Here is a 121,896-nt window from a genome sequence, read left to right on the forward strand (position 1 = left end):
GCGGAGGGGGGCGGGGCCGGGTCGGAATATCGCGCGCCCGGTCCCCAATCGGCCTGATGAGGCACGCGAGGGATAAAGGCGCCGCTGACGATGGTTCGAGAGAGAGAGAATTACGGGCATGTCCGTCATGTGTGTTTATGTTTGTGCTTTTGGTTTAAGTTTCTCATTAAAATATCATTTATGTTGACAAGCCGGTTCTCGCCTCAAGTGACTTGAAGCCTTCATCTTGGGCTGACCGGTCATGTATGTTTTCAACCACAAAAACAGAATGTAAAAACAACTGACATCAGTATGTGGAACGCTCTTGGTGTTTTCTCACATTCAGCCTTTTGGAAATTCTGGATAACTTTTCATTCATTGGCTTCGAAGCATACAGTCCCACTGAACTTCTATACCACAAGCGTGGATTTGAAGATCCAATTTCAGGTAAACGTGTGACTCACCGGGGCAAGACAGAGACACATACTGGCATATGTGCCAGAGAAGCTGGGTTCGCTGATTGCTTTTTCAAATACCAGCACAGTGACACCCCTCAGTCGCTCCTCTGTGTCGATTAATGGATGGAGGTCAGTCAACTTACTCAGGCTCTGGCTCAGACTCTATCTCATGCTCAGGCTCAGCTGATAGGCCTGAGAATTCTGCTGCCTCCACCGGAGCCTCTTCTGGCTGACCTGAAGAAGACAGTTTCAACTGTGAGGGCTGCTCTAAAATTTCTAGCTCACACTCAGCCGAGGGGCCAGAGGGTTCTTCTGCCTCAATAGTTGAGGCAGGCATAGAGGCTGCCACACAAAGATCCATTTGCAGTCCAGAAGGGACCTCTGGTTTGTATGTTGTTTCAACCATGTAGTTCAAGTATGGTCGGGTCATGTTGTCATTTTATGGAACTTATTCTTTAGAAATTCTGTTGGCCAAAACCATAGTTTGATGTTTTTGTATGTTATTTTAGATTTTTTTTGTTTCATTCATTGTTTTGCGTTTCATAATTGCTTTTCAGTGCTTGCATTTTGCTGAAAATCCTGTAATATAAAACATACCCTAAGGCAGGATCCATTTGTGACAACTTGTCCCACTGTTGTCTAAAATGTGTTCAATGACCTGTAGGGTACAATGGGGCTAAAGGTTGCATGGAGTAAAAGGCTCCTTTTATTTGATTTTATCAAAACATTAAATTGCATCAAAAACTAAAAACAAAAAGTACTTTCCTTATCACATGTTTGTCACTATCAACTGCAAAATCTTCCTCTTCCATGAGATCCTTGCATGTAATGCCTAAAGGTTGATTTTGAGGTAATTATGTCTAATATTTTTTTTTTAATTGTAATTGTTGTAAACTTATGAGGCTAATGAGTCTCCTGGAAATTATCACATGAATTTTGTAACCAAATAATTATTTTTCATTTTCAATTTCGTTTAAGGTGATTTTATATATATAACAATTATTATTATTTTCAATAACTGTCCAATAAATGAAAGGATAGTATTTAGAGTAAAAAGCCCCGTTACAGGGGCTAAAGGCCCTAAAAAACACATTAATTTTTCTTAAATGAGGTGAAAATGTTTGTCATGAAAATTGTAAAAAGTGGGCTCACACTGACTGATCCAATCACAATGGAGATGAATTTGTTTATAGAATATTTAAGATGTAATGAAATGTCAAATTTGATTAAAATGAACATGAAATTATGCACCCTTTGCTAAAGTTGTTATTTTGAATAAACATCTTATTTTTTATTTTATTTTATTTTTCAAAAAACATTGTGATTGATATTCCACCTTAGCAGGTGGAATAAGCGATGGAGATGGACCCCATTAATGCAGCGGCAAGGATGCCACAGTATAGTGCTGACTGTGTAAAATACATGTGCATTTTCACAATGATGTGAAACACTGTAAATACTGAGAGAGAAAGAAAGAGGCAAAAGATCACCTATAGAAATGTTGGCGAGCAATCAAGTGAATTGTATTGAAGTGTCTTTGAATAATATTTGGAATATTTGTTAGTTCACAAGAATTAATTAATAGATTAACCTGTAATCTCACTGTTCAGTGCAATTTATAGTCTTAATGAAAACATACATTGTGACAAATATTCCTTTTTTATTTAATTATTTAAACGCAATACAGAAATGTCTTGAATATAAACAAGTAGCCTATACAAAACTTGTTTATTGTTAAATAACTTATAAGTATAAATACAACTTATACATAATATAAATAATACAAAAATAACTAATAATAGTGAGCAAGTTGTGTAAACAGACATATATTCAAGGAGAGTATCTTAATACTTGTTTATATTTTTAATGTAACCAGATTAAAAGATTTCTAATCTTTTTTTTTTTTTTTGTGGTGTAAACGTTTCTCACAATCCTATAAAACCAAAATGAATACAAAGATTATGCCAACATTTATAAGAACTTGACACTAGACTCGAAAGATCAGATACAGAATACACGATGTGAACTTCTGCACTCACTTTTATTGGCCTACGCATCGATCGTTCTATGGAATGTACAGTATGCACTGACGTGCGGTCTGGGTAGGCAAACTAGGCACTGCCTACCCTGCCAAAATTCAAAAATAAAATGTTTAATATATAATAAACTTGTATTTGTATTTTTCTTTTTATTCTTGTGATTTATCTATGCAATATGTGTGTTATTCCAGTTGTTTAGACGTTATGATGACAAATGTAGCAGTTACGCATAATCAACTAAAAACAAATGGTAGAATAAGCAGTACTTTTACGGTCCATTCATTGTAGACGACAAGCGGAAAACCCATGTTGCGCATGCGCACTTCGATCCTGTATTCTTTAACATGTACGGCAAAAAGCACAAATCTGCTGTGCCTTTTGACGTAAATATGTTATGCCCGTAATCATCTCCGTTACGTATCAGACATGGACCAATTAAAATCGAGATATTCCTGGACATTTGCGTAGGTAACGTCATTACACCACAGCTAGCGTACATGCCTAATCCCCGCCAAATTAAAAATCAAAATGACAGCACCGGCCGTAATCACGGAATTAAAGTTTTCCAAGCTCGATTTTAATTCCAAATATGAGTTAATTGCAAGAGGGAGGTCTACGCCAGCCTTAGATGGACTAGTACAGCAAAAGGGCCCAAAAAGTATCCGATCATTTCAAACTGATTGGTATGTAAGAAAAGATTGGCTATGTGGCTGTGCTAACAATCAGCGGCTGTACTGCTATCCCTGCCTGCTTTTTTTCAACCAGTCAGACTGTTTGGACTTCAGCGGGATATTGCCGATGATATGCCGCGCTTGTGCGTAACGTTCACTGTTTACGCGCGCGCGTGTGTGTGTGTGTGTGTGTGAGAGAGAGAGAGAGAGAGAGAGAGTACACACGATAAACATCCTGATTTGTACATTTCTTGATAGCCGCGCTTGTGCGTAACGTTCACTGTTATTACGTATTATTAGCTTAAACAATAAATCAGGTAATCTGGCTTTCATAACTCAGTGCCTAGCCTCTTTAAGACATCACCGCATGTCACTGACAGTATGTGACGCTATACTGAGTTATTGTTTGATGCTAGTGATGTGTCGTTCATGAACGATTCGTTCATTTTGAACGAATCTTTAATATGACTCGGGACTACCGAGTTGTCTCAGAGAGTGATTCGTTCATTTTGTGTTGACCGCGCATGCGCGCAACATCGCATAAGGTACATGAAGTCATAAATGATTAGTTCATCTTTCGTGAGTCTTGGGTTCGGCCGGGTCGAGTCTTCGTTCTTCCTGTCAGTCCATAGAGACTATGCTGTCAGTACGGAAGAAATGATTAGTTCGTCTCTTCGGTTTGAGTCGTTCGTTCTTCAAGTCAGACTCACAAACCCATAGCACTGTGCTATGGGTTTGTGAGTCTGACTTGAAGAACGAACGACTCGAACCGAAGAGACGAACTAATCATTTCTCTTCCGGTACTAACAGCATAGTCTCTATGGGACTGACAGGAAGAACGAAAGACTCGGACCCGCCGAACTCAAACCCGAAGACTTCGAGAGTCGAGACTTGAACTAATCATTTATCTTTCCGGATCCGGACCGGTATGCTGCATGTGCATGCAGTCAGTGAGTGCATTGGCTGCTGTGTCACACCACACGGCCCACACACAGACACTGACGAGTCGACATCGACAACTAAGTATTTTTAACGTTTTGAAGTTCGAACCCGATGACACAAGAGGCGGAGAAAAAGGAGGTGAGGTGAACTAACTGCAATAGCTTAAACTTAAGACCCAATTAATAAATTAACATTTCGGTTTCTTATAAATTGGCTTTGGCTGCATTACCCTATAGTTTATTTTTATTTATTTATTTCAAATTGAATCAACATTTTCGTAAGTAGACTACTTGATGTTTTGTGCTATTTAACATGACATTTAATTATATTCTGCTGAAATGAACGAAATGAACGAAATGACTCGAAAAAAGATTCGTTCATTTTGCTGAACGAGACTCAAAGATCCGAGTCAGTAAAATGATCCGAACTTCCCACTACTATTTGATGCTAAAACCTTCACTGTTGCGTCACAATAGTGGCGGCGGTTGCAGGCTAGTCGAATCTCTGTGATTAGCCAATGAGACATTAGAGAACCAATGGTGCGAAGTGCGAGGCATCTCCACGCGCCAAGCTTGAATGGGAATTAAAATGAGAGCTGTCACAGAGCTCTAGAAGACGGAGTTTATAAGTCTGACGAAGAACAAGATAATGTGTGTCTGTGGTCGCGCGAGGTACTTTCACAATTAAGCTGCATTAGAGGATTTCCTACATCTCACTCCAGCTCGTGGATGTAACACTGATTCGCTTTTATTAACAATAAAATTTACTCTTAGCAAATACAATATTGACCTCAACACTCATGTTGCTTAGCGCTATGACGATGGCGTTGAAATGTTGATAGTAAACTGAAAATATTCAATAATCAAAGGCCTGCATGGGCACCTACTCCTTCCTTATTACTGTAATAGTGTTTTCCACATTTTAGAACAATATTCATCAAAAGTGTATAAAAACAAAAAACTATTAAAGTATAGGAATTATGCAAAAACAACAACAATGAATTATTTTTATTTTTTTTAAGTACACTGGCGGCCAAAAGTTTGGAATAATGTACAGATTTTGCTGTTTTGGTAGGAAATTGTTACTTTAATTCACCAAAGTGACATTCAACTGATCACAATGTTCAGTCAGGACATTACTGATGTAATGCCAAAATTATTTTTTTATCAAATCTAGACAGGCCCCATTTCCAGCAGCCATCACACCAACACCTTATCCTTGAGTAATCATGCATAAATTTCTAATTTGATACTAGAAAATCACTTGCCATTATATCTAACATAGTTGAAAGCTATTTGGTTTGTTAAATGAAGCGTAACATTGTCTTTGTGTTTGTTTTTGAGTTGCCACAGTATGTAATAGACTGGCATGTCTTAATGTCAATATCAGGTCAAAAATAGCAAAAATTTCTCTAGAAACTCATCAGTCAATCATTGTTTTGAGGAATGAAGACTATACAATGCTTGAAATTGCCAAAAAAAAAAACTCAAGATTTCATACAAAGGTGTACACAACAGTCTTCAAAGACAAAGGACAACTGGCTCTATCAAGGACAGAAAGAGATGCGGAAGGCCAGAATTACAACTAAACAAGAGGATAAGTACATCAGAGTCTCTAGTTCAAGAAATAGACACCTCACATGTCCTCAGTTGACAGCTTCATTGAATTCTACCCACTCAACACGAGTTTCATGTACAACAGTAAAGAGATGACTCAGGGGTGCAGGACTTATGGGAAGAATTGCAAAGAAAAAGACACTTTTGAAACAGAAAAACTAAAATAAAAGGTTAGAGTGGGCAAAGAAACACAGACATTGGACAACAGATAGTTGGAAAAGAGTGTTATGGATCTTAACCCCATTGAGCTATTGTGGGATCATCTAGACTGTAAGGTGCGTGAGAATGTAAGGTCGTGAGAATGTAAGGTGCGTGAGAAGTGCCCGACAAGACGGTCACATCTATGGCAAGTGCTACAGGAAGTGTGGGGTGAAATGTCACCTGAGTATCTGGACAAACTGTCAGCTAGAATGCCAAGAATCTGCAAAGCTGTCATTGCTGCACGTGGAGGATTTTTTATGAGAACTCTTTGAAGTAGTTTAAGAAGTTTAGATTTTTTTTTTGAAATTGTAATAGTAATTGTTCACGTTATTAATGTCCTGACTATATATTGTGATCAGTTGAATGCCACTTTAGTGAATAAAAGTACCAATTTCTTTCCATAAGAGCAAAATCTGCACATTACTCCAAACTTTTGGCCGCCAGTGTAAATTAAAACATTTATGAATGAATGAATAAATAAATAAATCACTACTATCTTATTTATTGTTCTATATAATTTCAGCCACCCATCTAGATTACAGCTCTGCACACTCTAGGCATTCTCACAACCAATGTCATGCAGCCTATCATGAGATGCTTTTTAATCAGTATTGAAGGAGTTACCATTTACACTAGACACTTTGTTGACTGCTTTTCCTTATTTACCTTTACATTTACATTTATGCATTTGGCAGACGCTTTTATCCAAAGCGACTTACAGTGCACTTATTACAGGGACAATCCTCCCCGGAGCAACCTGGAGTTAAGTGCCTTGCTCAAGGACACAATGGTGGTGGCCGTGGGGCTCGAACCAGCAACCTTCTGATTAACAGTTATGTGCTTTAGCCCACTACGCCACCACCACCCTTTATCCAACTCTTCAAATATCAAAATAATAACATTTTTGTTTCGTAAAGAAATTCATAAAAAGGCTTCTGTGTCTTCTGCCACCACAGGGGAACAAATTTTTTATAGAATGGAAATTTTGCAAGTTCTAAAACTTCATAGCATAGGTCATTAATTTGCTACAGTCTGTTAATAAATTCCTTTTTCAAATGTCTCTCATAGAAATGGCTTGTTTTTATAGAACAGAGTTTAGACGGACTGTGGTGTCAATTCCCTTTAATACGCATAGTTGGTTCTGTCTTGTAGATTGATTTGGAAAGAACATAACTGTAAATGTCTGGTATTAATATAAATGTAAATCTCAATTTAAAAGCCACTGTGCAAACTTTGTTTTTTATGTGTTTACCACCAGTGTCTGCCACTAGGGGCCTTTGGCTTTTGTTAACTTTGCTCAGCAAAGTCATGACAGACAAACAAAATGTGAAACAAATAGATGTTCCATTTAGTTCTACAGATTGCGAGTCAGATTGTAAGGGGCAGATTATAAATAATCAATGACCTATAATCAAAACAGACAAAGACAGCTTTGACAAGAAGGTCTATTTACCTCCATGGGATTTTGACATGACCATTTATCATTAAATTTCCAAATGACATTGAAAAAAAAAAAGACATACTTGGATTTCAACTGAGTATTTGACCACTGAGCCAGAAACTTTGCTTCTGCCACCAAGGGATAATTAGTCCTGCCATCTTCAAGGAATGTTCAAACAAACTTAAGGAAGTGTGCCATGTAAATCTTGACTTTGGAAGTATTTGAGACAAGTTTCCACATAAACTTCACATTACTTACTGTTCACTTGGCAATGCGGTCACATAACCAGCGTCACATGGAGAAAAAATAAATGGGAGGATGCTTTGCTGCCTCTTCTTGACAATAAGAGTCCGAATGAAATGTTGTAGAATGAAAACCATAAAGAGCACAGTGCAAGTACGTAATGTAATAATTTAAACTATGTTTTACTCTGGGGAGGATAATAATGCAATGGATTGTAACAAATATTTTGCATTGTTGACAGAAAGTTGTTTCCTCAAGAGATGTGCTGATCTAATGCTAATGCTAAATGCTAAAATCTCCTGCACAAAACAAATGGGACTTGCAAACAGTAAAAGAAAATGAGCTTGAGTAAAATACTAGACAAATGCTTTAACACTGGTCCAAAATGTACCTTTACGAGAATTGGTATAAATGGCCTGAAATGATACATTCTCTCATAATTTACCATTCCAGATTTGTATAATATTCTTTCTTGCTGAAAACAAGCACATTTTTATTTGTTATTTTTTTAAATACCTTAGTTTTGTAGATCCATTCAATGCAAGTGAATGGTGGCCAGAACTTTAAATCTCCAGAAATCACATAAAGTAATCCATAGGACTCCAGTGGTAAAAATACATATCTTCAGAAGCCATGTGATATGTGTGGGCAGGGGTTAAATTGGGATTTCAGAGGTGGGGGAACCCTAAAATCAGCTGATGTCACAAAACTTATATAAACAAAAACTAAATTAAACTATAAAGTTGTAATAAAATACATGGGTGTCTAAATAAGGATTTGTTAATAGGCCTGCATATGGTATGTAATTCATAGAAGACGTTTTTTCTGGGATTCTGTTTTACTGGGATAATGATCATTGTTTGTGTATGTCATTATTCAACGTAATTGTGATAAATACATTATTTACATGGAATATTTTTTTTTTCATTAGATGACAAAAAACTTCATATAAATGATATAAAATTTATTTGATATATTTTATAAAAAAATAAGATGACAGCTGGGACAAGTTACTTCCTTCTTGCCCTAGATTGGTGTCTACTTACAAAACATAAAAGAGTTTAAAATTCTTCAATGGGGTGTGAAGAAGCACTTTCACTAGTGAATCTCTCTGTATATTCTTGTGCCGCTCTCGAATATGCTTACGCAACTTAGCAAAGCATAATGAACTAGAAGTATTTTTGAACAAGTGCACTTGCTAATTTTTAACCAATAACCAATTTAACCCGTGGGTGTGGGTGAGCCACAGATCAATACCCCATAATAACAACTTGAAAGAAGTTTGTTTGAAATCTTTGCAAATTGAAAAAAACAACGACAAAAAAAGAGAAAATTCACATGTACTTAAGTATTCACAGCTTTTGCCCAATACTTTGTTGAAGCACCCTTGGTACCAATTACAGCCTCAAGTCTTTTTTGTGTATGATGCTACAAGCTTGGCACACCTATTTTTGGGCAGTTTCTCCCATTCTTCTTTGCAGGACCTCTCAAGCTCCATCAGGTTGGATGGGGAGCGTCGGTGCACAGACATTTTCAGATCTCTCCAGAGATGTTCAATCGGGTTCAAGTCTGGGCCACTCAAGGACATTCACAGAGTTGTCCCGTAGCCACTCCTTTGTTATCTTGGCTGTGTGCTTAGGGTCGTTGTCCTGTTGGAAGATGAACCTTCACCCAGTCTGAGGACCAGAGTGCTCTGGAGCAGGTTTTCATCAAGGACGTCTCTGTACATTGCTGCATTTATCTTTCCTTCGATCCTGACTAGTCTCCCAGTTCCTGCCGCTGAAAAACATCCCCACAGCATGATGCTGCCACCACCATGCTTCACTGTAGGGATGGTTTTGGCCAGGTGATGAGCGGTGCCTCGTTTCCTCCAGACATGACGCTTTCATTCAGGCCGAAGAGTTCAGATTTTGTTTCTCATGGCCTGAAAGACCTTCAGGTGCCTTTGGGCAAACTCCAGGTGGGCTGTCATGTGCCTATTACTTCCTTCTGGCCACTCTACCATACAGGCCTGTTTGGTGGAGTGCTGCAGAGATGGTTGTTCTTCTGGAAGGTTCTCCTCTCTCCACAGAGAAATGCTGGAGCTCTGTCAGAGTGGCCATCGGGTTCTTGGTCACCTCCCTGACAATGGCCCTTCTCCCCCGATCGCTCAGTTTGGCCGGGCGGCCAGCTCTAGGAAGAGTCCTGGTGATTCCAAACGATGCTGCAATGCTGCAGAAATGTTTCTGTACCCCTCCCCAGATCTGTGCCTCGACACTATCCTGTCTCGGAGGTCTACAGACAATTTCTTGGACTTCATGGCTTGGTTTGTGCTCTGACATGCACTGTAAACTGTGGGGCCTTATAGAGACAGGTGTGTGCCTTTCCAAATCATGTCCAATCAAATGAATTTACCACAGGTGGACTCCAATCAAGTTGTAGAACATCTCAAGGATGATCATTGGAAACAGGATGCACCTGAGCTCTATTTTGAGTGTCATCGCAAAGGCTGTGAATGCTTATGTACATGTGATTTTTTTTTATACATTTTCAAAGATTTCAAACAAACTTCTTGCACATTGTCATTATGGGGTATTGTTTATAGAATTTTTAGGAAAATAATGAATTTAATCCATTTTGGAATAAGGCTGTAACATAAGAAAATGTGGAAAAGTGAAGTGCTGTGAATACTTTCCAGATGCACTGTATATACAGTGGGTACGGAAAGTATTCAGACCCCCTTAAATTTTTCACTCTTTGTTATATTGCAGCCATTTGCTAAAATCATTTAAGTTCATTTTTTTCCTCATTATTGTACACACAGCACCCCATATTGACAGAAAAACACAGAATTGTTGACATTTTTGCACATTTATTAAAAAAGAAAAACTGAAATATCACACTGTCCTAAGTATTCAGACCCTTTGTTCAGTATTTAGTAGAAGCACCCTTTTGATCTAATACAGCCATGAGTCTTTTTGGGAAAGATGCAACAAGTTTTTCACATCTGGATTTGGGTATCCTCTGCCATTCCTCCTTGCAGATCCTCTCCAGTTCTGACAGGTTGGATGGTAAACGTTGGTGGACAGCCATTTTCAGGTCTCTCCAGAGATGCTCAATTGGGTTTAAGTCAGGGCTCTGGCTGGGCCATTCAAGAACAGTCACGGAGTTGTTGTGAAGCCACTCCTTCATTATTTTAGCGGTGTGCTTAGGGTCATTGTCTTGTTGGAAGGTGAACCTTCGCCCAGTCTGAGGTCCAGAGCACTCTGGAGAAGGTTTTCGTCCAGTATATCCCTGTACTTGGTCGCATTCATCTTTCCCTCGATTGCAACCAGTCGTCCTGTCCCTGCAGCTGAAAAACACCCCCACAGCATGATGCTGCCACCACCATGCTTCACTGTTGAGACTGTATTGGACAGGTGATGAGCAGTGCCTGGTTTTCTCCACACATACCGCTTAGAATTAAGGCCAAAAAGTTCTATCTTGGTCTCATCAGACCAGAGAATCTTATTTATCACCATCTTGGAGTCCTTCAGGTGTTTTTTAGCAAACTCCATGCGGGCTTTCGTGTGTCTTGCACTGAGGAGAGGCTTCCGTCGGGCCACTCTGCCATAAAGCCCCGATTGGTGGATGGCTGCAGTGATGGTTGACTTACTACAACTTTCTCCCATCTCCCGACTGCATCTCTGGAGCTCAGCCACAGTGATCTTTGGCTTCTTTACCTCTCTCACCAAGGCTCTTCTCCCCCGATAGATCAGTTTGGCCGGACGGCCAGCTCTAGGAAGGGTTCTGGTCGTCCTAAACGTCTTCCATTTAAGGATTATGGAGGCCACTGTGCTCTTATGAACCTTAAGGGCAGCAGAAATTGTTTTGTAACCTTGGCCAGATCTGTGCCTTGCCACAATTCTGTCTCTGAGCTCTTCAGGCAGTTCCTTTGACCTCATGATTCTCATTTGCTCTGACATGCACTGTGAGCTGTAAGGTCTTATATAGACAGGTGTGTAGCTTTCCTAATCAAGTCCAATCAGTATAATCAAACACAGCTGGACTCAATTGAAGGTGTAGAACCATCTCAAGGATGATCAGAAGAAATGGACAGCACCTGAGTTAAATATGAGTGTCACAGCAAAGGGTCTGAATACTTAGGACCATGTGATATTTCAGTTTTTCTTTTTTAATAAATGTGAAAAAATGTCAACAATTCTGTGTTTTTCTGTCAATATGGGGTGCTGTGTGTACAATAATGAGGAAAAAAAATGAACTTAAATGATTTTAGCAAATGGCTGCAATATAACAAAGAGTGAGAAATTTAAGGGGGTCTGAATACTTTCCGTACCCACTGTATATATATCTTTGGCCAGCACCGACCAGTAGGTAGCAATATACACAAAGAATGCGAATTTCCAAAAAAACTATAAAAGACGACTGTGGAAGTGAAAGTTGAGATTTATAGAAAAAAATGACTTAAGTATTGGTCTATAACAGTTTTTTCCAATCCTCGAATCTGATTGGATGAGAGACGTTCCATGAGCCCTGATGGTGTGACAACATCAGCACTCAGACGCTTCACTGTGTGTATCACTCCACTTGTGTTGGTGCTGTTCTAAACTAAAGTTCAAGAGCAGTGCAGATGTGTTAAGAGTTACAGTATAATGTGTCTATTACATGTATTTTGTTTTTTGACATTACATATGTTAGCCAGCAGGTGGTGGCAAAAGATAATTTTTCTGTGTAATATGAGCCAGTTGGTGACATGAAGTGAATCCGCGCAGCCACTGTTTACATACAACTTTTCTTCGTGATCGCTTGTATTACTAATACTAAAGCTAGGAAATAGCTTTAAATGGCTTTAAACGAACAACTTCAGCATTACGGCTCATCACAGCTGAGAGACACAACAGAATGATTAATTACTCAAAAGGTGCTGTTTAAAATGGAGGATATTGAAGTTTCTATAGTGATAAACTCTTGCACACTGGCAACTGCGAAATAAGGAGAAATACTCACTAATCCCCACTTAGATGTTATTTTTTTTTCCACTGAGAAAGCTGACCTTCAGAAAGCTGACAGCATCTCTGCTTGGGAGTGGCAAATTTAGGTCCATATCACACTTTTGCTTGTGTGATATTGCTTAAGTTTCTCACCCACACCTATCATATCACTTCTGAAGATATGGATTCAACCACTGGACTTTATGCCTTTATGTGCTTTTTGGAGCTTCAAAGTTCTGGCCACCATTCAATTTGCATTGTATGGACCAACAGATCTGAGATATTTGTTTGTGTTCTGCAGAAAAAGTAATATATGTCTAGGTTGGCATTACTGGATTTGTTTTTCCTGCTGTCCACTAAGTTTTATTAGCAGCAATGCTAGGACATGTGAGAGAAGAACTGATTTAGCTGATTTTTTTTAATCAATGTTTAAATCAAGAAAGTGACAGAAAAAGTGTGACAGAATTGCTAAATTATGGCTAATTTGTTGATTTGAATAAAAAATAAAAAATCTAAAATATGGCTAATTTGTTGATTTGAATAAAAAATAATGAAAAATCACCAAAACCACTATAATAAGTACATATTCTATAAATATTTCTGCTTTTCATGATTAAAAACATGGTTAAAGTAATATAGGTCAGAGGGTGAAAAAGAAACACTACACTTATTTATATTATACATTATTACATGAATATTATTAAATGTCTGCATCCATTACAACAGGAAAATAAAGTGGTGTCAGGTGCAAAACCTTTTACAGTGAGAGATCAGAAGCTCCAGTAGATGGAGCTAGAGATGTACCAGTAGTCAGTCAAGTATAGTGACTATTGATCCTCAGTTCAAACTGGAGAAGGCTTGTACATTCAAAAAGACATCACTGCTCTGAAAAAATGTGAATTTCTTTAAAGAGGTATAAGATATTTTGACAAATAAGGTAACATACTGTAAATATTCCAGTGGTGCAGAAGGTAACACATGAAAACTGCTAGCGCATGGGGACGCAGGATAAAATTTGTCTTTGGACATGTCCCGAACCCACTCCCATCCTGTCTGCCTCCACTGTACTATAAAAAAGGCTAAAAAGGCCAAAAACAGCCCAGCATAATGCCAGCTGCAGTATAGAGTTGTCTACATATCACATAATCTACTCATAAAGCAAATGCAGCAAAAGCTCAAGAGATGCTAAAGACTTATCCTTCAAATCCAGTTGTGATATGAAGCCTTCAGCTTATGCTGGCTGAACTTTTTGGCACTGGCAGTGTGTCTGTCAGTATTGAAATTCTCTTTGGTGCAGATGTGCTTTAAAAGCTTGAAAGAGAAAAAGGGTTATAACTTAACCCCCTGGTTATGAACATCTATTAGTTGTGCAGTAAACCTGTCAGATCACATTTTACAAAGGAACATTGGTTCTACTTTGTTTCTTTAAAGAATAAATAATAAATTGCACTGTACCTTATGAACCATATGAACTGTCATAGCTTCATAAAATTATTAGCATGGATGCAGTAGGCTACATAGGCAATTTTTTGACAAAACTGCAAAAAGAAAAAGAGATATTTCAGTAATTTTGTCTTGTTTTCCAATAAATACTATCTTAACATCTTTAAAAGAAGGTTTTAAGCAGGTTTTAATAATAATAAAAATTATATGCTTAATATGCATAAGATATTAGGTACTGTTTTTAGAGAATATATCTTAAAATAAGTTTATTTTTCTTACCTCATTTGAAAATTGTGTTGTTTTGTGTTCGGAATGTAAATTTAACCAGATTTATAGAGGTTTCTGTTAAAACAAGAAAAATGTGGTGAGGCAAATATGCATAATTTGAGATACATTCTCTGGAAAGTCTTTTATGACACAGGTTTGCTTCACTATTAAATGTATCTTGTTTTCAAGATGGTTAGATATTTAGCCTGGAAAACAACACAAAAATACTGATTAAGAAATGTATTTATTTATTGTGGTGCAGAGGTAAAGCACCATTACCGGGCATCTCTCACTTCACTCTTTTTGCAACTCTGCCTGACCTCTGCTTAACTGTCAAACATGGGCCAATCCAAAAAGGGCTACCAGGCATCGGTTGTAAAGGCTCTGTGACAGATTTGTCAGAAACGGTTTCCTGCAGACTGCTTGACAAGATCATGAACAAAATTCTGTGGTTGTTTTTGACCCTTTGAGATGAGATGATTGATGACAACTGACCAGGCAAGAAGACAAGCCGCAGTCCTGAAATATTAACATTCTGATTCCTCATTATCAAACATCTCAAGTGAAAAACTACCTCTGCTTTGTGTCACATAAATGTCTTGGACTTTGAATTCAGGCACTCGCAGAGAATTTGTTTGACTAAATTATAGGATTATGAAGAGCAGTAATATAAACCTTGTGGAAATGAGGAGATTTGTAGATTATAGACGTTTAAGAGGCAAACTGGCAAAAGATATATGATCTTCAAAGATCTGTAAGGAAAGAGGCCTGACATTAATAAATTCAACAATATATAAACATTTCAGATGTAAGAGCAAATCTCTCTCTGTCTCTCTCTCTCTTTAACTATTTATGTATTTTGCTTGATCTTGTGACCTCTGATTTAACATTTTAAAAGCCTGATAATGCTACTAGCATTCTAACCTCTAATTTAACCTCTGGGTGTCAAAAGGTTATCTTCGGTTGGTCATATTTCATCAGGACTTGACCGACATACTTCACCAGGTACTAGCCTGCTCAATTGGGGGCGAGGCTTTTGAAATTAGATGTTATAAATGCTTTCTGAGTTTCAGAACATTCTGGACTTTAACAAATATTTTCAGCTATATTTCTCTGTCACAACCACAGGCATCAGTTAGCTGTGTTCTTTTTATACTTACTGTATGTTTTCCTTCTTTGCAGATAAAAAAAAACCTGGATTTCATCTGCTTCAAAGACAGTAGTGTAATTATCTTTATGACCAAATAGATGGGTGAGCATGTATGTGAGGTCAAACTCCATACACACATAAATGCACACCTCCACCTACATTTGCACACACATGTTTGTTTTTCTGTCATAGTGACTTTCCATAGACTTCTAATGTTAACATATACTGAGCTCATGATATCTTCTATCCACTACCCCTAAACATAACCCTCACTGAAACCTTTCTGATTTTTTATGTTTCTACTCTAGCAAGACATTATTTATTGTGTATATTAAGTCATTTTGGCAGGTTTCCACATTATAGGCAAATCTGACCCATACCCACATAGGCAGTTTTAATTAATGTCTGCGTCTTTTTTTTTTAAGTGCACAAACACTCAGTGCTTGTGCATATGGAATGATTGAATAATGATTCTGTCTCATTGGTTCTCTCTGTAGGCGGAGACAGTTAAAGGGATAGTTCACCCAAAAATGTAAATTCTCTCATCATTTACTCACCCACATAAGGCAAAAGCACATAAAGGCAACATAAAAGTAATCCATTAGACTCCAGTGGATAAATTAATACCTTCTGATGTAATAAGAAACAGATCAATATTTAAATCCTTTTTATTATAAATTCTCCTCCTTACCCAGTAGGTGGCGATATGCACGAAGAATGCGAATCACAAAAACAAAAGAATCTGGGAGTGAAAGTGAGAGTGAGCATTGATAGTAAAGAGGACTTAAATATGAATCTGTTTTTTACCCACACCTATCATATAATTTCTGAAGATATGGATTTAACCACTGGAGTCGTATGGATTACTTTCATGCTGCCTTTATTTGCTTTTTGAGCTTCAAATTTCTGGCCACCATTCAATGGATCGACAGAGCTGAAATATTCTTCCAAAAATCTTCATTTGTGTTCTGCAGAAGAAAGAAAATCATACACATCTGGGATGTCATGAGGGTGAGTAAATAATGAGACAGTTTTAATTTTTGGCTGATCTATTTCTTTAAATAAACTTCAAAGGACATTTTGCTGACAATGCTGTGATTCCACACTCGTCTTTCAGACTGAGAAGGACTTGAGACACTTGTACTAACCAATGTGTACTAACACTTGTATCAAAAGCTTCAAAAGTCTTCACGATGGATTTTAATAAGTGCAGTAGGCATTTTGCATTCACTTAAATTCTCAAAACATAAGACTGTCGGTCTGCAATGACCCAAAGAAGGCTTTGGATCTGCCATCCTGCTAGAATGCAGATCCATGTTTCCAGGGTGATGAATGTGCTCACTTTGCACTTTCCTTTCTCCCTGCTAAGTCCCTTCATTTATGATCTCTACATTCTGTACATTTCTGTGCTTTGTGGAGCTGAGCAACAGAGGGAACTCAGAAGGGAGAAAGTGCTGTCAGCATTTCTGAAAAGAGTGAAGAAAGTGCAGAAAAGAGCAGTCTGTTTGCAAGTTATTCTACTGAACACGCCTGCTCAAAGAGGTGCAGTCATGAGCAAACATGCGGTCCTTGCTGATAGGATATATTTCAAGATTATATAAAAATAGAAACCCATATATAAAATAGTTAAGCATTGCATCAGGCCACCTACAAAATTCTGTGGGTGAGAGAATTTAATTTGCCAGATTTATATGACATCACATCATATATATCACATATTTTGGCTGGTTAATTGTGTTATTTCTCTTCCTCTAGTAGTGGCAACAAAAAAAATTCATACTACTCTTACTACATATATTGCATATAGACATGGCAGAAATAAGAGTATGCCCATCTGAACCCATCTGGTCACTCAGACAGATTGGAAAACCAAAAAACAACATGAACTGCTTACATGTTGGAAGCCTAGATGTTGTTTTAAGAATAATTAATGGACATGTCTGACATAATTGTCATCTTTCTGGGCAATAGTGTGCAAAGTGGTAGACCCTCTGTGCTTGTGCTGGATGAAGACAAACCACTTCTGAGGTCTACAATTCCTGTGTGGTTTTATGATTATTTGGCTCCTGCTCCAGTTGTTCTGGTTTGGGGGAGTGTTCTCATGTCACCGGATATGCATAACTTCAAAATTATATATAAAAAAATAAAATTATAAATAAAAAAATAAAATTATTTTTTAATATAAATTCTCCTCGCTGCCCAGTAGGTGGCGATATGCATAAATAATGTGAATCACCAAAAACACAAGAGGAAAAATGAGGAAGTGAAAGTGGAGACTGATAGTAAAAAGGACTTAAATATTGATAAATATTCTCACGACACCCATCATATTGAAGACATGGATTTAATCACTGGAGTCACATGGATTACTTTTATGCTGCCTTTATATGTTTCTTTCTGGTACCCATTCACTTGCATTGTGAGGACTTTCAGAGCTGAAAAAATATCTTTATGTTCTGCAGAAGAAAGTCATACACATCTGGGATGGCATGAGGGTGAGTAAATGATGGAGAATTTTAATTTTTAACAATTAATTTAACAGACTGTCCAAATCAAACATAACCTTTTAGAAATAAGATGGAAAAGACTTAGATCCTATTAAAATGAGTTGAACAAAACTGAATTGCCTCATCTTTTTTTTTAACAGACTGAGAAAATCACAGGCTGAGACATTTGGAGCACGGTCTGCATTTGTGATGAGATTAGTAACTTCAATTAGCATTTGATAAATGGACTATTGTTACTTGAGCAGCACTACAGAAATACACAGCAGCCCTTCCTTAGCAGTTTATGTGCTAGTGTGAAATTTGGAAATACTTTTTGCATGTTGGTTCTGGGATTATTATTTCAAATCACAACAGTTTAAACAGGTATGCTTTTAACCAAAACTCTTGCATGGCAAAGGGTTATCAGTTTCAGTTTAAAGTGCGTAATTGGCATGATAAAATATATAAAGGTGAAATGGAAATGCAAAAGCATTTGCAGCTTAGCTGTTGACAATGAGTAAAAAATTAAGTTGGAAATGATGGTATAAGATATACTAATAATGAAAGGCACTAAAAAGTTTGTTCAGACTCACTGGTGCTGCTTCTCTCTCTCTCTCTCTCTCTCTCTCACTCACTCACTCACTCAAATTCAAATGGCTTTATTGGCATGACATACAGTAAGTACATATTGCCAAAGCATTACAAAAAAAATAAAAAATAAGTGACTACAGTAAAACTAAGGAAATAAAGACATGTAATTGTGCTCTATACAGAAATGTTTTAATAAATAAATAAATAAAATAATAATAAATGAATAACAGTAGCTAAATTAAACTTCTGAAACAGGTGCTGGATGTGTGTTCATTTCGTACATTGTGGCATTTGTTAATGTCATCAAAAAACAGTGGTGTGTGTGTGTTTGCATATGTGTGTGTACAAGAGATTGTGTTAGTTCACATGTCTTTGTGTGTGTGTGTGTGTGTGTGTGTGTGTGTGTGTGTGTGTGTGTGTGTGTGTGTATGTGTGAGCGTGTATTTATCACTTTGTGGGGACCAAATGTCCCCATAAGGATAGTAAAACCCGAAATTTTTGACCTTGTGGGGACATTTTGTCGGTCCCCATGAGGAAAACAGCTTATAAATCATACTAAATTATGTTTTTTGAAAATGTAAAAATGCAGAAAGTTTTCTGTGAGGGTTAGGTTTAGGGGTAGGGTTAGGTTTAGGGGATAGAATATAAAGTTTGTACAGTATAAAAACCATTATGTCTATGGAAAGTCCCCATAAAACATGGAAACACAACATGTGTGTGTGTGTGTGTGTGTGTGTGTGTGTGTGTGTGTGTGTGTGTGTGTGCATCCCAAGTAAATATTGCGCTTGTGCATCATTCTTCAACTTTTTGAAGTTGGGACAAATAATTTCAAATTTGAGAAAGAAGTGTTTTCAAATTTCATTAGAATTAGGGCAGGTAGTTATGAACTGCAGCTCTGTTTCTCTCCTTGGCTACAGTACAGGCATAACCTGCTCTCTCTGGGTATCCAGCTCTGTCTGTATCTGCCCTTCTCTATATTCAGGCTGTGGTCGCTCAGTCTGTACCTCGTCATTTTTTTCTCTGTTTGTGGTCTCTGATTGTGCTGTCATGTAATCTCTGTTTAGGGCCAAATAACAATGTAGTTTGATTTGTTTTTGTGTTGTTTCATTCCAATAAGTTAGGTAGTTTTCTTTTTGTGCATTAATCATTTGGTTGGGCCGGATTCTGTGGAGGAGGGTGTCAGTGTCCTGAAACTGATTATTGTTAGTCGTGTTAGTCTGTTTGTGGAGCCTCAGCACCAGCTGAAGGAGAGGACTCTTCTCAGCCTTCACTTCATGGTTTTATCATATAAAATGATAAGAGTTGGGGTCCCTCAGTTTTAGATGTTTCCAAAATGTAATGGCAATTTTCTCAATGTGGATTAATAGAGGGTAATTCTGCCCTGCATGCATTATTAGGTGTGTTTCTCTGTACCCTCAGAATGCTTTTAAAAAACTATGTATGCAGGGCTTCAATCAGATTTTTGTCCCATTTGTCAAATTTAATTGAGCACCCCAAACTTCACTGCCATACAGTGTAATAGGTTCTATGAATTATTGGAGCCAGATTCTAATTGGTATTTCCAATTGAAAAGATTTTTAATGGCATAGAAAGCCCTTCTTGCTTTCTCTTTCAGTTCATTCACAGCCAAGTTGAGGTTTCCATTTGCACTGAATTTCAAACCAACATAAGTGTAGTTTGTGGCATGATCAATTTTGATCATACCAAGGGTGAAACTGTATGGCTTTCCCTGACATCTGGGTCTTTTCTGGAATGTTAGAACTTTAGTTTTAGTTGGGTTAATCATCAGGGCCCAGGTCTGACAGAACTGATACAGGATGTCCAAGTTCTTCTGTAGACCCTCTTCTGTTGGAGACAGCAGGACCAGATCATCTGCATGTAGTGTGAGGCCAGGAGCTGCTGATTATTCTAGTAATTTTGCCAATTCATTAATTTATATATTGAAGAGGGTATATATTGATAGTGGCAGCCCTGTCTCACACCCCGCATTTGAGTGAAGAACTCAGTTTGTTTATTGACAATTTTGATTGAACGGAGTGGTGGTGGCGTAGTGGGCTAAAGCACAAAACCAGTAATCGATCCCCACAGCCACCACCATTGTGTCCTTGAGCAAGGCACTTAACTCCAGGTTGCTCCGGGGGGATTGTCCCTGTAATAAGTGCACTGTAAGTCACTTTGGATAAAAGTGTCTGCCAAATGCATAAATGTAAATGTAACATTTATTGTTTGAATACATAATTTTTATGATGTTGTATGTTTTGCCTCCTATACCAATTTCTGAAAGTTTATACAGTAGACCTTGGTGGCAAATTGAATCAAAGGTCTTCTGGAAATCTACAAAGCATGCAAATATTTTGGTTTTGTTTTGGTTGATGTATTTATCAATCAGGGCATGTAGGGTGAAGATGTGTTCTGATGTTCTAAAATTTGGTAAGAATCCAATTTGACTTTTGCTTGAGTGTAAGTATTCGGTAAGGAAGTGAACGAGTCTTGTGTTGATGATACTGCAGAACATCTTCCCCAGATTACTGCTCACACAGATGCCTCTGTAATGGTTTGGATCGAATTTGTCTCCACTTTTGAAAATGGGCGTTAGGAGTCCTCTATTCCAGGTGTCAGGGAAATGACCAACACTCAGAACCAAGTTGAACAGTTTTAGTAAGGTCAATCGTAATTTGTGCTCTGTGTTCTTCAGCATTTCATTGAGGATGCCATCTGGTCCATTTGATTTTTTTTTATTTTTAGGCCCTGGATTTTTTCAATCAGTTAATTTTATGTGATGGAGTAGTCTAATGGGTTTAGGTTTTTATCAGTTGAATGTTCCATATTGATAATTGTTTTCATATAGTTGGGTTTGTACTGGGTTAATTTTTATTTAGCTATAAAGTTGTTAAAAGTGATTTTCCAGGTGTCTCCATTTTGTTTGGCTGTTTGTTCATGTTGTTTTTATTCAGGGAATTCCATTTGTCCCAGAATTTGTTAGAATTTATAGATTCCTCAATAGTTTTTAACTGATTTTGCATGTACTGTTCTCTCTTTGTTCTGAGTGTATTTTTATGCTGTTTAAGTTCCTCACAATATCGATGGCGCAAATCAGCATCGTTTGGTTGTCTGTGTTTGTGATTTGATAATTGTCTTAATTTTTTCCTCATAATTATACAGTCTAAATCAAAACATTTTTCATTCTCTTGTTTGGTTTTATGTTTTTTCTTAGAGGATTTGAGGTTAGATAAAGTTGCCAAATAATCAAATATATAATTTATGTTCTCCACGGCCAGATTTACACCATCTCCATCATGAGGATAAACTCTGCCGAGGAAGTTGTCTGTAAGTGAGCATACTTTTGGATGGTCCATTGCTGTCACTTATTTTTCTGTGCTGTTTTGCGCCCATATGTATTTCTCTCTAATGTTGTACAGCTTACTGGGATGTGAATTTATGTTAAAATTTTTTGTCCTTTTTAGATAAATCGTAATTTGGTTGTGATCTGAAAGGGGTGTTAGTGGTTTTACTGTGAATGTTCTGAAAGAGAATATATCTAAATCTGTGATCATGTAATCTGCTGTTGAGCAACCATGAAATTAAATGTAGGTATACCTTCTCAGAGAATCCCCTCTCACCCTGCCATTGACGAGGTAGAGACCGAGGTTTGACAGGGCTCAATCAAAAGCTTCCCTTTTTATTCACTTGGGCATCAGAATAATTATACCTTAGGAATTTACAACGTTTTGTGGGAAGTTCTGTCCAAAAATATAGTTATTCCCATTATCTGGGAATAACTATATTTTGACTCACATCAAGATGGCGCCGCGAATGGCTGCCTTGGTTTGGAGCTCTTCAGTTTTGTTGTTTGTCCGGTGTTTAGTAATCTTTTTCCAGTCAGTTTTACCAGGGACGAACTGCTGAACATTCGGCAGCATATACCTGTCAACCTTTTCACGGTTTTCGAATATTTGTATGTTTTGCTGGACATTTTAGTTGGAGGCACAGCTGTGTTGTTTAAACGTGCTATGAGACACAGGCAAGGGAGAAGAGCCGGTGCATTGGTAAAGCTCCATCGGTGTGGCTTTCGTACAGCCGAGCATTCGTCTAGTGAATCTCTGCTCTCTTCCTAACAAAACGTACAAACTACATCTCCTCACATGTACAAACTCTGCTGCCTTGTGCTTCACAGAAACCTGGCTGAGTGAAGCAATTCCGGACCGCGCATTACATCTGCCGGGCTCAATGAATGTTGGTGTGCAGATGTAACAACGTTACAGAGGATGTGCTGTCCTAATTTGGAAGCCCTCTTTATTAATTGTAAGCCTTTCTACTAGCCTCAGGAGTTTTCCTCGTTTATTCTGGTGAGTGTGTATATCACGCCAAACGTGTGTGTGAACACAGTGCTGCAAATCTGGCTGATCAGATCACAGATCACAGACACAGAACAACAATACAGTCATCCAATACAATCAACCAAGCCAGTAGTAAGGACTGTACAGAGATTGACCAATGAAGCAAAGCGGGAACTACAAGCCTGCTTTGATTTCACGGATTGGAGTGTTTTTGAGGCTGCAACCACAGACCTGGATGAGCTCACAGATACTGTTACATCATATATCAGTTTCTTTTAGGATATGTGCATTCCTACTAGGACTTATTTATCATTCAATAATGATAAATCATGGTTTACAGGAAAACTCAGACAGCTTTGTCATGCCAAAGAGGATGCTTACAGGGGTGGGGATAAAGTCTTGTACAATCAGTTCAGAAACACACTGAATAGGGATATCAGAGTGGCTAAAACAAGATACTCTGAGAAGCTGAAAAACAAGTTTTCAGCTAACGACCCTGCATCAGTGTGGAGTGGCATGAAACAACTCACAAATTACATGAATCCTACCCCCAACCCTGTGGTTGACCAACAACTGGCTGACGACCTTAATGCGTTCTACTGCAGATTTGAAAGGACCAATCCCACACCCCACACCCGCTCTGACCTTCACTTCACACAAACACCAACACCTCCTGCAACCCCTCTCCTCCCCCTCCTGCTACTCAACCTGCACTTAAGATCTGTGAAGATGACGTGTTTTTCTGAAACAAAAGATGAGGAAAGCTTCAGGCCCAGATGGCGTCTCACAAGCGTGTCTTCGATCCTGTGCTAACTAACTGGCCCCCATCTTTACACAGATCTTCAATAGATCACTGGAGCAGTGTGAAGTCCCATGCTGCTTCAAACACTCAATCATTATCCCTGTCCCAAAGAAACCAAAAATCACAGGGCTTAATGACTACAGACCAGTCGCCCTGACGTCTGTGGTCATGAAATAATTTGAGAGACTGGTGTTGGCCCACCTGATGACTGGACCCTTTCTAGATCCCCTTCAATTTGCTTATCAAGCAAACATGTCTGTGGATGAAGCAGTCAACATGGGATTGCATCATGTCCTGCAACATCTGGACAGACCGGGGACATATGCAAGGATCCTTTTTGTGGACTTCATTTCGGCTTTCAACACCATCAACCCAGCTATACTCCAAAACAAATGACACTACTCTCTGTTCCCATGTCTATCTGTCAGTGGATCACCAGCTTTCTGACAGACAGGCAGCAGCTTGTGAGACAGGGGAAATTCACTTCCAGCACCTGTTCAATCAGCACTGATGCCCCCCTGGGATGTGTGCTCTCCCCACTACTCTTCTCCCTCTACACCAATGACTGTATTGCCAATGACACCTCTGTCAAGCTACTGAAGTTTGCAGATGACACCACTGTCATCGGCCTCATCCAAGATTATGATGATTCTGCATACAGAAGGGAGGCTAAACTGCTGGCAGTTGGGTGCAGTCATAACAACCTTGAGCTCAAAACGGTGGAGATGATTGTGGACTTTAGGAGGAACACCCCAACACTGACCCCCCTCACCATTCTAAACAGCACTTTGGCAGCAGTGGAGTCATTCAGGTTCCTGGGCACTACCATCTCACAGGACCTGAAGTGGGAGAAACACATTGACTCCACTGTGAAAAAGGCCCAGCAGAGGTTGTACTTCCTTAGCCAGCACAGGAAGTTCAACCTGCCACAGGCGCTGCTGATACTCAACAGTCATTGAGTCTGTCCTCTGCACTTCAATAACTGTCTGGTTTGGTTCAACTATGAAATCAGGCATCAGAAGACTACAAAGGAGAGTTCAGACTGCTGAGAGGATTATTGATTGCCCCCTGCCCACTTCAAGAACTATACACTTCCAGAGCAGTGGCGGCTGCTGGTCTTTCAAAGAGGGGAAGCTCATTTTCGGCCTACATTATAAACTTATTTACCCTATTTTTTGCACTAAATCAATCTTAGGTGTTGATCTGCCCTGCTGTTTAATTCTAATTTTTTCCTCGTAAGGAAGACTTTCAAATGGCTTCGCCAAAATCAGGTCGACAATATTAGCACCGCTCTGCCATCGCGCGCAGTTTCACCCGCACGACGCTAGCCTAGCCTACTGTATGAATGAATGAATGAACGAACGAACGAACGAACGAACGATCTAAAACAAAATATATTAAACTTGGTAAAACTGAAACAAGGAATGTGGTGTATAATTGTGTGAAATGTATTATGCAAATTGACTAGCAATTTCAGCCAAACAAATATAAAGAAATAGGTTGCAGCAGTTTGTCTTTCGACTACACTTGAGAAATCCACGATGGGACTGAGCTGAAATAGCTTCAGTGACTTCTTATAGTACAGATTCGCTGTCAATCAAAAGGAGATGCAGTCTTTCGACAGATCCTCCAATCATCACGCTGAAGCCCGGGTCCGGGCCAGCCCACTCCTCATTCACCCCCAGAGACGCTGAGCGTCCGTGGGCGGGACATAATCGCAGCATTTATCTAATGACCGTCTATTTTCGGAGCACTGAAAAAAACTGTTCAGAGCAGCCCCTTTGAAGTCAATGGACGCTCGGCTTCAACAGGGAAATGCACTGACGCTACGGGAATGTATGAGAAGTAAATCGAGTCAGCCGACCTGCTATATGTAATGTAGCTGATTCTGAACGAACTCGTCTTCGAGATGAACGTGTTCTAACGCATTTTTAGTCAATAAATTGTTTACACAATAGTACATATTTGACCATTATTTTTTTGACATTATAGGGGAAGCTGAGCTTCCCTTGCAGTCTTAAAGAAATCCCCACTGTTCCAGAGTGAGGAAAAAGGCTGGGAAAATCACTCTAGATCCCACTCACCGAGCCCATTAACTTTTTGAACTGTTGCCTTCTGGCCGACGTTTCAGAGCTCTGAGCACCAGAACCATCAAGTTCAGGAACAGTTTTTTTCCCTCAGGCTATCCTTCTCATGAACAGTTAAAATTGGCCCATTGAGAAAAATTATGTGCAATACACAGTTTAGTCTTTTTAATATTTATCCAACTCATCTACTATCAATTTCTGCCATTTCATTCCGCTGAAAAAAATTAAAATAATTTTGCACTGTACCTAACAGATGACAAAATTAGAAATGAACTATGTATGTGCATGTGTGTATAATTTTTTATTATTATTTTTTTTTACAATTATTATTATATATGTCTTCCTGCTGTTTTTGTATTATTGTGCGCTAGAAGCTCCTGTCTCTCTCTCTCTCTCTCTCGCTCTCTCTCTCTCTCTCTTTCTCTCAGTTTCAATTTAAAAGTACTTTATTGGCAATATTGTATTACATACAATATTGCCAAAGCATTAATACACAAAATAGATAATGACAAGACAAATATTAATAATAAAATAGTATATTATTACTATTAAATATAATAACAATATACACTATCCAATATAAAATAAAATAAGCATTTAACACGACATTATGAACATAAGAGAATAAAAGTACTGTGAATGAAGTACATTACGGCAGTAATTGGTTTCTGAGGGTGTGCAGCTCAAAAATGAATTGAGCTGCAACTGATGCACGATGGTCCTTCCCCAGTAACACCTGCATCTGATCGGTTTCTGCCAAACTGGAAAACTGTGGAATGAGGATTGAGAGTTTGTGGATGTTTTTCTCTCTCACCTCTGTAAATTTCTCACAGTGAAGGAGAAAGTGTGTCTCTCTCTCTCTCGCTCACTCACTCACTCTCTTGCACAGCCTTTCTCTCCAGTGGCTGCAGCAGTCCTTTGGCTGTAGTTGGCTATATTACATGTGCATGAACAGTCAGTCACTCGGAGGCGGCATTTCCGAGTGCGCTTGGATTACAGGGGATTATTTTGAAACGTGTGTTAATTATCGCGAGCTTCCTAACTAAACCAAATACAGCGCAGGACTGAAGGACTCGTATCAAACTCAGTGGTGTCGTGAACATTAGTAGAGGTAGTCGGATCGGCGGGAATGGCTTCGTCTCCGTGCGGTGGCGGTGGGAACTTTGATTGTGGGTTGGAGATCCAAACTCGCTCGGTGGAGCAAACACTCATCCCGCTCGTGTCTCAGGTGAGTCCGGATCAAAGAAACTTCACTAAAAGGGTTTAAATCCTACATGACTGGAGAACCCATAACGGAAAACAAGAGCACGTAATAAAAGATTCGTGATTAGCTGAATCAAAACAGAACGCGGGCAGAAAACTCGTACAACAATTTCCCATGGCAACAATCTCTCTCTTTTTCTCTCTCTCACTCGCTCTCATTTTGTTTAATTTGTGGCCAATATCAAGTTATCAGTTTTATTATTGTACGTTCACAATAATTGTTTTTCAGTGGTTGCCACTATAGAAAGTTTGTTGTTGTTTGTGTTCAACAGGGCCATCAAATGCTAAATATAAATGAGTCACAGGGCCAAAGAAGTGAAACTGTTTGGGAGAGCGTGCTCAGTTCTCTATCACTAAGAAAATAATAGCTGCAAGGTTTTGATGTGTTAAGAGGTTACGTTATGTCAGAAAAACTAGTGAAGTGCATTTTAGGAATCATATGTGCATTAAACACAATGCTCAAATCTTCAAGGTTTTTCAGGCATTGTTTTCCATTGCACTTTAACTTGATTTATGTGTCTTGTCTTAAAATACGCAGTGTTTTGTTTCTGAAGTATCTTCATGGAATCTGTTTCTATGTGATTTTCACTGGATGTTGCGCAATAATCCATCTTGTTCTTTCAATACATCTCGATGGCCTTGGTAGTTTGATCAGATATCTAATGCAATGGATTGCGTTCTACTCCTCCATTATATTTATTCTTTTTTAAATAGTTTTTTGTAAGCTATTGGCAGTTGGTTGCAAAAATGTCTTTTGAGAGTGTGAAGGGGTGCCTGCTTGACGTCCATGTTCCTCAGTTAGTGGCGCTCATTAGGGCCACTGATGGTAATGAGGCTGAAAGGTCACTGTTAGAAGACATGCTAATCGCCTATTCAGTGGACCTTTGGGTAATGGGACCTCTTTCAAAGCTTTACAGAATCTGGACAATAGGTTTTCTAAGTAGCCTTGGTCGCAACCCTTCCCCCAACTACAGTTCTGTTGGTTCTGATTGGCTAACATTGCGCAGCCACACAAATTCAGCCATATTTGAATCAGAAGAAATGAACAAGCTCTCCACAACATTATAAAACAAAATTTCAGGGTTTACACAATGCACATCCAACACCTCGCATCGGAATATATTCAACTGTTCATTCAAGCAACAGCATCATAAACTATCATAAACTAAACCATCATGTCATTGTTTTATAGTCAAGTCCAAGTGTTTTTAACTGCCCCATTCTTCAAAAACAGTTCCTTTTAAAGTTTGAATTATATTATGACTGGTTCACAAGCAGACTGATAGCCACACAAACACAGTCCATAGCACGGAAAAACATGACGTGCACACATAGGTGCAATGAGGCGTAGATTGCCAGAAACACATCCAAATGGTCAAAGACTTCCAGCTAGTGCTTGTTAACATAGACCAACAATTAAAATTAGCGCAGATGGGCGCAAGATGCAGAGCATCTGAATGAAGCCGAACTTGGATTCCTTTTCTGAGTTGTAATTGACTCTGTGTCTTTTAAAAGAGGAGTGATAAACATGACAATGGTCAAAGAGGTCTATGTAATGCACGTTATATGCTCAAAAAAACTTAAAAATGGAACAAATGGGCCCTCTTTTGGTGTTCAAGAATGGCTGGTCACACTAGACCCGTCTCTCTCTTTCTCTGCTTACGATACTAACTGAGCAGGGCCAAATGTGCGATGACACATGTTGTGGGATGTGTAAATGAGCAATGTCATGTGACGTCACGAACACAAAGTTTTGAAAACGAGACATTTTAATAGAGTGGGAACTATAAATGCTCTTTTTAGACTGGGGAGGAAGTTTTGAGTTGTTTAATTTTCAGTATGTTTTTATGGTACAGTTACCTCATATGTCTAAATATCAAGGCAGTTTTGATATTCATGACCCCTTTAAATATTATCTTAACTGCAACTGCCAAGTTCCCTAGACTGGATAGTGTTGTATGCATACCTACAATTGGAATGTGTTTAGCACAGTTGGAGACCACTTTGAAGTAGCCACCAAAACTGAGACAGTGGTTTGTATTGTTCCATGGGGATTTTGGCTGAATTAAAAATGGCTGGATAATCAACATTCATTTTGTTGAATAATGTTTTCGACTGAGTCTAATGAAACAGAGGTAAACTATTTTGTCAACTTCAAGTTCAACCAAAGGTGAAAATTAATTTATTATTTACTCACCCACATGTTTTCCAAACCAACATGACCAATATGACACAACAGGAAATAATAGACAGTATGTTAATGACTGACCATTGCTATGGACTGCCTTAGTCACCATTAACTTTTACTGTGTGGAAAAAAAGCGCAGCATCAATGTTCTTCAAAATGTCTCATGTTCCACGGAAGACAGAAAGCCAGACAGCTTTGGAATGCCATGAAGGTGAGTAAATGATGAGAATCTGTGTGCCCTTTAAGGGGGGATGAGCATGGTAATGGGAAAGAAATGAAGGCTTCATGTTGCGAGATAGGGTTTTTAGAGCTTATTTAGAAGCAAATTTTCACAAATGTGATATTGTGCATCCACACATACAGGCATTGATCTCACCCGCTCTGTTATCAGTCTTGCATCATATTGTGCTGCTATCCTCCCAGGCCAAGATCAGTCAGTGTCTCTGCCTGTTAGCCCAAGCCCACTCCAGTTTCATATTTGAGACTGCCTTCTGAACATAACCATCACTATGGAAGTGTTCTCCAAACAATTACTATTTGGTCATTGCTGTAATAATACTTTGAAGTCAGAATGTGTGGGATAATTTATTTACAATTGATTCTAGGGATGTTCTAATGCCAGTACCGTTTTGATTCTAATTTTAGCCAGTACCATTGGCTAATATATAATAACTTTTATTATGTTTAATAAGTGAAATAATGACCGAATTATACATTTACACTCTTTTGTCGGTTGTTTTGAAAATCAAAATGAAAGCTAGAATTTGCTTAAAGACGTTGAAACACATTATTGTTTGATGAAAAAGATGGATAACTGTTGTTGTAACCTACCATTGAAAAAATATGATCACACGGGAACTAAACGTGTTGCTACCGAATGTTTTCCGGTACCCTGACATTGTGCCCATTCTCATGTTAATTATAAGCGGCATCATCCATTTAGAGTGCTTAACTTTTTCTGTTGCACTACCGATAGCCTGTTACGCTTGAAGCCTCAGAGACCGGTTCAGGTCTAATGGAAACCAGGAAGTAATTGCGTTCACTTAATCGATGATGAGTGTGATTCAGAACATTCGTTTTCTCTCTAAGATTACATTCATCTGGAAACTAGAGCTCACATGTGCCCATGTGTTCAACAACACTTCCAGCTTCAGCCACTGGGGGCAGTGGTTCGAATCTCGGTAAGCACAGACCCGATTTGAGCTGAAAAACATTTGACTGACTGTCATAGAAATGAACAGTTGCTGCTTCCGAATATCCATACTTCCCTTCTATATAGTATAGCAAAAACAGTATGCCAATGGAGTTGTTTGTCAGAATCCACAGTATTCATGAAGAATTAAGCGAGAAATACCCGGATCACTTTACGATCCAATAATCCCTTGGGAGCTGAGGCGACATCCCGTTCAAAACGCTGGATTAAAGAGAATGGCGAGTTGGATGGCTCTTCTAAACTGGAAGTGATATAAAGCAATGGTTCTCGGGGTGCACTGATAGATCAGTCACCGATCGGAATCGGACGATATCCGTCTTAAATTTGTGATCAGTGATAGGCCGAATGTGCCTAGAATCAGGGCCGGTCTTTTTTGAAGCACACAGAGAATCACATATTCACACTGCTCCTCTAATGAATGAGTGCTTTCTCAGCACTTGATGCATGACCGTGTGGCCTCTGGAGGGTGAGTTGTTGGAAATTCGAAGCATTCACGAATTTAAACTTTAAGACATGCTGTCGGTTTGTTTTTAAAAATGTGTAAAAATTACATGTGAATGAATATTAGGCTGCCCATTTTCTAGAGTCATTTATACGTTAGTATTTCTTATTGCACAGTGCACAGGAAGAGGATATAAACATGCAAATACATGCTGTGAGTCATGATAATCAGACATTGTGTTGAGCTATAGAGACTGCAGGTGCTCTCAATATCTCAAAAGTCACTCATCTCAGTGCTATTCTAATACCACTAATAACAGATATAACCATTTAATCTTTAGTAAAGACACCACGTCTTCATGCATTTGCTTAGTGATTTGTGTTACAACAAGATGCCAAAGACAGTAAAAAAAATCATAGATATTAACTCTCACTGGAGCAGTTTTAAAGCTTGTAATGGATATATTTTTCTTATTTTTGAATGTATCTCTGCGGTGTGAGATGCTCTCCCAGGAAAAAACCCCCCAGGTTTTTACTGGTTGCCATTATGTCACAATGACCTTTTGATATTGACAACAGAACTATTAATAACTGTTCTCTTACGAGAGGTTCTCTCGTATTGCGTAAGCTAGCTTACGCTACGGGAAAGATTAATCTTTTCTGAGATATTGAAGCCAAAAAATTATCCTTAAATTTGTATCATTTGTCAACGCAGTGCAGCAACTGCAGACCTTGAGCGGGCTAGCTAGCGAGCTCATTGGCTGCTCTGCGGCAACTGCTGCAGCCTATAGATGAACTTGGGCGAACTCGCGTCCAATGAGATTCGTCCGCGCGCTTACTGCATCAAAGCCCGCCAAAATGGGCGTGGCTAGAGTGCATATATGCGTAGTTCGTAGGCATATAAGTTCATCTCTTCAGCGAAGCTCTTCGCATTTCTGAACTGGAAGCCGCGTCGCCGTTCAAGGGGCATCTAGCAAGCTTGGACAGCGCTCGAAGAAGCCGGCCGTCTTCGCCACCTTCAGCCATCCTGCGAGCTACGCCATCCGGCGACGTATCCTTTTTTAGAGCAAGCGAAGTTCCTCAGCGAACTTCACAAAAAGAGTATCGAGCGTCTTTTTAAAGATGCCTCGCACTTCCTGCGGCTCATGCCGCGCTCCTCTCAGCACCGGAGACCGCCACCTCATCTGCGCTCTCTGCCTGGGACGGGAACATGCAGAGCTCGCCCTCGCTGACGGCGGATGCGACCTCTGCGAGGAGCTTCGATGTCGACCCTGCGGGCTCGACTCGAAGCATGCAAAACCGAAGCCGCGCGCTTTCGCTTCGCCGTGCAGAAAGAAGCGCCGCTCCCAAAGGCTGCCGGAACCGGTGTTAGAAGCGACTGCCTCGCCGGAGCCTCTCCCTCGAAGTCTCGCTTTCACCCTCCCCGCCCCGGGGCGCACAGTTGCCGCCGGCGGCCCACTGCTGCCATCTGGGATGACGAGGCGGAGGATAAGGGTTGCTGTTCCATCATGGCTTCGGACAGCAAGGAGTGGTCAGGCTCCCAAGCCTCCTCCTCGGCCCAGGAATCCAGAGGATTCGGTAGCAGCACACCTTTGCCCGCCCTCCGCGAGATGGCGGTCTAAACCGGTGCTCCCGTCTAGGCCTGCAGAACTACTTCCGCCTGTGTTGGCCGTGCCTATGCCGCCGCCGGCCAAGCCGCATCTGCTCTGCATTCCATGGCCGTCTTACAGATCCTCCAAGCGGACCTCCTTCGAGAATGGGATGAGAAAAGCGGACACCCAGAGGCTGTTTCAGATCTAAGGGCCTGACGGACAACGCGCCGCTCTCTCCGTCCGGTCTCTTCGGTTCCGCGGTGAGTGGCATTGTTGACCGTTTCACGGAAGTCCAGAAAAGCCACCCAAGCCATGAATCTCTTCCTGCCTCGTCGCGCTAGCTCCTCTGCAGGCCGCCCACGTGACCAGCCTCCTGCACGAGCCTCTTCACAGCGCCCAGCTCAGCAAACCCAGACTTTTCAGCGTCGACAGGGCGGCCGCCCTAGGTCGCGCTCAGACAACCGCCGCAGACCGCTGCCCCCCCACGGGCCTGGGCCTAAGATTGCGTTGAAACCTGAGCAACCGAAGTCCTCCTAGCTTTGTTGAGAAAACGACGGCTCAGTCCCGCCGCAGCCGGACAGCCGTCAAAGCTTCGCCCTCTGTCAGTCCCCTTCTCTCAGGCTACTGCAGTGGTGGATTCAGCAGCCAACAAGTCGGTGATACTGCCCGCTTGCCTGCACTCAAACGCCGTTTTCATGGCGACCCAAAGAAATCTTGTAAAGAGCAAACATGCCTTATGTGTAGAAAATGTGCCCACAATCCAGTGTTCACCCCTACACACAAGCAATACACTTCCCGTGTTCCTATCAGAGCCCACTCACATAAAGCGGACACAGCCCGCTCGAGTGTTAGAGTCAATAAACGCGCCCACGAATCAGTGCGCGCGCCCCTTCTCTGGCCGCTCTGTCACACGACCAGCCTTGTGTAGAAAATGTGCCCACAATCCAGTGTTCACCTCTACACACAAGCATTACACTTCCCGTGTCCCGATCAGAGCCCACTCACATAAAGCGGACACAGCCCGCTCGAGTGTCAGTCAATAAACGCGCTCACGAATACGTGCGCGCGCCCATTCTCTGCCCGCTCTGTCACACGGCCAGCAAACACTTCTCTGTATGTAAGTCCCGTGCCCGTGACTATGCTCGTGCATCACTTAACAGATGTGACTCTTTCCCCATTCACCTCAATCGGGAAGTCACTCACAGAACAGCCTGTCCCTGCTGTCTGCGAGCAGTCATGCATAAGCACAGTAAGCGCGCTCACACATTCTGTTCAGCGCGCTGTGTGCGGCAATCAGGGCGATTTGGCCATTCACCCTCTAGCGTTACGCTTCAAAGCGTGGGAAGTTATCCCAGGATATCCAAATGGGTGTTGAGCACAATAAAAACAGGGCTATTTGCTACAGTTCGATCGCCACCCTCCCCACTTCAGAGCGCGGCTCGAAACTATTGTGAACACGGAAGCAGCCTGCATGCTTCGTTCAGAAATAGCAAACCTTCTGTGCAAAAGGGCCATAGAGAAAGTGCCGCCTTCGCTGAGCGAGTCAGGGTTTTACAGGCGTTATTTTCTTGTTCCCAAGAAAGACGGCGGCCTCAGACCAATATTAGATCTCAGGGTTTTGAACAAGGTGCTTGCAAAAAGACCGTTCAAAATGCTTACAATCAGGAAACTCCTCGCGCATACGCGCCATGGGGACTGGTTTATTTCTCTCGATCTGAAAGATGCCTATTTTCAGATTCAGATAAATCCCCGTCACAGGCCATTCTTGAGATTCGCCTCGACGGCCAGGTTTATCAATACACCGTCCTTCCGTTCGGCCTGTCTTTAGCACCCCGTACTTTCACGAAGTGCATGGATGCGGCGCTCACACCCCTGCGGAGTCAGGGCTTGCGAATTCTGAACTATTTGGACGACTGGCTGATTATGGCACAGTCACATACGGAGCTTCTGTCTCACAGAACAGTTCTCCTCAGCCATCTGAACAGTTTGGGTCTTGCAGTCAATTGGACCAAGAGCTCACTACAGCCCAGTCAGGCAATTTCCTTCCTTGGAATAGAACTAGACTCCGTGGCAATGACGGCTCACTTATCTACACAGCGCGCGCGCCCTGTTCAGCGACTAGCCGCATCCTTTCAGATGAACAGCCTCACGCCTCTGAAAAAATTTCAGAGAGTGCTAGGTTACATGGCCTCAGCCGCAGTAGTACTTCAGCTGGGTTTACTTGCATGCGCCCGCTTCAGCATTGGCTAAACACCCGCGCGTCTCGCCGGGCTTGGGCCACAGGCCGCCAGCCGATCAAGGTGACTCAGACCTGTATTTCAGCTCTGCAGCCCTGGACAGTGGCCGAATGGTATCAGCGGGGAGTGACGATGGGAGCTGTATCTCGCCGAAAAGTCATCTCGACAGACGCGTCCAACACGGGTTGGGGCGCGGTCTGCGAGGGCTCTCCGTTTTTTTTTTGGCCTATGGTCAGTTCAGGAAAAGCTCCTTCACATAAATTGTCTGGAAATGATAGCGGTCGAGTACGCGCTTGTGTGCGCTTTCTCCCGTTCATGCAGGGTCACCACGTCCTGGTCCGTTCGGACAACAGATCTGTGGTATCCTACCTAAACCGTCAGGGCGGTGTCAGATCCAGGAACCTCTTCCATCTGACGAAACGCATACTGAGTTGGTCCCAGTGCCACCTGCGCTCGCTGAGGGCGACGCACGTGCCAGGCCACCTGAACGACGGCCCAGACAGACTGTCCAGAGACAATATTCCCCCAGGGGAATGGTCCCTGCACGCTCAAACAGTCCAGAAGTTATGGCGCATATTTGGCAGAGCAGAGATAGACCTCTTTGCGTCCAAAGAGAACTCTCACTGCCCAATATTTTTCTCGAAAAGCGAGGACGTGCTGGCCCAGGACTGGCCCAACCGCCCGCTTTACGCCTTCCCTCCCGTCTCGCTATTGCCACAGGTAATGCAGAGGATCAGGGAAACGTGTCACTCGGTGCTCCTCATAGCCCCGCGTTGGGAGAATCAGACATGGTTCCCGGAGCTTACGCAGCTGTCACTGACAGCGCCGTGGCCCATCCCAGTGAGAGCAGATCTCCTCTCTCAAGCTCGCGACACGATCTGGCATCCCCACCCAGAGCGCTGGGCGCTGCACGCGTGGGTGATCAACAACTACCCGTCACTCTGCCAGAAGGGGTAATAAACACCATCATACACGCTAGAGCCCCTTCCACGAGAAGACTCTATGCGTCAAAATGGTCTGTGTTTTCAAAATGGTGCACCGACAGAGACCTGAACCCACGGACATGTGGGGTGTCGTCGCTGCTCGTGTTTTTACAAAGAGCTGCTGGATAAGGGCAGATCCCCATCCACGCTCAAAGTGTATGTGGCAGCCATCGCGGCGTTCGCTGAACCCCTGCACGGCCAGTCACTGGGAAAAAACTAGCTGGTCATCCGCTTCCTCAGGGGAGCTAGAAGGATGAACCCCCCGCGCCCCCCATCGGTTCCTATCTGGGATCTTTCTATAGTTCTCGAAACTATGAAAGCCCCCCCCTTTCGAACCGCTTCAATCCGTGGATTTGAAATACCTTTCACTCAAAACCGTTTTTCTGACTGCCTTGTCATCAGTCAAACGTGTGGGAGACCTTCACGCGCTGTCTGTCAGCGCTGCGTGTCTTGAGTTTGGACTAAGTGACTCCAAGGTCATTTTAAAGCCTAGACACGGCTATGTTCCCAAGGTGATCGGTACTCCTTTCAGAGCACAGGTCATTTCCCTATCGGCGCTGCCAGCATCCGATAGCGAACGCGACGCCAATCTCCTTTGCCCAGTCAGAGCACTGAGATTGTATACTGCGCGCTCCGCCTCTTTCAGACGCTCTGAGCAGCTTTTCGTTTCGTTCGGAGGGCGCACCAAAGGTCTCGCTGCCTCGAAACAGACACTGTCTAGATGGATAGTGGACGCTATTGCTGCCGCATACGCGTCAAAAGACCTGCCATGCCCGTTGGGCATTATTGCTCACTCCACTAGAGGCATGGCCTCATCGTGAGCATGGTCCAGCGGGATTTCCATTCACGACATATGTGTGGCAGCGGGCTGGGCTTCCCCCTCCACCTTTGTCAGATTTTACAATCTGGAAGTGCCCGCCCTGCAGGCAAAACTACTAGCGGTTTAATACGCTACAGCTCCCCTGGTGAGCTGCACTGATGGGACTCATTCCACACAGACCGGCACCGCCGCTCTGTCGTTCCCTTCCCACAATGTGCTTATGTATTACACACACACTGGCCCGCACTCTTGCCGGCCAAATATTATTTCCCCACTCACAAGGGCTCCCCCGGGTCCCCCCACCCCCGGGGCTCATGCAGTGGATGCTTGGCGCACACGGCGTTGACAATGGGTTCCCGTAGCGTAAGCTAGCTTACGCAATACGAGAAAACCTCTCGTAAGAGAACGAATCGGTTACCTAACGTAACCTCGGTTCTCTCTAGACGAGGGAACGGTATTGCGTAGCCGGCCGTGCTCGCACCACGAGCGACTTTCGCTTCATTCAATGAAAACCAGGGTTCCAGCCTACGAACTACGCTTATATGCACTCTAGCCACGCCCATTTTGGCGGGCTTTGATGCAGTAAGTGCGCGGACGCCTCTCATTGGACGCGAGTTCGCCCAAGTTCGTCTATAGGCTGCAGCAGTTGCCGCAGAGCAACCAATGAGCTCGCTAGCTAGCCCGCTCAAGGTCTGCAGTTGCTGCACTGCATTGACAAATGATACAAAATTAAGGATAATTTTTTGGCTTCAATATCTCAGAAAAGATGAATCTTTCCCATAGCGTAAGCTAGCTTACGCAATACTTGTTCCCTCGTCTAGAGAGAACCGAGGTTACGTTAGGTAACCGATTCGTTTTTAATACAAATAAATGTTAGCAATTCACAATTAATGTAATTTTAATGTAATTTTGGTAAAACTTAAAAGGTTTCATTTCATTAACATTAATGCATTAGGTATCATGAACAAACAATGAACAATATATTTTTACAGCATTCATTAATGTTTGTTTATATATATATATATATACAGTGAGGAAAATAAGTATTTGAACACCCTGCTATTTTGCAAGTTCTCCCACTTAGAAATCATGGAGGGGTCTGAAATTGTCATCGTAGGTGCATGTCCACTGTGAGAGACATAATCTAAAAAAAAAAATCCAGAAATCACAATGTATGATTTTTTTAACTATTTATTTGTATGATACAGCTGCAAATAAGTATTTGAACACCTCAGAAAATCAATGTTAATATTTGGTACAGTAGCCTTTGTTTGCAATTACAGAGGTCAAACGTTTCCTGTAGTTTTTCACCAGGTTTGCACACACTGCAGGAGGGATTTTGGCCCACTCCTCCACACAGATCTTCTCTAGATCAGTCAGGTTTCTGGGCTGTCGCTGAGAAACACGGAGTTTGAGCTCCCTCCAAAGATTCTCTATTGGGTTTAGGTCTGGAGACTGGCTAGGCCATGCCAGAACCTTGATATGCTTCTTACAGAGCCACTCCTTGGTTATCCTGGCTGTGTGCTTCAGGTCATTGTCATGTTGGAAGACCCAGCCTCGACCCATCTTCAATGCTCTAACTGAGGGAAGGAGGTTGTTCCCCAAAATCTCGCAATACATGGCCCCGGTCATCCTCTCCTTAATACAGTGCAGTCAGCCCTGTCCCATGTGCAGAAAAACACCCCCAAAGCATGATGCTACCACCCCCATGCTTCACAGTAGGGATGGTGTTCTTGGGATGGTACTCATCATTCTTCTTCCTCCAAACACGGTTAGTGGAATTATGACCAAAAAGTTCTATTTTGGTCTCATCTGACCACATGACTTTCTCTCATGACTCCTCTGGATCATCCAAATGGTCATTGGCAAACTTAAGACGGGCCTTGACATGTGCTGGTTTAAGCAGGGGAACCTTCCATGCCATGCATGATTTCAAACCATGACGTCTTAGTGTATTACCAACAGTAACCTTGGAAACGGTGGTCCCAGCTCTTTTCAGGTCATTGACCAGCTCCTCCCGTGTAGTTCTGGGCTGATTTCTCACCTTTCTTAGGATCATTGAGACCCCACGAGGTGAGATCTTGCATGGAGCCCCAGTCTGAGGGAGATTGACAGTCATGTTTAGCTCCTTCCATTTTCTAATGATTGCTCCAACAGTGGACCTTTTTTCACCAAGCTGCTTGGCAATTTCCCGTAGCCCTTTCCAGCCTTGTGGAGGTGTACAATTTTGTCACTAGTGTCTTTGGACAGCTCTTTGGTCTTGGCCATGTTAGTAGTTGGATTCTTACTGATTGTATGGGGTGGACAGGTGTCTTTATGCAGCTATCGACCTCAAACAGGTGCATCTAATTTAGGATAATAAATGGAGTGGAGGTGGACATTTTAAAGGCAGACTAACAGGTCTTTGAGGGTCAGAATTCTAGCTGATAGACAGGTGTTCAAATATTTATTTGCAGCTGTATCATACAAATAAATAGTTAAAAAATCATACATTGTGATTTCTGGATTTTTTTTTTTAGATTATGTCTCTCACAGTGGACATGCACCTACGATGACAATTTCAAACCCCTCCATGATTTCCAAGTGGGAGAACTTGCAAAATAGCAGGGTGTTCAAATACTTATTTTCCTCACTGTATATATATTACACTCACCTAAAGGATTATTAGGAACACCTGTTCAATTTCTCATTAATGCAATTATCTAATCAACCAATCACATGGCAGTTGCTTCAATGCATTTAGGGGTGTGGTCCTGGTCAAGACAATCTCCTGAACTCTAAACTGAATGTCAGAATGGGAAAGAAAGGTGATTTAAGCAATTTTGAGTGTGGCATGGTTGTTGGTGCCAGACGGGCCGGTCTGAGTATTTCACAATCTGCTCAGTTACTGGGATTTTTACGCACAACCATTTCTAGGGTTTACAAAGAATGGTGTGAAAAGGAAAAACATCCAGTATGCGGCAGTCCTGTGGGCTGAAAATGCCTTGTTGATGCTAGAGGTCAGAGGAGAATGGGCCGACTGATTCAAGCTGATAGAAGAGCAACTTTGCCTGAAATAACCACTCGTTACAACCGAGGTATGCAGCAAAGCATTTGTGAAGCCACAACACGCACAACCTTGAGGCGGATGGGCTACAACAGCAGAAGACCCCACTGGGTACCACTCATCTCCACTACAAATAGGAAAAAGAGGCTACAATTTGCAAGAGCTCACCAAAATTGGACAGTTGCAGACTGGAAAAATGTTGCCTGGTCTGATGAGTCTCGATTTCTGTTGAGACATTCAGATGGTAGAGTCAGAATTTGGCGTGAACAGAATGAGAACATGGATCCATCATGCCTTGTTACCACTGTGCAGGCTGGTGGTGGTGGTGTAATGGTGTGGGGGATGTTTTCTTGGCACACTTTAGGCCCCTTAGTGCCAATTGGGCATTGTTTAAATGGACTACCTGAGCATTGTTTCTGACCATGTCCATCCCTTTATGGCCACCATGTACCCATCCTCTGATTGCTACTTCCAGCAGGATAATGCACCATGTCACAAAGCTCGAATCATTTCAAATTGGTTTCTTGAACATGACAATGTTCAAGAAACCAGATCTCAACCCAATAGAGCATCTTTGGGATGTGGTGGAACAGGAGCTTCGTGCCCTGGATGTGCATCCCACAAATCTCCATCAACTGCAAGATGCTATCCTATCAATATGGGCCAACATTTCTAAAGAATGCTTTCAGCACCTTGTTGAATCAATGCCATGTAGAATTAAGGCAGTTCTGAAGGCGAAAGGGGGTCAAACACAGTATTAGTATGGTGTTCCTAATAATCCTTTAGGTGAGTGTATATATACACAACTGCTCATTGTTAGTTCATGCAGGTTCATAGTGCATTAATGTTATAAATACAACTTTTGATTTTAAAAATGTATTGGTATTTGTTGTAACTAACGAAGTTCATGTTAACTGCAGTAATGTTGTTAAATAATATGAACAAATTTAACCTTTTTTTTTTTAAAGTGTTACTGTAATTTTACTGTGTGGGGCTTAAACATAACTGCAGCATATAACTTGCAAAAGTGTGGCAAAGGGCACTTTAAAAATAAAAACGGTAATGGCAGATCTTGAAAAATAGGAAATCATATCGGCCTCGAGTTTCCTGATCGGTGCTACTAGTCCTTAATATGCAGTTGTTGCCTCTAATTTCACATAGCTACAGATATCTTTTCATTCAAGGTCAGTTTGGCTTGTAAAAGAGCAAATAAACCTCTTTTTGATGAACTCTCTCTCTTGTCTGTTGCTTAAACAAATAAATAAAATTGGCTATCAAAATCGGCCATGGAAATCATGAACGGTACATCCCTAAGTGATTCTCAACCTTTTTGACTCCCAAGGCCCCACATTGTTGAAGATATTCGAAGGCCCCCTTTGTAGGCTATTAGATATTTATATTATAAGATATATCTATTATAAGATATTTCCTTAACTTGTGATTCCAGAAGTGTCTACTATAGAACTGTATATTCTTCATAAAAAGCAAGCTGATGATGGGAGTTATTAAATTTATAGCATTTTCAATAAGTTGAATTATAATAATTATATTTTTTTATATATTTTAAATAATTTTAAGAGATCTTTAAGCCCCCCTGGAAGTGTGCTGAGGCCCCCTAGTAGGTCCCGACCCCCTGGTTGAGAACCACTGATATACAGTATATACCAAGAAAGTAGTTTCTTGTGCTTAAATGTTGCTTGATTACTAAAATCGGAGCTAATTATTTTCTCCACAGATGAAGAATGTCAGAAAATCTATTCATACTGATTTCATGCATACCAGAATGTACTGCTGTACCAGTCGAGAAGTGTGTCCTTCATCAAATACAGTACATACTGTGACAGTTTATGGTTTCGGACACAAGGAATGAGATGACAAAGAGTAGATATAAATTAAGCCCTTAGATTATTAGATTCAAATATCAACTGATTCAGACTGATACAATAATAAAAAACCCTGATACGATACAGTCCGATAACGATTAATTGTGCATCCCTATATAGGATTTTGGCCCAATCTTGCTTTGAAACGCCTGATATTTTGAACACGCTCACTTGCAGCCTTGTTGATAACTGCGGTTCGGCCATAATAAAATGAATCAAAATTGTTTAGGGTTTTGCTGTGTCAGACTCAATATGTGATATGGTCTTGAATTTTGAGCCAAAGCCAGCTCAGGATTTATGAAATGACCAAGCCTTTGATCTGATCAGATTGCTTTTAAACTCTTGTGACAAGTAATGCTTGTTATTCCATATTTGTGCTAGCTTTGTCCTTTCTTTTCTTCTGGGCTACGCTTTTGTTTTCCAGCAAAGATTTTCAGCTATAATTGGCTGAAAATACCTTCACTTAATTGATTAGTTTGAGCATTTATGGTTTTGTTATTGCTATGCCATTTGAACTGTAATAAATTCAACCTTTTGAAAAAGTGAGAGATTTTTTTTTTATACATTTTGTTCAATTAAGTACACAATCGGGCCACAATTTCATTCCATATGCAAAGCCTCAGCTACCACTCTGAATTTGTCAGAGCTGAAAGGCTGGATTGTAAAAACATATCATGTGTGCCCTGCTAGGAGACATTTCTGTTATGAAGAACAACAACACTCAAACATAATAAAGAAAATCCACAATTGAAGATTTCCCCTACTCCTTGTAATCACAAGGGGATTGCTGTGGGAGGAAATTATATAACAAAGAGCAGGTTTAGAAAAACATATATACTAAGAGCAAAGAGGGTAAACATGGTTCCTTCTGGAGAGAAGGTGACAAGAAAGATGGATACATGTATACTCTGTGTAAACTGCGTAGGATAACATGGCCAAATACCCTCCAGTGCCAGAACAAAGCAGGCTTCATGCTCTGTATACGTAAACTTGTGAATGTGTGAAGGCATGTTCTCCATATTGGCTTGGCTGTGTGTAGTTGTTTATGTTCCATTGTGCTTGCTTGCTTTACCAGTGGAGGTGTAAAAAAGGAAGTCAGAACTGATTAGAGCCTTATTGTGAATTACAACAAAAGCCCCCCCCACCCCCCTCCCCAAACCACCCATAACGGTAACAAAGAACTTTTAACAAATTGATCTAATATGTTCTGCATATGTGACCCATTGCATCTTTTGAAAATATTTGGACACTCAAGCCACACTTTTAAATAAACAAATATCCTTGCATTAGATGTCAAAGCAAAATTGCCAAATCAGATGTTAAATCTAAATTCTCAAATCATAAAAAATTACAGAATCTAATAGTTTTACATTGAGAGTAAATTTTGAAATGTAAGGGTTTCTTAAAATCTAAGGGTTTCCCATCGATCACGCTTTGTGGATGGACTGTGATCATTTTGTGGTTTGTCTGGTTTTCACCGTATTTGGTCATTCATAACTGGAAGGCATAACCTTTCCGAGGTGTCTCTCAGAAGTTTGCCATCTGATCAGGGGTGCAGCATACCCCTCAGTTTCTGTTTCTGCCTCAGTGACAGCTTGGCTTTGCTCCAGGCTGTATTTACATTCCATGGCTGCGGGACCTGTCATTGAGCAAGAAGAGATCTTAATCACTGCAACAGTTTGATGATATTATTTTTCATTAAACTTCCACTTGGTGTAGGAAAAAACCCTTTGCTATATCGCTGTCACCATTGATCTTAGGGCTCTAGGGTAATTCTCACGAACAAAGCAGCTGTCAACTCGCCGACACGTCAGCTACGTTTTGTGTTTCCTGTTATTCCATGCTAGCTGGGTTCCTGAATAGAGTGCAACAGTTGGAAAATAAAATCCATTCGTTTTCTTCATGGAGGACAATTTTTGACCACGTCCCGATGACAGCCCTGCCACATGTCAGTCATGTCTGTTTTTAATATAATAAAAAAATAATAATAATGTATAATGGCTCCCAAGAGATCTCTACCAATCAGAGATGTTGATGTGCCATGGAAATAGAAATTGCTCAGAACATTGAAAGTCTCCCAACACTCAAACTACTTATATTTTTGCATATCTGAATATTTGGTTGCTAATACATTTAAAAAATCTTGTTTTTATTCTTATAAAAAGCCTATAGTTTTATATTGTACTAGAGGTCGACCAATAGTGGTTTTGACCAATACCGATAACTAAAGTGGTGGAAAATTCAGATAACCAATTAATCATGTGATCGTTTTAAACAAAAAAAAAAAAAATAGATAATGTTAAACATTTTCCTTAGTCCTTCCTTACTATGACAAACATAATTGCTAGAAGAGTCTAAAATGTACTTTATTGTTCAACCAGAATTCCAATAACTAGAAAACATTAAGATTTGGTGCATAATGCAGGACTTTTGACTTTTAAATAATCCTGAAACACATCGGTGACTCTTATATTGATATTACATTAAGCTTTTTATAGCCTATAAAATCACCAGATAAAGGGTTTTATATAAGGGTTTGAGGCCGGTGATCTGACTGTAGAATACTTCAGCGCCGGTCACAGAGGGGAAAAAAAAAAAAGAACTATGGCCAACTATAGGCATAGATTTAGTTAACTGATAGTGCCTAAATGCTACTATTGTCACAGATTAATTAGTAAAACAAATATATCGATCTACCCTTTATATTGTATGGTCAAATATTTGATGAAATCACTCACAATGCTTCGTTCATTGTTCATTTCCTCATCAAAGTCATTAAGTAACAGTGCCTTTGTCTTTTTTACCCATTTTCACATATATTTTGCTTCAAATCAAAGTTTGTAATGTTATATTATTTTTGGAGCTGATTGTTTTGGTTCATGACTTAGAACTATTTTTTGAAATCCCTGTGGATAAAATTCATGTGAAAAATAATTTATCTGAAACAGTGAGCAGTCGCTGTTGCGTTTCTATTGCCACACTAACAACTCTATGGTCTTTAAATAACACTAGACATCACATGGAGATAAAGAGTCTGTCTTTTGTGATGTTCGGTATTTCTTTCTTTCAAGCATGTATGTTGGCATAGGGATGGTGCATTGGCTCAAGTTGCTAAGCTTGTGAAATGCGAGGGGCTCGTGACAAATACACACTTCCCTTAACAGTAATTACAAAAGGCTCATTATTCTACACAATGTCTCGTAGTTTCTCTCCATAGGCAACAGTAAACTAGAACAAGCATTCGACCACCCTAGACAGCGACTGTAAGCAGTGGTTTTGTTGCAGCTGTGTTGTATAATGATTTTAGGACAAGAACTTTTAAATTGCCATTTCCTCTCTCACAGCTGAATGAGCAAAGCTGAGCCACCCCAGATCTCCCTTACTCTGGACTGAGCTTTTAATGACATGAAGAATTTCACATGGTTAAATTGGGAGAAAAAAGGTTTCAGGCCGAAGGGTTCCAAATGTTTATTAACTTGTTTTTTTTTTTTCAGTCCAATTCTTTTTCACCTGGCCTGTGACACTGATTGTCAAGAGTTTCTTTCCTCTAAAAGAAAGTGCTTGAAGGGAAACAGCATTTGGGTGAATCTCAAGGACACTGCCTAGAAATGTATGGTTTATTTTTAAACTTTAAAATACAAATATAACGAATTATATTTGCATGAAGTAACTGAAGCCTATTAGCAATTTTTGCATTGTTAACACTATTTGCATCACACTCAAGCACATTTATCTCCCTTCCCCAGTTGCTGTTTGCCTGTGAAAATATCTCATTCTCATTTCTTATTTTTGAAACGTATAACTGTCTGTAGTTTAAAAACATCTAGACACAGCATAGTGGAATTGAACAGGATCCAGGTGTCTGAGGCGTGAGATGCATAAAAACAGCTAAATGTGTTGCTATGGTCAAATATGTCCATCTAGTGCGTTTTTAAATGGGACATGTTCTTTTTTTTTATTGTTTTTCTCTGTAAACGGCCCCTTTCTGTGATTAGAATTTGCGGGAAATGTGCATAATTGTCACATAATTTTTTATTTATTTAAATATAATTTATATTTTCTTTTTGGGTGAAATATGATTTGGACATGTCTTTGTGGGATTCATCCATTTCTCCCTTGCTTAGCCAGACACAGTGCCCATGTGGAACCTGTCTGAACTCAGACTGATGCTTCACTTTCATTCTGAACTCTCTGTCTCTCCAGGAGTCTCATGATCACAGAGCTCAGCTTAAATACATCACCTGATACCAGTCCAATGTGCTAGTGTCTTTTTTGAAAGCATTTACCTTTCCTCTGTCTGCTGGGACAATGAAGTTATATACAGGCGCCATTAAGACCACGACGCATAGCCAAAAGCCTTAAAAGTTAGAGAGAAATGGTAAAGTTAATTTGCTCAGTAGACTCTGTTGCTACTTTTTACCAAAACGTGAAAAGAAGCTTTCTAAACTACAAAATAAGGTTCATTAGTTAATCTCGGAACCTTTTCTTTGGAACAGTCAGGCAGTCATTAAGACTAGAGCTATCTTAAGTTGCTTTTTTGAAGACGGCATTAGAGTGGCGCCCTTAATCATGCCCTGTCATGGGTAAGTTAACTTGAAAAGTGGTTAAAAGCACACATACGTCACCTGCTCAAAAAATAATGCAGTGTGAATGTCTTTGAAATTAGATGGTGCGTTGTAAAGGCCTTTTGGCATGTTGACTGTATTCAGACTCAAAGCACACAAATAAATGTTCACAGCGAGCATAAAAGGCAGAAACCTAGCCAAGGAGGAGCGCATGTTTGTGTGACCGTAAAGATGAGAGTGCTTATCCTTTTGATTCTCACAGACAGTGTATCCCTTAACACTCCCTCCATTAGGAAGATCTAAATGCATCTCCTTGCGGTAATTACTTCCATCAATCATGTTGCCGTTAAGCTGAAGGGATTCGCCGTGCACTCCCCTTCTTTTGGCCAGATAAATCGTGATAACACCTACGTTAATGATGCTTCCGCTAGTTATCTCAGCAGCCTATGTCTGACTGCACTGTTGCTGGTGTCCAAAGCTGTTCTTAAATGTAATTTACACTTCGTATTCAAGCAGTCTAATGCAAAGTCCCTTTTAAGACAAATAGCCATCTTTGGAATGCTTCATGGCAGGCTGGGTAGCTATTTTCAATGTAAACCAGCGGCGTATAAGTACAGCCAAAGTCTTTCTAGCAAGTCAGTCCACTGTCTGCCATCTTTGAAATGCCCCCTGGAGGCAATTTCAAGTCATGACAGTGCAGCTCCTATCTACTTGAATGGGGGAACACCGAAATCTAAAAAACTGACAAGTTTAAATGAAGTTTAAATGACATCTCAAATCATCAGTAAAATCAAACAACACTGGAATCATAAATTGTGCTGCTTTACCTCAGATTACGCTGAAAAACACAATTTAACTGGCTTGTTTTGTTAATGCGCATGTGTGTTCTCGAGTTGATTGACAGGCGATGTCTGTATCTAAAAGGTGATTTGTCTCTTACCTGTAAGGCGGGACTTCCTTTCAACATCCGTTGACACTCTATGGGCACTACAGCTTCTTGGTTGAGCGCTCCAATTTCTCCCATTCATTTTAAGAGAAGTGGCCCATCTCTGCTATATAGTCTCTGCTACAGCGCCAATCTACTTGAATGGGGAAAGACTGAAATCTATAAAATGGTAAATCAAGATTATGGTCTAAGAACATACTTAAAATCAGCAGTAAAATCTGACAATGCTATTATAAATTGTGCTGCTTTAGCTCGGATCATGCTAAAAAACATTTTTTTAGAAGATTGGCTCTTTTGCCTGAAAGGTAGGAATTCCTATTCTACATTTGTTGGCTGTTCCAATTTCTTCCTTTAATTGCTGAAACTGTCTCCATTATTATATTCCTGATTGAAGAAACGGCTTAAACCAACTCAGTCTGCTGGTCAGGGTGGGATACCAGCTGGCCGACCAACAAAACCAGCCGAACACCAGCTTGGCCAGGGTAAAAAGATGAAAAGTAAATTGTAAATGAGGCTGTGATTCTGTCTTATTTTGTATTCCATTTGAAGAAAAAAAAATAATATAGGTTTGGAACAATATGAGGGTGAATGATGGCATAATTAAAAAAAATTTCATCGCTGACAGCAGACATGAGTTTTCCTGTGAGCAGACTGTTTCCAAGACGCTCTGGCTACTGTCAGAACAGAGGGCACATATTTAGAGAGATCTGTTTTGTCCAAGCAGCTGCTTTTATATATTTAGGGCCTCTCAGGGTGACGGAGGCCACAACTGCTGACAGGTGGCCCTCAGATTAAAAGTGATAGCAAACACTGTTCTTTACTCCATGCCAGTTCATGATCCAGGTCAGTTACTGTTAAACACTCTTGAGCCCAGTCAATCCTTAACAATGTTATTGATGAGTTGTACAGCTCAGTCACTTGGGTCATGTTGCAATGTTGGTGTCCACTGTACTAATTATTTATTTTTTTTTAGCTTTACTAGGCTTTATTGCAGTTATGTACTGAGGGTACACAATACAATACACAATATTTTGCATTAAGTCCAAGCTTCGAAAGTTAACTGCTTTTTTAAAAACATTTAAAAAATGTTCAAATGTTGAATGGCCATATTTCAGATGCCTGTGTGTGTGCCTGTGTGTTTGTGTGTGGTACTACATTCCTCTGGGCAAACACTGGTGTGGTCACTTCATTCCTCAATCAGGCTTATGTTTCTTCACTCAGTGAGTGAATGGGACTTCATGTTTATGTGTGGCTCACTTAATGTTAGGAGAAGGAAATGGGGCCAAAGGTCATGTTCTACATGGCTAGATCTGGATACACACTGATTAAGCTTAATGTGCGACCTATAGGAATGGGCGATACCACTTATTTTCTTTTTGATCCAATACCAAGTACTTTTAGTCCAATATCGCTGATATCGATACCGATACCTTGATTAAATAGAATTTTTACGAATTCTGTAAAAATCCGTCTCCATTGTTTACAAAGCTGTGCTAGGTTAAGCGGTGTCTTCACGCACCTAGTTTGTAAATACATATTGGAAAGTTATTAAACAATGACCACATCATCTTTCCTTTTCAATATAACCAATATAACGTTAACTCTGTCCCTGACAACCATGTCACTTGTGTTTATCACATCTGTTTACTGTTAGCATCTTTTTGCAGCTCAGCAGACAATGGTGCAGTGGTGGATTATGTCTGTTGTGTGTTGATTTCACACTACGTTGTTACCTAGTTGGTGAGACGCAATGCTGGAAAGTAAATGAACAACTTCCATCTTTTACTCCATGACAACAAGCTTAAAGCTGACTAGCTAACCACATGCTACTTGCTTTGCTTGTCAGTTGAGTGGAAGCTAATGTGTAAACATGTATTCAAAAAAACGGTTTTATTCAGGATTCACAATTTGGTACCCCCTTCAACCAAACAGTTCCAGTCATTGCATTTACAAATGTAATATTTAAAAGTCTGTTTATCTCTTGACTCGGCAGCAGTGAACCATGAGTTCTTGTTTGTGACTGTTTTGGCAGTATTAAAATAGTCACCATTTGACAGAAGCTAAATGGTGCTACTGATGTTTATTTAGCCATTTATTTTTATATATTCTTTATTTAAATGGTCAGCAATTGACTGATACTAAACATACATTACTGATTTTTATTTAGCTATAATTTAAATTGACTCTTTATTTAAATGGTCAGAAAATGACTGATACTGAACATGCAGTACTGATGTTTTTTAAGCTATTTATTGTATTTTTATTTATTTATTTTCACAGTGTTATTTTCTAGAATTTGTTGACAATGTTTAATAATAATGTCAAATATACTTTTATAAAGTTATTTAAGAAAGGAGCCTTCTGTGTGTCTTTTTATAGTCATATCGGTGCTCAATCCATATGAAAAGGTTTGTTTTCATTCCAGCTCAAAAAGTAACTATATCAGACACCATATCGGTAATCTGTGAATTTTCCCCGTCTAAACTCAGTATTGTCTCAGTCTCAAAAATCCCATATCGGTCGGGCTCTAGTGAATACAGGAATGCTGTAGTAAAACCATGGTTAATTGTATCAAAACCTTGGTTACTGCCAAAAAACAAAAAAAACATTGTTCCTATAGTCAAGTTTGCTAGTCATGGTAATACAATATTTTGTACAGTAAATCCATGGTAAATTTTCTCAAGCGTGTCATTTATTAACGAGGATTAAAAATTATCAATGTTTAACACCTCTGAATTTATATAAACCTATAAAAATTGTTAATCAAGCCCATTATAATGCGTCATGTCTAGGTTTGTAATAGTGTGAGTAACTCCAGATGCTGCTTTTCTGTCATTACCTCAGGAAAGCACTGCTCCTTTAAACGAGTGCTATGACTAAAAGGGTGAGTGCTGTCTGTGACTGCTAGTGGATTTTAGCATTTCTGCATGTCAAGATGAGCGGAACAAAAAATTTATCCGGTGCCATGGAACAATTTCCTCAATTCACTTTTTCAAATACGAAGCTTATGAGATGCATTAATATTCATGTAATCTAAATAATGAGATCAGTTGTTAAAAAAAAAAAATTCTGAATCAATATTTTAAATGTTTCAATATTGATACTTGATACTACATCAGTATTGGAAGTATTGATACTTTAGTATCAGTCTGCCCATCTCTAGTGACCTATTGCCATTGGTTGCCTACAATGAATATTGTTTTCTTTAGTAAGACTTGTTTTCACTTGGGATGCACCGATACCAATTTTTCTCTTCTGATTACGATATCGGAAATGTCAGTATCGGCCGATATCAGTATTGTTTTTTTTTTTTTTGCATAATCAGTTTAGAATATCTTTACATTATTGAACTAATTGGGTGAGCTCTTTAATATGTAAAGAAACAAACCTCTAAATACACATTATTTCAATATAAATGTATAGCTTATTAAGAAACACTTTATTATTAACTAGTGTACTGGATAATTTTGCAGCAAAATTAACAGTAATTTCAGTAGAAGACGTAAGTAAAAGAGGATATATATATATATATTTTTTTTTGTCCAATTCTTTCAACTTGTATCTGAACTATAAAGGATTCAGATCTCTTTTTGTTTAGTTGTAAGATATCGGCTCACTTTTCATTCACAGTTATCTTTTGGAACCCATTCAACTTAAATATTATTATAATTGTTTAATAGTAATATATCTAAATCGTGCACCTTTAACTTTTAAACCCTCGTGCTTTTATTTTGACATTCTGAACTCTCCTTGACTTCCTGTATGTGTCTGTTTGTAGGCAAGTTCACAGTATTTTAATTCACTTCTTATTCAAATTCAGGTAAAAAAATAAAAAGCTCCTCCGGTGCTGATCTAAATGCATATTATAAATGAACCAAACTATTGAGCATCTACACCTGAGATGTTGTTCATGAGTAGCGCTCAAATATTGCGCACTGCATGAAGGCTATAAATAGCAGCGAGTGTGTGAGTAAACAGAGCAGCACCATTCGCTAATGCACTGGAGCTGCGCATGCATTTAGGAGACAATACAGTACTTTTTTTTCCTGTAACAAAGTAATGTCTTCTTTAGAATTCAAATGTTTACTGTTTAATGTTGTTAAATGTTGAATTCAAATTCAATTATTTAAGTAAGAGATTCGAATTTAGTTTTTCAGCCATTTTGACAGCCCTAGTGTGAGTTTGGGATATCTGTTTGAAAATAGTCAGAATTGTTGGAATTGTATTTGGTGACACTAGTGGCGCAGAAAATAATTTTTTTTAAGGGGATGTTCACACTCCGCAGTTTTTAAATGGGTTTTCAATGTAAACATGCGCTGGGCAGACATTTTTGGCTACTGTGCCACATTTTTGTTTAGAAGCCATATAAAGTTAAAAAAGAATGTCAGCTGTCAAACAAGTGTCTCGAGACACCTGCGTTCTGCTCTGTTCATGGCGCTGCATATTGCATGCTTTAGTAGCACAAGGACGCATTGCATGTGAACGATTACGGCCCCTAAGAAGGTTTCATTGCCATCTCACATATGGTAGATGTTTCACTCTGGCTTTTAACATCACTTTGGCTTGCTTTAATTTTCTCTATTACTCATCATTACTTTAATCCATCAAATTATAGTACTGTCTCACTCACACTGACATCATATAAATATTACATTTCCCGTTCAGGCCTATCTTTATTGATTTCCAAAGAGATTAACGCATAAAAACATTTGATTGAAATTAAATTCTAATTGATTGTGGAGGAGACTTTTTGTAATCATGCACCAGAGCTGAGGGCTCATTGTTTATTCCTTATTCCCCAGGGATGCACTTTTTGAAAAAGACATTTGCTGTCTTGTTCCAAGGACATGATGAAAACAAGGTGATAATTGCAGTTTGGGTTTGTCTGCGCATAGACTCTCTGGGTGATAATGAATTAGACAAAAATAGATCAGTTTTGAATTGCACCCTTAGTAGACAAGCCTCAAAGAAATCAGCAAACCCTAGCATGTAGGTGTACATTCTTCTTTCATCCTTATTTGACATGATTTCAGGTCATTTGGAAGGTGTTCTGTTTTGCTTGATCCTATTCCTTTAAAATGTTACTCTATTTACTGATGTACCTCTGAGACCACACACACACACACACTGCAAATAAATCAGATTTCCTTTTTTCTATTAAGGTTCTATAGTCATTTTTTTTTATTCATGGTCTCATTAAAACCAGACAAACTACTAGGTCATAGAATGCCAGGAAAAAGGATAGCTAGGACACACCCTCTTACCTAATAGAACAAACCCATGGCCCCTTATGAAAACAAAGATGCAGTGTACTACATTCCACAAATCTACTCAAACGCATATGGATTTTGTGGTAAGAGCTTGTATGACGGCTGTACTGGAACAGTGTGCATACAAGCTTTGAATGAACATTTTTACTCCGTATTTATAGCAGCAATATAGGAAAGACAAAGAGAATAGAGGGCTCATTGTTTGTGGAAAAGCTGTAAGATGATTCCAGTAAGTATTAGTCCATAGTAATTGGATTTTCTTAGATTAAAAGGTAACTCTTTGAGTTGTTCTGTTATTATCAAATAAGCAATAAATCCCCTCTCCCCTTATGAAAAGGTCTGCAGCAATACTATGGTATATACGACTTCACACATGCTATCTGAATATGTAGATATAATTAATATATAGTATAAATACAGAATATATATATATATATATATATATATATATATATATATATATATTATATTATATTATATTACATTACATTACACAACTGTTAGTTCCGGTCCTCAAATCTGATTGGACGAGAGACGTTCCATGAGCACTGATGGTCTGACAGCATCAGCACTCGGATGCTTTACTGTGTGTGTGTATCACTCAGCTTGTGTTCGTGCTTTATCTAAACTAGAGTGTAAGAGCAGTATTTGTAAGGAGTTACTGTCTTTAATTTTGAAATTACATATGTTAGCCAGCAGGTGGTGGCAAATATAATTTCTGTGTGTAATATGAGTCCGTTGGTGACGTAAAGTGAATCCGTTAGTCATTGTTTACATAGAACAACACTCGGTGATCACTCGTATTACCACTACATTACTTAAGGTAGGACGTCTTTAAATGAACAATTTCAGGATTAAGGCTCATTGCAGCTGAGAGACACAACGGACTGTTACAGAATTTACAGAATTTCCGCATTGGATACACACCGTTTAAAAATGGCGGAGGACATGGCTGTTTCTATTGTGATCAACTCTTGCGCGGCTACCACGAAATGGGGAGAAATACCCCCGCTTGGATGCTATTTTTCCACTGAGAAGGCTCTCTCTCTCTCTCTAACACACACACACACACACACTCACACACACACACACACACACACACACACACACACTCACTCAAAGACACATAGACACGCACACACCCATCAATCCATCCCTGTTTATCCAATAACTTGTTAGAAACCGCACAAGCCGTGATACTATTTCTGAAGTGACCTTTTTGAATTACTAACGGCGGGTTGGACACATCATTTGTGATCCATTTGTGATCTGATCCATAGCGTAATATAGTAGTTCCATGCACAAATGCGTTTTTATGACCTTACTTTTTAAATTTACTTGTTCATTGAACTTTTGTTTAGAAGCAATATCACACTCGCAATCGTGCTATATGTATGTGTAGGTTTGTATAAAAATAGTGAATGTGACATTGTATTTTTTTATATTAAGTCTTTCATAATTTCAATCTCATTGTGTCAATTTATATGCATATATATATATGATAATGATACAGGCTGACACTGTTTGAAATTTTATTTAAAATGTAATCTAGCATTTAAGTGCTATTACAGTGTTAACTATTTTTGGCCAAAAAACAAAGCGGAAAAAAAAGTTTTTTTTACAAAACTGTTAGATTCTTCAATAGTTACAGCTTTGTTGAATTTAAAGAGAAAAATGAAAATTCTCTCATCATTTACCTCAAGCCCCCTGCAGAACACAAATTAAGATTTTTAGAAGGTCCATACAATGCAAGTGGATTTGATCAGTACTTTAAAGCTCTTAAAATACAGACTGTTGTAGTAAAAGTAATCCATAAAACTCCTGTGGTTACGATTGTTGTGGATATGATCACTTTGGGTCAGAAACGGATCAATATTTAAGTCCTTTTCACTATAATTGTTTACTTCCGGTCGCTCTCCAAAGAATGTCTGTGAGGGAAATCACGTGAGAACTAACACAATACAACCGGAAGTGCAGCTCGATTAGTTTTCAAGAGAATGCTGTTCACAAGCTTAATTTATTTTTCTTTCACTGGAACATGCCAGCAAGCTTATGTCATGCCATGGAGGCAGCGTGTACTGATTCCCCTCATGGACACACATTGTAGAAGCAACCATAAGTAAAACAATTATAGTGAAAAGGACTTCTCACTCAAAGTGATCAAATCACATTAGAAGACATCAGTTTAACCACTGGCATCCAATGGACTATGATTGTCTTTGTTTTTTGGATCTTTAAAGTGCTGATTCCCATCCACTTACCTTGTATGGACCTACAGAGATATTATTCTAAAAATATGTGAGTGATTTACATGCTGTGGAGGTGAGGGCATGGTTGATCTCCCGGTGGATACTGGCGAGCGATCGGAACTCTTCCTCAAGCGGTGAAGACGACTCCATAGCAGCATACCCTTCCTCCTTAGGTGTCGGCACCAGTGTACCAAATGTTTGTGTTTGGATCAAAGGAGGAAGTGGGAGCCGGTTTCCACAGTCCACATGAGCCACTCTTTATTAAAATAAAACACTTTCCAGCTTTATGCCAAACAAAACACTGCTTTTCACGATCAATGGAAACCAAGATCAGCTTTTCAGCACTCTCAGAACACAGACACACAGTCTCTGGTGTCTCTGGTGTGTCTCTGGTGTCTCTCTCTCTCTCTCTCTCTCTCTTTCTCTCTCTCTCCCCCCATCCTGGACCCTGTATTTATCTCCCCAGTCTCTCACTGTTAACAGAGAAACGGTAATTGGTAGCAATTAATCTCAGGTGAAACTCCTTACTGCTTTCTCTCTCCCCAGACAGCCCTCGACCATGCCCTCGACCATGCCCTCACCTCCACATGCGTTGTAGAATATTGATTCAGGTATACAATTTTTAACCAGTTTGTGTGGCCCCTGGGAATGGAACCCATGACAATAGCCTTGCTCTATCAGTTTACAGGAACACTATTGTACTGAATGATTACCATATTCAAATGCTACTATACGGTACTCCAAGGTTATTCAAAGAATTCCTTAGTACATGACCAGAAAGGCAAAAAAAAAAAAAAATTCTAAAGAACAAATTGCCATTTTGTGGTGCTTTTTGCAAGTGGATCATTGTTTTTAAATGCTTATGCTAATAAACAAATTGCAGTATGTTTGACCAGGTATGTTGAGTCAGTTTTTTTTTTTTTTCTGCTGCTTTGACACTCACAAATCATTAAGCATTAAAAATAGACCATTTACACTGCTAAAGTGCTGTTGATTCATTTTCTACTCGGTGCGTGCCACCGCCGGTGCACCCATCTGACTTGGGTGCACAAGTTAAGCTTTTCTCAATAATTCAATTCTGGCATTAAAGATGAATGTGATGCTATCTATAGAAGTATTCAATTATCAATAACAGTGAATCTGTGCAGTTAGACAGCCCTTTGTGTTTCTTACAAACTTTTTAATGTGGTCAGCCTCTGCTCATCTCAGCTCAAAGATAAGAACAGAATCCTTGAAAGGCCCCACCAGCTGTTTGCACAGAGTTTGTATGGACTAAACTTGGAGTTACTCCCAGTTTGCTTCAGTTTGTCTCCTTTACCTTGAGCTGGTCGGTTGCTTAAGGATCTTCATCCTCCATCAAATAAGAGGTTGAACAGGATTCTTTCTCTCCTCACGGCCCATCAATCCAGGCAGATAATGGAGCATGGCAACCGATGAGAATGGGCAAAGTACAAGTCCTGAAGCTCCACTCCATCTGTTGATGCTATTTAAACAGAAATAGCCTCTTCCCACTCTCTGCAGTGTCACCACTGAACACTAGTCTGACAATGTGTTATCTTTCCTTAGGAACAGGCCTGCTATCATTCCCAATGTAGTTCTGCATGGCCTCAGCTGACCCTTGTTATCTTTGTTTCATGAGGTTCCTCTATGGGCCCCATTTGTTCTGAAAATTCTTACAGCTAATAACCAGTTTGCTGTTCAGCTGATGGTTTTATTGAAATTTACTAACAGTCCCCCTTGGGATCGGTGTTGAATATTCAAGAATCAACACTTGAGGGGTTTGAACCTAAAACCTTTTGTTTACCATCCCAGATACAATCGTTAACCACTAAGCAATAACACACCATGCAGCATTATACTCTAATTTTAAATTTGGATCCTTCACAAAATGAATTACAGCTGGCTACAAATTAAACGGATAAGCAAACTTCATTAACATTAACTCTTTATTTAGGGAAAATGTGCATTAATAAGTAGTATCATTGATTGTGTCTTCTGTCTGTTTAAGCAGTTGTGGTGGAGTGAGCATGGACAGACAGTGGGTGTGGCATTAGACCACAGAGAGGTATTTTATTTTTAATGGGTCCATGGGAACATGATGAAGAACTGAAGAGATGCATGTTGTCCTTTATGGTGTCGGGGTATAGTGAAAGTGTGGGAAATGCAGAGTGATTTTGGTCTGGCCACTGCACTTTTTTTTTTTTTTTCCCTCACCTGGCCAGTAGTGCAAAGAGCAGCAGCTTTCTTTTCATATTTTTATTGATGTGATCAATCAAGGAAGACAAGGAGTAAGTCAAGGAGATGAAGAGAGGGGAAATGGATGGGAACATGACCTAGGCCAGACTCTGCCTAACCCTAATAGATCTGTATATTGGATGACTCGCACACAAGACCACTGCTCCACCTCGGTTTTGGGCCAGCCATTCCTAGCTAAATATTCAGTGTAGGTGAAGGTGTAGTGAGTGATTCTGTTTCCAGAGCAGAACAAATAAGAAGTTATTTTTTCTTTCTCTGCTGAAAACACCATCTTAGCTGGTCAAACGTATATTTTTCATTTTAGATGCTGGTCTGTGAACGTGTTTCTCTTGACTGACAACTCGGCATAACTGAATTACTGGCATGAAGTCATTGCCAAGGATGAAGTCACATTCATAATTTACACTCACAGACCTTCTTTCAGACTTGAAATCAACATTTTGTAAGCAAACCTCAGTGTACCATCAAATAAAATCTATAAAATGCATTGAGAGTCTTTTTGGATGCTTAAAAGATCATGCAAGTGTTAATCATAGCACAGGAGACCATGAATGTATGCTATTGATAATTTCATCTTGCATCCTCGCCTATGCAGGTTTGAATGTGGTTTCATGAGCACATGAGGATTACAGCTCAATGCTGTACAGTTGAAAATGCTGCATGCCTGGTGTGCAATGAACTGGAAATGTATGCTCATTTTCAAGTCGTATCAATGATGTCAATGAAATTCATCAATGATGATACATTTTCATTTTTGGGTGAACTATCCCTTTAAATCCAAGTAGGGTTGCTCCAATACCACAATTTTGGTATGATACCAGCCCTGGTACCTTCCATACTAACTTAATTCTTAGGCAAAAAAATAAATAAATAAAATTGGGTTAAATTACACAGAAAATTAGTGACGAAAAGAACTGCATAATGTCTTATAGATAAAAAAAATATGCCTTTTTCTGTTTAAATTTTACTGGATTCAATGTTAAATGTTTTAATTAAGTGTTATGATCTAATTGTGTTTAATCAAATACATACTTGACAGATTTGATCAAATGAAAATATAATAATTTATAAATAATTATTTTTGGTAAAAAACTAAAAAGATGCACAACAGAGCTTTACAATATGGCTGCCATGGCTGAATCACAACATGGTGATATTCAGTACTGGGATTCAGCTCTTGTGATATTGCTTGGAGATAATAATATATATATATAACCATTTCATATTACATTATAGTTATTATGAGTATTATTGCTTATTTGAATATTTACACTTTTATACAGTAGTAATATTTTTTTGTCGTAATGTCTTCAATTTCACGCATCCAATTAAATAAAGCTCTCATTTCAGCTGGACTTTTATTTTGAAAGACATTTGAAGTTCTTCCTATTTTTGAAGGGTTCATTATATCAAACTTCCTGTGACTCTTGAGCTGAAATCTCCGGTGAAAACGGTAATTTGAGAGTTCACAGCCGTTTATACACTAAACACACTGCTCTGTGGCTCTGCAGATGGATACCGTTGGACACACGGCATGAAAATCAAGCAGTAGTAGTGTTTGGAGATGACAGAGCAGAGCGGAGCGTCTCATTCATTCTGTCGCGCAGCGCATGTGACTGTATATTATTTAAATAAATGACATCCTTCTGCTGTTTAATGATCGCACTTGGTCATATAGAGACTTTACCATTTTTATTTTCAAATGGTCTTTGATTTCATCTCAAAACTCTCACATTACATTACATTTTGCTAATGGCAGCATACTTTAATATGGTAAGGAACTTAGATGTTATCGTACCATTTTTTAATTTTTTGGTATACCGACATTTCGTTAGTACCGGTATAACGCACAACCCCCTAAATCCAAAAATTTTCATAATAGAGATTTGTGAGGTATTACTGAAAAAAAGACTAAAAGTAACAAAACAGATGTTCGGTTTAAAGCGGCAGCACTTAGAAAACAAACTTCCAGTGTCTAGGACAACTGGTATCAGTATAGATTCCAAAACCACAAGTACTTCTGGGACTGATGGGATGAGTAAGAGCCAGTTAAAATCTTACTGAGTGCACCTTTAATGTGACCTATTTCCAAGTGCAACTTCTTCAAAGATTTTTTTTTTTGTGTGTGGGACTCTTGTTAGTCGAAAACAAGCATTTTATGAATTTTCCACAATAAAACTAGGCATGTGTATTAGGAAAGTAAATACGGTCAAATATGGTTTTGTTTTCATGTTGACCTTATAATTCACCTTATTCACAGTAGCTTTGATTTTTAACAGGAATGAAACCGAGGCTGTGAGGGATAGACTTACGATCTCTTCAATGGCACACACGGTATAAAGCAGTATAAAGCTCCTAGATCACATTTGGATTTCCACAACTCATGTTGTCTAATTTATTTGTCTACTGAATGTTCTTTGAAAGATATTTTGTTAATGTGTTGTTCACGAAACGATTCAGAAACACTTTAAACAGCCCACTGAAGAAAATAAGTCTGTCCCTGACAGCCTCGTCATTCCTGCTGCTTTGAATAAGGTATATATCAATTCAATTAAATACCAAAAAGTAAATGTAGACAAAAAGTCCCATCCTATATTATTGCCCATGAAGTTCTCCATTTCATTTGGAAATGCGTCATATTACAGAAGTTAAATGTGTTGAGAATGCTGTTAATTTATTTTAGGATTAGGGCTGGTTAAGTTAAAGTATGGGTTGCTTTGGAATGGCAGAGGAACTGGGGTTACAACCTACACCTTTGTACCCTCACAATATCAACCTCAGGTCCTCAGGTAGTATTGTCCTTGTGTTAAGTGTACTGTAAGTCTGAATGAAGTCAGTATTGACACTGACTAAAACATTAACCTTGTATGGTGAATAGTAACAGTCCAACACAATGCACAAAACCCTACATCCTGTTTTAATAGATGGTGTTGATGCAGAGCAGGTGTGGGTAATACAGAGTTAAACACTTGTCAGAATGTTAGTGAGAACAACAGACCCAATAACAGAGGGACAGTTTAATGGATTTATTAACAGTTCAAATTAACTTAAGTAGATGCGTGAGGAATCCTCTGTGAAGAACGCTCCCGCTGATGAGCAAATGTGCCATGGCGGCGAGGAGCAGACTGATGAGAATCTCACACTGAAGTGAAGCTGACACTCAGCAAACTGGAAGGCAACCTCACTCCTGACACGTGGGCAGAAACGACGTGTCCTCCATTGAGAATCAGCGACACGCAGCTAACTGGACAGAAAGAGCAAGATTAAACGCTTGACAGCACAAACATTCAGCAGGGGCAAGACTACATTCAACATTAGACTACATTAAACTACGATTAACATTAAACAAAATTGAATGATCCAGCGTCGGACATGACACACGAGGGGATTTAAATAAGCAGGAAACAAACAAGTGGAAGATGTCGCTCACAGCTGAAAGTTGTCATAAACTGCGTTCCCATGGAAACAATCAGGGTTCCCATGGAAACGCTGATTCCAGCGGCACCTGAAAGATGAGGACAAAAACGAAAACATGCCTTGACCAAAACAAACAGGGAATGATGATGCCACGGTCCTCGTCAGAAAAAAACTCAACCTGACAAGGTGACAGGACCGTGACAACTCTAGCCATATAAAGAGTGATTAAATGCCCAACCATGCTGTTGTGCAGCCAGTGATTCTTGGCAGGGCACAAAGCACACTAATCATTGGGTATTATTAGCCCCAGCATTCCAACAGCACTATGTGGTTCGTCTTCACATTTCCCTCCCTATCCAGCCATTTATTTCTGCTGAGGCACATCGGTGTTAAATTACAATGAAAAGCAGCCCTGAATGTCTGCTGTGTTGAGTTCCCAAGTAGGAGACACCACACTTTTCTGCCATCTCTGTCATATCAGCTTAGCTGTAGTCTGCAAACGCATATAAAAGAGAACTTTCCCCATCATGCCTGCTTTTTCAAATAGTACACCTCTGTAATGGAGCACAGGAACTGGGAACTGTATCATCCGTTAACTGTATTTAACTCAAACTCCTTAAAGAGCAACGTGCAGGTTGGACACCCCTATATAGCATAGTGTATGTTGATGATAAAACAACTAGATTTTCTGAACTGGAGTAATATATATTTAGCCATTAACGATATTTTGAGATAAATTGTGATAACATAACTTCCGCGTCTATAAAGCACTAACCGGAAGTGACGATGGCCGAGGGAGTCTGGTCAAGCTCAAGCTCAGGTTACAATGGATGCGAATGAAGAAACAGAGTTCTCCAGTGTGGACGAACATGCCTATGATGGCATTGTGCAAACTACTAAATTCATTTCAGAAGGCAGACAATTACGTTACGACAACCTGTCCTAAAGCTCAGTCTCTCTCCCTCTCTCTGTATTATTATACTAAATAAATATTAAATATTTAATATTATGAAAAATATATTATATAAAAATATTATACTATTATTATTACGAAATTACACAAATTAAGAGTTAAAATAATTAAAAGTAAGACTTACTCTGCTAAGTGCTCGTTTCGTTGCACAGAATGTCTGCTAACGTTAGCACTTGGTCCTCCAGTCCGCCCGCGCCAAAATCCGGTGTAAACTTTGACGGTGGACTTGATTCCATCGAGTGCACCGAGGGAACAGCATCAGTAATCAGCCTCACGTGGTCCTTACTCCGAAATCCCATCCGAGACTCCAACAAATCTCCAGGTCGATAATTCTCCGGAGTGAAATGTGCGCCACAAACGACCGAGTGTGGTAACAGACGCGGCAGTGAAGTCTGCGCTCTTCACCTGCACAAAATGCATCCAAGACCGAAAAGCCTTGTTTTTCCTAGAAGGAAAATGATGGACACGATGTCCTGACAGGCTGGAATTCGTGCAACCAGCACAAACAAAATAATTTACCATTGTGGCTTCTCTAAAACTCGATCTAAAACTTTCTGTCTCTCACTACTGCTCTAACTACATCAACACCCAACAATGAGAGAGCTGACCGCGAGCTGTTTTATTTGCCTCGCCCTACGTCATATGACGCTTTGCTATAGCGAGAAAGGCGTATTCAAGAGCCTAGCACATTTTCATCAAAATCTCTACATCAAATGAGATTTCATTAGTAATTTCTACATATGTGTTTTTAAAAGACCTCTGCAGACAATATAAAGTATTAATTCAGTTATAAATTCAACCTGCATGTTGCTCTTTAAAGGTATAACAGGAAACTTTCGATTTATTTATGCTTTACTTGAACTTCGTTTTTGAGATCTGCTACATCTGCAAATATGTTTTCATGGTCCTGATGTCTTTTTTTTTTTTTTTTTACACATGATGATCACATTTTCCAAGCCTGGGAAATTGTGGTCCAACCTAATCCACCTAATCGAAGGCCACCATCATATAACCTGTCAGACCTATTAAAGGATAAAGTGGCAAGAATGCATGCAAATGCATGTATCTCAGCACTGTCTTTATGTTGATCCTGAAGATATCCCATAATACCTGGCTTGATATAGTATGCTTGTTCTTGCCTGCCAAGGTAGAAAGCCATCTTTTTCTCTGTACCTACAGAGAAAAAGACCAGTTTAGGACCAGTATTCATATGCTGTTCACCGGAAAAACCTCTCTAGTGAAGCTGGTTGAACAGCACAGTTTTCTGGTGAAGTTGGTTTATGTCTTGCTGGTCAATCTAGTTAGGAAGCCTGTTGGGGAAGCCAGCACACAAGCATGCAAAACATAACATATGCTGATGACCAGCTAGGCTTGTCTTTTCTGCAGGGAAGCTGGATTTATGACTTCTTTTGTTTTGTTGCAAGTTTAATGACTAGGACTACATTTTGTCCAGTGAATGTCATAATTACTGCAGAGCATATGTGCACTGGCTCATTTTTGGCACTCTGTCTGTTCAGCTTTAGTCACGCATTGTACTGTAATGAGCGTACGGTTATGGTTTAGAAAATCTTTGTTCAGCGATGACCTATGGCACCTCAGCTCAAGCCCCTCTGGTTTGACTTAGCCACAGTCTCTGTCGTAATCACCATGAATGAAACTATTCCTCTGATGGGCCGTAGTTGTCTGAACAGTGTTATTGGAAAGGGATCCCTGAAGACCTTTTAGCAATTAGACAGGAGGAGGCTTCATTGACTAACCCAGAAAGCTGTTGTTAATGTGACTGTAACAATGGAAATGTAGCTTTCAAATAGGCTTGTTTTGTGAATAACTTAAGAGATGTCACAATTCCAAAATACAAAAGTCAGAAAACACAAGTACTCCAGTACCAGTGTCCATTTGCTTTCCATAGGAACAGATCTTCAGAAAATATTGGATTTTTACATCATGTCAGATAGGGCTGCACGATAATGGTGAAAATGATAATCACGATTATTCTGTCATTCGAAAACTTTTTTTTTATATTATTACAGGGCTGCACAATTTGAAAATAAATAAATAAATACTGTTTAGCTATCAATTCTTAAAGGAAAATATAAATAAATATAATTACATGAAACAGTAGCTCTTGTGTTGAACATGGTGTTAAACCTACAAACTAGTAAATTATTCCTTTTGACCAAAATTAAGCCCTGTTTTGCTCATGCATTACTGCCATTATAAAGAGTTACTCTGTTGGTTGTTCACACTTGATTAGATTAGATTAAATATACTTTATTGATCCCGTGAGGGAAATTGTTATATTACATTAGAATAATCAACAATAACAAACACTGATTATCGAATAATGATATGTGCAATATATACATCAAAACCAATAATAGTAATAAATTCAATATATGTATGATTAAAAACCGTATGTATAGATGGTAGTGCAATATTGTACTCACCTGTCACACAGAGGTGAGCTGTTGTACAGTGTTATGGTGAAAGGTGAAATGATTTCCTAAAACGTTCTTTATGGCTGCAGAGCTGAATGAGTCTGAATGAGCTCCTCAGTTATTGTAGTGTGTTATTAAGGGGATGGGATGGATTGTCCATGATGGAGAGCAGTTTGTTCAGTGACCTTCTGCTCCTCACTGACTCAAACATCTCCAGGTTTTGACCAGTGATAGTACTGGCCTTGCGAATGAGTTTATTAATACTGCTGGCATCTCTGACAATGATGCTGCGCCCCAGCAAACCACAGCCCTGTAGATGGCACTCGCAACCACAGACTACAAGATCTTTTAAGATCTATTCTTTCAATTATTATTATTATTATTATTATTATTATTATTATTAACATGTATTCCAATACACAGTAATAATTAATATACAATAGTAATATTTTTCTGTAATAATTGAGCACACAGAATCAGATCAGATTTCTTTATTTTCATTGTAACAAAATTACAACGAAATTCTGTATGGCTCAGTCCAGACAGCAGCTTATAAAACACAATGAAAGTAATAAAAATCAATTATTTAAATACATTGATATATAAACAAGATAAAAGTTAGAATACAAGTCAGGATGGTAAAAATTCCTGAGTAATTGTTCAGGTAGTTGTGCCTTTTTCAATTTCCGTAAGAAGAATAGTCTCTGTTAGGCCTTCTTCACCAGATAAGATGTGTGCTGTGACCAAGTCAGATCACATGAAATGTAGACTCCCAGGAACTTGGAAGTGCTCTACACTTTCCACTTCCTCACCATGTATGTAGAGGGCAGCATGTTCTTTTTTCTTGAACCTTCTGAAGTCCACAATGATCTCTTTTGTTTTTGTGGTGTTGAGGGTCAATTTTCTGACCCAACACCATCAGGCAAGATGGCACACCTCCTTTCTGTACGCTGTCTCATCATTGTCTGATATCAGTCCCACCAGGGTTGTGACATCTGCAAATTGAATTATGGTGTTGGAGGAGTGAGTGTGGGTACAGTCATGCGTGAACGGGGAGTAGAGAGCTGGCTGAGGACACATTCTGTGGTCTGTTTGTTAAAAAGTCTAAAATCCATGTGCAGTGTGAGGGGATGAGGCCGAGGTTGCTGATTTTTGTAACCAATCGATATGGTATTATAGTATTGAAGGTAGAAGTATAATCAATAAAAAGCATCCTTACATATGTGTTATGGTGCTTTACAGTCTCAAGCCTTTAGAAGGAAGCTTTATTGTTATGGAAGACAGTGTGCTGTTTCTGTGTGTTACCAGAAATGTGACAATGTGACAACAGCTTTGTGCTATTCCATATTCCATACATGGTGAAATGCTCTCATCTCCTCCTCAGTCCACAAATTCCTGGTGTCATGGGGTTACTTTAGATTTATTTAGACAATTGTAATAGCCAAACATATTTGGAATTAGGCAAATGTGCAACTGAGGTAAATCTGTAGCGCTTTAAATATAACATGGTCAGCGCACATTAGCAATAACACACAATCCGAGAACGAGATGGGATTAATTTATTGTGCATCGAACACAGAACCGCATTGAAACGAATGAGTGCAGTGTTAAAGTGGTCTCGGAGTATGTGTAACACAGCAGTGCATATACGACACTCAAACATCTGCAGTTCTGTATTTCAGAGCAAGCCCGAAAGTGAAACATTGATTGGTCAGTGTCGAACATCTGAAATTGGCGTGATTGGTCAGTTGAGGTGAAAATTAACTACGAGCTTGTGAGTTAGTATATCATAGGTAGATACAGCCTATAATGAAAATGAACAACAATTCTCAACTTTACCTGGTTGATAATTTCTGCTTGCTTGCTTACTAATACAGTGGATGATGGTTATGCTTAATTTACCGTGAAATGCAGAAACTGTGAACATGATTAAAATAAGATTAATTGTGCAGCTCTAATGCCAGAATTACCACCGTCTTTTCTGTCAGATAAAAAATATTCACTTGTCTGTTAAACATATCATAGAGCCCAACAGTTTGGTTCCTGGCTTTGTTTGTTCTTTAATATTTTGCAAGAGACTTACTTGCCATCATCAACAACAAAGCTGAACATTCATCCATTTTGGCAATATGAGTTTTGTCATAGAAACAAATAATTTCCCAAGACCTGAACAGCTCAGAGTAGCATCTCGAAGTTGCCATCTTGTTATTACGGTAATTCTGACATGAATACAGCACAAGATAACCTCTCTAGAGCTAATATTAACAGAAGATGGTAATATTTTTTTTGCTCTTTTTAATACTGTTGACTTTTCTCCTATTTGTTTACCTAAAACCTTCATCTTTTTTAGTCACACATTTAAGCTTCGCTTACCTAGCTCTGTTTTCCCTTCATTTGATTATAAAGCTGTGTAAGAAAACCTTGATTTTGCTTCTCTGTAATACCCAAAGCTGAACATTTGCCAGTTTGTTATTTTGGCATTTTAAGATTAACCTATCTATTTCACCATCAGCCCCAATTTTTCTGTATTACCATACAGTAATACAGAGGAGAAAGAGATACACTTTACTGCCCATTGACTATGGCTTGGCAGGAGTCCCCATGTGCCACCTTCTTCTGCAGTCCTGGCCCTTGCTACCTGTTCCACTCTATGATCTCAATTATCTGCCTCTGTCTTATTGGCTTCCAGCCTGAAAACCTGATGTACCTTCATCTAGCCAATGCAGAGAGACTAAATCGTGTGCATTTAAATGCACACTCAGCATGACCTCACCTCTTCCCTTGTTTAATACTCTTATCTTTGAATTGGTAGCCCAACAAGCTCAAGGACATTGGCCTGCTGCCATTGGACAATAAAGCCCTGAAGAAATGTTCTAAAGACTAACCATACATCAGTGCTTGTGTTTGCAAAACAATTACAGGGTTGAGCCTGGTCAGTAACTGAATGGGAGACCTCCTGGGAAAAACTAAGTTTGCTTCTAGAAGAGGTGTTATTGAGGGCAGCAGGGGGTGCTTACCCTGCAGTCTGTATGGGTCCTTACGTCCCAGTATAGTGACAGGGACACGATAATGTAAAAAAAGCACTGTCCTTTGGGACATGAGACATTAAACCAAGGTCCTGACTATCTGTGGTCATTAAAAATCCCAGGACACTTCTTTTAGAGAGTAGGGTTGTAGCACTGTGAGAGAAAATTACAGTTTACAGAGGTCTAATTATAGTGCTATATTAATCTCCTGTATATATAATTTGAGAATAATGTATAATAATGCTATGAGGGAATATAATCCTAATGTCTAATTTGATGTCTGAATTGATTAAATGTAAAGCCTGCATTAGAATATTTTAGATGTTAATGACAACTCTATTTTAGAAAAATAAAATGTTAAATTAGAATATTTTAAATGTATGTAATAATGTGAAAGCTTCAGCTCAAAATACCCCACAGCTCATTTATTATACTATGTTATTTTAAATGCCTCTTTTTGGGTGGAATCAAAAAAATGCCGTTTTTGTGTGCATCTCTTTAAATGCTAATGAGCTGCTGCTCCCCGCCCCCTTTCCGGAAGAGGGCTGTGCCTTTTACAGCTCGTGCTTAGGATACTACAGCAACAACAAATCAGAACCAATATGAATGAAAGCGTAAATACCGAAGTTCAGCCATATATGTATGAAAGTGTATATATATATATAAGTGTACATCTGGTCTCCGTGAATACAATCAGAGACAATGGTAACTGACAGTAAACGATTTCGGGTTAAAAATGAGAAATAACGACATGGCTCTGGTTTCAGTGAATCCAGTCAGAGACAATGGTAACTTGAGCTGCATTAGCCGTGGAATCTGCTAACAAGCACATTCGGAAAGGCGATTTGCAAATATTCACAAAATATAAATTGTGATAGGCTACCTACATCTTCAGGATATAAAGCTGGAACATGAACAGTTAGTTCTGATCCATGCTTGCGAATCCAATTTTTTGAAAATCCTGCTTTGCACAAACATACACATATTTTGTGTGTTTTGGGGCACATTTCCTTCAAAAACAAAACTTGTCCACTGCGTCTTCAGTGGCTCTGAACATAAGTCTTCATGTACTCCCGGCATCACTTTTACAGCCAACAACAGAACACTTAAGACATTATTCTTCTCACTGTATCTGCTCCAGCGTGGAAAAAAATGTCAGACTGTGTGTAATAGTAATAATATATATAAAAATCTTCTTAACTTTTAAAAGTTAAGTCTTTTTTGATTAAGGCTTTGTTTAAAGTACTGTGAACCAAACTGAACCATGAATTCAGTATCGTGAACCGAATCGTATGATGAGTAAACCATTACACCTTACTAGTTAACATTGACATTTGTTTGTATCACTTTTATTTATTTATTTAGAATCGGTAATATTGAACTTGAATGCATTTTGTGAGCACGAAGAGCACGCATTTCATATTGTGCAGTTATCATGGCTGTTTTTATTCAAGTTTTGGTCATCTCATAGCACTTATCCATGCTGATGCTTTTCATAGTAACAGTAATGTAATAACATAGTAATGCTTTTCAATAGTTTCTAGGCTGCCGTGTTTTGTTTCGTGAAAATGATAAGACACATATGAAACATTAGCTAGACAACATTTGATGGAAAATGTAAATTTATTTGTCCATCCAAACATCTTCAACCGCTTATCTGAAGTCAGGTCGCGGGGGCAGCAGCTCCAGCAGGGGGCCCCAAACATCCCTATCCAGAGCCACATTAACCAGCTCTGCGTTCCCAGGCCAGTGTGGAGATGTAATCTCTCCACCTAATCCTGGGTCTTCCCCGAGGCCTCCTCCCAGCTGGACATGCCTGAAACACCTCCCTAGGGAGGCGGCCAGGGGGCATCCTTACCAGATGCTCAAACCACCTCAACTGACTCCTTTTGACGCAAAGGAGCAGCGGCTCTACTCCGAGCTCCTCACGGATGACTGAGCTCCTCACCCTATCTCTAAGGGAGAAGCCCGCCACCCTTCTGAGGAAGCCCATTTCGGCCGCTTGTACTCGCGACCTAGTTCTTTCGGTCATGACAGTAAATTAATTTGTAAATAACTTAAATGCGATAGATGGATAGGGTACTTTAGAACAGCTGTCATATGCGTAATATAATGTCAGTATAAATACAATTTGATTGTCCTTCCTGTATCCATCTGTAAGTGTGCAGCCTTACGTCTTGTTTATACTTTCTCCTGGCACCTCAACGCTTCCCTCAGACGCAGCTCTGGCCGAGGCATACTTGACACACACCATGGGTGCACTCTTCTCCAAATGACAGACGGATGTTCAGAAACAGAAAGCAAAGAAGTGCTTTACTGAACTTTACAGTTACCTAGACAGGTATTATGATAATAGTTCATGTTCGCAACTTGAAATAGATGAACTAACACTTTAGAACCAGTAGCAGGATATACTGTATACATTGTCTGTCAGTGGCTAAACTCAAGCATTTTATTTTGTTTGCAGTTAAGATATTAGTTTTATATTTTAGAGCCTAGTCAAGAATAATTGTATGATTGTATGTTAAACTAATTGTATGAACTCCAATTATATGTAAACTCAAGTTTATAAATCTTATACCTTATAAATAAGAGCTGTTCAGTTATATAAAGTGGCAAGAAAAAGCATGTGAACCCTATGGAATTTCCTGCATGTACATATTTGTCTTAAATTCTTGTTTGATCTTCAGCCAAGTTACAATATTGAACAAACACAATCAGTTTTAACTAATAACACAAACATTATTGTGATGTTCTTGTACATATTGAGTGTATCATTCAAATATTCACATTTTATGACCAAATAATGCAGAAAAACAGCCAATTCCAAAGGGTTCACATACTGTATTAATGAAACCAAACTTGAATTTTTTTAGACCTTTTTATGCAGTGTACAAAATGTAATGTATACTAGGGTAACTTGTCTTTTTGATCAACAGCTGAGGAGCTGCAACAGGTAATTTTACTGTGAATACTTTGTCCTTTTAGCATTATTTCCAGTAGTTTTAATCAACCCTGGTACATCTTCCCTGCCCCTTTCCTCGAATTCGACCAATGGGGTCAAGCACTGCGTGCACAGTGCATTTTGCACAGTGCAAAATGTTACAAAAAGTTTAATGTGCACGGCCACACAAAAACATTATTCTGTTTTCTATCAAACCCAATCTACATGGAACCATGGGAAATTCTTGCAAGCATTTCCAGCTTTTGTCAAATGACCTGATGTAGTCAAATTTTGGCCCTTGGAGGAAGGCATTGCTTTGTTCTTTATTTTGTTGTTGTATACTCCTCTTATTACGGAGCCATCAAGAACTGGTCCACTGATGACGTATATACTGAACCTGATTACACTGTGCACATAATGAAGAATGGTTTCACAATTGCTTTAGGTGGCTTGGCATTGTTGTCTGGGAAAAACAAAATAAAATAACATTGAATTGATTTACCGTTTTCTTTTTTTGGTTTGTTGGAGTTTTGCCCAGTTAACTTTCTAAGCATTGTTATTATGCTTTAATAAACAAGTTTAAAAATTAAAAAAAATATATAACCTTGGGTAAAAAACAATGCTCTTGAACTGCCTTTTAAGCAGTGGGAACCTATAGCCACATGGAATGGAAGACAAGTTTTGTAAAAGTTGTTCAGTGGCTCTTTAGAATGAGCATGTTTTGAGCTAATCTTTACATCATAAAAATAGCTTTTTGGCTCCATCAGGCAATGCCAGCCATGTTTAAACAGAAAAGATTGCTGTGTTGTGTCAGTGCTGAAGGTTTGTCTGCAGCCTTATTTCTGTTGACATAGCTTGAGTGGCCATGTGCTAATCCAGCAACAGGAAGTTATTTGTACCACCACCCTCTCCCTCTGACACAAAAAATGCTCATGCTTTTTCACACGTTCTCTCACTCTTGCTCAGTCTTTGTTTCTCACTCAGAGACACATATGCAAGTACTATAAACAGCTGTAGCATGCATAGGTCCTGAGACCTCATGTTTCTGTGGCCAGACTTCAGTGAGTAAGACTAGAACTGGTCTCAGGTCATGGCCTCACTCTGGAGCACTGCCATTACTGATAGACATGTGAGTGTCACCACAACATTAAAACCATGAATCCATGCTGGAATCACACAAACAGATGATTGGACAAACGGGTAGTGCCACCCCAAACCCATGTCATTGGTTGAAACACTGTTGCTGTGTCGGATTGGTTGGGATGCTTGAAAGGATCACAGCAACAGTGTTTGGGGAAATCAGTTTACCAACAGCTTACAATTTGTCTCCGCATATTAATCAGGAAAAGGAGAACGTTTTTAACATTCAAAAAATCACACACTTCAGCTTTAAGGAAGCCTTAAATTAGGCTGATTTTGGCTTCACCTGAACATGTTTAAACACTTTCTTATGGGGCGTTTACATAAAACATATTCTTGCTTTCAAAAGACTTAATAGAATAGAATGCAGCAGTCTCTAGATGCATTTTTTTAAAAGTATGACTATTTATAACTTGACATGCTGGCTTCAAAAAACAAGACACAACCAAAAACATGGCTTTAGAAATTGGTGCTTTAAAAGGGAATACATTTTAAACATTCAACTTTTCCGAGAGGGTTTTAGCATACAAACTGTTGAAATGCTAAAGTGCAGGATACTGTCAGCAGTGTTAAAGCAATGGCGCTAAATATATCTATATTAAAAACAAACACGGAAATGATAAGATATCTGGGGTGTTGTGATCTGGGGTTGCTTCAATTGGTCAGGTCTAAGCTCAGAAACGTTATGCAGCAATGGATATTTTTTTCCCTGACAGCATGGGCATACTCCAGGACAACAATGCCAAGATTCATCAGGCTCAAATTGTGAAAGAGTGGTTCAGGGAGCACAAGGAATCATTTTCACACATGAATTGGCCACCAGAGTCCTGGCCTTAACCCCATTGAAAGTCTTTCGGATGTGATGGAGAAGACTTTACGGAGGTTCGACGTTCCCGTCGACAATATAAGTAGGTGTTGCTGTGTTGTTGTGGAGGAGGTCAGATGCAAATGTCTACAGTGTGACATCACAATGTGGATGAAGTAGAGAATGAGTCATTTTGGCAGCTTGGTTTCAACAAATGCTCTTTTTGTAGTACACAGGAACTTTTGAATTCTGAAACTTGCAATATATTTTTATAGTACAGTGATTCACTGCCTGGCCAAAAAAAAGTTGCATACTCTAATATTTCGTTGGACTGGCTTTAGCTTTGATTGCAGTGTGCATTCGTCGTGGCATTGTTTCAGCAACCTTATGCAATGTCACAACATTTATTTCCATCCAGAGTTGCATTCATTTTTGGCCGAGATATTGTCGACGGGAAAGTCTAACCTCTCCGTAAAGTCTTCCCCATCACATCCGAAATACTTTCAATGTGAAAATGATTCCTTGTGCTCCCTGAACCACTCTTTCACAATTTGCGCCTGATGAATCTTGGCATTGTTGTCCTGGAGTGTGCCCATGCTGTCAGGGAAAAAAATATCCATTGCTGCATAACGTTTCTGAGCCTAGACCTGACCAATTGAAGCAACCCCATATCAGAACACCCCAGATTATAACACTGGCCAGGCATTGTATGTCAAAAGATCAAGGGTTTGGTTCCTGATGTCATGACCCCCTTAAAAGTACAGTGATCATCTTAAAATGTCAGTGTGGCTGTAGCAGTAGTGCTTTAAACGCAAAGAATAACCTTATAAAAAACCTAAAGACGAGAGACTAGATCTTTTCTGTGCAAACATCTTAATCACAGCACACTGTAAGCAGCACACTAATTAAAGTATTGCCACTAAAAAAAGATAATATATTTTAGTTATTAAATGTCTGTGAACTACTCAACCCAGCTAATTCACTATTTGTTGGTGGAAGTTTTTTAAAGTTTAACAATTTTGTACTAGTTGACCCCACTAATTGACCATCATGTCCCATCCTTATGAATCATACACTCTTTCATTCATTAATTTACTGATGCCTGCCAGCATTTCCCATAATCTCTTATATGTGGTGCTCTTTGACGTAATCTCCATGCTGAACCAGTCACCCTTCCATTGTTCATAGCGCCCCTCACACCCTTATCCTCAAACAGGATTTTGTTCACTCCTCTGGGAATGTTCCAATTTTCTCCATCTATGACTCATGGATGACCCTCGGTTTGTTGGCAGGACGGCTCATAGCCCTCTATATCAGTGCAGGAGCAGTGAGGCAGGGAGAGGACTCTTTATCTTTTAACCGGGGATCTGAGTACAGCCATCTTCAGGGAGATGTGTCAGAGACAGACTGAACGCTGGGTCCCAGTATGACGTAGAGACACCTTCACCTCGATTTATCACCTGAATCTTCTCTCTGTGGGTGATGGCAAGACATACACGTCATGGGAGTAATTCTAAAACTTCTTCAGAATTACAAATTGCAATAGCACAAAACAAAATGGAGTGTGAACTTTTGCAGCCTTTAGGGGCTACATCATACACTTTTGTAGCCTTTAATGTTTTTCCTTGAGGTCCACTTAAAATGTTAGCCAAATTCTTGCACCAAAAAAGTCATATTTTTTGTGCTACATGGTAATTTTTCACCTTCCTTAGAATTAGTTTCTTCTACTGTACAGGCTGTTTTAAGACTCCTATTAGTATATCGTTCATTTACTCATAAATTACATACAATCCCATTTTAAATGTGCCACACAAACTGTTACACCAGGCACATCATGGTATGTATTCAGCATTATTTAATTTATCTTTCCACACTGAAAGGAATCACCTGTGCAACACGATATTTTTGCTCTTTTCCACCATCGGGCCAAACGGTTCTGAGTGAGTGAAGAACGGTTCCTGTAGCTGTTCCACCTGAGCATGTTTTGGTATGGTACAATTACAAACTTATCCTGGCCTGGAATTCTCTACATGGTTAGCAAATAGGGATGGGAATCACAAGGTAACTAGTGATACAATATTATATCGATATCTAGGCCACAATACGATAATATTGTGAACCTTTATTTTTGGTGTGTTGTGATTCAAAACAAAAATTTGACTCACTGTTTCTCATTATTCTTCAAAGGACTTCAGATTACTGTTACCAAATCACCAAATGCACCAAGTGCCTGAAATAATTTGTATGTAACATTTATTTGTGAACATAAACAAAACTGACCATCAAATTATTAATTAATTTAACACCTTTAAAAATATATATTTTTTCCCTACTTCATAACAGACAGTTTTCCTTGGCTTTCATCGGGCTCTTAATGATTTAAGGAATCTTTATGAAAATCTGGAGCAAACAAGGCCAGTTTATTTCCTAAAATCTAACACCATTCTAACAGAACATACTGAAAATCTAGCATCATATCTAGAATAATTTAGCAGAGTTGATTCCTCTCGCCACATATTAAGTGTGTGTAAATCCTAGAACGTGAGATAAATATAATTTTTCATTTTTTTTTATGCAGGAAAAGCCCTGGACAAACCCACCTCTATTAGCTAACCATACTCAGGACAGAGAACTAGTGGAACTGCTTTACTGAAGTGACAACAAATGATTGGTCACTTGCTCACTCTGAATTCTGTTTTCGCAGCAGCACAGTGGAAAAAGTAACCATAACATCGCGAAGAAGCCTGGATCGTTACGGATGACGTGGTTCCACAATGAGAACCTTTCGACCTAATGATGAAGTTACATAATGGTGGGGCAAGCTTGCACACCGCAGCAGAAATGGAATAAACTTCAGTCAATCTGTCATAATGTTGGGATCTTTTGGAAGGCTATGCAGATCTGCAGGTGCTACACACAGTCAGGAACAGCACAAAGTTTGGTGAACTTTGCCAATATTTAGATACCAACTGGAATTATCACATTCTTATGATATTTTGCGTCTTGATATTTAGGAATAATAGTATCTCTCCAATTCACCTTGAATCGGCGACCGTGTATAAACATGGGCAGTCAATTGTTTGTGTGCTTACGATTGTGACCTGAAGTAGCTGATTTTACAGCTTAGTTTTGATAATTGGTCTCAGTGGGCTGGGTGTGTGGGGGCTTGGTCAATGTGTTGGTCAAAATAGAAATTCAAATCCTGTTTTCCATTTATATGCTCCCTTTAAATAAATACTGCATTTTAACAGATTCAGAAAATGCAGAGAACTGATGTAAAACGTCAAACCACATGACTCGTTCATGAGGAATGTAATTATGAATCATATAACATTCATTCACCATGCACACTGAAATGCATGCTGAATAGGACAAAAACCTCAAACTCTTGAGTCTGGTTCGAAGCTAAAAATAGGAAATATAGGGAAGGCCATTCAAAATACAAATGCTGGCCATTAATAAATGCATGCTGCGTAGTGAAAGTTCTTTTAAGCTAATGATGCTGTTTACTGGTTGACGGCATCTTAAAAAGGCTCTGGTTTGCTTCATGCATCCTGTTTTCTAGTATTATTCTCAGGCTGTTGTGTTGTCCATGCTCCCTACTGTTGTACTCCAATTAAATGTTTCCTTTGGCAGGCCACCTGCCATTACCCATCAGCAGGAGTCGAGGGATTTCAGCTCTTCAGAGCGGAAATTGTGAAGGGCTCGGAGTGAATGATTGATGAACACAATCCTGACACAGAAAGAAGATTGTAGCTGTGATGTGTATCTGAAAGTGTGAAGGGGATGGTGTTAAATAGATGGTGATGAAGACTATTAGGAAGAGGGAGTCTTTCTCATCTCACTTGGCCACTCACTTTTTGTTTTCTTTTTCTCTCGGTTATCTTCTTCTCTCTCCATCATACTTGCATCATACTTTCACATTTTCCATGATACACATCAAATGTTTGCCATGCCTAACATCCATGCATTCTCTTGTAAAATCTATTTGTTGCCAGCTTGTTTAAATTGCAAACATGGTTTGCAGCCCTTAACCTGTTGTTAAGCAAACCTTTGGCAACAATGGACAATTTGCCACTTCAGACAAACAGTTTGATGACAAATTCATGCTAAATTTAAAGTAAATTGTACCTTCTACTGCTGGAAAAATGCACATGGCAAATTTTCTGCAAATGTCTGCCACTACTGGCCAATAGTTATATGACATATTTGTGGAAAATAAACAGTAAACATCTGAAACTACTGGCAAAACATTTTATGGGAAATTTGTAGCATAAAAACAGTAAAGGTCTGCCATTATTGGTGAACCACTCTATGACAAACCTGTGGAAACAACAGGCAATTCATGACTAGCCTTTATAGTGCATATTAACATTAAAATGTAAAAGATATTGAAACCCATCAAGTTTCTTAAATGTTTAACCTGAAATGCGTAACAAATATACAGTATGTGGTGCTAAATGAACACTAAATGTATGGTAGATTCTTGGAGGTTTCTGAATTGAATTCAACATTATTTGGCTTAATGGTGCCTTATTTGTCTCATTCCAGATTACAACACTGATAAATCACAAAGACAAGCTTAAGAAGACAGAGAAGACCTTACGGGCCATCCAGAGAGTGGGCCAGGCAGTCAGTGTCGCAGTTGGCCGCTTTGTGGCCGTGGGTGAGGCCATTGCAGCAGAGAATGAAGACCTAAAGGATGAAATGGGGTTGGCTTGCTTTGAGGCCAGGAGAGCAGGTCAGTCTGACATGACTCAGCTGGAAGACAAGCAGCTTTCTGGGTAGAGTTACCTGCAACAATACATGGAAATGGGCAGCTAACTTAAAATTACTGACTTATTCAGAAAGCTGTTTTGAAAAAAAATTAAATTATTTTAGGAATTCAGTTTGGTGGTGCTAGAGGCACAGAAATTGTGTAAGACAACAACGATAACAAACTAAGGACTGCCTATCAGGATTTTGCGCATTTCAGAATATCATTAATTTAATTAGTTCAAATATGTAATGATATTGGAATTTAATAAGGTATTCTTCATTAAGGTAGCAAGCAGAATTCTTAATTGTAACATCAAAAATAAATGTATTATAAAATGAATGAATGTAACTGTAAATTTTAAAGTGTAGTAACATTTAGTTTTTTGTATAAATGTAAGTGCATTATGTTATCATGTGTTATACATATATGGGGTATTTCCAGAAACATAATTCAAATTAGTTTAATAGTTTTCTATTATATAATAGTTATATTTAGGGCTCCAGACTAAAAAAAATGACTTGGGAGCCATTGTACGAAAGTTTGTATTCCCCTTTTGTCTCATCAATGTTCACACCCCTTTCATAATTTATACAAATATAAGAGATAAACAATTTTTTCATTTAGTACCACCCTTCAGAATCTACATAAGCTGAGATTTACATGAAGCATAGGATACATATAGTAGTGTTTTTCTTCTTGAGCATCAATGAATGTGTCAAAAACTAGATCTCATATATATATATATAGTGGTGTGGGACTTTTAATTATAAAGAAGCCCGAAATACACGTGGGACTCTTATTTTGAAATGTATGCGCTGCCAGTTTTGAGCTCACTGACATATGATTTGCTTAGAAAGTGACTCTGATACAAACTGCTTACCTGAGTTCAAACCCACAGGTCCTTTTGGGTGATTCATGAAAAAGACTCGGTTCAAAAGAGTAATTCATTCTCTCTCGCGCTGAGTTTGTTGTTGTGTGGGGTGCAGCTTTGCTGGTTGCAGGGTAGGGTTGTACCAGTGCGTAAGTTCTCACATAATTTAGGATGTAAAGTTCACACTAAAGGCTTAGTAACTTCTAGTTAGTTTGTTACTAAGTCGGTGCTTAATTTGGTTGCACCACCTGTTCTTAAGTCAAAACTTAACTAGCAAGTCGTAAACTCTCCGTAATGTGATGCGTAGACGCATAATATGACCTTTACGTTGATTGATCCAATAAGCAGCCTTCAAATTTTTACACAGAAATGTTGAAAAGCTGTGAATTTCAGTTTGATCTTGTTCAAACCATGTTTGCTCACGTAACTGTCAGCTGTAATAAATTATATCCCCATTGAAATATGATTCGTAATAAACAAGATTTCATTCATTATATATTTAGCTTATGTAAATTACAATATTCAATAATTGTATATAAAATGAATAAGGGGCAATAAATAAATAAATACTAATACAACAGGCTTTAAAAATAGACATTTATTAATTTTAAAATCCATTTCATATGTTGAAACTTGACACTGGGCAGCATCCACAGGAAAGTGCACCTTAAGATCGGTTTCATGCTGAAAAGTAAAAAAATTTAAATAGTGTTTTCTCTCGTAAATGTAAAAGAGTGTAAATGCCAACATCATCATATATATCGAATGGACTGAACTACGAGTTTAGTTGAGTCAACTAAAACATGAGCTCATTGATGTCATTAAGTGAGTCTGCTTTTTTTATTCCATCCATTACTCCTGGTTGGAGGCTTCCAGAAATATTTAGTTTATATGTAGGGTTACGTTCTACCAAAGTTTAATTGTGCAACACTCACATATTTAGTTGTGCGTAAATTGAGACTTGGTGTCCATTTACGCCACAACTAGGCTAAGTTGTAACTTGCGTATAGCTGGTCAAACTGGCCACAGGTCCCTGTTATCTCCTGCTGGTATATGCTGGAACTACACCACCCGATGGCAAAATCATGTTTCTCCATAAATTTGCGAGGGATGGGGATACAAATTTGAAATTAAACACAGCCATAGAGATGAATGGGGATGCTAATGGATAGCTCAGGTATTTTATAACTCCATGGGTGCAGCGAGCTCATCACAACATAACGGGTAAAAAGCGCTATGAGACATACTTGTGCGTATTCTATAGATGTATTAAATAACTCACAAGATGATATCTGATGAAACCGCATATGAACACACACAACATGACTGTCGAAGTGCGACATGACGACTACATTTTCTATTATTGTCACAATACATTATTTTTGGTTGCATTTGCATCCATTTTAGTCGTAGTCTACCCTGATATTGATAAAGATTTTTTTCAATTTGACCCAGTGAAAAATGTGTTTAAATTATATATATATATATATATATATATATATATATATATATATATATATATATATATATATATATATATATATATATATATATATATTTAATTGTGTTTGATAAAATACATTTCATTATATGTACCCTGGTGGAAGAACATCTCATTTTCTGAAATGCTTTAATTTGCCCCTAAATCTTAAAAATGGAGCCAAACAACATACAGTATACAATATGGAAACCTTAATTAACACGATTATTTATTCCGTTCATTCCAATTCAGTAGAAGAATAATGTGGCCAATTCCATTCAAAATGAAATAAAGTTAGAATTCTTTATTTCTGAATATTGTTCAACCCTGGTGCCCATAGTATCCCATGTGTGAAAAGTTAGCCTACATATAGCAAGTAATATCATCAGCTCTAATAATAATACAGTACTGTTCAAAGGTTTTAGGGAGTTTAAATGTGAAATAGTGTGTATGTTTTCAAAAATAGCAGCACGAGGGATTTTTATTTATCATTTAACTTCATGCAAAGTGTAGTAAACCAAAACTAACTCAATATTTGGTGTGACCACCCTATGCCATTAAAACCGCTCCAATTCTCCTTTGGTACGCTTATGCACAGTTTTTCAAGGTTGTTGGTAGATAGTGGAGTTGGGGTTCTCGAGTTCGGACTTAAGACTTGAATCCGAGTCACAAGTCCAATTTTAATGCACTTGTCAAGGACTCCGAATTTAACTCTGACTTGAGCCTTTCGGATATGGGTTTTTTCCATGGAGTCCATGGCATTTGTGATGCAATGAAAACCAACAAACAATAAAATATCATGCTCTGCTGCTGTCATCCAGAAATATCAATAATGTAAGTACATTTTTAAAAAAGTATTGTAGCGAATCAGCTCTACATTCTTCCACCATTAGGTAGCGAATCAGCTCTATGAAATATTAATAATCAATCATAACTTGTTATACTCGATTATGAATATTTGGATCAGTTAATCGGGTTAACTTGATGTAGCTACATTAACATTACAACCAAATACTCGGTTCATCCCGTGAACACTCAATTTTGGTTATTAATTAATTAATTAATAGAAATGTACATTTCCGGGCAAGGGAAATGTCTTTCTTACTAAGTATTAAGAGCAAGTAGTCAAAATCTATGATTAGTGACTTTAGATACGAGCTTGAGACACAGACAACTTTACATGTGACATGAACAAGACTTTATTAACTAGACTAAACATTTAAACTACTCTAACATACATATACATACATTCATACAGTTTACCAAGGGAAAGAGGGCTGAAGCAGAATACAGGAAGGCAAGAAATTATAGCATTGTTTGAAGTTCAGCAGATCAACAGCCTGAGCAAACCATCATATTAGTTCTGACACGCCCTTTTTAGAAAGGGGTTAAGGATACTTAATGTATCAAATAATGAGACTAAGTTTGATACTTGCATGTCCCATTTGAATTAAACTGTCCTGATGCAATTTGTTGAGGCTCCAGTTGATCTTTGATGATGTTGTCTTGATGAGAGAGAACCAGTGGGAGTCAGAGAATCTTTGGTGAATGGAAAGTCAAGGCCGTAGCCTGGCGCACGCTTGGGAGTCCTTGGGGCCTTCTAGTTTGGCATCATTCAGCGAGAGAGTGAGAGCGCACAAGGCTCAGAGGACCAGAAAACAAGAGAGGCAGGAAGCAAGAGAGGCTAAGAGATAGCAGATAAGCGAATAAGAGAGAAAGAGGAAGTGGGCGCAGCAATTTTATACCCTCAGGAAACAGGTCCCACCTCTCATTGGCTCGACCAATAAGAAGGGTTTGAGTTCTAGGCGGGAATTTGGTTTATTGCTCTTTGTTGTAAAATTGCCCATTGCATGTGCAAGAAAGAAAATAGGAAATATACTTGTAATACTAATATGTTGTTGTTATCGACATATCATGTACACAGTCATTTCAATCTTCAAAATACCAAGTTATAGAGACCAAATATGCCACACATATGATTTTGGTTAACCATAGTATGCAAAGTCTGAAACATTACCCATTAGTTTGCAAGAAAACATAGATCAAGCACATTTAAGGGAAAATGTGAGATGGCACATTAGATACATGTCAATATTTATCACATGGATATATAGAATATATATATAGGATTAACAGGGTTCATTTCTCTTTCTCAGTAAGAGAATGAAGTGAGGGTCAGCACTTCTCTGAACATTCCTTTGGAGGTCGTAAAATTCTCCTTCCATTGGGACAGGAGAATGATTCCTTTGTCAAGGCTCATTTGCATGTTTATGACAGTAAGAGATTTTGGGCTGAATGACTCAAAAGATAGTAAAACATCGCGTAATATCATTCTACAGAGATCTTATATTCGAATTCAGCTCGGACAAATCATAAGGTTTAATTTGATACCAAGAAAGGTATATTTGGTACCTTTAAAAGTGGGTTTAACATTCTTACACTCAGGCTATTAAATATAAAGCCTCTTATTAGATATAATGAGTTCTCCTACACTACTAAACAATTCTACTAATTTTGATCTACACCAAAATACATAGCACACAGGGATTACAACATATTTCATTAAAACTAAGCCCTTTTAGGCTTTATAAGAAAGACACACATTTTTACGTTCAAAAGTTTCCCCCTTCCGGTCCACACGATAAGCACGTGGTGAGCATGCGGATGTCACATGCGGTTCTCTGTCAATGGTTCATTGTCTCTTTGTCAATACATTTATTGTGCTTGTGGAGACTAGTTGGCGCTATTTCAGTAATTAGGGGAGTTTCAACAGTAAGTTCTTGTTTGTTCGGAACCTGCCGAGTTAATGATTCCTTCATTGATTCCCCCAGTCGCTACAGTATGTTCTCCAACTCGGCACATTATTAAATAGAATACATGTTTTATCAGACTCACGCTTGCTACTCATAGTCATTTCTAACTGAAAATGTTGACTATATCGAGACAAAATTAAATTTACTACATATTAGGGACATTTAAACGAATATGACGGATGAAATAGACCATGATGGAAATTGAACTCAGTCTGTCACATATTTGTAGCGCAACCTCTGCGTGTTACCTGTAAAGCTGGCATTTGCGTTTCAATGGCAAAAAAGTCAGAAAATACAATGAAGAACACAAGTGAGGGGAGACGTCTCTAGTCACCTATTATCCAGACTAAATATAATGTGAAAAGAAATGTCAGCCCAAGGTGAATTATGTTATCTTGACTTTAGGGAAGGAGACTACACCTGGTCACAGCAGGAGGACTGAAAAGTGTGAAGTGTAGTACTGTAGTATATAAATATTTTTTAAATGGTATCTGATCTTTTATGTTTTTATTTTATGTTGTTGTATTTAGATTTATGGGCATTATTAAATGTTTTAATATTACCATTTATTAAATGTATTAAACACATTACATGTATTTAATTGCATTAAATGTATTTCACCCATCATTTTAGATAAAACTAAATTGAATGGACAAATTGAAAATGAAGTAGAAATAAAAACTAAACTAAATTTGAAATAATAATAACTATGGTTGTAATGGCCAACACAGCTTTCACTTGGTGTATGTTTGAGTTGAGGGGAAAAGCAACAAATAATTGAAATGTCAACAGAACGCAATAAGAAGTGTGTTAAAGGACAGTTTTGTCTTCATACACCTAAAGAAAATGCTTTCATTCTAAATCAACTTTGAAATTTGTTCAGCAAGATACTAATCATTTGTTTTTTGCATTTATCTTGACATTGTTTTTCTTAGTTGTAAAGGTAAAAATAAGCTTAAAATATTGATGTTGAGTTTATGGTTCCAATTTTAATTCAGATTCTTGAACAGATTCATTCTGACTCAACTCGGCCTGTTATGGACTCGGTCTGACTCGGCCCCTTTTGGACTTGGACTCAACGTGGACTCAATTGTTTAAAGACTCAGACTTGACTCGGTCTCAAACTCAATGCTAGTAGATAGGTTGCTCCAAGCATCTCAAAGGCTTTACACAGTTCTGTGTATTCAGGTTGACTGATTAATAATGATGTTGAGATTTTCAGCTCTGTGTATGCCATACCATCTGTTGTAGGACACCTTGCTCTTCTTCTATTCTATTCTGTTTGCAAAAGGATTGTTTAGAAATCTAAAATGTATATGTCATATTGTCACACTAAAGCAGAACATAGACTTTAGCATAATACTGCATATGGTTAAACTAGAATGCAATGCAAAATTAAATACACTCGGAGCATATCATTTCATTTCAATGGGACTTTTACATCCATACGGATGCAGCTGCTTGCATAATACAAAATCAAATGCAGCATTTCCTTGGCTTTGTTTCTTTGTATGCGTGTGTATTTGTGTTTGCTTGAGTGTATTTTGGCATGTGAAAGGGAGAGTGATGCACTCTCTCTCCTATTGTGTAAGGCTTCTATCCCCCTTCTGTCTCTTAAGAGTTTGCCTAAAAATACCCCACAAATGTGCGTTTCCATATCTCTCGTTCCTGATGAAGTGTTGCCATGCTTGCTCTCAGAATAACCAACACAAGCACGGACAGACGTGACCTGTTCTGATTTAAAGAGAAAACAATACAAAGCCCAGCTGTAAGTTTTCTTATAAAGACATGGTGATATTTATGTAACTTCTTTTAAAGTCACTTTAGTTGCTTCCCAGGTCCTTTTCAGAATAACCTATTTCTGTATTAACTCATTGAACACCTTACCCACTGATATACAAACTGCTTAATCCAGCCTAAAGTGGGTTGCTTATCTTTGCTGGTCAGGCTGGTTTTAGAGGGGTTTTAGAGACTTGTCAGCTGGTCAGGCTGAGAGTCGAGCTGGCCAACCAGCTAACCGGCTGTCTGCTGAACAGCAGCTTGGTCAGACAGGGAGATCAGCTAGACTCTCTTAAAAAGTCCAGCAAACCAGCTTAGGTTGGTTTAAGATGTTTTTTTTTGTCAACCAGGCCAGTTTAACAATATAATTAATTTAATTATATTTGGAGAAAAATAATAACAGAGTCTAAAAAATATCTTCTACTCGAAGTGTGTTGTGGTTTACATTTGTCCCTCTGATCTGAAATAATAGAAGCTGTGTTCTCTTCTGTATCTATAAATACAGATAGTTGGTGGTCCTCCCATACCTCCCAGGGTAAAAGATCTGCCAAAACACTAGAATTAGACTGGCTTCTAGTTAGTTCTTTGACTCTTTAGTGTTTGAATGCTCACCCAGACATTTAATCCTACTAATTATTACCCAAGGTGTCCATGTATGACAGGAAAAAGTTTAGCACAAATTGAGGCAGGTGGAAAAATATACCTTAGATTGCTCTCAGGAGCAGAGACTAAAAACCAAAATTTTCAATGCAAATTTTGGTGTTTTCTGAGCAGAAAATGTATTTATGGCCTCCTTTTTAATAACCTGTTAGAACAAAATTAAAGAATGATTAATAATTTTCTTTTTTAAATTAATGTACTCTGTGTTAGGGGTGAGTGATATGCCAGTTGCTGTTTTGCCAGATCTCATAACAGAAACAATGACCTGGTCTGAAGAAATAAGCCCAAAATATGGGCTTAAATAACCTCAACAAAATAAGCAATACATTTTTTGGGGGGATTTCATTGATTAAAACAGAAGTCAGCGTAGTACAGTAGCCAATAAAAATAATAAAATAATAGTCAATAAATGTATCTTAAACATTATGAGAGGATATTTGATAGCTGTGATTAGTGGTTATTCACAATGCATTTTAATAAACAGGACTTCCAATATTTATAGTGACTATATGAAAGAAACAAGCCCAATGTCATTTATAATAAGCAGACATGACAACGCCGACCAGGTGAGTCTCTACAAAGGAGGAAATGTGGAAAAGCTTGTTGGAAGATGCGTCCTCCACAGAAATACTTTAGAATAAGTAGTTCTCTTACGAGAGGTTCTCTCGTATTGCGTAAGCTAGCTTACGCTACGGGAAAGATTAATCTTTTCTGAGATATTGAAGCCAAAAAATTATCCTTAATTTTTGTATCCATTGTCAACGCAGTGCGGCAGCTGCAGACCTTGAGCGGGCTAGCTAGCGAGCTCATAGGTTGCTCTGCGGCAACTACTGCAGCCTATAGACGAGCTTGGGCGAACTCGCATCCAATGAGAGGGGTCCGCGCGCTCACTGCATCAAAGCCCGCCAAAATGGGCGTGACTTGAGTGCATATAAGCGTAGTTCGTAGGCTGGAACCCTGATTTTCATCTCTTCAGCGAAGCTCTTCGCATCGCTGACCTGGAATCCGCGTCACCGTTCGAGGGGCATCAAGCAAGCGTGGACAGTGCTAGAAGAAGCCGGCCGTCTCAGCCACCTTCAGCCATCCTGTGAGCTACGCCATCCGACGACGTATCCTTTTATTCAGCAAGCTAGTTCTCACAAACTATTCACAAAAGAGTACGAGCGTCTTTTTCAAGATGCCTCGCTCCACTTGCGCCTCATGTCGCGCCCTTCTCAGCACAGGAGACCGCCACATCATCTGCGCTCTCTGCCTGGGACTGGGGCACGCAGAGCTCGCCCTCACTGAGGGCGGATGCGATTTCTGCGAGGAGCTACCAATGTCGACCCTGCGGGCTCGACAGAAACCGCCACGCCGCCTTACCTTCAGCCGCGCAGGAAGAAGCGCCGCTCACAAAGGCTGCCGGAAACTGTGGTTGAAGCGACTGCCTCGCCGGAGCCTCTCCCTCGAGCATCGCTTTCACCCTCCCCGCCCCCCCGGGACGCGCAGTTGCCGCCGAGCGGCCGCACTGCTGCCATCTCGGATGACGAGGCGGAGGATAAGGGCCGCTGTTCCATCATGGCTTCGGACAGCGAGGAGTGGTCAGGCTCCCAAGCCGCCTCCTCGGCCCAGGAATCCAGCAGGACCCGCGCCGGAGTCGAAGGGGAGTTAACAGGCCTCCTCACACAGGCCGTCGACCGCCTCGGGCTCGAGTGGTCACCGCCCCCTGAGCAGGCACCCAACAGACTCGATGGCTGCTTTCTTCAAAGCCATCGCCGCTCTACACCCGCGGCCCGGGCCGCTCCCTTCCTGCCGGAATTACACACGGAGCTTGCAAAGTCGTGGAACGCTCCTTTTTCAGCCAGGTCCCGTTCCCACGTCTCCACCTCTCTCGCATCGGTGGACGGCGCCACTGAGAGAGGCTACTCCTCCATCCCCCGGTCGAGGACTTCGGTAGCAGCACACCTTTGTCCGCCCTCCGCGAGATGGCGTTCCAAGCCTGTGCTCCCGTCTAAGGCCTGCAGAGCGACTTCGCCTATGTTGGCCGTGCCTATTCCGCCGCCGGCCAAGCCGCATCTGCTCTGCACTCAATGGCCGTTTTACAGATCCTACAAGCAGACCTTCTTCGGGAGTGGGATGAGAAAGGCAGGCACCCAGAGGCTGTTACTGATCTACGGCGCGACAGACCTCGCCCTTCGCGCTACCAAAGCTGCAGCCCAAGCTCTAGGGAAGTGCATGGCCTCGCTGACTGTGACCGAGAGACACTTGTGGCTAACACTAGCCGACATGGGAGAAGCAGAGCGCTCCACGTTCCTCAACGCACCGCTCTCTCCGACCGGTCTCTTCGGCTCCGCGGTGAGTGGCATTGTTGACCGCTTCTCAGAAGTCCAGAAAGCCACCCAAGCCATGAACCTCTTCCTGCCGCGTCGCGCTAGCTCCTCTGCAGGCGCTCACGTGATCAGCCTCCTGCACGAGCCTCTTCACAGCGCCCAGTTCAACAAACTCAGACTTCTCAGCGTCGACAGGGCGGCCGCCCTCGATCGCGCTCAGACAGCCGCCGCAGACCGCCGCCCCCCGCGGGCCTCGATCTAAGGTAACGCTGAAACCCGAGCAGCCGAAGTCTTCCTAACTGTGTTGAACAAACGACACAGTCGCGGCCGGACCACCGTCAAAGCTTCGCCCCCTGTCAGTCCCCTTCTCTCAGGCTACTGCAGTGGTGAATTTAGCAGCCAACAAGCCGGTGACACTGCCCGCTTGCCTGCACTCAAACGCCGTTTTCACGGCGACCCAAATAAATCTTGTAAAGAGCAAACATGTCTTATGTGTAGAAAATGTGCCCACAACCCAGTGTTCACCCCTACACACAAGCATAACACATCCCGTGCCCCTATCAGAGCACGCTCTCATAAAGCGGTTACGAACCGCTGTCTTGGTTTACATTTTAAATATTTAAAGTTTTTAAACACAATTCTAAAAATTCGACCAAAGAAAATGCAAACTTTATGGAACATGACGGAGCAGCTGAATAATCTCCTTGCTTAATTGGAGCAAATGGTATTGTAATAATCCTGAATACATCGTTTCATTAAATGCTGCTAGGAGACCCCGCAAAATGTGTGAAATATATACAAATTAGGGCTTAAATTGCTGTGATGCCCAAACACAGCCAGCCTTCATATACTAGAAAGCGTCCGCACTCAGAACTGTTCTGGCAGGTCGTGAGGACCCATTTTTATGACCAGCTGCGGGTTAAACACTTGCAAATACCAAGGACTATGTTCGAAGAATTGTGTGACAAGGTTGGACATTTCATTGGGCCAGTCAAATCAAGCGATCACACACCCATACATGTGCCCAAATGGTCAGAACATGTCATTGGTTTGCAAATAAATTATTAGTTTTTTGTCGACTTAATGTGCTTTTACTTTAGGCGAATTTTGAGAATCGATGTGCATATCAAGTGTTTTCATTCAGGTTTTCTGAAGTTTAAATTTGCTAATAAATAGCTGGATGGAAACCCAGCAAGTAAATCAATTTGATTGATTCGCCAATCTGGGCATCTGATTAAGAATATAAATTCACCAATCAAGCAGATCGAGCATGTTACACTGTATATTGGCGTTTGCATGCATTTAGCGAGAACAACGCAATAGAAAATTATGACTTTCGGAAGTGTAGTATTACGTCATTGCACCCAGTTTTATTTTTTGTGACAATATACAAGCTCACTACAGAGCGAAAATATATAATAAAGGCATAACCGTGCCTGAATAGAAGTGCATGAAGCACTATATGTTCGTAGAAAAGATCAACTTGTTCATCTGAGGCACAAGAGTGAGTTCAATGAGATGCAGGAGAGCTATTCATTGTAAAGGGGAAGCCCCAATTTGATAAATAACTGGTGTAACCACAGATGTGACACAGTGGCCTCCACCTCTTTAAATGCAGAAGTCTTTTGAATGATGTGCAGATTACATTACTGGGATCTGCTTTCATCTTCTCTGCAGCAGGAAGGATGGAGGCGGATGTGTTTAGAGTATGAGTGGTTTTAAAGTCTACTGCTTATGGCTAGCCTGGTCAGGCCAGTAGTTCAGTTGTATTTGTCTTGCCAATGTTTTATGTGTAATATATGTTATTGAAAAACCGTGGGTGAGTTGTTTATAATTTTCAACGTGTCTAGCTGATGCTTCCAAGAATGTCTTATCTATGTTAGCTTGATAACATTACCGTGGTAACATTAAGTCAACAAAATTTGCAATATAATATTCATTTCTCTACAGAAAACAAAAATAACAGCAAGTTAGTTTGCAGCAAACGTAGTGATAACCCAGCATTAACCATTTAGGGCAAACTTGAAACTCTCTCACTGTGGTACCAAGCCATCAGGCCATCTCATTGTTGACCCTGATATAGTACTTCAACTCTGTACTTAAAAAAAGAAGAGATGCATGTCTTTAAATGCCATTAGTGCAGTCTCCGTGTTTTCCCCTCTATGCTAGCCGAAAGCCTGAGGCTGTGTCCCTATATAGCAGGAAACTCTGAAAAGAACTGGCAGAAAATGCCATCCTTTCAGGACAGTGCCCTTCTCTTGTGCTACAAAAGGGATTTGGCTATAAGCTTCCACAAAGTTTCTCTTCAAAGCTTTGGGAAGACACAAGAGATCAATCCCCACCAGAATCAGGGTTGTTGCTATACGGATGCTGCTAAAGAAGAGACCAAAACCCACAAAGCAAGGAAATGTACAGCTCGGGCATAGTGCCCATTCAGATGAAAATGTATAAGATTGCACATATTGGCAATTCATTAACAAGTAATTTGTCCCACAATGCAGCATTGTACATGATCGTAAAACCACTCAGAGATTTGGCAAAGATGAGCTGTTGGATGCAGTCAGGACAGCGTCTTCTAGAGGAAAAGTCTGTCTAAACATTAAACAGAGCTGTTTCCCTTCTAAAATTACTCTAATTTCCATCACTAAAACTAGAACTTTTCCAAAACCTAGTAATATCCTTAACATCATGGAACCTATTAAGTGACTGAACACTCTACATAGGCAACATCTCTGTGCAACACACAAGTAGCCTTCCACGTTGGACACTCAAATAGCTGTTAGCAAATTGTGCTTCTTTCACTCAGATCATAATATTAAAAACAATTTATGATACTATTGTTATCAGATTTTACAGCTGATTTTAAATATGTTCATTGATCATAATCCTGGCCAACCGTTTTGGAGATTTTGGTCTTTTCCCATTCAGGTAGATATGAGCTATACTTTTCTGCTGCTTGTTTACAGACAAGAGTGAACCAGAGTGAACAGACTTGCCTTGTAAGGGACTGTGCTGTCACTTGTTGGATTTAATTGTTTACTGTGTTGCATAACATTATGGAATTGATTTCTCTACAAGCAATGCTGCCTTTGAATTTGGCCAAAACCAGGGATCTTAGTAGGCAGCATAATTAAGATGTCTTCTTTTTGGAACAGCCTTTGTATGATGCCTTAAAAACACCATAAAATCATAATTTTAGCCCACGTCTGTTAGCTTTGAAGCCATCTACATTGTATGCGAGTGTACTCCTAGTTGACAACATTAGCCTTTTAGCAGTTTGAAAATTATTCCCCGCTCTTCGGGGTACATTGACGCAAAATGTTGATGACTCATCTTGATCCACCTAGGTTTATGTCCAATCAAATACTCTCTATAATAAGAATGTCGTCTAGCAAGTAGCAAATAGACTAATGACTGCAATGTAACTAATGTCTATAGGCTATTCTGCTTTCTGCAAAAAGAAAATGGAACATTTGAAAATTCACTTTGATATGTCCCTCCCGAGCTTCCTGATTCTATAGGAAATTCGCCAACATAGGAAAAGAAAACTGCACTCGTCAAAGGATTTCATAAGGTCTTTTCAGTGCTTCATCTGTAGGCTGCTCACTAAGTTTTAGAACAGAGCATCTCTCCATTTCTCACCCTCTTTCCCCAATTCTCTTTTCACTTTGGTACACGTCAGTCTTTCTGTCTTTCAGAATAACAGTGCTTTATAGAGGCACGAGGCTGGGAACTTCTCTCAACAAGCATCCTTTCAACACACCGGCCCTGCCGCCCTGACCTAAAATGGGCCAACATATAGCATTTGGGTCTGGATAGGGCTGTGTTTCCTGTGTGTGATAGACAGTGGCTCATTGTGGATGCTCACTGAGAGGAGTGAGATATGTTTATAGATGTTTAAAAAGTCACCACCTACTGTGATGGATTGGTTTGTAAATAATGAAATGATGCGGTGTGAGTCTGATCCAAAATTAGCTTATTATAATGGGATATTTTTGACAGAGTAGTGACAGTTTATGAATGCCTTTGTTGGGTCTTGCAAGTGTTTGTCTTTGAGAGAAATGTATGTTATATGTGTGTATAATTATTTTATCAGACCTTTAAAAGTAGCACAGAAGTGTTTCACCAATGGATAAGTTATTGGTTCAGTGGCTTGTGAGGTTTTATGTGTATTTGTGCTTAGATGTACTTTAAGAAAAACATTAAACCAAAATGACTGAAAAATGTCTTTAGAAGATAAATCTGACAAAAACCTCATTTGGGGACATCTTCAAAGGTAAAAGGGGCTCCAAAATAATGTTTTCATTCATTCACTCACTAAATTAGGTATACTCTGGTAAATTAATCTTGTTAAGATTTTTTACCAGAAAACATGACAAAGAAACTGATTAAGAACATAATTTCCTTAGTGTTTGTGACCGAACACATTATTGCACTAAAAAAAGCTAATTGCAGTGCAATGAATAGAACAAAAAGCAGATCTTGGGATGTGTTTCTTTTCAAAAGGTCTTTTAACTTGACACTGTGTCTAAAAAACGCAATGGTGAAAAAGCAGCAAGATGCGTTGCATCGGTCAAACACGCACAATGGTCTATCTAGCACATGTTTACATAGAATGCAGATGCGAACGGCCCCTTAAAGTATATTGTATGTCTCCATTTGAAGAGCTTGTTAAATATGTGTTTGCATACACCTCTCTAACATTACTGTTTGCTTTGCAGGTACTGCCATAGCTCAGCTGACTGATGTGTCTGGTGTGGAGCAGTGTGAGGGCGACGGGCGCAGCACTGTGTTTAGTGATAGGACGGGCATGGTGAAAGCTGCTCGAATGCTGCTCTCTTCTGTTACCAAAGTCCTGGTGCTCGCAGACTGCATTGTTATCAAACAGATCATAAGCTCTCGCAAAAAAGTACGTACTGTCTGCAGTGTCCATATTTTGTACATGAGCATTGGCCTTCACAGTCACATTTTGCTGTCAAATACAAGCTTACTTTTCAAATACGCAGCCACTCAGAGACAAAGGCCAGTCCTTGCTCTGAGATGTTATCACAGCATGGCCACAGAGGTGTATTTAGAGTCCTGCTTCGCTGGATATAATTGAAGAGAAATGGTACAGGACAAAGTTGGAGGGCTGACTTAACTTCCATGTCTGTAAGATGAGGGAGTGCTGTGTATGTAGATATATGTGTGTGTGTGTGTGTGTGTGTGTGACTCAGATCTGAAGCTAATCATGTCCAGTTAGTGATGTTTGGACAGCCAGGCAGCAGAACAGGTCTCCATTAGAGGGACACACAATTCAATTAGTCTCTGACCATGCCTGATAACACCCACTGCCAGCTGGTGAACCTCAAATAGAGGTTTCTCTTATCATTTTTCGCCAATGTGAGTGTCTCGTACAGTTTCTGTTGAGCCTGTCTACATTAAAAAAACGTATCTTGCTCAGGCTGACTGAAACTTAGTTCTTTTTACACAAATAGTTGCAAAGTGTGTGACTCCACATCTTAGACTAAGATGTATCTAAATGATGTACGTAACTAAAATTGTGTTTTCTGTATTGTGGATAATGGAATTCTGTGGTGGAAATGACGATGATGCTACAAATTACTTTATCACCTTTATTCCTCAATTTGGAATGCACAATTCCTACTACTTAGTAGGTCCTCGTGGTGGTGCGGTTTCTCACCTCAGTCCAGGTGGCGGAGGACAAGTCTCAGTTGCCTCCGCTTCTGAGACAGTCAATCCGCGCATCATATCATATGGCTTGCTGTGCATGACACCGCGGAGACTCACAGCACGGGAGGCTCATGCTACTCTCTGTGATCCATGCACAACTTACCACATGCCCCATTGAGAGCGAAAACCACTAATCGGTTACCCCACGTGACTCTACCCTCTCTAACAACCGGGCCAATTTGGTTGCTTAGGACAGGTTGCTCACTCGGCACGCCCTTGCGACTCCAGGGATGGTAGTCAGTGACAATACTCGCTGAGCTACCCAGGCCCCTTTCGCACAAATAAAAATGTTTATGTTTTTGAAATAACATGACTGACCCCCTTGTCTTGCTAAGGCTAATTTCATAGCTAACATTTTGTTTTCTAAATAAACAATTAAATAAAAATGTCACACTTTTTGCATAAGATGTTAAAATGACAGCTTGATTGGAAAAATCGCCCAACAAAAATGCCCCCTGACTGTCAGTGTTGAGTAAAACCATGCATTTGTTCATCACTTTCACCTCTTTTGGTCTGTCTGGGAATTTATTTGATAAAATATAATATTTGTGTCCGATGCTGTATATACTCTGTTTATTAATGCTGTTAATCTACCTTATTTTCTCATTAAAATGGAGTTCAGATCTCACATAGCAAAGATTGAAGGTAATAGAAAACCTGCAGCATTAAAATCCAAATTAAAAGTGAATCATTCATTCAAACACTATCACACACACTGTATGAGTAATAATAAGGGTAGAGAGCAATCATCATTATTTTATCCATTATTTTAGATAAACATATCTGAGATCTGGTTATATCATTTTCTTTTACATTTTGGAAAAGTTATTTAATTCCTCTTTTAGGTAAATAAAAATAATAACAACAAGTCTTAAGACTTATCATCGTGGAATTTGATTAAATATGATTGTAATTTGTTAATAAAAATACATGTATTAATAACCCCTGTGAGCAAGCTGAAGGCGACTGTGGCAAGAAACACAAAACTCCATAAGATGTTGTTTAATGGAGAAAAATAACCTTGTGAGAAACCAGACTCACTGTGGGGGCCAGTTCCCCTCTGACTAATATCATGAAAATAATGCCAATATTACTTATGTATAGTGCAAGTCATGGTTTAAAATGATTAAACTAAGTGTTAGGGGTCAGTATTTAAACAAAGATTTTGTATGAACTGTAAGATTAATGACTAATGTCTTTGAAGTTCATTCTGGATTAACTGCAGAAGTTCACATGGATGCCCTTTGTTATTGGCTGATGAAGGCTTTTGTTGGCCATTAATTGATAGTCTGTATTCCATTTTAAAAGTGTGGTCCATTATTAGACAAAGGTGATGCAGGCAGATATCAGTGAGGTGCATTACAGTCCAACTGGCCGGTAATTTCGGTGAGGTCTATCCTAAATCCAAGGTTCAGGCAATGGCATATGAAGTATCCCATGTATTACGGTTGGAGTTGGCATCAGTTCATCCTTTAATGTCCGTTGGAATAGACTGAAGTAATGTCTGTCTGGCACTGGCTGCATTCATCACTCAGAGACACGTAGCAGTGGAGTCCGACACAAAACAGGAATGGAGCTGGATCTGGCCGGCTCTGTTAACCTCTTAATATGAATCCCGAGATTAAGACAGGGAAACAAATAGAGTAATATTAGCATAGATAAGTTATAGGTAACTGTTTTAGTTAGGTCTGCAGGAACCAGAAACAGTCTAATTATGAGTTGATGGATAAATTAGGTGTATGCCTGGCTAAATGGATGAGTCTTCTTTAGTCGAGACTGAGTGAGTGTGTGTCTGTCCCGAACAATATTTCGGAGAATATTCCATAGTTCAGGAGCCTCCTTTTGATATTCAAGGAACTATTAAAATATGAACCTGTCATGTTCATGACAGTCTTTGTGTAATTCAGCCAACTTAATGAGCAAACTTTAACTTGCATTGCTCAATGCTCTTACTGGAGGTCAGAAAATGTCTAATTTCTGTCTACTTTTTATTTCTCATCAGAATTTTAGGAGAAACGTCTGAGACAAGGTTGATAACTCAATAAAACAGAACTAAAAACTTCTGAGTGTAAAAGCAACTTTTGAGCAAGACTTTACCTCTGCATTGTAGCTTTATTTGTAAATATGCAGGTTTTATGTATGTTTGTGCAGGTGATGATTACTCTGGAGCAGCTGGAGAAAGTCAGCACTTTTCAGGAATTTGTCCAAATCTTCAGCCAATTCGGGAACGAGATGGTAGATTTTGCCCATCTTACAGGAGACAGACAGAATGTAAGTGACCTCTCATACACATCCCCTGCTTATCCTCCTCCTATCACATTCCCTCTCTTCACAGATAATCAAACACTGATAACAACATTTCCCATGTAGATTCACATAACTCATGAGGGGAGAGGGGCAAAGATAATGGAGGGATTTAAGTTATAAAGAATTGAACTGTGCCATACACTGCGATTTCAATCACTCCACTCACAAACCCTTTGGCTTATATATGTGTGTGTCCCCTCAAGATTCAGATGTTGCAGATCCATGGTAGACTGTAATCTGGTCACATTTATTTTAATAGACTGATCTCTCATAATATAATTTGGGATAGATTGAAGTCATATTAAGTCCCCCCAAAACTACACTATTACGTTTTACAATGTACCGGTAGTTTTATGTATGGGAGAGATTATATTAATATAATTTCAGATAAAAGTGGCTGCTAAAATGTGTAATTTAGTAACCAAGATAACCAAATACTAATATTGACCAAACTAAGAGAGTTATACAGAGAGCTATCTAGTTAGTAAGCCTATTGGCAGGGTATTGACTAAAAATACATTTCATTATGGTTAAATAAAAACAGTTAAGTCAACAAAAAAACTGCTTTCGAGTGGTCCTAGTGTGTTACACATTTCCTTTCTTGAAAAAAAAAAAAACTCTCCCTCGTGTTTTGATTACAGTTTGATCTGTGATCTAGCCAGCAAAGTTTACCACCTCAGCTCTGATTGGCTGAAATTCTGGCATATTATAATGCTGTAAACTTGTTGAGCAAGCAAGCGGTCAAAGCTATGAGCGCACGCAGAATGGGTAGTAGGAGAGAGCGAGTGAGATCTTGCACACGCAAAAAAAAACTGTGGAGTATATTTCAGAAATCTGTACAAAGAAACTTTATTCAAGTGCAAAATGAATTTTTGTTTGCTCAAAATGAATTAATCTTTGCAAGAAGATACATTGCTTCACAAAAGTTAGTTCACGCACAAACAAAATACCTTTTAATGCACTCAAAATATCATCTTGTTTGCAGAATTTTTTTGTGTGCTCAAAATTGTGGCACATAATTTATATAACTCCATAAAACCCCACTGATAAAATTTTTAAGGAATGTTCCACTCGACTGCAATGCAGAACAGATGGATTGAGTGTAATTGTAGGTCTGTGGTGCTTATTAACGGGAATCCAAAGTGTTTGGGCTCACATCAGTGTATTGACGCAATGCAGTAACTCACAACACATGCGTGATCAGGGAGTTATTACATTCATATGAGTTAGTGCTAGATTATTTACCACATGTACCCTTTGTGTGAATATGCCTATTCCCTGCTATATATTTGTCATCTTACCAGCTTTATCAAGATGGCCACACCTTCTGGTAGTCCAGCTTACAGACCATCTAGAAGAGCTTGTACCAGCTAATGCCATTAAATAACCAGCTTGAAGTAACTTGCGAACATCACAAGCCAGATTTCCAGCTGGGCACAGCTGTATGTTTCTCCTCATAAGGCCTCCTCCCAGGCAACATCACGATTAGGATGGTATTAATATGAATATGAATGACACCGAGAATTTATTGGAGAGGCTCTCTCATTTCAAACATGATGCTTCCATATGTGTTTGATAATGTTTCACAAACACATCACGTTCCTATCTCTGCAGTGCTTCCCTGCCAATCTGCGGCCTCCGTCTTTGCAGTTTTATTCAGAAGAACATAATAACAGATAATCGCATCATCTTTTGTTAGCTGTGGCTCTCAGCCGGGCCGAGAGAGAGATCAGGCTCATTTTATTCTCTCCGTCATGCACTCACATGGTCTGTCAGTCACAAATCCCTTATGCTTCATGAGGTGTTGAGTGAGTGCGGCTCTATTGAGTTATATTTCAGATTCGCTCAGTGATGCTGGAAGGCATTATGTCAGCGCTATCTCTTCCAAGGACCAAATTTACCCTTCATTCTCAGCAAGACTTTGGTAAATGATCACTTTGAATGAATTCAGCGAGTTCTCTATGTCTCCTGACAGTTGGCTTTATACCATCAAGAGTCAAGTCATGTGCCATTCTGGTTGAACAACATGCTGTATCGAAATCATGAGTCATTGGTCCCACTTTGGTGAGACAAGTTTAGGGACTTTTCCATGAATAGGGTACAAAATAGGGTCTTAAAATCCCTTTCCATGAAAGTTCCTTGAAAACAAATTCTCTGTGAAATGAGGTGCTTAACCAGAAAAAAAGGTTGATTGTCAACCTCAGGATGTCAAACTAAATATTATATGAGCTTTATTATATATTTATTCTACATGAATATATATAGATAGATAGATTAAAATTTGGAAAAAATTAAAAGCACCCGAGGCAGTGTGTGTTTTCTTATGTTTGTTTCTCATTTTCCTCAGGATCTGAAGGATGAGAAGAAAAGAGCTCGAATGGCTGCAGCTCGTGCTGTTCTGGAGAAATGCACGATGATGCTCCTCACGGCTTCTAAGGTAATCTGCTGTCTAAAACATGTTAATATCATTAAAAAGTATCACAAGGGGGGCACTTATAGAGTGATTAAACATGTTTATGTGAGAGTTCCACATACTAAGAGTGTAATTTGTACCTAAAACATTTGTTTTTTAAACAAATGTTATTTTTTTAATTGTGGTATTTTTTTCTACCTTATTTACCTCTAAATTACTAAACAACACCATTAATTTTAGATAAAATAAGAACATTTTATGTTAAATTTACTTTTACACATTAACTATGTCACAATTTGATTCAGGGACATATTGTATTGTCATGAATTGGGGGAAGATTACTGCCATCTGTTGGAGAGAAAAAAAAATATATAACTAGTATACACTCACCTAAAGGATTATTAGGAACACCTGTTCAATTTCTCATTAATGCAATTATCTAATCAACCAATCACATGGCAGTTGCTTCAATGCATTTAGGGGTGTGGTCCTGGTCAAGACAATCTCCTGAACTCCAAACTGAATGTCAGAATGGAAAAGAAAGGTGATTTAAGCAATTTTGAGCATGGCATGGATGTTGGTGCCAGACGGGCCAGCCTGAGTATTTCACAATCTGCTCAGTTACTGGGATTTTCACGCACAAACATTTCTAGGGTTTACAAAGAATGGTGTGAAAAGGGAAAAACATCCAGTATGCGGCAGTCCTGTGGGCGAAAATGCCTTGTTGATGCTAGAGGTCAGAGGAGAATGGGCCAACTGATTCAAGCTGATAGAAGAGCAACTTTGCCTGAAATAACCACTCGTTACAACCGAGGTATGCAGCAAAGCATTTGTGAAGCCACAACACGCACAACCTTGAGGCGGATGGGCTACAACAGCAGAAGACCCCACCGGGTACCACTCCTCTCCACTACAAATAGGAAAAAGAGGCTACAATTTGCAAGAGCTCACCAAAATTGGACAGTTGAAGACTGGAAAAATGTTGCCTGGTCTGATGAGTCTCGATTTCTGTTGAGACATTCAGATGGTAGAGTCAGAATTTGGCGTAAACAGAATGAGAACATGGATCCATCATGCCTTGTTACCACTGTGCAGGCTGGTGGTGGTGGTGTAATGGTGTGGGGGAAGTTTTCTTGGCACACTTTAGGCCCCTTAGTGCCAATTGGGCATCGTTTAAATGCCACGGCCTACCTGAGCATTGTTTCTGACCATCCCTTTATGGCCACCATGTACCCATCCTCTGATGGCTACTTCCAGCAGGATAATGCACCATGTCACAAAGCTCGAATCATTTCAAATTGGTTTCTTGAACATGACAATGAGTTCACTGTACTAAAATGGCCCCCACAGTCACCAGATCTCAACCCAATAGAGCATCTTTGGGATGTGGTGGAACAGGAGCTTCGTGCCCTGGATGTGCATCCCACAAATCTCCATCAACTGCAAGATGCTATCCTATCAATATGGGCCAACATTTCTAAAGAATGCTTTCAGCACCTTGTTGAATCAATGCCATGTAGAATTAAGGCAGTTCTGAAGGCGAAAGGGGGTCAAACACAGTATTAGTATGGTGTTCCTAATAATCCTTTAGGTGAGTGTATTTTATATACTACAGTGTCTGCTGAGGTCAACTCATTTGCCTGATTGAAGCAAACTGATTTTTGTTTTCAGATCTTATGACTAGTTATGCATTTAGATATACACCGATCAGCCACAACATCAAATCCACCTGCCTAATATTGTGTAGGTCCCCCTCATGCCGATAAAACAGTACCAACCTGCATCTCAGAATAGCATTCTGAGATTATATTCTTCTCGCCACAATTGTACAGAGTGGTTATCTGAGTTACTGTAGACTTTGTCAGTTCGAACCAGTCTGGTCATTCTCTGTTGACCTCTCTCATCAGCAAGGTGTTTCCATCCACAGAACTGTAGCTCACTGGATATTTTTCGCACCATTCTGAGTAAATTCTAGAGACTGTTGCATGTGGAAATCCAAGGAGATCAGCAGTTACAGAAATACTCAAACCAGCCCATCTGCACCAACAATCATGCCATGGTCAAAATCACAGAGATCACTTTTTTTCTCCATTCCGATGGTTGATGTGAACATTAACTGAAGCTCCTGACCCATATCTGCATGATTTTATTGACTGCACTGCTGCCTCACGTTTAGCTGATTAGATAATTGCATAATGATTGTTGGTGCCAGATGGGCTGGTTTGAGTATTTCTGTAACTGCTGATCTCCTGGTTTAAGGTGTTTTGAAGTGTCAGTTTTTGCAATGATAAAACATTGTTACGGAGTAAGATTTTACACTTTCTCACTGTGGAAAAGGTAAACTCCGCATTTGATCTGTGTGTGTGTGTTCATTGTTGATGTCTAATGTCTCACCCTTAAATTTATCTCTGTGTGTGTGTGTGTGTGTGTGTGTGTGTGTGTGTGTGTGTGTGTGTGTGTGTGTGTGTGTGTGTGTGTGTGTGTTCTTCATTGTGGATGTGTTATGGTCCCAACCCTTCATTTCTGTGTGTGTTTTGCATTTGTGTCTGATTCTATTTGACAAATGAATAAAAAAATTATATCTGTTATAGTCTCACTTATTCATTCCTGTTTGTGTGTGTGTGTGTGTGCGCGTGCGTGCGTGCGAATTCCACATTGTGGATGTGTTATAGTATCACCCCTTCATTTCTGTGTGTGTGTCCTGCATTGTGGAATGCAAGGTTTTATCATCTCACACATTTGTTTCCAATTGGGGGTAAATTTTGACCCCAAACACCATTAGTGTAATTTTTCCACACCACTACACCAACAGAATCCAGCCCATTTTGTATAGATAGTAAATTTAGGGAAAAGTCAGCAAACCTCATCCCACTGAGATGAAGGGAACCATGTTTTTTAAAGAAGCAAATTTCAAAAGGGGGAATAAAAGACCCCAACAGAAGATTTGGGTTAAAATACTCAATCAGATTACAGTTTTGGAATTGCACACACAGACCGGTTTCTAGCCACTAGCCAGGTGGCTATAATTGAACTGAAGATTGAGTGGTTTCACTCAGCGTTTGACCACTCGATATACAAAAATAATTTCACTTTTAAGGAGACACAGGTCAAAAACATCTCTGCAGTGTGGACTCTGCCTTCCAAAACTCAATATCCTTTACATATCCTTCAAATTGCTTTTTTTATTCTGCTTCTTTTGCTTTTGTGATAACTTTTTAAGACTGTTTTTTGTGTTGCTGATTCATAAATATTACTGTTCTGATCTGTTGGCACAGATGTTTGTAATGGTGAAGTTGCAGGAGTAAGACCATGCTTGTTAAACAAGCTTGATAAACTTAGAAATGCTGGTTAAATTCAAACATTTGAGTCTGTCATCGATGGAGGGCCTAGTGCTCTATCAGCATTATGGGGGAACACATGCATCTCCCTTCATATTTTTACACTGGGTAAAATACATTTGCGATCCATGCTTCTGAATTTGTTGACAAAATCACCATTCAAACGACGAGACTATGCCTTCTCATGACAAATACTTATTCAAATGACTCAACTCTTCTGATGTGAGCTACAAAATAATGTCTACTCTATATCCAATATCCAGTGACATTCATTAATTATTAATTCTGGAAAGAAATCATACCAGGAAGACACTAGTTTAAAAAATCTATAGATCTTAATAAGAATAATTCACAGCATCTTGCATTTAAGCAACATTGTCAAAATGGTATATATTATCTACTGAAATGCATGTGACATCAAACAAACATGAGTTAGGTCAGAGGTAATCCAAAAGCAATCAGGTTAGATTACCTAAAAATTATAATCCAAGATATTACATTACTGAAGCCAATTTTAGTCATGTAATTTGCCATTTCTGTGGTATCGGATTGCAACTCCGAAGTAATCTAACCAGCACTGGCAGTTTTTTAGTCATGGGACAATGGTAATAGCATGTTTATTTGAATATGTACCAGAGTAATATACAGTAGTACCATAATATTCTTTGAAGTATCACACTTCCACCGCAGAACATTTTAGTGAGTGGTGTTTTATCATTGAGCTTGAATTTACAACTAAGCAACAGTGTTATCTTCTTATGTTGGTAAAATAACATGAACTAACATTGAATTTACCCAGCAAATTTTGATGGTTATATGTAGTATGACTAGTACTTCTCTTATTCCTCGGTTGTTGTTTAAAAATAATATTTTTGCCCTCTCTGTCTCTCAGACTTGTCTGAGACATCCAGACTGCGAGTCGGCAAGGATCAACAAAGAAGCAGTGTTCCAGCGTATGCGCCTGGCCCTGGAGCAAGTCATCAAGATTGTGACTGACACGAGGAGCAGTGGCGAAACCAAAGCACTTCCTGTCAGCATCTACGCTGGGATTAAAGACTTTAAGGTGCAGATGTCAGACAGCGGCTCTCCGATGAATGTCTCAATGGATGAAGTTTCTCTTTGAAAGTCAAACTTCGACTGAAAGTACTGTGTGATTGTCCAACCAGTCAAGCCACACATACACAACCTCTAGACCTTATTCTTTGCTATACACCTATTTTTTTTTTTTTATACAAACTTTGCAAGCAAATGCCTTCTGTCAGCTTGTTCAATGTACATATTTTTTATTGTTTACTTGGAAAAACGAAATGCTGATCAAAACGCAGCTCATTATAAAAACAATGAGATTTTGAAATTACTAGGTTTTTCTCCAATCTTGACGTCCGTACTAACTACTTACTAGATGTGCCAATCATATTTGTAATGAGCTGATTATTTGGTTATCTTGAAAATTGAGAGCTACAACTATTTCCTTTTGTTCTGGAAAATAAATAATGAATAATTTGAGGTCATATCTCAAACTTGGTCATTCTTGGTTATAGCTGCTGTGTTTTTTTTATAATTTTAACTTAATATAATTAATATGATTTGAAAAATCACAGCAGCTTCAAATTTCACGTTTAAGGTATTACTGTGTGTCATTAGTGTTTAAAACATGAACGTTTTATTAAAAGGATATTCCGAAGAAAACCCATGGCTCAAAAATTCTAATTGTCTTCCGGTTTTAAGACTACAACCTGAACGCTTCTATTGGAACTTTATCTTTCAGGTAAAAATGGAGGCTCTGAGAGACTCTCTGTACTGTGTGTCCTGTGAAGCTGTGGCAGCTCAGCTGGAAGCTCTAATGGAGAAGACTGAAGACTTCACAGACTCTGCCTACACCAGCCACGAGCAGAGAGAGACAATCATACAACTCTTCCAGATCATACGTCATGAGACCCAACAGCTCATCAACACATGGAGACAGGCGGTAGGATGGACAGACACACTCATATACTGTGCATATTTGTTTTTCTGTCAGGGTGGGGACTTTCCATTGACTTCTGTTGTTTTTATATAGAGCTAATGATATGGTGTATCCCCTAACCCCACAGGCCAAAGTATACTTCGGTTGTCCGGGTTGCTGATCGCTCCAAGCACAGTGTGCGTGATGCTAATTATGTCATCAGCACAGTGCGGACTATCCGTTTGAGCCTGCCGTTGATTACTAAATAGTCTCAAAACTGTCATAGTGCACATACGTCGAACGCATTTGTATTTGCTAGCGATCAAGAGTATACTTTAAAATGCAACCTGGTTGACCAGGTGTAATCCAAATCGGAACGCAGAAAAACTAAGCATTGTTGGGCCTTAACCCTCACAAAAACCTTTTTTTGCATTTTTTTTATTTATATTAGGCATCACTTAATGTCCCCAATGGAGGTTTTGTCAGATATATTTGTCTTAGAGATTTGTCCCTAAACTGTGGCTAAAATGTATATAGTACACACACACACACACACAAATCCTCTAAATATAGCATCTTGTCTTTGTCCCTACATGTTCCTTGCTTTTACACTCATCTCCCAAGACAACATGTTTAAAAGCATTTCACTTGGCTTGAATATCTGTGTCCTTCACTTCTTTGTTGTTCACTGTGTAAAGGATTTTCTGCACATCTCCCCTCCTGTGGAGTAACTGAACCTGAATCTCACATCCTCAAACATACCCTGAACCTCACACGCTCACAGCGCTCCATACATTAGAAGAAATAGGAACTGCAGTGTGGATCTATTGGTGTTCATTCATTGCTGGTTCCAGCCCTCAGTTTCCTCTGCCCCCTTGATTAAACTATTCATCTGCTTTCATTGTGGCATGCATGCCTTTATTTTGGAGCAAATACTTTTAAGTTTTGTATTAATACCACATGATTTTGTTGTTTAAAAATGTATGTGTTCTGTATCTTAAAGACGTGCATGTTCTTTATCTAAATTGAAATGAGGGCTTCATGATTTTACACGCGGGCAGATCTGACTCTAAATCTTCTGATGGCTTTAAACCATAAGGAGAAGCAAAGGAAGAAAGAAGAAAATTCATGAAAATCGCATGTACACTTTAATAGCATCAATAGAAGAGGATCAGACGGTTGCTTTTATTAATATGAATGGCTTGTGAAAGAAAAAGCCTGTTCAAGGTAATAATGAAAAAAGATTGAGGCACTGCAATTATTTTACTTTTGAAAGAAATTTCAGACACCTTATATATACTTGGTGTAGAAAATGTTCTTGCAATTTTTAAAAATGAAAATGTTTACCCTAACACATTTGATGCTTTTATCCCATGTGGAAAAATCATGGGAATTATAAAATCTCAAGTCATATGATTTTTATAGTCAAAGTTGTGCTAAGTAAGTTTTTGCTAATTAAAAAGGTTTTACACGTAATGATATGAATAGCATTTTTTTTTTTTATATATATATATGTTGAAAATTATGTACACTCCCAATAGACGAAGATTCTCGTCATATCAGAAACCCAATAAAAGCCATTTAATTTTCATATTGAGCATGTAGCCCCTCACGGATGCTGCCATGTTGACAAAACATGACACTGTGTCATGCAATTGACTATCACTATTAATGAATATAATAATAATAACATGTTTATATAGCACTTTCAGTCTCAAACATAAAATATATGTAAACCAAACAAGCAATCCAAACCAAACAATATAACAAACACAATATACCTACGTTTGGATTGGACACAAAGATGTCCATTATAGGAATATGTGTGTACCATGAGACAGAGAAAAACACAGGTTTAAAGTAACAAAACAGAAGATTAGCTAACATATTCGGTGTAGAGTGGCAGCATTTGGTAAACAAATTTCCAGTATCAAAGATGATGGGTATCAGTATAGAGTCCAAAACTACAAGTACTGTACTGGGACCGATGGGAAGAGTAAGAACCAGACTTAGTGCACCTTGAATATAAATTTTTCTAGTTTTGCTCTTCTTTAATATATTTAATTGGCTAGAAATGACCTTGGGTAGAGTAAACCTTGCTCGCAATCAGTAGTGATGTCTGATTTATGAGCGACAAAATCAGTGTTTTGTTGGTTATTTTCAATTAATTAGTCAAGCTGGTTCAGTAGTAAACATTTGTTGTCCATTCAAAGGGAATGGCATTGCAAAATCTGATAAATAAAGAAACGTTTGTGCACATACAAAACATAAAGTCACCCTAAAAAACATTTGGGCACATAAGCCACACTTAAAATGTACGGCTTTCATTGAATTAGATAACACTATATCAAACCAAGTGACATCTGTAAACAAACAATGACCTTTTTTCAGAACTAACTTAATTTTTGCAATTACTTTCAACTAACTGATGCCATGGTAATTAGTAGTGGTTGTACGAAGTAAGTTTCCCCTCTAGCTCCAAGAAGCTTGTATATTCCTAAACTAGAACCTAGAAGCTCTATATCGCCGCCCTTGTGGAAGAACTTCAAATTTGAATGAAGAATATGTGCAGAGACATCCATACACTTCCATCCATTGCATGTCTTCCAAAGGAACCTTGTTTTCATTAAATAAAGGCATTACAATTTATTTTCTTGTCGTGTCTACCTTAAAACAGCCCTTGTAGGTATGTTTTTCTGTCATCAGATGCTACTGAGTGTTGTTTTCACATGGTCAAATTTGGGTTGGCCCTCACTTTATCCTTCTAAAATGTCAGTGACCGAAACATTTGGTGTGTGTTCACTGAAGTGCAATGAGTGTTTAAGTCACAGTGTGATGTCTCAGAGTGAAATTCAGAAGACAAGAGCGCTAATGCTCATACGCCTGTCTGTGCTGTGTTTGTGTTGACACCCTGTTGTGATTCTGTCTGAAAGCAATCCCACCCACCTGTCTGCCTGTCCTCCCAAGAAAGAGATGCAGAAAAAGTCTGTCATGTCTTACAAAGTCTGTCTTTCAGGCTGCCCAGGCCCTACTGACACTTGTGTTGAAATTTGACGAGTTCCTCAACATGGATGGCGAATGTTCAGATGAAATCATCCTTTGTGCAGTGCTTAAAGTGCCCTTTCTCTCTCTCTCTGTCTTTCTTTTTCCCTCCAGCAGCAAACGCTTAAAGCCAAAGAGGCCACGGAAGCGATGGAGCTCTCTATTCTCAAGACTTGTCAGAGTGTCAGTGATCTCAGGCGAGAGGTGAGATTCTTGCGACAGGCTGCAAGCAGGGATTGAATCCCTGGAGGGAAAGCCTCTGGGGAGGAAAAAAAAAAAAAAAACTTTCTGTTGAGGTATCCATTTCAGTGCTGAATGCTCCTCTGTTCAGAAGTTATGAATCTACAGCACCATGGCAAAATAAATCATACTTTACGTGGAATGTAATGATATAAAATATCAGGGTACTAATTTGCTGTCTGTATTCAAGAACAAACATACAGTGTGACGCTGCGACCACTGTAGTCTGAATTATGAACAAATTATTCATATTTTATAATATACGTACAGTATAATACTTAAATGAATCAGGCATAAACACTCAAAGTTATTGATTGATTTGAATCAAATGAATCATCTTGATTACAAAATTAAAATCTGACTCACTTATTGTAGTCATAACTTTTATGTGTGTCTGAAAAGAATGCTAGTTTATGAGACTTTTATCAGTATACTTTAATAAATTGACCAGCATGAATCCTTTATTTCGCTGTCTCTCACATGTCATTGTTCAGCTTCATAAGGTAGCGGTTGGGAGGGCCACTGAACTGCTGAAGCTGCATTCAGATCACCTGGTGCTGCAGGCTCTGAAGGCCTCCGGTGGGGATGGAAACCTAGAGGCCGTGGCTGACTATGCTGGCACACTCACTGAGCACAAAGAACAGCTGCTGGAGGTGAGAGGCTCATCTGCTCAACATTAGAGATGTACATTTTTGCTCTGACAAAGATCTTGGAGATGCATCTCCATAAGACCTGCATAACAGATTACAAATATTTACTAAACGATGCAAAATGAATGTATCATGAAATGGGGAATTTAGTAAAAATTAGGTTCAGTTGGATTTGAATTTTTGTGGTACCAGTCATAATTTATGATTCAGGTATGTTAGCATGTTTTAACATGCTTCTATCATGTTTTAACAATTTGCTAGTATGTTTTATCTGTTAGCATGTGTTAGCATGTTGTTAGCATGTTTCTAGCATATTTTAGCACTGAGCTAGGCATTGCTAACAAGTTGCTTGCATGTTGCTAGGCATTGTTAGCATGTTTTAGCTAGATGTTGCTAGCATGTGTTAGCACGTTTTAGCACTTATCTAGGTGTTTCTAGCATGTGTTGGCACTTAGCTGGGCATTGCTATCATGTTTTAGCACTTAGCTAGGTGTTGCTAGCATGTTTTAGCATGTTTGTAAATTAGCTGTCCCCTCAAAATAAATCATCACACAGCCATTAATGTCTAAACTGCTGGCAACAAAATGAGTACACCCCTAAGTAAAAATGTCCAAATTGGGCCCAATTAGCCATTTTCCCTCTTGGTGTCATGTGACTCGTTAGTGTTACAAGGTCTCAGGTGTGAATGGGGAGCAGGTGTGTTAAATTTGGTGTCATCACTCTCACACTCCCTCATACTGGTCACTGGAAGTTCAACATGGCACCTCATGGCAAAGAACTCTCTGAGGATCTAAAAAAAGTATTGTTGCTCTACATAAAGATGGCCTAGGCTATAAGAAGATTGCCAAGACCCTTCCACTCAGAACAGGCCTCGCCATGGTCGACCAAAGAAGTTGAGTGCAGCGTAAAATCCAGAGGTTGTCTTTGGGAAATAGATGTATGAGTGCTGCCAGCATTGCTGCAGAGGTTGAAGGGGTGGGGGGTCAGACTGTCAGTGCTCAGACCATATGCCGCACACTGCATCAAATTGGTCTGCATGGCTGTCATCCAAGAAGGAAGCCTCTTCTGAAGATGATGCACAAGAAAGCCCGCAAACAGTTTGCTGAAGACAAGCAGACTAAGGACATGGATTACTGGAACCATGCCCTGTGGTCTGATGAGACCAAGTAAACTTATTTGGTTCAGATGGTGTCAAGCGTGTGTGGCGGAAACCAGGTGAGGAGTACAAAGACAAGTGTGTCTTGCCTACAGTCAAGCATGGTGGTGGGAGTGTCATGTTCTGGGGCTGCATGAGTGCTGCCGGCACTGGGGAGCTACAGTTCATTGTGGGAACCATGAATGCCAACATGTACTGTGACATAATGAAGCAGAGCATGATCCCCTCCCTTCGGAGACTGGGATGCAGGGCAGAATTCCAGCATGATAACGACCCCAAACACACCTCCAAATCGACCACTGCCTTGCTAAAGAAGCTGAGGGTGAAGGTGATGCACTGGCCAAGCATGTCTCCAGACCTAATCCCTATTGAGCATCTGTGGGTCATCCTCAAATGGAAGATGGAGGAGCACAAGGTCTCTAACATCCACCAGCTCCGTGATGTCATCATGGAGGAGTGGAAGAGGACTCCAGTGGCAATCTGTGAAGCTCTGGTGAACTCCATGTCCAAGAGGGTTAAAGCAGTGCTGGAAAATAATGGTGACCACACAAAATATTGACAATTTGGGCCCAATTTGGACATTTTCACTTAGGGGTGTACTCACTTTTGTTGCCAGCTGTTTGGCTGTGTGTTGAGTTATTTTGAGGGGACAGCAAATTTACACTGTTATACAAGCTGTACACTCACTACTTTACATTGCAGCAAAGTGTCATTTCTTCAGTGTTGTCACATGAAAAGATATAATCAAATATTTACAAAAATGTGAGAGGTGTACTCAGTTTTGTGAGATTCTGTATATATCATATAATCCATTTGTTGGAGTCTGAGTATAGGATTATCTTTAAAGTGTACTGTCATTCATTCTCATTACACCTCATTTCAGAATTGTCGTTTGCTCTGTCATATTTCGGGGACAGAGCCTCTGGAGATCACCTGTATTCATGCTGAAGAAACCTTCTGTGTCATTGGCCCACAGGTAAACAAAGAGACCCCACTGAAACATCTGCTCAAAAACAAGGAAGTTGGCTCCTCAGCAAAATAGCAATATACATTTTTTGTTTATAAATAAAAGAACTGTAGATTGTTATTCACCTTAGTCAGCGCTTATTTAAAAAAAATCACCAATGCTTATTTGACACATTTTGTGGTGTCTTGTTGACTTTGCAACTCTGATTACAGAAACACACACACACACACACACACACACACACACACACACACACACACACAGACAGATATTAATAAACTAGCAAGAAATGGATCATTTGCAAAACATGCATCACTGCTTCCTGCTGTTTGAATTGTATTGGCTGTGCTTGGAATATGAACTTTATAACAATAGCCTAGTTTCCATCCACCTTTGCACTATTTTGTTATTGACAAAGTGAAAATGCAAAAAATTATTGTGACATTTGCCACCTTATGCCCGTTTCCATTCAAATAGCCTTTTATCTATAAAAATGGTGTGCGTGATGACGTCATGAATAGAAAAATACTTTGTCGCATAAGATTTGGTTTAGCACAAATTAAATCTGCCCTGAAGCCATTTCCATTCAGAAGTGTGTTTATCGCTAATTCGACTCCAAGATGTCCCTATTTCTTTTTCCTACGACGTTTGGGGAGATTATTGAGAAAATTCATTGAAATTAGGCAGCGTACACTCATTTTAATTTCACAAATAAAAGCAATCAGAAGAGGAGGAATTGCAATCAAAAAGGAACAGTTGCCCGTCTGATGGGCATGTAATCTAAAGCATTGCCATCACAACTGCATTATATCCTGTATATTTCTCCAGCAACTTTTAACGACCATCTGAACTTGATTATCGTCTAAAATGTATTTTAGCTTCATAATGCAAATTAATATTTTCTGAAGAAGCAGTAAATGCGTTCCGAGTTAAAGAGGGTTAGATTTAAAATATTTAAACGTTTTAAAATGTTCAAAAGCTTGTTTTCTGAAAGTGAACTCCACATTGGACAAATAGTTCTGATAGTTTATAGTCTTGAAAAAAGTGCAGAACATTCTTAGATTGTCATTCAGCCGACTTTATTAATCTACAGATCAGGGTAAAGCTAATTTAAGTTTGTGTAAAGAAAAGGCATATATACGTTTAAAAATATATATATATTTTTTAGTTTGGTAATTTATTTTTTTAATTTTAATGCTTTTTTAGTTTGGTAATTTATTTTTTTAATTTGAATGCTTTTTTCATTTGGTAATTTATTTAATTTTTTCAAAACTAAACTTGAGTTAAACGGAAAAATATTATGTCGACATTTGTGACATTTTTGCGATAATGTGCATTTCTATCAGCTTTATTTTAATGCGCTAAAACTTTTTTTTGCAAAAACTCCTTGGTTGGAAACGTAGTTATTGTGGCAAGTGCAATAGTGATGTGAAAAAGAACAGCCAAGACTGGGCCAGTTTATGCTGGTAACAATGTTACAATAAACACAGAAATGACAATTTGTTGTAACCCAATATTGTTACAGAATATTTTCCCAACAGTTTCTGCTGTATTTTTACTTGTGTGTTATTCCTTCTGTTAAACTGAGTGTATATTTGCAAGTGCATTTCATCAGCAGGCTTCATTAGCATGTCTGATTGTGCACTAGAGTGCAGGAAAGAGTATTCTTACAGAGAGTGACCTCTCTTCACCAGCCAATAATGACAAGTTCTAAAGATCAGCTGGCCAATAAGAGCACAGCAGGGGAGCAGCAGCTTCAGGGGTGCATGATAATGAGTTTCTTTATTGATATTTCCAAAAGCTGCTGGTAATTACCAGCTGAATCCACACCCTCAGCGGAGATGAGATCTGCTTTGCTGTGTTCCTCACAGAAAGCTGTAAATCATAATTATGCAGTTGCCAACAGAGTTAGATGGTGTATTTCTGCTCTAGCATGATGGACAGAAACCAGAGATGAATCTTGATATTCAAATTTTTTATAGCAGATAAATTATGCAGTCACATCAAAAGATATTTAAAAGTGGTGAGAAAAATCTTTATTAAAAATAGCAGCAGTAGTGCAGAGGTGGACAGAGTTGAATTTCCATTTCACACTTTTTAACAGCCCTAAAAAAAGTGTTTAAACATCTACTGCATACATATTTGCAGTTCAAATGTTGCTTCCAAAAAAAAAATGTAGTCTGAAAAAAGCTGGCTACTTTTGAATGGGGGTCACAGTCAGTGGAGAAAGACATTGTTTGGTGTAGTTACTGCACATACCAGCAGAAGCTAACCAGAAAAACCGTGAGCCCTTGGTTGCAATCTAGTGATAAATCCTCTCTGTTTGTTCCCTCAGATCATCTCAGCGGCACAAACACTAGCTCTGCACCCAACCAGCAAGATCGCCAAAGAGAACCTGGATGTGTTTTGCGAGGCCTGGGAGTCTCAGCTGTGCGACATGGCCATTCTACTGAAGGAGATCAGTGATGTGTTTGAGGGACGCAGAGGTATGCCACTTTTATCCAATGTATTTCTACCATTTTATGCCTTTTAAAAGAGCACAAAAGAGACACCCACTTTGTCTCTGTTTCAAAAGTAGGTAATTTTCCCTTTCATTTTCACCATTTGGATTTCAGAAAATGTCTCAATAACGTGGATCTAAACCATGAATCAAACCAACCAGTCCTGGGATTAATAACAACATTAAAAGCTTTACTTTAAAGCAAAAAAAGTATTTGAAAAAAATTGAATTGCATTATGAGTTTTAATAACAATATATTTTAAGGTCAATGTAAAACATTCAGATATATTCAAATAAGTGTTGTCCATCGATTGATAATTTTAATCAATTTAATAAAATTATACCAATTTATTAATTACATATGTACAATTAATCACAATATTTGCTGAGAAAGGTCCCCAAATAAAAATTATTACATATAATGATTAAACAATTATAAATAATTATGTAATTTTCTTTAATAAAAACAAAGTATATAATAAAAATAATTCAGATAATTCAAATATTTACATTATTGTGGCAGATGGGTAAAGCATGGCAAAAAGTGGCTTTAAAAGGCAATATATTGTTTATTTCCATACTTTTGAACATAAGCCTATCATTGACCTACAGTCCAAAGCAATCCATTTAGCAAATGAATCCGTCGATCTGTCTGAGATCTATTATAAGGGCTTTTCTAAGGATGCGTCAATGTGCACCTGTGTCATACAGATGCTTTTGCAGCGTCTCACTTGAGTTGAGTCATAAACAGCATTTTAGGTTGCTGTATCAATTTAGTTTGTTAGTAGTTTACCCAAAAATGAAAATTCTCTCATCATTTACTCACCCTCATGCCAATCTAGATGTCTGACATTCTTTCTTCTGCTGAACACAAATGAAGATTTTCAGAAGAATATTTCAGCTCTGTAGGTCCACACATGTAGGTCCAAGTGAATGGGTGCCAAAATGTTGAAGCTCCAAAAATCTGCATAAAAAGAATCCATAAGACTCCATTAAATCAATATATTCAGAAGTGATATGATAGAGGTTGCGGAGAAATGGGTCATTTTCACAATATTCTTATGTTTCACATTCATCATGCTTACCGCCCCCTACTGGGCAGGGAGAATTTTAAGCAAAAAAATTACTTGAATATTGATGTTTTTCACATCATATCACTTCTAAAAATAGTAAGCAGAACACTCATACATAGAAGAGTCATACGGATTACTTTTTGCACAATTTATGTGCTTTTTGTAGAGTCAAAATTTCGGCGCCCATTCACTTGCATAGTAAGGACCTACAGAGCTGAACATTTGTGTTCAGCAGTAGAAAGAAAGTCAGACCTCTAGATTGGCATGAGGCATTATCATTTTGTGTTTTGCAGAAGAAATAAAGTTATACACATCTGGGATGTCATGAGGGTGAGTAAATGATGAGAGAATTTTCATTTTTGGGTGAAGCAAGCCCATATGATTTATTGTCTGTAAGCATTGCCTATACAGCTGGTGTTTCACTTATTGTCCCCTGCGAAAACAGGTGGTACTTGTAAGCTAGAATTGCTCCTGTTCTAGAAATATTTCTTATTATGGACTGGGGACATGATTATTTATGTGTTATTTTTTAAAATATAAATAATCACTCTGAAATCACTCTCAAATAAGTTGGTGAGATAATAAGTAAAGAGATTTTTTTAGAGGATTTATTGTACAGTAAGTGGTTGTTGCTGAGCTCTTTTGGCATGGTTCCCATTTCCATGGTGACAGTGACTTCTTTGAACGGTGGATGTCTCTTTAGGGTTCTAGGGTAGTGTAGTTTTTCACCTGGAATTAGACTATTCAAATTGCTTAACTTCCTCAGAGCTTAAGTTAGGTCTGTCTTTAAAAGTTTACCATTTATCGTTAAAAATCAATTACTCTACAGAGAAAATGAATGGGATTTTTGTTTTTGGAACTGTTACACATTTCCTCCCCGTCCTTCTGTATCTTCCAGCTGCTGTCCATCTTTTCCCATAAAGCCAATCACATAGCCCAAGATATGAACCGCCCTCATGTCTTTTATGATCTCCTAGTGGTAGTTCCACTACAGTATATGCTACAGTATGGTATTGTGGATTTCTTGTCTGCTTTTATTCCATCAGTAGCATTCCTTTTCAGGTGGACAATTGTTCATGTCTGTGGGCAGGGCAATGATAACAGTTGTAACAGTCCTTTTTTGTCATGGCCAGATTGCTATCTTCTCTAGTCGCTAATGTTGTGCTGCTTTGACATTTACACTGCATCCACTTCCCTCTAATAAGGCGATTGAAAAGAGGCTGAATAAATCTCTGTAGGCACTGAAGCAGTCCCACTGAGATTACAAGTCTGTGAAAGTCTGTATTTGGACATAACGCTCAAGGATGTTTTTAAGCGATGTCAGCTTTCCAAAGCGATACTGTGGTTTTCTCATGACAGCACATAAATCCGGAGCTTTATGTGGCAGTGATATTTGTCACAGAGTCTGAAGAGAGGCCTCAGTAACATGACAGAAAAGCGGTGCCTGGGGAGATGTTTTTGTTCCAGATGAGAGGTTCCCAGTCATCATCTGTGCCAACGGAGATATTTCCCAAAACAAACTGTCATTCTCCAAGGATCATGCCTTTCTGTTGATCCACATTATCCACAGCCTTTCTCAGACTTGAAGTTCATTTTAACCAAGTTATAGGTTTATGGTTACCCCATTTGCAAATTAGGGTTTTGTCTTTTACGGATGGACTTTAAGCATTTAAAGGAAGAGTTCACTCAAAAGTGAAAACCTGACCAAAACCTGTATCATATTCTTTCTTTCGTAAAACACAGGAGAATGTTAGATCGAACGTTAGTCTCAGTCCCCATTCACTTTCACTGTATCAAAAATAGATGCAATAAAAGTGAATGGTGACTGAAGCTGTTAGTCCCTAACATTCTACCTAACACCTCGTTTTGTGTTCAATGGAAGGAAGTAAAATGGGTTTCAAACAACATGAGGGTGAGTAAATGATGACAGAATTTTCATTTTTGGGTGAACTATCTGTTTAATACTCTTACGTTTCATTTTACTAATACCTCTCAAAGGCAAATCAATGAAATATTATCCTTCTAATTTTTAGGTGATAAGAAAACATATCTGTCGCTACCAAGACCAGGGGTGAGTATATTGCAAGAACGTGTAGACCTTCAAAATATCTCTAAATCACAAATCTCATGTTACCTTTTCATGTCTTTCACCATTGTTACTGAATCATTTCTTCCTAGAAACACTCCGTTAACCTGAAGGCAGTCAAGGCTGCCAAGCTTGATGCTGAGGTACAGTTTATTTTGTAATTAATTAACGTTCAGTCAGCTCTGAAGGTTCTGTGTGTGTCTATGCATCTATGCCTCTGTGATCTGACATGTCTGCTATCCTTGATCTATCTAGGAGCAAACCACCATCGCTAAGATAGGGCTGGAACTGTGTCTACTCGCATCTGATGTGGACTCAGAGGTGGAACGCTGGGATGAGCAGGACCACGAGATGGTTCGACTGTGCCAGATCATGTCCAGCATGGCCTATTCCATGTACCTCTTCACCAGGTACTGACCTGTTGCAGCAGACTCCCTGAAAACCTTTTCATAAACTTCAAAGTTCATCTGTCAGATTATCAGATTGTGTAGAATAATACTGTATCACACAGGAAATGTAACACGGCATGTGTGTATATATATATATATATATATATATATATATATATATATATACACACAAACAGTATATAGTTAATGCAAAACATTAATAAAAAAAAGAATCCTGGCAATAGCAGGATGTAAACAAACCGTTTATATATATATTGTTTATTTTAGTATACATTTATTCTAAAATTAGTAAATGCATTGTGAAATAACATGAACTAAAAATGAACAATATATGTTGTTAATTGTAAGTTCATGTTAACTATTGTGTTATCTAAAGTTTTACATAAAGTTTTATGAAAAATGTTCAGGAAGGGAAAATCATTTTGTTGTTAATCTAGAGTTTGCCATTCTACACAATCAATTTTATGGATTTAGAGGATTTTTCATTATTAACACTGCTTTTTACTGCTCTTTCTTTCTTTCTTTCTTTCTTTCTTTCTTTCTTTCTTTCTTTCTTTCTTTCAGGGGGGAAGGCCTGCTCAAGACAACTCTGGATCTATTCCACCAAGCTGAGGTACGGCTGCATTCTCTCTCCTGTTGTTCCCTTTCTCGCATAGACATTTTAATTGAATCAGTTTGAAGTGTCATTAAGAGCAATGAAGGAAAAGACAGATCAATATATTATTAAAAGGGCCAGCTGTCATTTGTCTGTGAGATACTATGATCCAGAGCTGTGGATGGGGAGGAAATTCTGATTAGGCAGTCTGTCTTTCAATCAGCGTGGCATACTGGCCTCCACCCAACCACACCCCCTTCTTCTTAACCTCTTATCTGACAGAACAATCCTTACTGCTTGACGTCAAAGACAATAGCTCACTACTAACAGTATTGAGAAGGTCTCTCAGTATTTCAGATTTGTCTGTCTTTTATTCACTGTAAAAAAATTAAATAATGTTTTGTCAAGTTATGTTTCATGTGGAAACATCTAAATTAACTGGCTTTATGGAAGTCAGAAAATATTATATATATATATATATATATTAATAAATATGATTAATATTAGGTATAACCACTGCTTGTTATTGGTGCTTGCTAAGGGATCACTGTTGTTATTATTATTCTATTATTTGGTTACTCATGTAGAGTTTTGTGCTATTTGTACTAAAGACATAAATGATCCCTAAATGTGCGGTTTGTTGAGGCCTGACACATGAAAACGTTAAATTTGGACCCAAGCCATATCTAGGGATCAGGATATATCATAGAGACATAGTGATGGACTCTTTTGGCATGGGCCAGTAAGCAACCACCCAGAATATCTTAGCAAACCACCCAGAACACCCTTGCAACATGCCAAAAAAAATAAAATAAATTGTGTGATATTTGATCTGGTAACGTAAGGTCTGACATTTAATGATTGTTTCCCCCAGGTGCTATCAGACCAGGGTCTCCATCTGTGCTCCATCCTGCACACCTTTTCCACACAGGTAACACACCCACCATGCCCACCAGCTCTTATGGTTCAGAGTTTAATTAGATGCCTGTAAATTAAGACTTTAAATGACTGTCATCTATCTCTTTAATGTTAGTTAACCCCTGATCTGGCCTGGGTGGGTACAGGCTACACATCCATAATCACTACGCCTGACACCTGTGGGACAGCGCACGGTTTGATTAATAATCTCAAACATGCCTGACCTATAATGCATATGCCCAGCTGTGAGCAGAAAGTACCGCTAATACACATTAATATAAATAGCTCACTGCTATTTATTTAGCCATCTGTTCAAATAGTAATTACCTCACTGTGGCAAACCTTTAATGCAGTTTTGTTTGGATGGCTAAGTTAGGCAAATTAGAATGCTACATTTCTCCTTGCCTCAGGAGATACCTGGCAGTGGCTTTCAGATGTTAGTTTTAAATGTTTGGGCCACCAGCAAATTTAAGAATTAAAAAATTGGCTCCCTGTTACTTTATACATTTGAATTTGAATTGAAATTTCCACCCCCCCACAGGTTGATGAAGTGGCATTTGAATTTGAATGATAGGAAGAGAGTTTTACTCATTTGCATCTCAAAGAAATTTGACCGTTACAGTATTTACTGAATTTCAATTTATCAGTTACAGCAGGGGTTTTCATCAGGGGCTCACAGGTGGAGGCACAACCTCAACTAATGCACCTGTATGGCTCTGTAGATGGATATGGCTCAATGGACCGAGCAGTGCAAGCGCAAAAATCTTAAAGCTAGAGCTCTTAAACTCGCAGCTTTCCGAGAATCAGTGAGAAGCAATGTGCGAGGAGCGGAAACCATTTTAATTCTGCACAGAATTCTGCATCACCACCCTTGAATTTACTATAGTAACACTAACTGTACTTGAGGCAGAAATGGATTGATAATAAATATTAAAATATCACTTCTGCAGCTCTATTAAATTTGTCATAGGCTACATTAGGGTAGTGAGGGAATATAATACATTTTTGTTACAACTTATTTATATTTTGAATTTGTTTTTACATGTGTTTTAGAGTAGCAGGTCTACTGTATATAATTTCTAAAATGCCATAGTTTATTTTATAGAAATCACGTTACATCTAACCAGTGAAGAAGATCCATGCTTCCATGTGTTTACTATGGCCTTGTTACAATCTGCCTGCATCACCTTAGTCTAATAATGGACCACACTTTTAAATAATGGACCACACAGACTATCAATTAACTGCCAACAAAAGCCTTCATCAGCCAATAACAAAGGCCATCCATGTGAACTTCTGCAGTTAATCCAGGATGAACTTCAAAGACATTAGTCATTAATCTTACAGTTCATACAAAATCTTTGTTTAAATACTGACCCCTAACACTTACATAGTTTAATAATTTTAAAACATGACTTGCACTATACATAAGTAATATTGGCATTATATTCATGATATTAGTCAGAGGGGAACTGGCCCCCACAGTGAGTCTGGTTTCCCATTAATCAACATCTTATGGAGTTTTGTGTTCCTTGCCACAGTTGCCTTCAGCTCGCTCACTGGGGTTATAAATGCAATTATTATTTAATTACGTATTTTTAAACACAATTCACAATAGTATATTATCAAGCTACACAATGAGGGGGAGGGGGGTTCATCAGAAATTAAGTACATCCTGTTTGTTACCTCTATTCAAATTCAGAAATTAAAAGCATTCCTACTTCTGTTCTTAGTAGCACACACACTGCCCTGATGGCCACATTTTTGTCTGTGTTATAGGTGTTGGATGATGATAGAATGCTCATCATATCTGAGTCAGAGAAGCTGGCAGCCTCATGTCAACAGCTGCAGGTCTGTGCCAAGTCTCCAGTTCAGGGAAAGAGCGCCATCTTTCAGAAGGTAATGGAAAACAACAAGAGAACGGCAAGTGCTTTTTCTGTTGACTGCAGCATAGTAAACAGACTTGGGACGTGTTCATGTATTTGTAGTTGGTAGGTAATCTTGTAATTAGTGAAAGATTCATGAAGAGGTATAATGACTGTCTTGCTTTATGTATCCCACTTATTACACAGATTCTTACCAAATCAGTAAATAAATGGACATGAAATATTGATGTGAATTTAAATTGTTTTATGACATGAAAAGATACCACATTGTCATACGTAGCAGATTGGTTGCAAATGTTATATGTGTAACATGGACACTGTCAAATAAAGTGAGCCCATACATGTTTGACTGCAGTATGCCAACAAGTCAAATAATCCAGAAAGTACTGTAATAAATAAATATATCTTAATTTATTTAAAGAGAACAATGTAGACTTTAGTTTATTGTTTTTAGGTCATTGACAAATTAGATTAGATGATAAATGCAATGCTGTTCACCTAATCTATTTGTCCTTCCAAGACACTGACCTTCCCTTATTCCCTAATACGATTTAACATGATCAAATGGCCTGCTGTCAAGGACCATCCCTCTGTTTTTAAAAAGAAGTGAAGGTCACAGCCAAAGGCAGTTTTATATAGGTATATAGAGGCTATATGTGTGCCGTGTTGGGAAGCAAGAAACCGAACTCTGGGAAAACAAGCTCAATCAGGATCTCCCAGCATGTCTCCAGGAGCTCTCGTGGTGTACAGGCATATTATTTGACAAAAAACGATTATATGTGAACCAGCCTGTTCCACAAATCATTTGTCAAAATTGTATAGATTGTTGTCTCTGGGAAATGATTGCTTGACTGCAATGAGAGCCCAAACATGCAGCCATGGTGCACTTGTTTTGGGTATTTGGGTAGCTAAAGATCCATTTGTTTTGTTTGTGTTATTCAGGTTGACTCATCTATACAGAAAACCAAAGGCATCCTGACAGTGGTGGTTTACCTACTGCCGATATGTAATAAGCTCAACAGAAAGGTTGGTAGTAACATGAACGCGCTGTTTGAATTGTTTAACACGGATTTGAGTTCTGACACTTAAACCGATTGATAAAATTAATCATGGCTGACATGTGATAATGAGTTGCTGACTGCATATTATCCTGCTTATTACGCATCTGCTTATCAAATATATCAGTAAATGAACATGAAATATTATTTTATTTGTGACATGAGAAAGTGAAGTGGTACAAGAGATGTGAAATTATGTCAGAAATCGGTTGCTTGGGACAAAGACCAGTTATAGTTTAGCGGACATTAACAAACATATTTGAACAAACATAAGTATATCAGAACGCTGTGTAATAAATTGTTATATCAAATCTTAGTTAAGTAATATACTGTACTGTATATGTTAAGACTCATGTAATTACGATTAAGTTCATTTAAAATTTGTAATTCTCTCATCATTTACATGACTTTCTTCTGCAGAACACATCTCTGTTGAGATATTCTTCTAAAAATCTTTGTGTTCAGTAGAAGAAAGTCATACACATCTGGGATGGCATGCGGATGAATAAACTATTTTATTCTCCTCGAGACCCGTGTGACAAATGGTTGCATTTTCTGTTTCCCTTTTTGATTTGTAACTAGTAGCACCTAATAAGCATGCAAAAAATGAATAAATTGGAAGCGCAAATAGTTTTCCTAAAATGTGATTACCTCATATGGGACAGTGGGACTAAGTTGTGTAATTTTAAATAATACCAAGCTATAGGGAGTCAATCACAGACAATACAGCTGTTTTTCTGTAAAGCTGCTTTGAAACAATGTGTATTGGGAAAAGCACAAGTAAAAAATATATACACTTACACATTATTTAACTTGATATGACATTTGTTACAATGTCTTTTTTCTTCTTTGGCAACTTAATCTTGATATTCTCTCGTTGCACTGTCAAACAAACAAGTGATTGTCAGTGCTGAAGCATTTTACCAATCAGAAATTAGCATAAATAAATTCTGATTCAAAGTAATGGTTTGCATCATCCCATGTCTGCCAAACATGTTGAGTGGTCCAAACATCATCTGCGGTCTGAAACTGAACTTCTGGTTATAAAAATGCACGATAAAGGATTTTTAGGGGGAAAATTGTGTTATAGTCCACTATAGTGGTTAGTGTATTTAACAGGGTGCCGTTTTGAGATAAATCACATTTTCAAAATGGCATATCGGATGAAACTAGAGACTCAAGTTTCAATGTTAAACCTTAATTAGGTTTTGCACCAGATGCAGTTTTGTTGGCATTTCTACCAAAGACTGAGATCAGAGCCACGATTTTTTTTTTTTTTTTGCCAAATGACTCCGTCTGTCAAAAGTTTAACCCTTTACTGACACCTGAGAGTGTCCTGAACTGAGATCAGTTGGTTTAAATTAAATTATCCATAGCATACAGCGAAGACAAAACACACAGTCCATGCAGAAGGACGCGAGGTTGCACGAGGTTGTAGTTTTTGGAAAAACTTTCCTTTTAAGAGTTTGCATTGCTGTTTTAAAAGTTTATAAATGTTTATATAACCAAAGTAGAACAGTTTGCTATATAAGTCTATTCATATAACTTTTATTATTATTATTATTTAGTGTGTGTATATAGTCTATTGTCATTTGGTCAAGATGATAGTTATCTGTACTAACAAAACTGAACAAAGTAAAAATATATGACCAAATCCTAGAGCTCATTTGTGTTCAGCTTTATTCTTTTCATTTAATTCTAGTGTAAATCAGAACGCAGCTGTCTGAGTTCTCCTCAGCACTGGAAGGAGAAACAGCTGAGCACTCCCGTCAGCAAGGAAACTCTGAATGGCAAAGGCTCCAATGGCTTCGGGGTCAAATCCCTGGAGCAGCACATGGCCAATCTAACGTTCCTGGAGAGCAAATAGCTCTGAAAACCAAAGGCACTCTCGCCTGATCACGCGCACACACAGTGCATGGCAATGCACTTGCTCACAATGTGCCATTCTTTGCGCTTCTGTCCATTTGCTTTGTGATGTTCAGTAGCGTTAGCATTACCAGCCTCAATCCAGCTACCAAAAATTATTGAGAAAAAAACATCCATGTGATCAAGTCATTATGCAACTGTTTTATGTGTAATGGCTGGTAACAATAAGCTACATTTTTAACTGCTTTGTTTCTTGTGATTTGTCAACTTTTGAGGTGTACATGACGAGAACCTCAGATATTTTGATGCAAACACACTGCACACTGTATTTAATGGGATATTCCACCCAAAAAATTACAATTCTGTCATTTACTTACCCTCATATTGTTCCAAAACCATATGACTTCATTGGAACACAGAAGATGTTAGGCAGAAGTTGGCCTCAGTCACCATTCACTTTCATTGGATGGAAAAAGTAACCTTCTGCCTAAAAGTTTTTTTTTTTGTTGAAGAAAGTCATGAATTTGGAAAATCATGAGTGTGACTAAATGACAGAAATTACATTTTCGGGTGAACTACCCATTTTGTATAACTGCCTCATGTAAAAGTCAATGCCAAATATATCCACTGTTTAAATCATCTTCCTGCACTGGTCTTGCCACAAGGCAGTCTGCTCAAGGCTATAGGGAAGCATTTCAGTAACTTTGGATATTACTTTGAGAAATCAGCATCTTAATGTTCTGTGTGTTATTCTGCTGGAGGATTCAGAGCGAGGAATACTTTCCAAAAGAGGCATTTTTAAGGATGTTAATAAAGAATCAGATCCTTTAAATGTGCTTTTGTAGGAATGACAGACTTGTTATATGGACTGCCTTGTAGGTCACTGTGATTTGTATTTTTAATGCAAACCTAACAATGCATGTTGAGCTTTCATACATTAACATGAAAGGTTAGAATGAAGACAGTATAAAAATCAGTAGGACTGTTGTGTATTGAAGAGCAACTTTTTTTGCATGGCACATATTACAAGGCTCGATAGAATTGGGTTTCCATTCACTCACAACAATTCTAGTTGATACTTTGCAAAAATGTACCTCTGATTTATACTACAGTCAACCAATCAATAAGCTTTAGAGATTAAGGTTTAGAGATGATTATGCAGCTAAGAACTTGATTTGTATTAGTGTAGGACCATTGATGACTGATTGTTAAATGATTGTTAAATCACACACAAAAATAAACTCTAAATATACATTATTTTTCTTAAAATATTAATGGCTGGGTGAATTATTTATGATTATTAATGACTGCTTATGTATGATTTATTTACAAATCATAGTCTTTAACATAAAGCTTAGAGGATTGTATGGTACAATAAATTTAAATATAACAGCAAATTGTTATTTAGTTGAGTTACTGGTACATAAACTATAATATTCTCCAAAATGTCAGCGTTATAAGCAGTTTCATTGCAACCAGACGGGAAATAACGTGTCTGTGAGAATCTATTCCTTCTTAAATGAAAAAGGTGGTTAATGAGACAATAAACTAAACTAGCGCCTGACCGATATGGGATTTTTGAGACCAATACAGTTTTTAGAGGGGCACAATTACCGATCTAGAT

General features: G+C 39.0%; 1 protein-coding gene across 2 annotated transcripts; it reads left to right on the top strand.

The window, feature by feature from the left end:
- Window positions 1-26,653: 26,653 nt before the first annotated feature.
- Window positions 26,654-121,621, top strand: LOC127651029 (alpha-catulin-like). 2 transcript variants are annotated; one of them, XM_052136729.1, is made up of 19 exons: window positions 26,654-26,951; window positions 75,970-76,159; window positions 90,811-90,998; window positions 93,974-94,093; window positions 96,477-96,566; window positions 100,773-100,943; window positions 101,649-101,849; window positions 104,985-105,071; window positions 105,602-105,760; window positions 107,797-107,889; window positions 110,216-110,366; window positions 113,487-113,524; window positions 113,632-113,682; window positions 113,795-113,949; window positions 114,514-114,562; window positions 115,419-115,475; window positions 117,242-117,361; window positions 118,291-118,374; window positions 120,109-121,621. In XM_052136729.1, exons 1-19 carry the CDS (start codon window positions 26,853-26,855, stop codon window positions 120,271-120,273), a joined length of 2,268 nt encoding a protein of 755 aa, XP_051992689.1. In that variant the 5' UTR covers window positions 26,654-26,852; the 3' UTR covers window positions 120,274-121,621. The 2 variants fall into 2 exon arrangements, with proteins under 2 accessions (XP_051992689.1, XP_051992688.1); XM_052136728.1 differs by having other exon boundaries at window positions 104,982-105,071; window positions 120,109-121,620.
- Window positions 121,622-121,896: the final 275 nt, after the last annotated feature.

Source organism: Xyrauchen texanus, chromosome 10 (assembly GCF_025860055.1).
Source record: "Xyrauchen texanus isolate HMW12.3.18 chromosome 10, RBS_HiC_50CHRs, whole genome shotgun sequence".
NCBI lineage: Eukaryota > Metazoa > Chordata > Actinopteri > Cypriniformes > Catostomidae > Xyrauchen > Xyrauchen texanus.

Excerpts from the sequence above, each read along its gene's own strand:
- LOC127651029 (XM_052136728.1), top strand. The coding sequence starts at position 26,853 with ATGGCTTCGTCTCCGTGCGGTGGCGGTGGGAACTTTGATTGTGGGTTG. Across the intron at positions 26,952-75,969 it reads TCATCCCGCTCGTGTCTCAG|ATTACAACACTGATAAATCA; the intron begins GTGAGTCCGGAT and ends GTCTCATTCCAG. Across the intron at positions 113,683-113,794 it reads CTGCCAAGCTTGATGCTGAG|GAGCAAACCACCATCGCTAA; the intron begins GTACAGTTTATT and ends TGATCTATCTAG.